This window comes from Zalophus californianus, chromosome 8 (assembly GCF_009762305.2).
Source record: "Zalophus californianus isolate mZalCal1 chromosome 8, mZalCal1.pri.v2, whole genome shotgun sequence".
Lineage (NCBI taxonomy): Eukaryota > Metazoa > Chordata > Mammalia > Carnivora > Otariidae > Zalophus > Zalophus californianus.
In genome coordinates, this window is record NC_045602.1 from 39697243 (window position 1) to 39813500 (window position 116258).

The 116258-nt window shown below is 45.4% G+C and overlaps 2 protein-coding genes across 3 annotated transcripts; one reads left to right on the forward strand and one right to left on the reverse strand.

The window, feature by feature from the left end:
- The first annotated feature begins 551 nt into the window (after positions 1 to 551).
- Positions 552 to 101739, forward strand: REEP1 (receptor accessory protein 1). Of its 2 annotated transcripts, XM_027624100.1 has the most exons (9): positions 552 to 648; positions 47483 to 47555; positions 62027 to 62103; positions 69109 to 69229; positions 71940 to 72053; positions 88135 to 88312; positions 92334 to 92369; positions 96456 to 96607; positions 98514 to 101739. In XM_027624100.1, exons 1-9 carry the CDS (start codon positions 617 to 619, stop codon positions 98583 to 98585), a joined length of 855 nt encoding a protein of 284 aa, XP_027479901.1. In that variant the 5' UTR covers positions 552 to 616; the 3' UTR covers positions 98586 to 101739. The 2 variants fall into 2 exon arrangements, with proteins under 2 accessions (XP_027479901.1, XP_027479902.1); XM_027624101.1 differs by lacking the exons at positions 92334 to 92369; positions 96456 to 96607 and having other exon boundaries at positions 98514 to 101736.
- A 3768-nt stretch (positions 101740 to 105507) lies between these two features.
- Positions 105508 to 115470, reverse strand: MRPL35 (mitochondrial ribosomal protein L35). The gene is made up of 4 exons (XM_027621353.1): positions 115376 to 115470; positions 109563 to 109752; positions 108768 to 108912; positions 105508 to 105853 (listed from the first exon to the last, which is right to left on the reverse strand). The coding sequence occupies exons 1-4, from the start codon at positions 115416 to 115418 to the stop codon at positions 105665 to 105667; spliced, it is 567 nt and encodes a 188-aa protein (XP_027477154.1). The 5' UTR covers positions 115419 to 115470; the 3' UTR covers positions 105508 to 105664.
- Between the last annotated feature and the right edge of the window lie 788 nt (positions 115471 to 116258).

Sequence of the window (116258 nt, forward strand, 5' to 3'; positions counted from 1 at the left end):
ATTTTAACTAGGGGAGACACACGCCCAGATTTGTTTCTTATGCACATAATGCCTCTTGGGGGACAGATTGGAGGGGCCAGGCCTGAATACAGGTAAGTAGTTCCTGAGGAGGCTAGCCGCAGTGTCCAAGTGAGGGATGACCGCATCCCCAACCAGAACAGGTGTAGATAGATTCCCAAGGTCCAGGTGCAGGCCTTGGTTTCCCCGCCATAACACTGAGGGTGGGATGGCACCTTCAGGTCTCTGCCCCGCCAACGGGGCCACCTCAGGGTTCCATTTGAGCGGCGGGTGCCCCAGGGAGCGCGGAGGAACCGCCCAAATTCAGCCGTCGGCTGGGGCGATGGGGTCGGGGCGGGTCCCGCGGACGCCCGACCAGCTCACCGCCCAATCGCCGCGGGCCCGCCGAGCCCCGGGGGGCTGGGGCCGCCGCCGCCGCCGCCGGAACGTGCCGCGGCTGCGCTGACGCGCGAGCGCCGGGCAGGGCGGCGGGCGCGCTCAGTCTGGTGGCGGCGGCAGCCGTGCGCGGACGGACGTTCCCGGAGCGCCGCAGTCGCCTGCGCCGCCCGCAGCCGAGCCGCGCAGCGCTGCCCCGGCTGCGCCCGCCCGCCCGCCCGCCATGGTGTCATGGATCATCTCCAGGCTGGTGGTGTAAGTGGACTTCCCCGCGCCCCTTCCCTCCCCTCCTTCTCTGCCCCTGGCCCGCGGGCTGCGCGCGCTCCTGCAGCGCTCGGCCCGGTTCGCTCCGGCTATTAATACCCGGCGGCCGCTAAATTTAGCAGGTACAGTAGCTGCCGAGGACGCCTGCAAGCGGGCGACACAGGACGCGGCTGCTGCCCTGCGGGGCCGGGCCCGGGCGCGGGGGCACCGGCGGGCGGGGCGGCGAGGCCCGGGGCGCACGGGGGCTGCGCTGGGGGCTGCGACCCGCAGCGCCCCGGCCGCTTTTGTTCCCCGGGTGGGTGGGATTTGCAGAGGCCCCGAATGGGCGCGCCGCGGGGACACGCGTCTGTCTCCTTTGGGAGAAATGCTGGCGGGGTCTCCCGTCGCCGCGCCGCCACGCTTTTGTCAGGTGAAAATGACAGAGCCCAGACGAGCCTGGGGCGCTGCCTGGAGGGGTCGGCGCGGAGAAGGGTGGAGAGATGAAGGCGGGGCTCCTAATGGGATTGCAAGAATACTCCTTTTTAGGTTTCTCAGATTGACAGCGGTAAAGGCAAGTAGAACATAGCGGAACGTGTATGAATCTTGGGGTAGACGCCTCGCGGACCCCATGTCTGATTCTTTCGGCCCGGGTTTGAGGGAGAGATAGGGGCGGGCATCTCCAGGAATTCACGGGAAATTTCGAAGTGACAGACCGCCGCTTGGGTGGTGGCAGTGACAACCCCCCAGGCCTTGCAGGAGAGCGCAGAGTCATCTGGGGTGAGGCCTGTGTGAAATCATTGGGGGTGGGGGTGGGGGGCGTTTTTCTCTGTCAAGCCCCAGAGCTGAGTAGACATTTGAAGAGCTCCTTCCCTCGTGGATTTATTTCCCTTTGGGGATACACATGGCTGTTCCAGTTCCTCTCCTTCCCTAACCACTTTTACCTGAGTCAGGACAGATTTGCCACCTGCTCAGGGGGAGCCAGGGCTGAAATTGGCCTGGAGAGAGAGGGTGGGAGGTGCACCTGGAGCTTTTTCTTTGTCTGGGAAAGAGGGGCTCTGGACTCTGGTTGATTGTGCACTATCACTCCCAACATTGTGAAACGTCTCCCATCTCCTGCCCTTCTTTACTGATTTTCAAAGAAGCAGCCAGAGGCAGCCTTCTGAAGTCATTCTCAGCTTTGTGTCCCTGCCACCATTCTGGGCTTTCTTCCCAAAGCCAGAGTGGATGTGCCTCTTGGCCCCCCATCCTTCATTCCATGCAGGCCTCTCCACAGCTGTTGCGGACTGCTGGGGGTTTGTGCTGTACCTCGAGGTGGTATGTTAAATATTTAGAAGATTTCTGAGGGCAGAGCTGGCATGAATAATACAGGGAAGCTACTGGAACGCCTTGCCCCACCTCATGCCTGACCAAGGCCCGTCTTGCCTTCAGGGTAGTATTTTCTCTCCTGAGCTAGTGTGTGATCTTCATATTTGGCAGTGGCTTCTGGGGGGCCCTCAGGTTGTAGCCCAAGACTCTCATTGGCCTGGCTGCGGAGCTTATTTTCTAGAGGTCCTACTGGGCTGGGGCTGGCCCGCTGGAGAGTGCGGGCTTTGAGTCTGGGGTCCATGTGACCATCTTTAATTTTATGAGAATCCCCCTCCCCTACTGCACAAGGCAGCTGAGGGGGTTGGAGAAAAGAGGCATATGTTTGGGAGGGGTCTCAGTGTTGCTGTTACTTTTTAAAACCACGCTCCCCCGAAGTGAAGCTTCAGAGAACATAAATGACCAGGAGAATTGCCCCTCAGGTCAGCCCAGGACCCTCCGCCCCAAGGGAGAATTTGTGGGATTTGGAGTTGTTATTTCCGCTGTCAACTCCAAAAGGTCAGAGACACCGCCTATCCCCGGATCACTGTCTTTTTAGAAACCTAACATGGAAGTGCCAGTTGTCAATTATTAAAAACCGATTTAATAAGCAGTACCAGGTTCACATAAATAATAACCTGCTCATTATAGGAAAATCAGAAAGTATAGATAAATAAATTGAAAATCATCCACATTATTACCAAACAAATAGCTAATGGTAATTCCTTCTTTTTTTTTTTTTTTTTGCTAATGGTAATTTCAAAAGGTATATTCTTCAAGATGTTTTTCCTATGCATATATGCACATACATTTATATTTCCAATTCAAGGAATTTGTTGATTCAGCCCAAATATCCATATACCTCTTAGTAAGGAGTAGGAATACTGAATTTGGAGTCAGAAAACCCTTGGTTCAAATCCCAGGTCTGCGTCTTGCCAACAGATCCCAGTTCACAAGAGATTCTAGTTCAGGAGCTAGTTAACCGCATGTTGCCGTTACAAAGATTTCAAGAACATGTGATACATAAATTGCAGAGCATCTTCCACTACCAGCTCTGGAAGGGGCTCTCAGACTTAATCTACTCCTGTGTTTTTCATCCAGCCTGAGTGGGTAGGCTCTGGGCTCCCAGCCCTGATCAATAGGAGTAACTCCCCCTTTGTTTGGTTTGTATATTCGGGGTCTAAATGAAAAATAATTTGGGAAATATATGGGTTTTAGCCCTAATAAAAATCACTCATCAGTTCTCCCCTCTCATCTATAAAACTGCAGAGGGAGTGTGCCTTGCCCAAGGACACAGGGTAAGCTGGTGAAGAAAACAGGCTCTGGATTTTTGGTTCAAATGCCCTTTCCACCTCTGCCTGTCCTTGACAGTTGTCCGAAATTGATTTCTTTCAAGCTCCCAAGACCTCTGCTATGGCATCCTGGGATTTTATCCACCAGTCCTGTTTCCTATAAGAAACTTTTTCAAGGCTTCATAAGCCTCTGTGACATCAAAGAACATTTAAGGAAGACCTATCACTGTGTTCTGAGGATGGAGAGGGAGTGTCTTCCTTCCAACCAGAGGCCTCAAGACAAGCTGATGGCGTCCAGGCACAGCCGGATGGTGCTTGTAGATATGTGTCTTGCCATTGGCTCTGAGTGTTTTTAGGACAGTAACCATGGCTTATTTCCCTCTCTGACCCCTCATCTGCTCCCAAGCCTCTTTTTTGAAGTACCTGGCACGTTGAGTGCACTCAGTTAAGGATGGTTATGTGGAAGGAGCTCAGAGGCTCTGGGATAAGCGGGGGAGCCAGGCAGTATTATCCCCTGGGCATGAAGGTTAGTGGGCATCAGGACAGGCTTATGCCCACTGGACAAGGCTCTTGGAGTGAGAACCAATTGGAGATGCTGCTTTTTTGCTAGTTGTCTTCCTCCTAACTCCGTTGGCTCAGCCTAGGAAGAATTAAAGACGAAGTAGTCAGCGTAGTGGCAAGGTTGGCTTTGTTAGAACCTAGTTGATATCTGCATGGAACACAGGGGCTCATTTATGACTGGCCTGCTTGCCTCCTCTACAATACTTTGTTTTCTTTGCAAAGAACTCAAGTTTTAGGCACCAGTGAATTTTAAACTGGGGAGAGAATGTTTATGTGCCCTGGAAGATTCACACAGAGGTTGCTCTCTGCCTTCTTGGGAGAATGCACTATCCTGAAGCATTTATTCCAAGGAGCAGGTGTTGCCTCATTGTCTTTGGACAGAATTTTGGCTGAGGCCCAGAATGTTGGCTAAATAAATCCAGAGCTTCCCCTTTGGTTATTAGGCCAAAACTCCAGTTCACTGTGTGGGGAAAAGAGCGTTCTAATTTTTAAAAGTTCTCCAAATAACTAAAAGCTATACAGAAGAAACCCTTATTTCCACAGTGCACATCTTTTAAAAAAATGTTAGTTTTTAGAAGGTCCAGTCTAATGTTTAAGACAGAGTCTTAGTTTAATGGTTGCAGATCTGGCTCTGTCCCGGGACTGTGATTTGGAGCACGAAGTCTATTTGTCCCAGTCAAGGATGTACGAATAGAGAGGACTGGAAAGAATGTGAGTTGTCCTCAAGATATTCTCTAACTATTGCAAAACAAATGGAAATAAATGAAAAGGCCATACATCCTTAAACATGGGCTTGCTTTCTTTGGGGCTTGCTTTTAAAAAGTGTAATGCAGAAAAATGATCCCATTAATTGGAGGTTTAGGTTGGCTGAGGATTTCTTTCCTGGCACTCTGGTATGGTATAGGGTAAGAGCTGGGTAAATCAGTTGAATCGTGAGAGGGAAAATGTTGAGCTGGAAGTTAGAGGATTTGAGGTCTAATCCCAGCGCTGGACTGACCCACTGTTACGGTCCTCAGGGTACCTGCTCTCACCCTGGGGCCTGCTCCTGGTCTGTGAGACAAAGCTGCAGTCCAGCATCACGTTGGAGGTCCTGGCGCACCTCTGGACCCCTTCCTTGTCCCCTCCTCCCCCAGCTGGCCCCACATGCACCGTGTTTATTTATAAACAAGGAGAATATCCTCAAGAGGTGAAAAATACCAGCTTCAATTTCACTGCTGTTCTGCTGCCTTGGTCTTGTTTATGAATCCTGCCTGCCTGCTGGGAAGTCGTTTCTGTGCCCTGTTCCCCACTGTCTTCTTTGAAGGTTAGCTCACAAGTGAGGGTCTTACCTGGTTAATACTGGCTCAGTTTCCCCTTCCTTCTGAAGTGAGCTATCTTTTTTGGAGCATGTATTATTTGGAGAGGAAGAGCCCTGGGAAGAATGACAGAAGAGGGAGTCAGGCCCTCAGTGGCCACCTAGTGAGGCTGCCGTTTTGTATTGTGTGTGTGTGTGTGTGTGTGTGTGTGTGTGTGTGTGTGTGTGTGTTTTCCAAGGGGGTTCCAGAGGGCCAGGGGGGATGGGAAGACAAGAGTCACAGTGCATGGCACGTTTAGATTTCCATTGTCCAGGATGAGCCACACACATGCCCAGCTGGTTGCCAGGATTCTTGGTGTCTGTGAGAGTTTTTCCAAGAACCAGCAAGAGCCCAGGGGGTGTGCATCTGGGCTATGAGGATGTTTTCCTCTCACTTCTGGGCCTTGGGTGGATTGGCCCCAATGGATTGGAAGATGGATAGTTCTATATGTTTGTTTTGAACTTTCAAATCTCATCTGTCATCACACAGAAGCACATTGTTTTCCCCTTGGGTTTTCTTTAGTCGCACCCAGGGCCTTTTCTGGGATTATGGAAAAAAAGGAAACATAGATAAAGGACCAAGTATTTGGCACCCAGTAGGGGTGTCTGAAGGAATCTTGACAGGTAATCTGGTGCAGGCCTTCAAGCATGGCATGTGTACCTAGACCAGGGATTGCACGCGAGTTTCATGTCATGAGTGATAGGAGGCTGCCTGGGACACTATCTTGACAAGTAGGATTCTGGGTTGGACTCCATGGGGTAGGAGTCCCATGAATGTTTCATGCAGGGAAGAAGATAATGGGGGCTCACCTGTTGGTTCAGTATTGGCTTTCCCAGACTTAGCCCATTCCCGATCCGAGAATCCCGCCATCAGAATTTTATACACTGCCCTCAGTTAGTGAACAGAGAGCTGCTTCTTTACCTAAGTTCACACTGCCTCCTAACATCCCACCTCCAGTAGGCCTTGTCAGTCACTGGAAGTTCTGGGCCAAAGGTGTCTCCTTCTTGCCAGTATAGGGGCTGTCCAGCCTGGTGGCTCTCTTGTCTGCCTCTTTCCTCTTAGGACCATCACTCGTATAGCACATTTTCCCTTTTTTTCTTTGCCTTTCACCAGTCATAGCTCAGTTAAATTCTACCCTGGCCTTCTCTTGTGTGCTTAGGCATTCACATCCTTTCTCCCTCCTTGTAGGGTCTATGGATGATCCTCTGGGCTTCAAAATGAGTTTCCCTTCCCTTCTTGGCAACATACCCCATCCTACTTCCCTCTACTCAGGCACAGGGGTGGACACGTGACCCAGGCCCAGCTACACATTTCCCTGGGCACAGAGATTGGTCCAGAGGTGGGTATGTGGCCTAAACTGAGCCACCAGGTCTTTCCCCAGAGCTTGTTGATTTGGAGCTAAAAGAAAACATCCTTGCCTATAGGGTCCAGACCTGGAAAGATGTGAAGGTGGGGCTGTTGGTGGCTAAACCCCCTGGCATATGGAGACCTGTAGGCAAAAGGGGACAATTTGGCAATGCAGAGGTAAACGGAGAGGAGATACTGGTTTGTGCATTTGCCTCTCCTTAAGGATCACCTGTTTCTCTGTTTCTTTGTCTCCCTCACAGCTCTTCAGGTGTAGTAGGTGCCAGTGAATGAGTTAGGACCTGGCTACTTAGAGAGTAGTCTGTGTACCAGCAGCATTGGCATCCCGGGGAGCTAGTTAAGAATGCAGAATCCCAGGTCCCACCAAGACCTGGTGACTCTTCATCTTAATAAGATTCCCATGAAGCTCAGGAAGTGCTGAGTCAGATATCATCATCTCCCCTGTGAAATGAAAAGAGATTGACTTGTCTAAGGTTCCCATCATTGGCTGTAGATCCAGAATTCAACCCCAAATGAGCTATTTGTGCTGGACTGTGATTCATCCTTCCTGGTTCTGAGAGGTCACAACCCTGACTTTTTATGAGTTCTGGATGGCATCGTTGGACTCGCCCAACCAAGTACCCAACCACAAACCTTTCACAGATGGGCTATCTAATTGTGATCTGTGTAAATTTAGTTTTGCCCGACTTGGGGTTTAGACTGTCAAGACAATGCCTGTCAGATGTGATATTATGCTGAGCGGATCATGCTACTCAGAGAATGGGATACAGCCCATCTTGAGAGAGAGGCATGGTAAACACAGTCAGCTGATGCTGGGGACTTACCGTGGATTTTCAGGAACACTCAGGGACTTTTTCTCATGAGCAGAAGAGGCCGAGAACCAGTGGTCCCCATGTGTCCCTCTTGAGGAAGTTGCAAGGATCCAGCAGGATCTGTAACCTCTTCAGGCTAGGTCCTGTGTGCTGTGGAATCCACTTTTATCAGGAAGTCCTCTTGGCTCTCTCTTCAGAATATTCCCCTATCCAACTGACTCCTGCCTCCACTGCCACCATCATGTTCCAAGCCCATTATTGCTCTCCCAGACCATTTCAAAACCCTCTTAATTGTTTTCCCTGCTTCTACTCCTGTCCCTCCAATGATTTGTTTCAAATATGAGATAGGTCATAACTTTCCCCTGCCATTTAAAAATTGTCCATAGAATTCCCGTGACGTTAATAATAAAATTCAGATTCCTTACCATTCTTCATGAGACTCAGCAAGGCCTGGCCCCTGCCCGCTGCCCTGAACTCACCCTGTACCGCTCTCCCCACACTCAGCTCCAGCTTCCCCACGATTCCTGGAAGGTGGCAGGCTTGTCTCACTCAAAGACCTTTGTACTTGATCTTCCCCCTGCCCAGGACACACTCCTCTAGATGGTCCATGGTCATCACCCTCTTTCCGTTTAGGTCTCTGCTCAAATATCACCTTTCTGCGAAATGCTTTTTCTGACTGTCTTCTCCAAAATACATCTCACATTCCACTCTATCCCCTTCCCATTCCCTGAAATTATGCTTTTAATTCATTTGTTTACTGGCTTATGGTCTGTCTCCTCAATCTCCTTGACTTTTGAGACTTTCATCTTGTTCACAGCTGTTTTCCTGGTGCTTAAAGTAGTACCATGCTCATACTAGGTGTTATATTTGTTGAATGAATGATGACTCAGTGTTCCCTTTGGGATGAGAAGATTCTTTTTTATTTTTTATTTTTTTTTTAAAGATTTTATTTATTTATTTATTTGAGAGAGAGAGAATGAGAGATAGCCCGAGAGGGAAGAGGGTCACAGGGAGAAGCAGACTCCCTGCCGAGCAGGGAGCCCGATGCGGGACTCGATCCCGGGACTCCAGGATCATGACCTGAGCCGAAGGCAGTCGCTTAACCAACTGAGCCACCCAGGCGCCCGAGAAGATTCTTTTTTAAACCTACGGTCATAGAACCTTGATTTGTGACCCCTCTAAGCCTCAGTTTTCTCATCTGTAGAATGAAAGATTTGATTTCTGTTTCTAGCAGTATGAAAAACAGTGGTCTGGACGTCCTCTCATAAAACTAAATTTAAAAATTCTTAGGGACGCCTGAGTGGCTCAGTTGATTAAGCATCTGCCTTTGGCTTGGGTCATGATCCTGGGGTCCTGGGATCAAGTCCTGCATCGGACTCCTTGCTCGGTGGGGAGCCTGCTTCTCCCTCTGCTTGCAGCTATCTCTGCTTATGCTCTCCCTCTCTGGCAAATAAATAAAATATTTTTAAAAATAAAAATTTCTAAAAGTTTTGGATAAAATATAAGTGATTCCCTCCATAGCATAGTTGAGCTTTTCAGTAAGGGAATTTGCCAGAAGACAGAACAGAGAGGGTATCATTTTGCAAGGCTGTAAACTAGTCCTGGAGCAGGTGCTTAATGGATTATCCTGAAATGTACCTGAAATCAACAGCCATTTTGTTATCATCTCCCCTGGCTCTGTGGGTCAGGGGTTTGGACAAGATGCAGGATACAAAACTCATCTCCACTCCATGATGTCTGGGTCTTCACTGGGATGGTGCAAATGGCAGTGGCAGACTGGACATTTCTTTCTTTTCGTGTGTTTCAAGGCCTCTTCATGTGGTCTTCCTGTGTGATTTTTCCAGCATGGAGGCCTGAAGACAGTCCAGTTTCTTATGTGGTGGCTCAGGACCCCAAGAGTGAATGTCCAAGAAGCATCAGTAGAAAACCTAGGACTTCTTATGACCTGGTCTCAGAAGTCCCAGGATGACACTTCTACATTATATTGGCCAAGCGAATACTAAGGCCAACCTAAATTTGAAGGGAGGCAGATTAGACTCCATCTCTCAGTGGGAGGGATAGCAAATAATTTGCAGCCATCTTTAATATACCAAGCAAGAGGATTGGCCTAGCTTGGATTTAATATCTGCATAGCGAAAAGAGGGGCCCTTGGGTCTGTGGAGATGATAAGTCAGAGCTGAACACTTGCATATTGCTGAGAGTTGAAGCACTATTCTGCAGTGTAGTCCTGAGTAGGATAGACCTACAAGCACAGGAAAATGACACCGAAGCTTATCTGTCTGTTGGTCCTGCTGTCACTAAGCTGAAGAAAGTTCATCTGAAAACAGACCTAAGAAAGGTGAACACTCTGGGGTTCTAACATCTTATTTTGTCTCCATTTCCAGACTTTCCGTGATTTGTAAAATGCAACAGAAAAGACTGCAAATAAATGGTGAGGGTATAATGGATAACAATTCAGTAAACACTTCTTTACTCAGTGCCTGTTTAAGAAATAGAACATTACTTTCATTGTATCAGTATACCGCCACTGTTGGTGGATGTTAGGGTTCTTTCTAGATTTTTGTTTTTCTCTTTCATTCTTGTAAAGAGCTCTGCAATGAACTTTCTTGTATGTGTTTCCAGGTGCACCTGTGCACAAATTTCTTTAGGAACAGAATGGCTGAAGCATAGGATATAGGCTTTTTTTCACTTGCCCAAATAATATAAATTAAATTTTCATTAGATGTGTAGGTCTATTCCTGGGCTCTTTGTTGTGTCCCATTAACCAATTTATCTGACCCTGCACCAGGACCACACTGTATTAATTATCATAACTTTATGGAGATTCTTGATATCTGGCCTGGCAAGGCCCCTCCACATCTTGTTCTTCATAAATTATTTTCCAAAATGGTTTTCCTTCAGATATATATATATATATATATATATGTGTATAATAGGAAATTAAATTCTGTATATAGTATACATTATATATATATAATGTTTTATATATATAATATATATATATAACATATATATCATTTCAGTTGCACCAGGGCTTTACTGTCACTTAATATTGTCATGCTTTAGAATTTTTGCCAGTCTGGTGGGTACAAAATGGAATCTCATTATGGTTTTAATTTGCATTTCCCTGAATACTAATGAGATTGAAAATCTTTTCTTATGTTTATTGCCCACTCATGTTCTCTCTCCTGTGAAGGGCCTGTTCGAGTCTTGCCAAATTTTCTCTTATCCTTACCTTATTAATTCGTAGGAGTTCTTTAAATATTCTGAACCCTAATCCTCTGTCACTTATGTGTTACAAATGTCTTCTTCCAGTCTGTGGTTTATTTTTCCATTTTCTTTATGGTATATTTTGATGAACAGAAGTTCTTAATTCTGAAGGCAGATGCTTAATGACTTTAATGTAATGGATTTATCCATTTTTTCATTTAAAATTTATTTATTTATTTATTTATTTATACTTCTTATGTCCTAGGAAAACCTTACCTACCTGACATAATGAAGATATTCTCCTATATTACTCCTAGCAGTCTCATTGTTTTGCTATTCACATTTAATTTCTTGCTCCATCTTGAGGTGATTTTTGTATATGATATGATTTAGGATGCCAGAATTTTTTTCTTTTTTTTTTTATAAGCAAAATGTTGTCCAAGCACCATTTATTATAAAGTTCATCCTTTTTCTTCAGATCTGCAATGCCCAGCCTTGTCATAAATTAAGTTTCTGTAGATGTGTGAGTTTGTTTCTGGGCTCTTTCTTCTGTCCCATTGAATAGTTTGGCTCTGCGGCAGTACCACTGTCTTAATGGCCCCAGCTTTGTGAAAAGTCTTGATGTCTGGAATGGCAAGTCTCCCACATTCAAGAGTGCCTTAGCACTTTCTTCTTTCATATACAGGTTTAGAATTATCTTAGAATTATGTGTTTTCACAGACACACACACTCATACTTGTTCTAAAATCTGTTGGGAGTTTGATTGGAATAGCATTGAATGTATGAGCCAATAGAAAGTTGATGTTCTTAAGATGAGTGTTCTGATCCATAAACATGGTATCTATCTCTTTATTTAATTATATTCAATAAAATTTTGTGAGTTTTGCTGTGTCTTGTATGTCATTTGTTAGATTTATTCCCATGTACTTGATATTTGTTGATGCCAGTATATTTAGTATCTTAATAAAATTTTCATCTTCCAGCTATTTGTTAGAAGAATAAAAGCTTGCTAAACTGTAGATTCTTTTGGGATTTCCAGATAAATAGTCATGTCATCTGAGAATATAGCACAATGTTGTGTCTTTCCAGAAATTATTCCTTTTTTTCCCCACCCCGTACTGTAATGGTAAAAATCTTCAATGCAAGGTGACTAAAAGTGGTGAAGGCAGGCATACTTGTTTTTTTGTTCCTGATTTTAAAAGGAATGCTTCAACATTTTCCCATAAAGTATTGTGCTTGCTGTAGGAGTTTCAGAAATAAACTTTATCACTCTAAGTTTCTTTCTATTCCTAGTTTGCTCAGAGTTTTTATAATGAATGATACTTTATTTTCTCTAATGCTTCCATTAAGATGGCAGCATTTTTTCTGGCCCTTAATCTGTTAAGTGACAAGTTGTAATAATTATTTTTGCCATTAAGCCAACCTTGCCTTCCAGAATAAACTGAATTCAGTCACACAGTTTTTCTTTTTTGTGTTGTTGGAACAATCCTGGATTCAATTTGTTAATATTTAGTTTCGTTAATATTTAGTTTTTTTTTTAAGTTATGTTTGTGAGTGGTATTGGCTATATTGTCCTTGTCTGGTTTTGGTATTAATATTATGCTAGCCTCATAAATGAAGTGGAGGGTGTATCCTCTTTTTCTATGCTCCGGAATAGTCTGTATAAGATTAGATTTCTGTCTGGAGTAACTTGCCAGTGAAACCATCAGGGCTAGGTGCTTTATATGTAGGAAGATTTTTAAACTAGTTACTCCATTTCTTTAATGGGTATAGGTTTATAGGTCTTCTCTATTTTCTTCAATCAGTTTTAGGTGAGGACTTCATTTAAAACATTTTCCCAAGTTATCGTTAACATTGCTTCTGCATCCCATTACTTTTGACCTCTTCTTCTAGCACACTCATTAGACATAAGTTAGATATTCTTACTCTATCCCCATATCTCTTCATTTCTTATTTCTGATTCCTTTTTCTGTCATTGTTGCATTATGAATAACTCCCTTCATGTCTGTCTCCTCAGCCATTTCTCCTCAGCTGCTGAACATCCATTGATAAATTTCAGTTATTGTATTTTCAAAATTTTATTTAGTTGTTTCAGAATGGTTTGGACATGTTTCGTGGTCTGTGTTCCATCTTTTAAACTCAAGTTTATTCCTTTAAACATTTATTTTATATTCTGAGTCTGATAATTCTAACATCTAAATTCTTTTTGAAGGTCTAACTCAACTATCTATTGTTTCTGTTGGCTACATTGTATGTTTTCCAATTTAAAATCAATCTTTCTTTCTTTCTTTCCCTCCCTCCCTCTCTTTCTTTCTTTCTTTTTTAAGATTTTATTTACTTATTTAACAGAGAGAGACACTGAGAGAGAGGGAACACAAGCAGGGGGAGTGGGAGAGGGAGAAGCAGGCTTCCCGCGGAGCAGGGAGCGCGATGCGGGGCTCGATCCCAGGACCCTGGGATAATGACCTGACCTGAAGGCAGACGCTTAATGACTGAGCCACCCAGGCGCCCTTCTCTCCCTTTCTTTCTCTCTCTCCCTCTTTCTTTCTTTCTTTCCTTCTTTTTTTTTCTTTCTTTCTTCTATAAGCTTGTATTCTTTGGGACTTTATCTGTAGGAATACTTTGAGGCCTGGGTTAAAGGTAGGTTCCTCCAGAGGTTTGCGTTTGCTTCTGCTGGGTGTCTAGAGGCACTGCCAATATTAGACCCCTAGAAAGTAAATTCTTGAGATTTTTTTATTTGACCACTTGGTTAGTATAAATTTGGGCTGCAAATGGGTGAGGGCGGGCTGTGGTTACAGATTCCCAGGGGGAAGTACTGTTTTCTCTTCACCTACTATCATGACTGAACTATGGGCATTTTCCTTTTGTGTATGCTCAGGCATGGTGGCAGGCCATCTCCGGTTCACCCTCTGACTGAGGTATGCTTCCTTGGGGTTTCTGTTTGTTTCCCAGGGCTGCTGGGAATACCAAAGTACCACGAAGTGGATAGCTTAAAACAACAGAAATGTATTCTTTCACAGTTCTAGAGGCTAGAAGTCTGACATCAGTGTGATGTCAGGGCCATGTTGTCACTGAGGGCTCCACAGGAGAATCTATTCCATGCCTTTCTCCTGGCTTTGGGTGGTTGTTAGAAGTCCTTGGCCTTCCTCTGCCTCAGTTGTCACATGATTTTCTTCCTATCTGTGTGTCCCTTTTCCTCTTCTTATAAGGATACTAGTCATTTTGCATTGGGGCCCACCCTGATGATCTCAACTTGATTTCAGATGCAAAGACTATTTCCAAGTAAGGTCCCATGCACAGGCACTGGGGTCAGAGCTTCCTTTATCTTCTTCAGGGACACAATTCAGTCCATAAGAGGGTCTAGACTTCATAGAGGGGTGCCCTGAGGCAGTATTACTCAAAATGGGGTCTGAGGACCCTAGCCATCACCTCATCTGGGGATTTATTAGGACTATACATTTTCAGGCCCCCTCCTCCCCTCAGACCTACTGAATGAGAATACCTGAGGGCAGGGCGGGGGAATCTGTGTATTCATAAGCTCTCCAGGCTTTCTTATTCAGGCTGAAGTTCCACAAGTGTTGACCTTGAGTTTGTCTTCTGTAATCTATAATCTAGATTTTTCATAATTATATTTTATAGAGATTTGATCATCTTTTGTAATCTAAAGCTCAATGCCTTAGTTCAGCAAGTACCCTTCATTTACCTTTCTGGGGCACTCATTTGGTTTGGTGTTTGGCCTGTAAGACATCCTTACATTGGTACAGTATATCAATATGTTTTAATAGGTTCTTTAAATTCATTACTTTTTTATTTCAATAACTGGGAAACCCATAGAAAACATGAAAGAGCAACACAATGAACACCTGTGTTACTTCAACCTTGGCATACCCATTGCATCTCTTTCTCCATAAACATACATATTTCCCTCCTGCTTAACCATCTGAAAGGCTGCAGACATCATGCTCCTTCATTCCCTACTACTTCAGCGTGTCACTCAAGGACAAGATTATTCTCCTGTACTAGTGGTTCTCAGACTTGTTCGTTTCAGGACCCCTTTACACTCAGAAAAAACTGGGGATCCCCAAAAAATTTCTGTGGCTTACACTTTTCAATATTTACCATATTAAAAATTTAAATGGAGACATTTTGAAATATGTATCTAGTAATTAATTTTTTAAAATAACAAACCCATCACATGTTAACATATTTTTTTTTACTAGAAATAACTACATTTTCCAGAACAAAAACAAGTGGTGAGAAGAGGGCATTGTACATTTTTGCAAGTTCATGTCAAATTTAATTGCAATGTGGAAGCTGAAGACTTATTAATAAAGGTGGATCTGTTGCACTTTGACTGGATCTTTTATCCATGCATGATTTGTAACGTCATGCATTTGTCATTTGGAAACTATTGGTTTACCAAATTAAAGATCTTTTTTTTTTGACAGAGGGAGACACAGCAAGAGAGGGAACACAAGCAGGGGGAGTAGGAGAGGGAGAAGCAGGCTTCCTGCTAAGCAGGGAGCCCGATGCGGGGGCTAGGTCCCAGCACCCTGGGATCATGACCTGAGCCGAAGGCAGACGCTTAATGATTGAGCCACCCAGGCGCCCCATGGTTTACCAAATTAAATGCGGATCCTCTAAATGATGATACATTCCATTTATACAGTATTCAAAAATCACATTAATTAGTAACACCATCAAGCTCATTAGAAAAGTCTTTAAGTGTTGGGATGTGCATGGTGGTGGATACAAATTTTCCAAAATTCTAATTTTAGCTTGAATTTCAAATTTTTTCATTGGCAACAAACACTATTTGTTTTTCTTGAAATAATGAGCTCGTGTTACTTATTTTCTAGAAATGCTTGTCAGATACCCAAGTCTGAATAACCATAGTCTGTCAGTCATTCAAGCAGCAGTGGTGTTCCATGAACAAAATTAGACAATCAACACACAACTCAATGATACGTGTGCTTTTCCTCAAGACAAATTGTCATACTTTGGTATGCAACAGTACTTTTTGTGTACTTTTCATTTATTGTAGAATACTAAAAACACCTGTACTCAGGAGTCAAGATTTAATAAAATTGATGATTTTTACTGCATTATCAGTGACATTCTTAAGTGAAGTGGGCATTTTTCTCCCTACTGTGTGTCATGGTGACTGCTGTAGAGATTGGGGTGCCACTGCCTTGACTGGTGCGAAGGTACCATAGCAGTTTTAACCTTCACTGTTTTTGTACCATCGATGTAAGTTCAACACAGTAAAAAAGGCACGTATCTTAGCATTATTATTAAAATTGCCTGGACCTCATGGACCCTCTGCACGAGTCCTGGGAACCCCCTGAAAGGGTTCTGGGTTCTCCCAGGAGTCTGTGGATCATAACTTTGAGCACGACTGGCTCTTCTGTACAAGCAAAAACCATTACCACACCTAGGAAAATCAACTCTAATTTTGCAGCATCATCCAACATGTATGTGGTCCATACTCAAATTAACCCCAATTTTTAAAAGTCTTTTATGTGTTTTTTTCTTGTTACTCTTTGGATCCAGTAAAGTTCACACATTGAATTTGGCAGTTATGCCTTTTGACTAATCTAGAACAGTTCTCTCCCCTCCTGCCCCCAAGTTTATGAAGATATAGAGTGTTCTGGATTTGTCAGACTTGTCCTCTTGATGAGATTCAGGTCAAACACTGTGCAGATGGTGAGGTACATCTCCTCCCGCCTTCGGTCGGGAGGACAGAAAGTCAGACTGTCCCATAATTAGTGATACTAAACTTGACCACTTGGTAAAAAGATTTACAACTTATTTAAATCCAGAATTTTTAGTTGTTTTCAGTGGGAGGGTATGTCAGAACATCTTGTCTGATACTGTTAGATGGTCTCCTCTTAATTTTTCATTTTTGAAGTTTGAAGGTTCTATCAGAATTCTTTTGGTTCTAAGAGAAAACATACAATTCATGCTGGCTTACATAACTTGAAGTCTAGAATGGCACTGACTTCAAGTGAGGCTTGATCCAGTAGCACAAGATTCGTAGTGGAGTAGCAGGTTCTCTTGGTCTCTCCCCTGCACCCGTGGTTAAGGCTGGCTCCCTTCATGGACCCAAGATGGTTGCCAGCAGCTTCTGGGGGGGTTGAGTTTCTCACTGATGTCCAGCAGAGAAGAGCATCTTCTGTGGGACACAAGGAAGTTTCTTCTCCAGAAACTCCTAGCAAGCTTCTTGCTCTCCCGATTTTGGCCACACATCTGTCCCTGAGCCAATCCCTGTGGCTGGAGGACAGGATGTGCTGATTTGCTTAAACCATCCACTCTGGATCTGGGGCTAGGGTCAGCTTCTCCAAAGCACAGGGGCTGCAGAGGGCTGGGGAAAGGACACAGGCAAATATCCACCAAGGTTTAGTTTCCACGATAATGTAAAAGACTCTACTGAGCACCTGCTATGTAACAGATTTTGTGCCAAGCCATTCTTTATTCATTCAACAAGTGTGCTCAGTCACCTGGTATTTAGTGAGATGCTACTGTGGGCTGAACGTTGGGCCACCCCAAGGGAAAATGGAGTCATTGCCATCAGAGCAGTTTTCCTATAAGACTCTGTGCTGTCATTAATACAGCAGTCATGCAAGGTGAGCATTACTATCTCTCTCCCAAACGATAAAACTGAAACCCAGAGAGCTAAGTGGGCAGTCCCAGGTTCCTTAGCAAATTAGCGGTGGAGCTGCATCCAGAGGAACATGATGTGGCCAGCAGCACCACCTGGCCCAGGCCTGGGTGGGACTCGGGGTCTAGATTCTGGTCCCGGCTCTACCTGGAGGGGCTGGATGATTGTGGACTTCTCTTCGTCTTTGTGGCATTGGGGGGAACCTCCTGGCATGTAGGTTCCCTGGTTGGTCACAACCCCCCCATCCTCTGCATCTCCTAGAAGTGTCGACCGCTCAGAGCAAGGTAGGCCCTCTAACACCCCAGAGTCTCAGGAGCCCTGCGGGGTCTTTGATGTTATGATGAGGAGCTGTTGGACAAGAGACTAAGGAGGAGAGACACAGGACCTTCAGGAACTGCCTCTTCCCACTCCTGTGAGGGGAGAAAGGTGGGGATGAGGAGCACTGGATTGGCTGGTGGGGTGTTAGTACGGCTTCGGCCCACCCGAACCCAAGAGAATCAATTTAAGGAGCTGCTGGATATGCTTTTGTCCTTCCTTGGTAGCCGTTTAGCCCAGTTGCTGGGTTTCCTGTCCGGGCCCGGATGGCCCTGCCCACCCGCTCACCACCCCTGTGCCCACCTCATCTCAGGAGAGGCCGGGATCCAAACTCTGAGGTCAGCCTGGGCTAGTCCAGCCCTGCAGTGTCCTCTCAGGTGGGACAGAGGCTCGGCGCTTCCCCAGAGGCAGCTCATCCAGCTTAATGAGGCTCTGGGTGGGGAGGTGGTTTCCCTGCAGGGCCTGGGCAAATTCCCTGGCTGACATGGGTACCTAAGTAGCCGAGCTGCCACCGCTGGGCTGGTGGCCTGGTGGGCTGGCGGCAGGATGAGGTCAGCTGTGGTTGCAGCGTGCCTGGCACCCGGCAAGGGGCTATGGGGCTGGATGAAGTCACCTGGGGTGGGAGCTCTGGTCTCGGGGAGGATTTGAAGACAGCTTCCTGGGTAGCTGAGCTATACCAGTCCCTGAAGGTCAGTCCTTCCTTTACATGAGTGTGCTACTTGATGGTTTTCAAACTGCTCTCCTTTCCATTGTTGGATACAGGGTCACAAATGCGGTGGCTTCTAAGCTGAGAGCAGCCTGCATATGCTTGTTTGCCTTGCCCTCTTGTCTTTTCCTTTCTTTTCTTTTCTTTTCCCTTTTCTTTTCTTCCCCCTTTTCTCTTCTCTTCTCTTTTATTTCTTGCCTTGCAGTATTTTATGTTTGAATCCCTTACCAACATTTAACACTGAGAGATGTGGCACTTAAATCTCGATTTCTGTCTCCCGTTGGAAGAAGCAGAAGATCTGGCGCCCTAGGATGATTCCAGTGGGGCAGCATCAGCTGAGCTGAGTAGTGGCTGCCCGTGGGGTGCGTGCTCCCAGATCTGCTCAGCCTCCGCCTGGCCCAGTTCCTGCAGGCTGCTGGTGGTTACCGTTTCTCCTCTTACACCTGGTTATTTCCATCCCTGGTATTTCCAGAGCAAGTTGGGGAGGTGGGCATTAGTATCCCCATTTTGCCAGTGAGGTAACCAAGGCCCAAACTGGTTTCAACATGTGATGCAGGAAAATAGTCATGGCCCAGTTCAGTCATGCCTCTGCCACTTAATAGTTCTGTGACCTTGAGGGAGTCACTTGCCCTGCCTGGGTCTCAGTCTCCCCATTCATAAAATGAAGTGTGTGAGGGGGGAGACGAGCAGGTAGCTAAATGCTCCCTGGGGTCTACTTGCCCAGACACCTGTCACTCAGAGTCATCATCGACAGTGTGCTGCTAGGTGCTGGAGGGACACACATCTGTACCTTGTTCCCTTAACCTAAAGGCAAAACCTAGATCCATTTCAGCACAATACAGATAAGCGCTTTTATTGACACGCCCGTACTCTATATCAGATGTTGTGTTGGCAGTGTGCATGCACTGTTTCATTTACTCCTGACAGGAGTCCTGTGGGGTAGGGAATACTATTTCCATTTTACAGATGAGCCATCTGAGGTTTTGAAAGGTGAAGGAATTTGCCCAGCTCTTAAATGTTAGAGCCTCGGATCTGTCCTGTATCACAGCCTTTGCTTTGTCTTTGCCTGAGCGTTGCTGTATCCCCTGTGTGTGAAAGGATCATTAATAGCGGAAGGCAGTGAGAGTAAGGGTCCAGTGAGACTCAGGGAAATTCTGAGGTCCTTTGGGCTGGACGGGCTGGTCTGGGGAGGCTGCGTGAAAGAGGAGTAAATGGTCATCCAAAGACACTTTGGATATCCTTCTGCAGGGAGGGAGGCATGCTCCAGGTGGTATGAGGTTAAGCATAGGGGTGAGAATGTGCTAGTTGTGTTCAAAGGACCAGACTGGCTTGAGTTGAGAATTAGTGTAGTGACATCTTGGGAGTTCAGATGAGAGAGGTAGATTTGAGGTCAAAATACAAATTTTGCTTTTAGGCAGGGGGGAGCCAGGGAGGGTTTTCGTAAGGGGGAGTGATGTGAGAGCAGTGTATTGGTGTCAGGCTTGACACAGCTAGGTTGAAGCAGAGTCTGGGTAGTGGGAATGGAAAGAAAAGTGCTGAGTCGGTGAATCGGGAGGACAGAAGTAATTGACCAGACCTTGAACTACACATGTGAGGAATCAGAAGGAGTTTTGGAAGCCAGCTAGTCCTGTTCTGTTCTGGTGCAAGGACTACTTTGGTGACATCTCTGACAGTTGTGCAGCAAGTCACTTCCAGTGCATGAGGGTGGGACAGTTTCTTATGTGTCTGTTAGCTTCTAAAGCCAGCGTGTTAAGGGTGAGGGTTACTTGTGTCTGCGCTGGGGTGGTGTTCCTCCCAAAATTCATGTCCACCTGAGACCTCAGAATAGGACTTTATTTGGGAATAGAGCCTTTGCCAATGTAATCAAGTTCGGATGAGTTCATACTGGCTTAGGGTTGGCTCTAACCCAATGACTGGTGTCCTTATAAGGAGAAGGAAATTTGGACACAGACTGAGACAGGCAGGCAGAATACCATGTGACAATGGAAGCATTTTGGAGTGATGCCTCTACAGGCCAAGGGACACCAGGGACTGCTGGCAATCGCTAGAAACTAGGAGAAGGCAAGGAAAGATTCTCCCTCAGAGCCTTTGGAGTGGGCATGGCTGTATCAACACCTTGGTTTTAGACTTCTAGCTTCCAGAACTGTGAGAGAATAAATTCCTGTTGTTCTAAACCACCAAGTTTGGGGCACTTTGTTACAAGAGTCCTAGGAAACTAGTGTAGTACCCATTACCTTGGAAAACCCATATTCCCTTGCTGGCCTCCCAGCATAAGAGGAAACAATGGCTACCCAGCATGACTTGTCCTTAGAACACTGGTGCAGTCTCCAGGTTCTCGTTTCTTCTTTCTAGTACTCACCATCATTTTAATAATCCAATATAGAATTTTGCTCTGATGTTCAGGCTCTCCATAATGTAGTTCTAAATGACCTTATTTTTCACTGCTCCCCATGACCATCCCTGCATGTGCCGTGAGCTTCCCATGCCCTGACTTGAGTCATTGCTATGTCTCTGCTGAATGGCACTCCCCAGCCACCAGCTATATCCTATCCATCTTTAAGGCCCACTTTTTCTTCCTAGACCATTTAAAGGTAGGTTCTTGGTCCTGTAGGTTCAAGGCACGCTCTGCTAGCTATCACCAGTCATTGGACAATATCCTACCCCACTGTCCTGAGATAGGTTTTTGTATTTCTTAACTCATAAATTTTTTTTTTTTTAACTTCACCAGGATTGATGACTTGTCTCTTGGGCTCAGGTCAGTCCCTTGAAGGTAGGCAGCCTGTCTTTTGCTTCCTTTTCTCCTCCATACACTGTGTACATTTTTTTTTAACTCAACATACATGTAGAGGAGTTTCTAAACAATAATAGATGACAATTTTCGTTGGGAAAGATTATAAAGAAGAAAGGTTGACTTGAAGGGAAATCTTCTTGACCTTTAGGGTACAAACATACTCTGGCTCCTAGAAGGTGATGATATGTCGGCATATATCCTTGGAGCACAAATTCTTTATCCTTTTCTCTGCAAGTCAAGCCTCATTTGTCCAAAAAACAAGAACAAAGTCATTGAATGTTTCCTGTGTGCCTGGTTCTGTGATGGGCCATGGGGAGGTGATAGTGAATAAGACAGGTATAACCTTTATCCTCAATGAGTGTTTAGTTTTATATTTTGTAGGAACACTGACAAAAAGAAAATGAATACTTCTTGACCTGCTGCCAGTAGCGTTAATTCAGGTGGCAAGGTTAGACCTGGAGGTCATGCTAGGCTCTGGCAGCCATGTTTGTATTGAATGACCTGCCCTCTCCACTTGGCTGTGGCTGATTGGATCAAAGTGGACATCTGACTCAGACTGAGCCAGTTTTATTTTTCCTCCCCTGGCAACACAGAAGTGAGGTTTCAAGGTAGCCAGTTGCTATGGACTGAATTTTGCTCCCACAAAATTCATAGGTTGAAGCTCTAACCCCAATCTGATGATATTTGGACATGGTGCCTTTGGGAGATAATTAGGTTTTGATGAGGTCATGAGGGTGGAGGCCCCCCCCCACCAATAATGGGAGCAGTGCCCTTATAAGAAGAGATACCAGAGAGCTCTCCCTGTGCTATGCAAGGACACAGGGAGAAGGCAGATGTTCATAAGTCCGCACCAGAATGGGGCCATGCCAGCACCGCGATCCTGACTTCCAGCCCTAGAACTGTGGGAGAATAAATTTCCCTTATTTAAGCCACCCAATCTGTAGTATTTTGTTATGGTAGCCTGAGCTAAGACACCAGTTATTCAAGAGGCAGGAGCGGTAAAAGTAAGAGTGAGGAGGTGTAGAGGCTGTGTTCTGCCATGAGGAGCAGGTGGAAGGCGGGCCAGCAGAGGAGGAAGAAGACAGAGATGTTCAGAGAACTGAGGTGGCAGAGATGATGCACGGCTTCCCAGGACTCTTCAGTCCCTGGTTCCAGACACTTGCAAGGCTCAGCTGCCCTGGGGGTCTTGCACCACCCCAGTGTCCTCCCCATAAATTCCCTTTATTGCTTATGCCAACTTGAGTCAGTTCCTGTTCGTTACAACCAAAACATGGTTTTTACATTTCACAGATGAGGTAAACGAGAGCTGCGAGGCCCTGGGCTACATTAGTAAGTGGCGGAGTTCAGGCTGCAATTGAGGTCTTCAGACCAGTGGTCTGCCTTTCCTGTCCTCCCAGGCTAACAATGAACTTGTTTAACAGACCAGGAAGGTTCTGAAACCTTAAGGAGAGATGCTGTTATTCCTCTACTACCAACCTTTTAAAACGAGACTTGTGTTAGGCTTTCCAACATCATATGTGTTTGCCCCTTTTTTCTGTAATCCTACAGGGCTGTCCGCACTTGCATTTTTTCCTTTGAATCTTGCATCTAGGAGATTCTTAGCAGAGCACACTGGCTGACGACAAAGGTCTTCCCAGTCCTTCATGTGTTCTTTACATTTGTCTTCCTTTTGTTCTTGTAATCTGAGACACGTGTTTATCACGAGCTGGTGATCTTCTGAGCTATACGACAGGGAATGCCTGACACCTGTGCCCTGTTTGGTTTCTATATTTATCTCATGATATAGTTTTAAAATAAGCTCATCATTAATTGGAAAATATCTGCAAATAGAAAGGAAAAGTTATTACCATCTGCACCATTTCAGCACAACTGCCAAGAACTAGTAGTTTTCTACTTATGAACTTAATTTGCAAAACTGTATAGCTGCAATTATAGATATTAACAATTTTGTATTCCACTTTTTCCTTCAACATGATAATGTAAACAGTTTTGTGCTATTTCACACACTTTGTGTCATTTTTATGACTGTATCCATTCTAGGAAGCTGAGCACAATTCACTTAAGTGTATAGCAAATCCTTTTTGGCACGAACGGACAATAAATGTGAGATGCCTCTCTGGGGGACGTTTCGTTTCTTTCTGATTTTGTGTGTGTGTGACTATAGGTAACGGTACAGTCTTTGCTTTTGTTTTTCAGATGTTTTCCTTATGCTAGATTTCATAAAGTGGAATTATGGATAAGCAGATTGTGACTCTTTGAAAGGCAATCTTGGGAGTGTCTCAGTGCAAGTAACAGAAATCTGCTTCAGATCAGCTTTAGCAAGAGAGGACATTTATGGGAAGGATGCTGGGGCAGCTCCTGGCATATAAGGGTACAGAGACCGTTAGGACCTCACGAAGGACTGAAACCAGGAGCTGAACAATAGTGAGAATGTGGACAGCTCCTCTTTCTCTTTTAATTCGCAGAACCAGTATCTATTCAACTCCTAACTATGCCGATTTTAGGTTACAATGACGAATTAAAATAAAAACAAAAAACAAAACAAAGACTCAGCTCCTGCACTCATAGAGCATGTCTGTCTGTCTGTCTCTCTTCGCATGAAATGTTCTTTCTGCTTCTCTGTGTTCCATTCCTCTCTCTGTCTCTGTGACATCCATTTTTGCTTTGATGAGTGTTTGGCCAGGTGTGGCCCCCTGGCAGCAGCTCGTCTACAGTCTTCATTTTAAGTAACCTGCAGACCTCTCAGCCCTGGTTCTAAATTCCTGGGGGGGAAGCATCTGAGAGGCCCAGCTTGGGTCTGGGGTTGGGTGCATCAGCTCCAGCTTGGAGGCGGGGTCCTCGGTACCTGCCTGGGGGTGAGGCTGAGTGGTCCTTAGAGGGGAAGGGGCAGCAGGGCTGTGCCAAACAGTATCTGTTCTACAGCCCACTGTTCTCCTCTTTACTAGTGTGACCTGTTGGGGGGAAATGGTTTCTGTTTCTTTCTGTAATGAACTTCTTAACAGCACTCTGGCCATGATGTGGCTGCTTCCAGAGGGAGGATGGGAAGGCCCATTGCGGATTTGTTTGCACTGATTATCAGAAACCTTTGTTGGGGAGGAGCTTGTTGGTACAGAGGGCATTGATGCATTGCTTTTTTTCTTCTGCGGGGCGGGGAGATAGCCAGAGTGTCTGACTCAGTGGGTCTGCCATAGGGCCCGAGAGCCTGCATTTCTAACAATTTCTCAGGTGGTGCTGTTGCTGCTGGCCCAGGGACTGTGCTTTGAAGACCACTGCCCTGTTTCCATCCACGCTGATACCACCATCTGCCACTCATTCAGATTTCTCTCTTTCTGTCCCTTGGCACCCACATAGAGCAGGCTCCAAGTGCCGCATTATCCTCTGAAGTGACTGTCCTGCTCAGTCCTTCTTATTCCTCTGACCACACTGGTTCTCCTCATCATGGCTGGGGGACTTCGAGAACCTTCTAACCGTCTCTCCTCCCCTCTGCTCTGACCAAAAGCAGCCCACCTTGTACATCATAGACAGACTCTTCTGCCTGGGGCCAGTGCTCCTCAGGCCACTCTCCTGCTCGTACCCTCCGGCTATTATGAATAAAGCTGCTGTGAATGGTCAAGTGAAGTCTTTGTGTGGACATATGTTTTCATTTCTCTTGGGCAAATGCTTAGGAATGGAATTGCCGTGGGGGCGGGCAGATAGCCTTAGTTGCTCTCCCCACCCTGCGAGTCTGTGATTGAAATAATAGCGTTTGGGCATCCAAGCCTGAAGGACAGGTTCTTGGCTCAGAGAGGAGAGAAGGGCATCACAGTGGCTTCTGTGTTCCTTCCTTTTAGTCAGAGTAGACTTATCTTTCATCTAGTTCGTGCCGTTTGTGGTGAGTTTGGATGCACTCATCTTTCTTTGCCATGAAATCTGGGGCTTGGTTGCTAATGGTTTTACAGGAATCACCCCTTCGTTGTATTGGAATCTATTGGTATATTTATGCCACAGGGTGTATGTGTGAATGGATCTTTTCCCACCTTCCTTAGAAAGGGAACTTTTACTCACTGGTTTCCTTCAGTCTTTTTTTTTTTTTAAAGGCTTTAAAAAATTATTTATTTATTTATTTGTCAGAGAGAGAGAGAGAGAGAGAGAAAGAGAGCACAAGCAGGGGGAGTGGCAGGCAGAGGGAGAAGCAGGCTCCATGCCAAGCAGGGAGCCCGATGCGGGACATGATCCCAAGACCCTGGGATCATGACTTGAACTGAAGGCAGACGCTTAACCAACTGAGCCACCCAGGCGTCGTGGTTTCCTTCAGTCTTATAAATTGCTTCTCTAACCTCCTCTCTGCCCCTGAGCCATTCATTAATTCATTCGTATTTAGTGCACGTGCACTGTTCTAGGAGTGGAGTTCTTCCTACTTCACATCTTCAGTCACTCAGGCTTGCCACTGAATTTTCCCTCCCCTCATCCCCCAGCCTTTGGATGGGTGCTGGCAGAATGTGCTGGGGGGAGAGAGAGAGCTCCCTCCAGCTGCACTGAGACATTTATAGCCCCCAGCCCATGATGCTGTCTCCTGTTTCTGGGCTTTGCTTCTGCTGTTCTCCCTTTCTGGGATGCCTCCCCACCTCCGTCTTCCTCCCCAGTCTACCAACCCTGCTCATTTTTCAGAATCTGCTGGGGCATCCCCTACCTAGGGACATTGCTGATTTAGAAGCCTAGCCTTGGCTCATAGAGCATAATTGTGGGTGTGATGGTCTGCTTGAGTGTTGTCCAGCTAGACTTGAACTTGGCGATGTTTGGGACTGTCCCAGTCATCTTTATATCATGACACTAATGGATAAGGGATCAAATGCTACTGTGGGCAGTAGGACGGGGGAGAAAAGGAAAGAATGAAGAAGAACATAAAAACCACTCATAATTCCATTACTCGGAGATACATTCTGGAGGGATCCTTAAGACTTTTTGAACACAAAAATCTTATGTGAGGGACACCTGGGCGGCTCAGTTGGTTAATCGTCCAACTCTTGATTTCAGCTCAGGTCATGATCTCAGGGTCATGAGATTGAGCCCCGTGTTGGGCTCTGCACTCAGCAGGGAGTCTGCTTGGGATTCTCTCTCTCCCTCTTCCTCTGCCAGTCCCCCACCATGCTTGCTCTCTCTCTCTCTCAAATAAAAAACCTTAAAAAAGATTTTATGTGAGATTACCATGTATCTTGCTTTTCCACGGACATTACTATATTAATATTTTCTTGTGTCCTGAAGATTTCTAAAGAGGATTTTAGTGACCTCCTAAAATCTTTTAATCAAGTCCCTTTTTTTTATTGTTGGGCATTTATATTATTTTCATTTTTTTTGACATAATAAAAAACCCATGTAATGTACTTGTGCCTTAATATTTGTTTGCCTCTGATGATTTCTTTCGGATGGATTCCCAGGAGTACAATTACTAGGTCAGAGGGTAGCAACAGCTGTTAAGATTTGAAAAATAATGGCAACTTGCCTCCCGGAAAGATTGTAGCAATCTCTGCTCCCATCGGCAGTTTTTGATGGCTAGGCTTTAAATTCTTAAAGAAGATGGAGGCAAAAAACAAGGCACTGATGGCCTTGTAATTGTCCATGGCTTCAATCTGGAGGAAGTGGCAGCTTTTCCTGGCGTCAGGAGCCAAACTGGTGGAGAAAGGTCTGCTGCTGTGCAGAACCTTGGCTGGGAGCTTGGCCTTTCGTGACCAGGGCCAATGCTGTCAGCTCAGCCGCCCCATTCCAGGCAGGACGCTGGGACTCAGGAGCCTCCTGGAGGGACTGCACAGATTTCTCAAGCACGAAGGGAAAGAAGCTGCTGGCTGACCTCTGGGCACCCGGCTCTAGGCCACACTCCGTTAGCCACACATCTATTAATGAGCAACTCAAGCTTCAGGAAGCATGCCTGGTTCTATAAGGAACCAGGAATTAAAGGAAAATGGAGTGTGAATGAAACATTTATCGCTGTTGCTGTGTAGGGAGGTCACTGTTGTGTGTTTGTCTGCATGGGGCCTCCTGGCCAGTGAAGCCCAGCCACAGATGTGGGTGCTAAGGGGTCAGTCACTTGCCTGACAGGGAACTGGACCTGCCTGGAAACTGAGCTCGCAGCCTCTTGGACGTGTCCATCTGTCAAAGTATTGCACATGCTCTGTTGGTATTGCTCATTTCTGGGGACATACTCCTGGCAATGCTGCTGCCACTTAGAGGGCACTTAGGAAATGAAGTCCAATGAACCCTCATCAAGGTCGTATTTTCCAGCTGATTGTATATAATGAGGATCATCTCTCATAAATTATGTTTTAAAATTTTATGTTGTAAAACTGAGTGACATGGTATTGTCAGTTAGTCAATTGAAAACATGAATGATGATATGTAATGTGAACAGAGTGGGAGACAGTAAACCAGTACCTGGGAAGTGTAAAACTCTCTTGTGTTAGTACCTGGTCCCTTTAAAACTCTCTTGTTCATTTAATCCTTAAAGTGGGAACTACTGTTATTTCTTATTTCTGTAGATGACGAAACAGAAGACTTAGAGAAGTTAAGTAACTTGATCAAAGTCATAAATTCAGTAAGTGGTAGAAATGAGACGAGAATCTGTCTGTCTGCTCCAGAGCCCCTGCCCTTCTCAGTATTCGGGGTGGAGGGGGGGTGATTTTACGTCTGGCTTTGGCCAGAGCTGGAAGAAAGAGCAGTGTAAGCTGGCTACTCTTATCTGCGCCTAAGGAAGCTAGGGCTGCACGCCCCTGGGAAAGCCTGCATGGCTTCTGCTTGGCTTCTGCTGGGGCCGGGCTGTGCTCTGAGAGGGGCTTAGAGCCTGTGCAAAGGGAAGACCGATGGAGACGTGAAACGGCTCTCAGCTTCTCTGGCCTGAGATCCTCCCTGTGGCTGCTTGTGTTTCGTTGGGGTGATGTGAATTTTCTCACAAGCATACACTTTTGGTGGTCACCTTATTCATCCTGGGTACTGTTGGACTGGATTTCTGGGTCCCTCAACTCAGGAATGAAATCCTTACCTTTCAGTCCCATCGTAAATCGGGTTTGTTGGTGGTACTGAGGTGTGAAGGGCTTTGTGCGCATAGATGCATAAAATCTACCGTCAGAGAGGCCTTGGTCAGTCCCAGCAGATGTACATTCAGGTTGGAGAGATGAAGGCGAAGGAGGCCTGAGCTTTCGGACATCAGTTGTCAGAGGTCTATCCTATCTTCCCCTATGATCCTCTGCCTTGTTTCTCAAATTCCACATATCAGTGAGATCATATGATAATTGTCTTTCTCTGATTGACTTATTTCACTTAGCATAATACCCTCTAGTTCCATCCACGTCGTTGCAAATGGCAAGATTTCAAATTTCTGATGGCTGCATAATATTCCAGTGTGTGTGTGTGTGTGTGTGTGTGTGTGTGTGTGTGTGTGTGTGTGTGTGTGTGTGTGTACCGCATCTTCTTTATCCATTCATCTGTTGATGGACATCTAGGCTCTTTCCATAATTTGGCTATTGTGAACATTGCTGCTATAAATGTTGGGGTGCAGGTGCCCCTTTGGATCACTACATTTGTATCTTTGGGGTAAATACCCAGTAGTGCAGTTGCTAGGTTGTAGGGTAGCTCTATGTTCAACTTTTTGAGGAACCTCCATACTGTTTTCCAGAGTGGCTGCACCAGCTTGCATTCCCACCAGCAGTGTAGGAGGGGAAGCCTGGTGTTCTTACTTCCTCTGCCTGCCCCCAGACCCCAGTCTCACCACTCTGCCTCTCTAGCCACATCTGCTTTATTTTCTGTATGTGTGTGTGTTGCTCTCTCTGTCTCCAGATTTTTACTCTTCATGGGCACCCACTTTGGCAGTCAGTCCCCCCTTCAAGTATCCAGCAACTACTAACTCAAGTTTCTCAGCCCAAATACCAGCCCCTGGGAGATAGGACCTGACTGCTCAGGATGGGGGGAAGCAGATAGTGTGAATGTGGGTGCTGGAGCCCATGCCAGCAGTTGGGAGGGGAAGTTCTTAAACGAGGGGAAGAAGGAGGGCTGGATGACACCCTGTTGAAGGGAAAAAGACTGAGTAGACCAGTATGGCTAAAGAGGTAGAATCTGGATCGGACCAAGAAATGGAAGCTCCCGGGTAACAGATTTCAGGTCAATAGATGAAAGAGTTCTAGACTGGTCCAAGGTGGACAGGCTGCTTTGGGTGATAGCTGAGTTCCTGCATTTGCAGCAGTTCAAACAGAGTCAGGAGTAGCATCCTGAAGGGAATCCAAGCACATGCCAAGGGGGGGCCAGATGGCCCTCAGACACCCCTGTGGTCATGACAGTCTGGCTCTGAGCAGTCACCTCTGCCACAGGTACTTCTCCTCTACTCTCTGTGCACAGAAAAAGATACATATACAAGTATTTTATCTGCATACCAGTATTGGAGGGACATACCCAGAATAGCAGTATTTTGGCTACTGTTATTGCTAGTGATAGGATTGTGGGTGATTTTTATTCTCTTCTTTTCTATAATTAACTTTTTTCTACACTAGACATAAACAAGTAGCATAAACAAGTTATGTTTATGTTAACAATAAGTAAGTTAAACCTAGTCATTGAATTTCCCTAGACCAGTATGTATTGTCTACTCTGGATGGTATTGTTGCCTACGAAAGATGAACGAAATGTGCTCCTTGCCCTTAAGAAACTTACGGCCTGTGGGGAAGGGCTGATAGAATCACATATAAATCAAGCTGACAGGAGAACCATATTAAATGCTAGTAGAATATAACAATGTGTGTGAAAGGCACATGTGTATGATACAACCCTCCTTCTAAGAAGCTCAGAGAAGGGTTTCTTGAAAAGAGTAGCACTGGATCTGGGTGTAGAACAGTGGTTCTCAACCAGAGGCTGTTTTGCCTCCAGGGGACATTTGGCAATATCTGGGGACATTTTTGATTGGCACACCTGGGATGGACGGAATGTTACTGGCATCTGGAGCTACTGACATTCAGAGCCTAGGGATACCGCTGAACATCCCACAGTGCTCAGGGCAGCTCCCCCCCAACAAGGAATTATCTGGCCCCAAAGGTCAGTAGTGCTAAGACTTCTAATCCAGTGCATTAGAAACATGTGTAGGATTTGGCAGGCAGGGGAAGAGCATGATAGCATGGTACAGTGGCAGAAGCACAGGGGTGTGCGCAGGGATTAGTGGAAGGCACATGGAGCTGAGGGTGGGGCATGGCTAGATGGTGGAGGCCCTCGTTTCCAAGGCGAGCAGTTTGGATGTTTTCCAGAGGGCAGCAAGGAGCCACAGAAGGTTTTTGAGTGGTAGAATTGCTCCGTCAAGAACGATGTCAGTTCTCGTCACCCCCACTTTACTCCTTGCTCGTCTGCACACCTCTCTTCTCCTGTCTTCCATCCCAGTCCATCCATTCTTTGTTTTCCTCCCATCTGAAGGAAAGCTCTGTTAGCACTCTGCCTTGCTGACCATTGATTCCCATCTGCTGGTGACAAACGGATACAGGAAAAAAAAAAAAAAAAGAGTCCCCCTTTGACCACACTACTTCTTGCTGCAATTTCCAGGAATATACCATAGTGAGAGGTGACTGTCCAGGTCTGTCCTGATGGCCTCATAGCAGCTTTGGTTTTTGGCTTATCACCATGATTTGGGTGTGTGCTAACATGCTCAGACTATCTCAAGATGCAGAGTGAGGGTCGGGGGGACAGTTCATGCTCAGTGGCGTCTGCACTGTGCAGGCAGCCAAGCAGAGACCAGGGCTTGGACCTGGGTCAGACTGCAGTCATGGGATGAAAGAATGCCTGAGCCAGGGGAAGGGGTGCCCCAGAACGCCACAGCATGCTCTCCCCATCTGTTCACTGCTGGCTCGCCAGCAATAAAACAGTTCAGGACATCTACTGTACTAGGTCAGTACAATGTGTACCCGTAGGTCAGCGTTTTCTGAATGAAAGAATGAGGAGCCCCAGGTCTGGGAGACAGGGGTGGGGCGTTGTGATGGCTCAAGATCACCCTGCCAGGTGGGATCACAGCTGAACCTAGAACCAGGGTTCCTGACCTGCAGCTGGGAGCCCTTCTCCTATGCCACTTCCTCCTTTCAGTGCACAGGGACCCAGAGGTGTCATCCTGAGGCCAGGCCCCTTTACCCATGCTGTATGCTCCAAAACCCTCCTGTTCCTTGAGTTCCACAGCTCCCCAAGCCAACCAACTAACCAACCAACCAACCCACCCTAAGAAACAACTTGCCTTCTGTACCTGCTGCCCTGGCAAAGGAGCTGGAGAGCTACTCTATGCTCAAATGTCAGAGACTGCCAGTTACTTAGTTATACCCCTCAGGGGTATCTCCAGGGTTGCCTCAGCCCAGGCATTTCTTGAGACCAGCTGGGGTGGGGGTGGGAGGTAATAGCCTGGAAGTGCTGAGGTTCTGGCCATCTCTACCATTTATAGTAAAGCGTTCTTGGGTCTTCCTTGGGAAAGGGAGTGGGGTGGACTTGCGACTTGTTTTCTCTCTTTATTTTGGAAGGGACCAAGACTGGTGTCCTCTGAGATCCCCCAGAGCCTTTTGGGAAGAGGCATTACCCTGATGTCACACACAGAACCAAGCAGTGGACTGGGGAGTAGGCTACTTTGATGATTCTCCTGAGACAGTGGGTCCCCACCCCACAACCTCCAAAAAAGTATCTGTGTTGAAATGTCAGTGTTCTTTTCCCCACACCAACCCCCAGGGAGAATCTGTCTTGTGGGCAGTGGCTGTCCTTGGTCTTCCAGCTACAGGGCATTCTTGGGTCTTACAGGCCGAAGGGCCTGACCCAGCACCACCCCAGGGCCAGTTAAATAACTCCCAGTGCCGAGGGCCCTGAGCCTCTGAGGTTGTTCCTGCTTTGCAAGCAGCTTAGGGTGCAGGCAAATTTACAGCCAGGCCACAACCCCCCTTCACAGGTGCTGACCAGCTCTGTGGTCAGGGAGAGGCACTGGGCATTATGCGTATGGAAGATCAAGTGGAGCACAGCGCACAGCCCAGAGTGGGTACTGGGGCTGCGTGTCTGACAGGCTTGTGGCACATACTCCCATGGGACATCCTGAGGGAGAAGTGGCTGTCCCTGACACGGTCCCTTACCCTTGTTTGCTTGCAGCAGGAACCAAGTTATGTTCTGGTTGGCATGAACCTTGGTATGTGGACCTCTGCTTTGGACGATCTCATTCTTAATTAACAGTCCTTGTGATAACTTAAAAAGATTTCCTCAGCAAAGCCCACAAATAATGTGACACAAGTAATGAGTGACCCAAATATTTTATTGATTTTGTGGCATCAAAAAGGTGAGGACCTCAGTGATTTTAGCATTGAAGCTTTAAAATCTCATATTCAAGTTCCAGCCCTGCCACAGACTTACTGTGTGCCCTTACCCCAATTATTATTTAACTTCTCTGATCCTTATTTCCAGTCTTCGCGGTAGAGACTGTAATCATGCCTACTTGACAGAGTTTTTGTACAGTGCCTAAACCCATGGCCAGCACGCAGCAAGCATTCAGTACACTTATTATGGTTATTATGTGATGTTAACTTGTTTCTTCTGTGAAGCTTTCCTCCTCGGTGTTGGCCCCCTGGATTACAGGATTTCCCTCACTAACCGCTCCCATAGGCCTGCCCTATGATTGGGGGTGCACAAATGGAAAGAACACATATTGTTTTCATTCTGAAGCAAAATTTCTTCTCTCTCCAGCCTCAAAGCCAACTCTTTCAGTCTGGGAATGCTTCTCTCCTTCTCAGTGACCTGGTTTTATCCATTCTTTCTGGATCTGCAGAAACAAATGGCACCGTTGTTCAAGAGTAGTTTTCGGGGCGCCTGGCTGGCTGGAACATGCAACTCTTGAGCTCAGCGTCGTTGGTTTGGGCCTCATGTTGGGCGTGGATCTTACTTTAAAAAAAAAAAAAAACAACAACCAGTAGTACTCATTATGTGGTTAGGAGGCATATCTCTATTTTCTAAACAAAGCAAACTTCTATTCCAACTTCTTAACTATTAAGTGGTATTCCATCATACCTTGTAGAGCAGTACCAAAGATTACCTTTACAAGCATGGAAAACAGTCCGGGGCCTCACCTCCCTCACTCAGGGCTGGACTGCGCCTGGTGGTGGCCAGAGCCCCTGGAGCTGGGCAGCCAGCACAGCTGAGGGGTCCACACTCGCTGGCCATCTCGGAGGACATGCTTGCATCGTCAGCAGGGCAGGTGCTCCCTGTGCGGGGTACAGGCTGGCCAACCCTGGAGGCACTTTAGGAGAACATCCAGCGGGGACCCTTCTCTAGCAGCCATCAGGTGTGTTTGTTCACTACCTGTCCCTCATAATTAACGTAACTCCCTCATAATTAAGACATGCGCTGGAGATTCTCCCCTCAGAACTTAAATTTCTCTCCCTGAAGGAAACTTGGGCTGTTTTCTAGCTTGCTTTCCTTTCTTGGGCTGTTGTGGTCTAATCAGGGAGGCATTCTGGGCATGAGCCAGACCATCTTTGTTCTTCTGTGGGCATAGGAGTCGAGTGTAGACAAGTCCTCCTGCCCCTCCCTCCCCTTCAGGTGGGATGATGTCACTGACTGTACTACCTGCCCCAGACCTTTCTGCGGACAAGCCCAGTGGCCTGGAATCATAATATCCTATGAACCAGCCTCCTCAGATCCTTTCTGGAACAAATCAAGGTATAAAAAAATAAGTATTTAAAATATCAACAGCAGGAACCTATTTAGTGGTGTAACTTCTGGGTAGAACATAATACACAGCATTTTCTTTCTTTCTCCACAACCAGATCATTTAGAAAATATATTTGCATTGCTTGTTAATGTTCATTCATTTTATGTCATGATATCCTCTAATGAATTGAGATGGCAGTGCCTTCTAAAATTGGTACATTTTCTTTGGTTTGACAATTTCAGTGAATTAAATAAATAGCATTGTACCATGAAACAGAACAGATGTAACTTGAAAGGCTATATATTCCATTTTTTCTAAATTTGCTAGGATTTTTTGTTAGAATTTGTTAGGATGAACCACTTGTGGATTCAATGAACTAAAGGCTTATACAAAGTAAATTCAGTTCTTTTAAATTTTCAAATATGGATGATTTTAACAAATATTCATGTCAAGATTTTTTTGGTTCATAAACATCATACATTTATTTTATTTTATTTGTGGTAAAAAAAATAAGAAAATTTACCATCTTAACCACTTTTAAGTGTACAGTTCAGTGCTGTTAAGTATATTTGCATTATTGTGCAACCAGTCTCCAGAACTTTTTCATCTTGCAAAATTAGGAATTGAAGCTCTGTACCTATTAAACAACAACTCCCTGTTTCTTCTCCGCCCCCCCCAACCCCTGCCAAGTATCATTTTACTTTCTGATTCTATGAATTTGACCTATCTAAAGTAGTATCTACATAAGTGGTAGATTTATCAGAGGGAGTCTACTCATATAAATGAAATCATATAATATTTGTCTCTTTTGTGTCTGGCTTATTTCGCTTAGCATGATGTCCTCAAAGTTCATCCATGTTGTAGTATGTATCAGGATTTCCTTTATTTCTAAGGCTGAATAATATTCCATCATATTTATGTTAATATTAATACTTATATTTATATTTATTTACCTCACACATAAAATCACATTTTGTTTTGTTTGCATCTCTTGGCTCTTGTGAATAATGTTGCTATATAGAACATGGGTGTGCAAATACCTCTTAGAGACAGAACCATTTTCAATCTTAGCTATATTCTACTCTGTTAACTTGGCTTATTTTAGCCACCAAAAGCTCAGTAACTTGACATATAGGACCGGCCTCTTTTGGCAGTCTGTGTTCACTTGGTCTCATAGAATTGTAAGCCTGAGGAATGCAGCCTCAGTATAGCTGATCGAGAGAGTTGGAAGGACTTGGTTCATACCTGTGGAGGTGTATCTGCCACAGGCCCACATCCTTACTGCAAGGGAAGCTGGAAAAGTGAGCATTAACCATTTTCAGCTTCAGGTATGTTAAGGTGAAAAACTCACTACACAAGGTGGTGGGGGTCATTATTATTCAGGGAGCCAGACGAACGATAAATGCTTGTAACACCAGCTTACCAGCATCTAGAATTTTCATATCACATTAGGCCACAGCTTTCCTACTTGCCTAGAATGGCTTGGTGTGGCTGAGATCACACCAGGACACATGGGTTTGGGGTAGTGGACCTGTGGTGTAGGACCACCAAATTCCTGGTGCTCGTGTCATTTCTGGAAACCCTGGAAAGCCTGTGCACTTTGGTCCATGCTGGTTCCTCTCTGTGGGTTGTCTTTTCTACCTCTGTGAGCTAGGACCAACTCTTTCCTTTCTGTAGAGTTCCACTTGAGTCCAACGCCTTGGGAGCCTGCCATTCTTCCTCTCTTGATCGTCTCTTGCACTTGTTACAGGGGTGGGTCTAGTTTCATGGGGCCTGATGCTTTTACAGTGGAGAGCAGGAGTTTTTTTCAGAAAAAGTCATAAAAAATTTGATGAACATGGGGATGCCTGGGTGGCTCAGTTGGTTAAGATTCTGCCTTCGGCTCAGGTCATGATCCCGGAGTCCTGGGATCGAGTCCCCCATTGGGCTCCTTGCTCAGTGTGGAGCCTGCTTCTCCCTCTGCCTGCCGCTCCCCCTGCTTGTGTGCTTGCTCTCTCTCGCTCTCTCTCTGACAAATAAATAAAATCTTTAAAAAAAAATGTGATGACCACATTGCTAGGATTCCTCCCAGGGCCCATGCAGTTGAGGAGCCCTGAAGCTTTAACTTGATTAGCTTCACTATAAATCCATTTCTGCTTGTATTCATTATCCCCCCTCCCCTCTTTTTCCCCCCCATTTTAAAAATTAGAGGGGGCATCTGGCTGGCTCAATTGGTGGAGCATTAAGCTCTTGATCTCGGGGTCATGAGTTGGACCCCCACATTGGGTGTAGAGATGGCTTACATAAATAAACTTTAAAAAATTAGAGTACAATTTGCATACAGTAAAATTCACCATTTTTATTGTGTAGTTCTATGAGCTTTGAAAAATGCATATAGTCATGTAGCCACTGTCACAATATAAATATAGAACAGTTCCATCTCCCCCAAAATATTCCCCAGGCCCTCTTGTAGTCTTCTCCTCCCGCCCCAGCCTTTGGCAACTCACCTGTCTTCTATCTTTACAGTTTTGCTTTTTCAGAGTGCCGTGTAAGTGGAATCACGCAGCATGTAGCCTTTTGAGTCTGGCTTCTTTCACTTAGGCTAGTGCATGTGAATTTTGTCTATGTTGTTGTGTGCATTACCTACCCTGTGCCCAGCACTGGAGATGCTTAGACGGAGAAAGCCCAGTCCTTGCCCTTAGAGAGCTCTTAGTCTAACGGAGGAGGTGCTTGGGCCCATCATCACAGGCTTTCCCTTTGATACTTAGTGTATACACAGCTTTTGCCCTACTGCCTGTCTTGTTCTGATATACCTGGCACCCCAATCATTTTGTGATCATTCTGAGGATAAAAATCTCTGACCTTCTTGAGGTATTGTATTGGACGGGAAAGAGCAAGGGGTTTGAAGCCAGGTGGACTTTGAATCCAGCTCACCCACTTAGCAGCTCTGTGACCTTGTGTTGGACTCAGAATTTGGCACAGAATGTACTGAATAGACATCTGTTGAATGAATGAATGAAACTTCCTTAAGTCTCAGGTCCCTCCTGTGTAAAAAGGGAATAATAATCACACCTTCACCTGATTGCTGTGGGGATCAGTGCCTGGTACAGTGCCTGGTGGGCATCACTAAAGATTTGTTCCCCTCTCATTCCGTAGAGCCCTGTGATATCCATCCCCAGACAGGCATATGCACGTTGTGCAGACCTCCAAGCGGGCTGGCAGGATGACACCAGCACCTGCTGGGGATCCAGGAAGGGCACAAGCTGAGCAGACAAGTCCCCAGGAAGCCCCCACAGGTACCAACCTCGCAAGTCCAGCTCAAAGAGTCCCTCCCACTAATTCCTGGACCCCATCAGTCAGTCCTTTCCTCTCACCAAATATATTCCTTGTAGGGGGATTCAGAGGAAGTTCACAGGAGGAGAAAACCATAACCCTTTACCGGGGGAACCCCTGGCTGAATGCCAGGGCTCTGGCTCTCAGACCCAGGGTTGGGGAAGGGGCATGAGCTGGGAGATGAGTGGCCACAGGGTGGTCATTGTGAAGAAATCTGTCGTCTCCTTCAAAACATACTCAGCAACACTCAACACAATGGTTGTTATCAATCAGTTATTTGTGCAATTACCTGTGTGCTGGCTGCCTTCCCTACCAGAGGACCCAGGGCACATACTAGATACTCAGATATTTAATATTGAACAACAAATATTTTGTGGTTAAGAATTGGCATTTGAAGTTACTATTTCTATAGAAAGAAAGGGAATTAATATTTGTCAATCATCTGTGGTGTTTCTGGCATGTTAAATCTTTACCTGCAGTCTCATTTAATCTGCATAGTGGCTATTGAAAATAAGTATTTTGGTCTGTACACTTAGGGAAACTGGCTCAGAGTCATTCAGAAATGTGCCCTCAGTTCCGCAGGTGGTCAGTGATGGAGCTGGATTCAATCTTAGGTCTGATGCCAAAGCTCAGCCTCTAGATTTCTTAAGAATGGAAATCTCTACAATTCAGACTTAAAAAAAAATATTCAGACTGATACTTGAGCAGGATTTGAGTGGGTTGGATTGCAGAGTTTAAAGCTTAACAGCATGAATTGAAAATTTGCAGAGTGTTTGTTCCGTTTTGTGCTTTTCTTTTTTTTTTTTTTTTTTTAAAGATTTTATTTATTTATTTGAGAGAGAGAGAATGAGATATAGAGAGCACAAGAGGGAAGAGGGGCAGAGGGAGAAGCAGATTCCCTGCTGAGCAGGGAGTCCGATGTGGGACTCGATCCCGGGACTCCAGGATCATGACCTGAGCCGAAGGCAGTCGCTTAACCAACTGAGCCACCCAGGCGCCCGCGTTTTGTGCTTTTCTAAATTGGGTTTGGTAGTAATTCTGTAATCCAATTTAAATTGGGGTTTTTATCACACCGATTACAAACAGCTCTAAATAAGCAGTAAACCCCCCTCTTTGTGCTAAGGGAGGCAGTGTGGGCTGGAAAATGTTTGTGGACTTGGAGGCAGGAGGCCTGGGTTTGAATCTTGTTGGATGGGGAGGGCCTTCTGCAGACCCTGGAGCACTTTAAACTTCAGTTTGTCATTGTTTCGTTGTCTTCATGTTCACTGCTTATCCCAGAAAATTGTGGTGTGTGTCAAACGAGCAAATAAACAAATAAGATGTTTGTGAGGGGCATAACCCCAGGAGGAGTTTTGTGTGTGTAATTTGTTCCAAATCTGGACAGGAGTAGGGGTGTGGGGCACTGCGGGAAAGAAAGACTACAGAGAGAGGTCAGCAGAATCACATGCCAAGGAGAGAATGATGCGATGTGGCTTATTTTTGTCCTGTGCAGATCAGCTTGAGTTGAAAGAGAGAGCCTTGTTTGTGTGAACAGTGTATGTACTTGGAACCTTGTAGTTATATTGTCACTCGTGTCAATAAATATATAATACAGGGCCAGAGTCGAATTCTCTTAGGCAAGAAAGCAGGCAATGTTCTCTCTCTCTCTGGTCCTCATCAATCCATCCATCCATCCATTCAGGGATCACTGCAGGCTCTGAGCCACGCATTGCAGTCAATAAAGCAGCAAATCATGAACAGTAGAGTCAGATAGACCTGGATTTGAGTCTGGCCTCCTCCCCTGACTAATGTTAAACTCAAGTTATTCAGTTTCACTAAACTCCAGTTTCCTCATCTGCAATACAAGAAAAACAGAAATACTTGTTTCATAAGGTTATACGAAGATTAAAAGTGATAATGCTTTTAATGAAATTTGCACAGATCTTGGCACATAATGACCATTCAATAAGTAAATGGTAGCTTATACATCTTAATATAACTGCCAAGAAGCCAAAATGCATAATAGGCTAGTTCTGCTGTTTTCATATTTTCTCCTCTATTCTCTTAGAAGGTCACAGTGGGTAAGCAGAAGCAGAGTCCCAAGGGTTGGGACCCATGGCAACCAAAGCGCAGGTGGTTTCCTGTGCCATGGGAATCTTGAGCTGTGCACCCAGCCTGAGCAACTCTGCCCAGATAAGCTTCTGGATAACCACTGTGAGTGAGGATGTTCCCTGCAGTGGCATGGTAAAGATCAGGCTTGCTCAGTTGTATTTGGAACACAGGCCCATGGTACATCTTTCAGGGCTAGAGTATTAACAGGCCCTGGAGGTGCATTATGGTTTTTGTGAGTCCTTGTTTCATTACATATGGACCCTCAGCTATGAGGAAATTGTCTCAGAGCTAGAAGGCTGATGCCCAGGTTGGCTTTATCCACTTTTGGAGACACACACACATACACTCGCACTTAATGTGTATGAATTCCTCCAAATGCTTTTTTTTAAAAGGCCATGTTTATTGAGATATAATTAGTAAAAGTCACTCTTTCAATGTGATTTTTCTTTTAACTGTGAGTTTGAATTCTAAGTTTTAATAAGTGCATACAGTGTGTAACCCCACGACAATCAAGATGTAGGATAGTTCCATTGTTCCCCCAAATTCCTTCACTCTCTTTGGTAGTCAACCCCTCCCACCCTTAGCTCCAACAACCACTGATCTGGTTTTTTGCCTCCATACATTTTCCTTTTTCTGAATAGCATATAAATGGAATCATATAGCATGTTGACTCCTGAGTTTGGCTTCCTTCACTTAGTGTAATGCATTTGAGACTCCAAGTGCTTTTGATTGCAGCAGGATTAGTGGTTCTGAGCTCAGCATGGAAAATCAATAACATTCCTGTATGCCATTAGTAACCAGTAGAAAATCTAATTCAAAAATTCACAATACCATCAAAAATCCCTGAAGTACTTAGGAATAAATAAAACCAAACTTGTCCAAAATCTTTATGGAAAAAATTTATAAATACCATGAAAAGACATTAAAGATGATATAAGTAGATGGAAAAGATGATGTTCATAAAGAGAAAACCTGATAACAGAGATGGTACTTCTTCCTGAGTAAATCTATAAATTCAGTGCAATTCCAACCAAAATCTGATTAAAGTTTTTCATGGAATTTGGCAAGCTATTATGAAATTCATATAGAAAAAAGCTGAGAATAGACCAGACAACTTTAAGAACATTAAAATTTATTATAAAACTCTGAGAATCAAGACACTGGTATAGGTGCTTAGTTAGGTGGTAGACCAGTAGAACAGAATGGAGAGATGAAATAACACCTGGAACATTGGAAAACTATACATGTGATGGGTAGCACTGAAACCCAATGGGAAAGGATTCAGTAAATGTTACTAGGACAATTGGGATCCATACAGAAAAGAACAAAATTGAATCCTGAGCTCACAGCATGCATAAAGATAAATCCAGGTGAATTAAAACCTAATAGTGAAGAAGCAAAAGTTAAACATGTTTATGGGAAAATATATGTGACCAGGATTTCCTTAACAAGATATAAAAACAAGCTATAACCACGTCAAAAACTAATGATGTATTGTATGGTGACTAACATGACATAATAAAATAAAATAAAACAATTTTAAAAAAGCTATAAAAGTAAAGATTGATATATTTGTCCATGTAAAATTTAAAACTTATACAGCAGAAGGGGCCACAAACCAAGTTAAAAGAGTTTTTTTTTTTTTTTCTTTTTTGTTGGAGAAAGATGTTTGCCATGCACACGTCCAAGGAAGGATTTATACCTGGAATTCACAAAGAAGTCCTAAAAATCAGTAAGAAAAGATAAGCTAATGGGGGATAGAAATAGGTCAATTAAGCAGGCCCAAATGGCTAATAGGTGTAAAAGCTGCTACACCTCGCTTATAATTGAGGAAATACAAATTAAAACAGGCATGAGATGCCATTTCACACATAACGGATCGGCAAAAATTTTAAATCTCTATCAGTTTGGCAAGAAAGGGGAGCATTGGAAGTCTTCTATGCTATAGGAAGGAGTAGAAACTGGCAGAACCTCCTTGGCGAGTGGATTTGCATTGTATGGTGGACGGTGCTGTACCCTATAATTCACATTATGTATCTACCCTAGAGAAGGATGTGCACAGGAGACATGTATTAGAATGTTCATTACAGCCCTGTTTGAAATAGTAAAAAATTGGAAAGTACCTAAATATGCATGAATAGGTGCATATTTATATATGGATAAACAAATTGTGGTACAGTCACATGGTGAAATACCACATAGTGGTTTAAAATGATCTAAAAAGACTTGTACCAACATGGACCAAATTTCAAAAACACAAAGTTAACATATTTCAGTGGAATACATGGAGTATGATTCCATTTATATAATGTTTAAGCAGGAATAACTTTTTTTCATTTATGCATGACTTACATAGTTAATAAAAACATGGTGAGAATGATAAACACCAAATTCAGGATAGTGGTTATTCTGGGAAAGGAGGGAATGGGATGTATCAGGAAAAAATATATAGAAGACTTCAAATATATGTTATGTCTTAAAGTTTTTCATATTAAAAATTATAGTGTATTTATTTGAATGCCAGTAGGATCTCAAAAACCAAGGAGCATCCTTCTATGAGAGTGGACCGCAAAAATGGTCTTGGGGATTAATTCTCATAGAGAGTAATAAAAATTGATTTATAAGCTTTTAGAAAAAACCTTCAGAGAACAGCAATTAGAAATTACATTTTTTTTTTTACTAAGAACAGAAAACACAAAGTGTGATCAGTATAAAATTTAATAGCCTTTTAATGCTCAAAGGAAACAGTATACGTTCATGACTTTGAAGACCTTTCGTGCAAATTCATTTTTTTTGGATATGGGACATCACTTTTAAAAAATTATAAAATATAGGGGCGCCTGGGTGGCTCAGTCATTAGGCGTCTGCCTTTGGCTCAGGTCATGATCCTGGGGTCCTGGGATCGAGGCCCGCATCGGGCTCTCTGCTCAGCGGGAAGCCTGCTTCTCCCTCTCCCACTCCCCCTGCTTGTGTTCCCTCTCTTGCTGTCTCTCTCTGTCAAATAAATAAATAAAATCTTTTTAAAAAGTTATAAAATATAACATTCACATACAAAAAAGTGCATAGAACATATGTGTACAGTTTAATGTACATTTGTAAATACAAAGCAAAACTCTGTGTGACTACTGCCCAGATCAAGAAATTCAGCATTCCAGAAGCCCCTGTGTGGTGTACCATTCCTTATATTCAATTTGTTTTATCATAATATAAATATTATACAGTACAGTAGGCCTGTTATTTTTCTTACATTAAAAAATTAATTTTAGAAAAAAAATGTTCCTAACATTGATTTTTAAATCTTTGAACACAATCTGGGGGGCACCTGGGTGGCACTGTTGGTTGAACATCTGACTCATGGTTTCAGCTCAGGTTGTGATCTCAGTGTCATGAGCTGGAGCCCCATGTCAGGCTCCACGCTGAGTGCGGAGTCTGCTTGGGATTCTCTCTCCCTCTCCCTCTGCCCCTCCCACGCATGTTCCATCTTACTCTCTTTCTAAAATAAATAAGTAAATCTTAAAAAAAGTTTTTTTCATCATATTTTGGGATTGGGAAATGTTAGGCCAATATTAGGATGCCTGAGAAGACTGTGGAAAATACTGCATTTCACTGTTTGCAGAAGTCTTGACCAAGGTTAGCAACTGTCTGTGTCCCAGCTTGTATTGAGCTGCAGGCCTGCGATTGCCCCCCTGCAGGCTCTATAACTGGCATCTCAGTTACGGTTTATTCATGTGAGCAATGCCTCTCTTCTCTTTGCCAGAGCTCCAGGAAGTTGATAAGTAGCTTCAGAGTTGTGTTTTTCCCTGACATTGACCAATGGGATAGGTATGTGGTCTTCGCCATATTGGACTGTCTCCTCCTATCTGAGCATCTATTGTCTTGCCTGGGACACTGGGCATTTTTTTAAAAACTCCTGGGAGCAGGGGTGCCGGGGTGGCTCAGTCAGTTAAGTGTCTGCCTTTGGCTCAGATCATGATCCCAGAGTCCTGGGATCAAGCCCCGCGTCGGGCTCCTTGCTTAGTTGGGAGTCTGCTTCTCCCTCTCCCTCTGCCTCTCCTCCTTGCTCTTGCTCTCTCTCCCTCTCTCAAATAAAGAAATTAAAATAAAATAAAAACTCTTGAGAACAGATTGTCCTTGATGATTGAGTGAAGAATCCATGGCCAAGGACTGGGAAATAGCTCACTAGACCAGGGTTTTTCCACTCTGCACTTTTGAGGCTGGATAATTCTTTGTTGGGGAGGGAGGTGTCCTGTGCACTGTAGGATGCTTAGCAGCATCCCTGGCTTCCACCCACCACAGGCCAGGGGCACTCTCTCAGTGTGGCAACCAAAGTATTTCCAGACATCACCCAGATGTCTGGGGAAACGAAATCATCCTGGCTGGGAACCCTTGCCTTAGAAGATGAGACTCATGGTCCCTTGTAGATACTACAGCTGTGGAAGTGGTGGGGGAGGCAACCCCTGGATGAAGGCCCCTAACTTGGAGCAAGAGAAAGAATGAAGGGCAAAGATAGGAGAAATGTGTCAGGCAGGTAAATGGAGCCAGTAAGTTAGGAGTGGGGGCTCCAGGGTAGCAGTACATGACAGTGGCGAGAAGGGGGGGTGGTGCAGGGCTTGGAGGCTGGGGGATGCGGTGTGAGGTTCTGTCTAGTAATAACTGGGAGGAGTGTGTTAGCCAGAGCCTGGTCTCCTCTCCAGAGGGAGGCACCCCAGCCTTCCACCATCTCTCTGCTGGGGCCAGCCTTGAGCACTTCAGGACTCAAGATCCTCTTAAGTATTTTACTGCTTTCCTCCTGACCTTGTGGGGAGAGGTATGTGAATCTATCAAGTGGGTTAAGCTCCTTGGAGAGAGATTGCAATTCTTTGATCTTTATTCACTCAACAGACATTTAGCAGGCACCCACTTGGGCAGGGGCTGTGCCGGGCACTAGGGACCCCACCAGTCGGACGAGAACTGCATGGTCTGGCTGGGGAGACGACTCAGCCAGCACAGGCCACCCTGGGAGAAGAAGGCAGGCCCTGTTGTCAGGCTGCTCAGGTCCACATCCCACCTGTGCTCCTGGCTGTTCCCCCTCCTTTGGCCTCAGTGTCCCAGTCTGTAAGATGGAGTAGTGAGACGTCTTATCCCAGATGGGTATGGAGAGGTGTGTACAGCAGCGCCTGGCATTAGCACTCAGTGATCCTACTGTCCTTATTGTTAATGATTCATTATCGAAACTACTACATAAAGGCTATGGTAGAGTGCCCAGAAAATTCTGAGGGACAAGTGATCAGAGATTCACAGAAGTGGCTTTTCTGAGCTGGGTCTTAAAGGATTAGTGGGACTTTTATCAGGAAAAAGTCGTGGCGTTGTAGAAAGATCACACACTAAGATGCAGGCAGGAAGTCAAAGATTGTGAGCAAGGGAGAATGGCTTATAGGGGACAGCTACTGGCTGTAAGATCCGGAGCCTCGGGCAGGGGTGGGCCGTCAGGCTGGGAAGGAAGGCGGGTGGGGTCGCTGGAGAAGGGACTTGGTCTGAATGGACGTAAGTGCCCAAACCCTTCGGCTTGGATGTGCTTCATTTGTTACTTCTTTTTGTTATTTCTTTTCTCCAGAACAGATTTGGAAGACCTTGCCATTTTAATCCCATTATCTTTCCCTGAAGTGCTAAGTGTGCTCCCTTACCGGGAGGCATCATTAAACCTTCAGAAACTGAAAAGCAAGTCCGTCTTGCTGTCCCGGTGCTGTCAAATATGGGGCGGGTGGCGCACAGGGGGACACTGGCAACCACGTCACATCAGGAGCCTGGCAGATGGAGCACGCCATCTCTTGTCTGGGCGCCCTTGAGCCTTTCCGGATGGTGTTGGCGTGCTGTTCTACTCACTGGAGTTCACAGAGGAGCAAATCAACCAACCAGCCTTGGGTCATGATGCATTTTCCACCTCTCTCTTTTCGGATGCTCCCATGCGGCCTCAGGGCAGGGGCTGGAAACCATCCTGGCAGACGTGGCTAATAACCGGGGCATCTGTGCCAAAGGAGCGGCGTGTTTATTTCTCCGGAACCTGTGGCACCATGCCCGAGGCTTTGCTGAATCAGCCTGGTGCCGTCTGGCGTCCCCCTGGATGCTGAAACCTCAGTCCCAAGGTCACAAGTGTCCCCTGGATGGCTCTGGCTTTTGCTTCACTACTCTCTGAAACTTCACACAGTGAATATGTAGATATGTCAATATCTATTGAACTCTTGCCAGGCCCACGGGGGGTGATTATGAATGAGAAAGATACCATCCTTGGCTTTGGGAGACACATAGTCTTATGTGAGAGACAGACATTGACTACACCATTGCAGGTGGTGTGGATCAGGGCTAAGAAAGGGGAACGTCCAGAGTCACAGCAAGAGCAAGCTAGTCTGGGGTGTGAGGTGTGACAAGGTCAGGAAAGGCCTCCTAAGAAAGTAAGACTCCCTGAGCTCTGAGAATGCTTGGCGCTGGGGCAGGGTGGAGTGGTTGGAAGGCCCTCCCTCACCAAGCTGGCTCATGACTGAAGCCAGTAGGCTCCTCCACGAGGCATCCCCCTCTGCCTGCCCAGTGCCTTTGACACTGTTGCCTTCTTTCTCTTTCTTAAATTCCTTTCCTCCCTCCCCCAGGCTTACTTTTTTCCCCTTCCTTTCAGACTACTCTTTTGTCCCCTTTGCTGGCTTCTCTTGCACCCCACACATAAACTCTGGCCTTCCCAGAGGATGGCCTTGTGCTCCAAAGCAGTAGACAGCGGTGGTGAGAAGCCAGGTGTGGAGGAGGCCAACCTGGCTGGGTCCTAGCCCCCTGCTTTACTCCTTATGGTGCTACAACCTTAGACAAGCAAGTGACTAACGGCTCCATGTGTCAGTATCCTGTCTATGAAAAAGGTTAGTTTTACCAGGCCAGTCTGAGGACTGAGGCGATGCCTATAAAGCACGTAGTGCAAGGCCTGTGTGAGCCAAGGTTGCAAAAACCCTTTCTCTTTCAGCATCGGAAAGAGTTCCATTCACTTTCTGTTTTTCCCTGGAAACCCGATGAATATGGAAGGTCAGGGTGTCACCTGGCCACAGAGCTAATGGGAAAGCTGACCCCTGCATGGTACATTGAATCTGGCCTGGGAGTTCTCTGTATGACCTCTAAATAACCTGATGAGGAAGCCATGGGTTTGGGCTTCCGGAATGTGGTGTCTCCTTGCAGGCACCCTAGAAGCTCCATCTGTGGGGCTGTTACAGGAGATGTTGGCTCCTGTGGGGCCTGGGACCAGGGTGGCTCTGTTCCCAGTCAGCTTACACCTGGGAGGTGACTTCATCCCTCAGAGGAATGGATTAAACCTTTGCAGCTCGAACGTTCTGTCAGTTCATTCACTTAAAAATATCCATTGAGAGCCTTCTATCTGGTAGGCGCTGAGAACACATTGTTGAACAAAACATTCATTCCGTGCTCTGAAGGCACTGATAGTTCAATTGGGAGATGTTGTCAATCAGAGCATGACAGCTAGTAGTAAAAGAGCATTTTGATAATGTGTACATTGTGTCATAGGAGATTTGACCTAGTTGGGGCGGTCAGGAAAGTGTTCCATGAAGAAGTCATGATGGAGCTGGGATCTGATGGATGAACAGGCATTAACCGGCAAAGAAGGGAAAGGGACAATTCCAGAAAGTGAGAACAGCAGAGGCAAAGGCTTTGAGAAGGGATGGGACAAGGGGGGAGAGAATGAGGGCCGGGAGAGGCCTGGGGCACGGCTGAGAGTCAAACTATTTAATAACCTCATACAGCAGTGGGCATGGTCACTGAGAGCTGATACCTAGACAGTCACCTGCTGTTGTTATATTTCCTTCTTCTTAAGAGCACTGAGAAGTGGGTTAATGCAGGGTGGGGATGTGTGTCTTGGGAAGACTGCATTTACAATTTGAAAAGCTGATTCTGGCTGCAGGATGCTGGAATCAAGTGTGAGGGGAGTGAAATTTGAAGGAACTTTAAGTGGAAAGGTTTTTTTTGGAGAAGGAAGCCCAAGGTGTGGGCGGGCTTTCCAGAGCATCAGTGGGGATTAGCAGCAGGAGAGGGGAGTTTGACCTTTAATTTCAGAGGTCATGGCAGTTTGGCTTGGCTTCCCACCCCCACTCTCACCCCCATTTTTGGCTTCCATGACCCCGAATCACTCTTTTACGTTGCCAAATCACAGGCTGAAGGAGGGTGGGTGTGCAGCTGTAGCAGGAGACAGAGGTTCCGAAGCACAGCCCAGCCCCGAGAAGAAACCGGCAGGGCATTCATAAAGCTAGATCAAGCCACACAGCAGTATCTTCTGTAGCTTGGGGAACTGCTTTTGGCATTGAAGACAGACACTTTCCGTCAAATAGGATGAATGAAAATCACATTTCTCTTTTCTCTCTCTTTTCCCTCCAGGCTTATATTTGGCACCCTTTACCCTGCGTATTATTCCTACAAGGCTGTGAAATCGAAGGACATTAAAGAATACGTAAGTAGCACTGATTGGTGGGGTCCCGATGGTTGTGGAGAAGCGGGGTGTGAAGTAGTGGGAGAAGGAGGTTGCCCTCTGTGGTACGGGCACTGGTAGCAGGGCAAAGGAACCCCTCCTGTACTCTTTTTCTCATGAGGCTTGCCCTGCGTGGTCCAGGAGTCCTCCCCACGTCTGGACCCCTGTAGAACCACAGAATGGAAGGGAGGTATGGCAAGAGGAAATGGAATCAGGGATCAGAGGCCACCCAGGCTGCCACATACCACTGTGTGGCCTTGGACAAATGACCTTACCTCTCTGAGCCTCAGTTTCCTTGTCTGGAAAACACTGTGTAGACCACCGTTACTGGGAGATAGTCCGCCATGGGGGACAGGAGCTCAGGTCCTCCTGCCTCTGTGATTCTGGCAGTGATCCCTATTCCAGTTGTGTGATTTGAGTACCCCACGATTTAAACTCTGTTGCTTTATAAGCTTTTTGAGAACAGGGGCTGGTCATCATCTTTCATCTGATTCCCCAGCACCTAGCAGAGGGCTGAACATGTAGGAAGGGAAACCAGAGTACTTACGGGTTGGAGGATCGTATTATTGCTGGTTGGCACCATCACAGCCCTACATGTGCTGGGCACCTCTAGGCAGGAGAATCATCAGGCCACCCCTGATTGGCAAACACCTACGTGGGGTGGCTGATGAGGAAAGGGTGCCCCATCCCATGTAGGGCAGAAACGCAGGTCAAACTACAGAGGACATGAATTTGTGCATCAGGAGTCTGAAGTCAAGTGCTGGCTCTGACATTTGATGGATGCAATGCTGGACAAGAAGCTTAACTTCCAAGAGCCTTGGTTTCCTAATCGGAGGGGTGAATATCAGCAATCCTGGCCCTTAGTGTTGTGAGGGACAAAGGATCTTTACTTTTCTTTTACTCGGAAGTCACTTTGGAAGTTTGCCACAGGTAAAGAAATAAAGTGTATTTGAAAGTCACTTTCTTTCTCAGATTTTCCAGGATGTCTTTGTGATGAAAATCAGCCACCTCCCGGTCAGCTGCAAGTGGAACTCAACCCTCACCCCAGGCCCCATTTCCTCAGTTTCCCTGAGCTGCTTGTCTGGGCTTGCATCTGCTAAGCAGGGGATCCAGACAGGGGTGGGTTCTCTGGAGACTGGATCCCTGGTATATTCGAGGGAGTCTCAGAGTGTGAACTCTAAATAGCTGTTAAGTTGCAAGCACAGAACCTCATGATTCTAAATTGGCATGGCGCAGGGATAAAGCATGAGGTGGCCTCTCCCAAAGTCTCTCTCCTGACCCCTTCCAGCCAGCCAAGGGTACAGGGAAGCTGTGCCACGTAAGAAGGCATAATCAGGGTCACCGTGGTTCAGGGTCTGATCCTCCGCTTTGCAGGGACAGAAACTCAATTCTGTCAGCTCATCTGGGAGAGATCAGACCCTGGTAAATTGTTTTGCTTTGACCAAACTCACAGGAGCCTGGTTTATGACTAAAATGGCAATTCATTAATTTGGAATGAAAAATATAACTGACAAGCAGAGCAGCTATTTGTGTTGGCTAGAGAGCACGAGTTTTTCCCAGTAGGGCAAGCTTGAGAGTTAATATTAGAAGGTTTCTTGGTAAAAATTGAACTGAAAGAAAGGAACTGAGTAGTACGAGAAGAGATCTGCCTGCTTTTCCTGCACTTGCTCATGCGCACGCACACACTCACTCTCTCACACATGCTCTCACATGTGCTCTTGCACACACCCTCACACTCACACACACATGCTCTCCAACACTTTCTCACACTCGCATGTGCTCTCACACATTTTCTCACTCACACCCATAACTTGCTCACATGCTCTCTCACACTCACACTCACATATTCTCTCACACATGTTCTATTATACACACACACTTCTCACACTCACATGCTCTCACTCACTCCCATGCACTCTCACATGCTCTCTCATTCATACACACTCACATGTTCTCTCACATTCACATACTCTCTCACACATGTTCTCCCACTCATATACCCCACACACTTCTCATACCCACATGCTCTCTCACCCACTCTCACATAGTCTCACACACACTCTCACACATATTCTCTCACACTCATACGCTCTCGCCCACTCTCACACTCATGCTCACACACTCTCTCACACACTTTCATGTGCACTCTCACACACATTCACACTCACCATTACACTGACCCCTTTCCCTCATTTATACCAATAAACCCATTTGTCCAAGACAGAAACCTGGAACTGCCTTCAACTTCTGCCTCCCCCTCACCACCCAACCCCATACACACACCCAGTTGCTGACTGTGTCCGTCTCTAACCCCCTAATAGTACTTCAAACCAGGTCTCTCCTCCAGTGCTGCCACTCCCTTAAATGCGGTTCTTACCACGTTTTCCCTGGAATGCTACAATAGCCTACTGTATTTGTTTTTTATTGCCACTGTAACAAATTACCATGAACTCAGTGCCTTAAAACAACACAAAGATATTATGTCCCAGTTCTAGAGGTCAGAAGTCTCATGGGTCTCACTGGGCTAAAATCAGGCCGGGACACATTCCTTCTGGAGACTATAGGGGAGAATCCATTTCCTTGTCTTTTCCAGTTCCTAGAGGCCATCTGCATTCCTTGGCTCCTGCCCCTTCCTCCATCTTCAGAGCCAACGGGTAGCATCTCTGACCATTCTTTCATAGTCACATTTCACTTAGATGACAGCCTCTTGGTGACAGCCAAGTTCACATCACAGAAAAGCTCTGGTGAGGAAGGTGCTGCCGATGTCACCACCAGGGACACTGGCTGCCAGCTGTCTGTGCCTTTGGAAGAGTCCCTGCAGATTCAAAATCCTAAATACGAGCATTTGACTTTTCTAAGCCTATGTAACAGGCCTTGTTTTCCACAAAGATCCTCATGCTGGGAGACTCTCCCCAAATTAAAAGGTATTGGATGTTGGTAGTAAAAACAAATAAATATAGATATAGATCTATCTCTATTACAGTTACTTCTTTGGCTGCTCAACACCCACATTCACTCCTTAGCCCATATTTTGGCTTTAAAGAAACTTTCCAATGAGAATTCTATATGATTTATGTACTTGGCAAATCCAATTTTTTTCCAGCTGAGTCCAGCACCAATCCAGTATCTCTGGCAAAGTCCTCTCCTCCTCTGGCTCTGATCTTAATATTCAGCACTCTAAAAATTAAATTGTCAAGTGAACCATCACTGACATACCCCATATACTATATTAGGGAGAGAAAGAGAATACGTAAAAATAAAACTAGTTAAAATATTTAAATCTATACAGAATACAGAAAGGAAGAAAATATGGATAGAAGCTATAGTCCTTAGTCATGCAAGTAGTCATGAGTTCATAGCTGGTATTCATGTCTTTTGTTAAAAGATAAATTTTTTTAAAAGGGTAAAATCCTGACTCTTGTACAAAAATAAAGTTGACACATGTTGAAATTTTACTTAACTCATTAATTAATAAGGGAACCAGTAAGGTGTTTAAAAAAAACAACAACAATTCAAAGGAGACTCCAAAGAACAGATGTATCTGAGAAATCAGGAATGATTAAATATATTTACTAATAGATATTCAGCTGATTTTGGAGGAGGGTGGGGAGATCCATTGGACAAAGTTTATTTGCACCTCTATGGACAAAATCATTTGCATTGCAGTCAGTTTTCTATAACTTACAAAGTTGTAAAATAGCTCAAAGATATTGAAAAACAAGACACCTGTAGAATCAAGATAATTCAGAAGGATGCTCTGGGCAGCACCTAGCATTTTACAGAACATCCATTCCAAACTCTTTCATAATTTTTCCTACTACTTCCCTCTTCTACCATCTAATTCATGTTCCCTTTGTCTTCAGTCAGAGCTTTAGTGAATGGGGTTCCTTAATCAGGGGTGTGGCCTAAATCTTCATTTGTGGGCAATCTGGGACCTTAGTAATCTTGCCTCTGTAAGGTTGTAGTGATGATCCATTGACTTTTACCTCTGAACAAGGCGGTACTTACTCACACAAGTGATCACACTCAGATCCCCCCCACAGAGGATTCTTAACTCCCATCCACCCTCCTTCCTGCCACATTGTGTAGCAGCCACCCTGGTTCCCCTTGATAATCAGGATCAGTCCTTTATTATCTATTTCCTAGAGGCATCGTGGTCCTGAAATGGCCAGGTAGGAGTGTAGTTTCTGCTTTCATGTCATTGGAATCATTTTGTATCCCTGGTGAAAGCACCCATTCCTCAGGTACTAGAAGAATTAAAAAGCAGAACTCAGAGACTTGAAGATAAAAAACAAAAATGTTGTCAATCAGTTAGACCAGTGATTCTCAAACTTCAATGTGCATATAGAATGAATAGAGGATTTTATTAAAATGCAGATGCTGATCCATTATGTCTGGGGTGCGTCCTGAGATTCTACATCTCTAAGAAGCTCCTAGATGATTCCATCTCTCAAAAGCTCCTAGATGATTCCAATCGTGCTGATCCATGAACCACAATTTGAGTTGCAAGAAGCTGGCAATAGGCTTACCCATAAGAAACACCGCTCTCATTTCCTTGGTCCCTGAACCTTTAGGTTCTGGCTAAGCTGCAGAAGCATGTGTTAGTTACTGGTTCATGGAAGAAACTACATCCTCCAGGGCAGTGCATCAGTCACACAGAATGCTGACTCCCCCGCTGGTTCTCTTTCTGAACTCTCCTCAAGCTGTTGCAACACCCTTTAAAGCTGGCTGCCTCAAGGCAGTGGTGGGGGGGGGGGCACAGTAAGGTCAGAGACTCCCCAAAGTGTCAGCCTATTGTCTTGGATTTCTTTTGCTATTAAAGAAGGTCCTTGGTTAGAAGGAGTGTTGGGTGGCATGCATCAAAATGAAAAGGACACTGAGTCCACAACTTATTCTACAGCTGCCAGAAACATGGCAGCAGGAAAAGGAAGTCCGCATGCAGAATAAGTGAATATTCCAGAAGAGATTCTGCTGCCTTTTCTGTGAGGGAAGGGGCCTGGTACGATGAACCTGATCCCAGGAGCTTGGCTGGGGCCATGAGATATGGTACCATCATAGAGATGCTCGTGCCGCTACTGGTAACTTGGTCTGGGCAAGTGGTGGTTTGGGCAGGTAAGCCTTGGTGAGAGGGGTTCCACATTGCCAAGCCCACCTGCTACCTCTCTCCCTTCCACATGGCCACTGGTACATGAGCCCATTGAACATGCACTGTCATCCTGGGGAAAGTGTCTAGCTGACATCCACAGGGCTGGGCGTCTCATCTACTTGATTACAAAAGCCCCTTTTGCCACGGGGACCTTTTGGTGGGCAGAAGCAGAAGCCACCAGTATCTAAATTCCATGGGCCTATTCACATCATTTCCAAATCACTTCAACGCCAGTCTCTCCGTCTTGTCCCTTCCAAGTACCTCACCATCTAGCCAGTCCTTACCTGGTGTTTTAAAATGTCCCTGGGATTTGTTTTAATTGGATATGGTAAGGCATGCAGACACAGAAATGACTGTCATGAAGGAGGAAGTTCTTACAGTCTTCCCAGAAATAGGAGACACAGCATGCCATGGAGGGCCACATGGGGGAACACCCGGGTCTGTCAGGAGTCAGAGGGAGCCACACTCTTTATTGTGGTGTCTGTAGGAAAGTCAAAGCTAGGCAGTGTAAGCAGGTTTAGGATTGGCTACTTTGAATAATTTCAGCGGGCTCTGGGGTGATCAGGGCTGGGGAATATTGGCTCAACCTGTGAGAGCCCCATGAAAGAGGTCATTTAAGAGTATGGGCTCTGGACTGATCAGTTTGCCTATGAAAGGTGTGCTCCAGGGCACATCCTTTGCTATCTCTAAGACTTGGTTAGTCCTGGGAGGGGCAATCTCTCCCCAGCCCGTGAAGCCACAGATGCTAGAGCACCAAGAATACAGAAAATAAGAAAATACAGTTAAGATACCTGGTGACAGTGTAAAGGCATCACCTCAAGACGTTTCTTCCTGGCTAAGTGCACTGTTCAAAGTTCTGCCTGCAGGGGACTGTCGCTTTTGCTACTCTCTCTACCCCTGACTGCACAGTGGTCCACGGTGAGCTCATCCCAGCAGATGGTGCAGAGTCATCTGTAAACCAGGCTCATATTTTTTCTTTCTCAGTCATAGGCAAAGGTAATTCTCTGTGAGGCTGAAGCAGGGCTCAGATGCAAAAGAGAGTATGAAAGACTTAAGAAATATTAGTGTGGCTGGAGAGGTTAGGAGAGATAGGAGAGGGCCCAAAGGGGAGGTGAGGCTAAGGAGGTGACTACACCTACACCTACCTACTACCTCCCCAGCCATGGACAAGACCTTTTGCAGGCTGCTAGGAGCCCTGAGGGCAGAGTCTGATGAGCTGTGGGATCTCAGCCTGCCTCTGGGGTTCATGAAAAGTCTCCAGGCTCTGCCTCCCACCCTCTTGCTGTGGTTTAGGGTCTTGGCTTCTCTCTTATCTCCTCACTCCTGGATCCTGCCCCTGACCAGCTGAGAGGGACTTCCCAGTCATGCTCTGGAGTTGCTCCTGGATATTACTCCTTAAATCAGCCATAGCTTCCTCTCCTGATCCTGGATGCTGGCCTACCCAAGCTCCCCTTCATCTTATAGGAAGCGTTACATAGAATCCCTCAAACTTGGCAAGTTCTATTTCAAACCTTGGAAAAAATAGGCATTATTTGGTTTCTGGGTGGCATGATGGGGAAAACCATTTCCTGGTAATTTATTTATGATTTCCATCTCTGAGTCACATATTCCATTTACCCTGTTAGGCTCAGCAAATCATTCTCAGACCCTTCTTTCTGCATGACAGTATTTAAAGTGAAGGAGTGCAAGATAGAAACTTCTTTAGGTTAACACTTCAAGCCTCCTCTTTAGCATGGCTCCCTCATCTTTGTCCATAGTTTCAACCTCCTTTCTGAGATTTGGTCTTATCTTTTCAGTGACCTGTTAGGTATTCTTTGTGAATGTCCTGAACCCTCAGGCTCCCCTCAGCCTTATGGTGCTCAACCTCTTCTCCCTAAATCACCTCTTTCTTTACACTCTTGCTGGTGGGAGTGACTCCATATAACACTATGCCCCAACTTCAGTAAGCCCCTTTCCTCCTGTGTATACCCAGCCATCCATTCAGCAGGCACTTGTGGGGAACATTTGCCCTGCAAGCTGTCTAATTTTGCCTTTCTTCTCAAAAAGCCACCTAAACCAGTATTTCCCAAAGTATATTCTTCCTCAACATTTAAAAACCATCCTTTCTTTCCCATTCACAATGTCAACATTCTAATTGAGTCATTCAAAACATATTCCTTGAGTACCTACTATGTGCCAATCATTGTTTTAGGTACTAGAGATATGGTGATGTGCAAGAATAACTTGTTTCTACTCTCAGGGAGCTTACAGCCTAGTAAGAAAAGCATAGGAATAAACAGGTACTGTCAAAGCAGAGTAATAAGTGTTATGACAGGGAGCATGTATGAGACACTTTAAGAGGAAGAAAGGAGAAGGTACTTACCCAAACTTTGGACACTTCCTGGAGGAAATGACATTTAGGCTGAGATCTGAGGGCTGAATTCTGGAAGCAAAAGAAGAGGCACTGTTCAGAGAACTGAAAGAGGTTCATTATAACTGGAGTGAAAAATTCAAGAAAGTACTGGTGTGGAGGAGAGCTTTTATGGAGATAATTGTGGTTTTGTTTATGCAAGGACTTGCAAGCCAATTTAAGGAATTTGGGCTCCATCTTAAAAACAATAAGGAACTGCTGAAGACTTTAGGAAGAAGAATCATCAAAGTTGGATTTAAGAAGATCATTCTGAATGGAATATGGAAGACAATTAGTAAGGGGTCAGAGGTTTAGAGACCAAGCTAAAGGCTATAGTTCTATTTTATAGGAGATGTTCATGGTCTGAAGTAAGCAAATGACAGAGAGGATAGAGAGAAGAAGATAGGTTCAACAGGGTGGAAGTGACAGAACTTGGTGATGGATTGGCTGTGGTAGGTGAGGAATGCAGAGAATACATTCTAGAGTTAGAAGAGAATGTCTAGAACAAAGCCTTGTGGAGAATGTCTTGTCTAGAGTTAGAAGAGAATGTCTAGAACAAAGCCTTGTGGAGAATGTCTTGTCTAGAGTTAGAAGAGAATGTCTAGAACAAAGCCTTGTGGAGAATGTCTTGTCTAGAGTTAGAAGAGAATGTCTAGAACAAAGCCTTGTGGAGAATGTCTTGTCTAGAGTTAGAAGAGAATGTCTAGAACAAAAGCTTGTGGAGGAATTGAACCTGAGAAGTAGCCAGAAAGTCAAGAGGGAAACCAGAGCAGTTGTGGTGTTGGGGGAGCTTTTCAGGAAGTGATAGTTTCATATCCATCGGAAAGTCAAGCAAATCAAGTAAAAAAAAAAAAACCACAAAACTTAAAAATGGGTCTTGAAGTATGTTACAAAGTGGGATCCCCAGTGAGAGCAATATTAATGTAATGAATGCAGTGCACTGAGTAAGTGGGAGACGAGAAAGTAAACACTGCATGTATAGATGACTCACTAGACAAGTTTATAGCTAAGAGTTGTGTCAGGGAAAGGGATTTTTTTTTTAAAGATTTTATTTATTTATTTGACAGAGAGAGACACAGCAAGAGAGGAAACACAAGCAGGGGGAGTGGGAGAGGGAGAAGCAGGCTTCCTGCGGAGCAGGGAGCCCGATGCGGGGCTCGATCCCAGGACTCTGGGATCATGACCGGAGCCGAAGGCAGATGCCCAACGACTGAGCCACCCAGGCGCCCCAAGGAAAGGGATTTTTTATTGTTGTTGTCATTGTCCTTTTTTTGTTTTTAAATTTTTAAAGAGATTTATTTATTTATTTGAGAGAGAGAGAGAGAACATGAATGAGGGGGAGGGGAAGTGAGAGAGAATCTTCAAACAGATTCCCCGCTGAGTAGGAAGCCTGACCGTCACGGGGGGCTCGATCTCCTGATCCATGAGATCATGACCTGAGCTGAAACCAAGAGTCGGATGCTCAACCTACTGAGATACTCAGGCTCTCCATCACTGTCCTTTGTTTTTAATTGATGGTATTAGAGCATGGTTTGAATACTAAAAAGAAAAAGACAGTAGAGTAGGAATTCAGGCTCCTGGCTGTGTATCTGGATACCAGTGTTGGGAATTCCTGGATCCTGGGCCCCAACATGCCATGAAATGTACAGTTGGAAGGACCTTCTTTGCCCCCTGCTGGGGAGCCTGTTCTGCTGTAGCATGTGGTCTCTCAGACAGCAGTTGCTTTTGATAGATTAAAACAAGGTGGTTCCCAGGGGACAGTCTTGTTTTTCTGAATAAAGAAGACCTCTAAATAATCTGTTGAGACATATGTTTCAGAGTTACAAAGACAATGGGCATTCACCAGAGCTGCGTTTATTTATTTATTTTTTTAAAAGATTTTATTTATTTATTTGACAGAGAGAGACACAGCAAGAGAGGGAACACAAACAGGGGGAGTGGGAGAGGGAGAAGCAGGCTTCCTGCCAAGCAGGGAGCCCGATGTGGGGCTCGATCCCGGGACGCTGGGATCATGACCTGGACCTGCCTTTATTTTTCAAAGATATTTTTGCTGGGAGTAGAAATCTAGGTTGACTTTTTCTTTTTTCTTTCAGCACTTTAAATATGTTATTCCATTTTCTTTTGGTATTCATCATTTCTGACGAAAAGTCCTATTATCATTCCCCTGTATGTAATATGTTTTTCCCCCCTCTCTCTTAACATTTTCTTTCTTTTTCGGCAATTTTACTGTGATGTGCCTGGCTGTGGTTTTCTTGTATTTATCTTCTTTGGGATTTTCTGAGCTCCCTGGTTCAGTGGATTTGCTATTTTTGATCAATTCTGGAAAATTTCAGTCATTATTTATTCAAATAATTTTTCTGTCCCATTCTCTTTTCCTCTCCTCTGAAATTCCTATTCCATATATGTTAGACTGCTTGATGCTATTCCACAGGTATTGAGCCTCTCCACTTTTTTCCAGTCTAGATTTCTGTCTTACTGACTTTATTGTCTTCAAGTTCACAGATTTTTTTTCTTTTGTAGTATCCAGTCTGCTCTTAATTCTGTTCAATAATTTTAAAAATTTCAAATATTGTATTTTTCAATTTTAGGATATCTTTTGTTCTTTTTAAAGAGTTTCCTTCTTGGGCTCCTGGGTGGCTCAGTTGGTTAAGCATCTGCCTTTGGCTCAGGTCATGATCCCAGGGTCCTGGGATCGGGTCCTGCATTGGGTTCCCTGCTCAGCAGGGGGTCTGCTTCTCCCTCTACCCTTACCCACTGCTTGTGATACCTCATTCTCTCTCAAATAAATAAAATCTTTTTAAAAAAAGTTTCCTTCTTGGGGCACCTGGGTGGCTCAGTCATTGGGTGTCTGCCTTCAGTTCAGGTCATGATCCCAGGGTCCTGGGATCAAGCCCGACATCGGGCTCCCTGCTCCGCGGGAAGCCTGCTTCCCCCTCTCCGACTCCCCCTGCTTGTATTCCCTCTCTTGCTGTGTCTCTCTCTGTCAAATAAATAAATAAAATCTTTTTAAAAAATGTTTTCTTCTTTCTCTTGAAATCCCCCATCTCTTCACTCAATATGTCTACCTTTTCTTGTAGCTTCATTAACATATTTATACTTTTTCAAGAAAAATAATATTGAACCTGCCCCTGTGTTCTTAGGATAAGTGTCTTGTTAAGTGGTGACAAAAGAAAAATTTAGATTTTATATCCAAAGCTTTGTTAATAAGCTGTTATATATCTGTATATCTTTTTTGGTGAGGTGTCTGTTCAGATCTTTTGCCCAACTTTTAATTGGGTTGTTTATTTTTATTACTGAGTTTAAGAGGTTTTTGTATATTTTGGATATTAGTTCTTTATCAGATATATGTATTGGAAATATTTTCTCCCATTCTGTGGCTTGTCTTTTCGTTCTCTTACCAGTGTCTTGCAGAGCCGAAGTTTTTAATTTTAATGAAGTCCAACTTACCAATTTTTTTCTTCCATGGGTCATACTGTTGCTGTTGTATTAAAAAACTTATTCCCAAGCCCAAGGTCACCTAGATTTTCTTCTATGTTATCTTCTAGAAGTTTTATAGTTTTGTATCTTCTTTTAGGTTTATGATCCATTTTAAGTTAACTTTTATGAAGGATGTAAGACCAGTGTCTAGATTCATTCATTCATTTATTCACTCATTTTCTTATTTATTTACTTATTTACTTATCTGTTTATTTATTTCATGTGATGTCCAGTTGTTCTAGCACCATTTGTTGAAAAAACTATTCTTTCTCCATTGAATTACCTTTACTCCTTTGTCAAAGATCAGTTAACTATACTTATGGGGTCTATTTCTGGGCTCTCTGTTCTATTTGTCTTTTTTTTTCAAGATTTATTTATTTATTAGAGAGAGAGAGAGAGAAAGCAGGGGGAGGGGAGGCAAAGGGACAGGGAGAGAGAGAATCTCAAGCAGATTTCCCACTGAGTGTGCGGCCAGACATGGGGCTTAATCTCATGACCTGAGATCATGACCTGAGCCAAAATCAAGAGTCAGACACTTAACTGATTGAGCTACCCTGGCGCCCCCTCTATTTGTCTACTCTAAAAATAGATCTGTTTATCTATTCCTTAAAGCAATAACACTGTCTTGATTATTGTAGCTTTATATTAAGTCTCAAAGGCAGATAGTGTCAAGTCTACAACTTTATTCTTCTTCAGTATTGTGTTGGCTATTCTTGGTCTTTCACCTTTCCATAGAAATTTTAGAATCAGTTTGTTGGCATCCACAAAAGAATTTGCTGGCATTTTGAGGTGGATTGCATTGAGTCTCTAGATTGATCTGGGAAGAAAGAACTGACGTGTTGATAATACTGAGTTTTCTATTCATGAACATGGAATATCTCTCCACTTGTTTAGATCTTCTTTGATTTCTTTCATCATAGTTTATAGTTTTCCTCACATAGACCTTTTACATATTTTGTTATATTCCTGAGTAATTAATTTTTTTTTGCTGCTTATTAAATGGTATTTTATTTTATTTTATTTTTTTAAGATTTTATTTATTTAATTGACAGAGAGAGAGACAGCGAGAGAGGGAACACAAGCAGGGGGAGTGGGAGAGGGAGAAGCAGGCTTCCCACGGAGCAGGGAGCCTGATGCGGGGCTCGATCCCAGGACCCTGGGATCATGACCTGAGCCGAAGGCAGTCGCTTAACCAACTGAGCCACCCAGGTGCCCCTTAAATGGTATTTTAATTTCAAGTTCCAGTGTCCAGATATGTAGGAAAGCAGTTGACTTTTTTTTTTAAGATTTTTATTTGTTTATTTGACAGAGAGAGACACAGTGAGAGAAGGAACACAAGCAGGTGGAGTGGGGGAGGGAGAAGTAGGCCTCGACCCTGGGATCATGACCTGAGGCAAAGGCAGACATTTAACAACTGAGCCACCCAGGCACCCCAACAGTTGACTTTTTTAAGACTTTATTTTTAAGTAATCTCTACACCCAATGTGGGGCTCAAACTCACAACCCTGAGATCAAGAGTCAGATGCTCTACTGACTGAGCCAGCCAGATGCCCCTGACTTTTATATATTAACCTTGTATTCTGCAATCTTGCTACAAGGTCATGTTACATTCTTGTAAACAATGTTGAGTTTTGTTCTAGTATGTAGTTAAATTCTGTAGATCATCTTGACATTGTGGCAGTTAAGTTTTACATTTATTGGGGCAGGAGTATTTCAGTTTTGTCCTTAGTCTTAGAGCTGATCTCTTAGTCCTGGGATGTAATTTTTATTACTAAGATATGGCCTTTAAGATGTTTCAGTGAAAATTCCCAGATGTTTACCAAGCTCCTCCACTTGGCAAGACCTGAACTCTAAACTCTATTTCTACTACAGTGGGAAGAAACTAAATTTCTGCTTAACTTTTTCAGCTTTCCAACTTTTTTTTTTCCTCAGCCACCTTGGAGTATTTCCTGAGTCTGTGCAATTCAGGGGCCAGGCAAAGACTTGAAGGAATTTATATGTGAATTTTGGAGCCTGCCCCCTTAATAACTTCCCTCTCTGGGATTTTTTCCTTTTAATTTCCAGCTTCTCTAGCAGTCTCAGATTTCATTCTCCAGTTCTACAGACGTGAAGACTATGGGTTTCTTTTTGAGTTCTGTCTGTCCTATGATTTGCAGGCTGGGGATTGTCCCCAGCCACATCAACCTGGATCTATCCTGGTGTGGTTTCCTTCCAGTTTCTACCAGCTTTTGATAGCTTCCTAGTGCCTTCAAGGAGTTGTTTTTAAATATTTTGTTCAGAGTGTGTTATCATTGTTGGAGGGAGGGTTAGTCAAATGCCTTACTCCACCATCACCAGAAGCTAGAAGGAGCAGGCTAAGGAATTTGGACTTTATTCTGCAGGCTGGAAGATTTTAAATCAGGGAGTAGTTTGATAAGTTCTTGGTTTGGGGAGATTAGCAAAGGGGTGGTTTATAGGATGAGTTGGTGAGGGGGAAGCCAGGAGACAAAGGAAGCAGTTAGAAGACTTACAGTAGGGACACCTGGGTGGCTCAGTCGTTAAGTGTCCGCCTTCAGCTCGAGTCATGATCCCAGGGTCCTGGGATCGAGCACCCTCTGGGGCTCCCTGCTCAGTGGGGAGTATGCTTCTCCCTCTCCCACTCCCCCCCACCTCGTGCTCTCTCTATCCAAGAGGTCCAAGGCCTCTACTGGGGGAGAGAGGCAGTTGAAATGGAAACGGTTCGGGCACCTGGGTGGCTCAGTTGGTTAGGTGACTGCCTTCGGCTCAGGTCATGATCCTGGAGTTCCGGCATCGAGTCCTGCATCGGGCTCCCTGCTCAGCAGGGAGTCTGCTTCTCCCTCTGACCCTCCCCCCCCCCCATGCTCTCTCTATCTCATTCTCTCTCTCAAATAAATAAATAAAATCTTAAAAAAAAAAGAAATGGAAAAGGTTGGTCACATGGGAGAGATTAAAAAAAAAAAAGATCTAGTTTCTGTGAGGGGATGTGAGACTTTTTCACAGGAAAGCATTCCTAAGTGACCACCATTCCATTCCAGAAGGTCTGGTCTGATTAAAGTTCATTTCAAAGTATATCTCTGTTAAGGCCTGGAGAGTTTACTAACCTAGTATTAGTCTTGGTAAAATGACCTAACTGAATCCTGAGTCACTCCTGGTCTGCTGGTCTCCCTGGCTCACGTGAAGGCTACAGATAGTCACCCAGGATCTACTTTGACTTTGAGCCTGGGTTATTTGTGGAAGCATCCTGTTTGCTTCCAGCCCCAATGTCTGGAGTGGAACTGGAAACAAGCTGTGGAAGGACAGGGAGAAGGGGTTATAAATGCAGGATACACTGCCTGGACATGCCTCAGCATCCACTGTCTGAGCTTCTTGTTCTTGATGTTGGGCAGCCAGCCATTTATCCTTGACCTTTTCTACTAGCTTTGTTGCTTTCTCTTTCAACAGGTCAAATGGATGATGTACTGGATTATATTTGCACTTTTCACCACAGCAGAGACATTCACTGACATTTTCCTTTGTTGGTAAGTACTCCAGGACTTGGGACTTTTCTTTTTTTTTTTTTTAAGATTTATTTATTTATTTTGAGAGAGTGAGAATGAGAGAGAGAGAGAGAGAGAGAGAGCACATGAGGGGGGGAGGGTTAGAGGGAGAAGCAGGCTCCTCGCTGAGCAGGGAGCCCGACGCGGGACTCGATCCCGGGACTCCAGGATCATGACCTGAGCCGAAGGCAGTCGCTTAACCAACTGACCCACCCAGGCGCCCCAGGACTTGGGACTTTTCAAGGGAAGATGTTGCCTAGTATCATTGGAGAGGTGGGAAGGGCCCAGAAGCAGTCTCAACCTTACTTCAGAACAGAGAAGCAAGTGCAGGGATGTTAACTGGGATAGTTTTAATAAATTAATTTATAAAGTTGCTCTTCAAGTAAATATTTGTTCAATGACTTTATAAGAGCAGGTATTGTTCTTATAATGATATAATCATGGACAAAATAAATACAGTTCCTCAATTAATATAGTTGGCAAGGAAGTATTCATATATCAAAAAAAAAAAGGAAACAGTACACACAAGTTTCCCTTTAATAAAACTAGGTTTCTCTCAAACACCATTCACTCTCACCGTAACTCCTATTCACAATTGTGTATACTTTTAACATATTTATGTGTATATATGCATGCATACATATACACATATTTTTTCTTTTTTTAAACAATGGTATTATAGTATACATAACAGTTCTTATTTTGTTTATTAGATTTATTTTTAAAATACTTTCATGTAAGCATAAGTAGATCTACCTATTTTTTTACATGGCCACATGGAATTTCATGGTATAGCTGGACCATAATTTATTTAATCAATCCCCTTTTGATGGAAAATTTTTTTCCTTATAAACAATGCCACTGTTATAGCAATGGAGCAAGTAAAAACTATAAGCTATGTCCATGTATTGATATATTGCATCTTTTAAGGTGAAAGAAGCTGTGAATAATATATAGCAGCTTGTTTCTATTCAAAAGGCCTGAGTTTCTCTGTACACATGTGAATGTATACTAAAAGTAGTTTGGAAATACCCATCCGTTAACCAGAGTTATTTCTGCAAGTTGGAATCATGGGGTTGGTTTTGTATTTGCTGTGTTGTATGAATGTTTTACCGTGATCAGTTATCATCAGAGAGAATAATAAAAATATTTCCATTTAGGAGAAGGCCCTTACCCAAAGAGGATCAATGTGAACTTACCCTCCAGAATATCATAGGCCAGAGATGACACCTGAATACCACTTCTGTGAATCCGGTTTTGGATCAGTGGTTTTAATGCCCTTAATATGTAGTTTTCCCCCCAAAGGAGGCTGGCTTTCATCTCCACTGGGAGAAATAGATGTCTCAGCTATTGTGGCCTCAAGCTATAGGGAAGAAATGTGGTTCACCTAATTTAATATGTTGGTGCCATGCGCCCAGATAAACAACAGACTCAGGATGGGGCTGAGTCTCCAGGAGTCTCCAGGAGTGGAGAAGGAACTCTGCTGAGCCATCCTTTGTCTTCCCCAGGCCGCAGGGGCTGGTACTAGGAGTCAGACCCCATATTGTGCAGAGCTGTGTTGGGGAGGTTCCTGCTCCCCACGTTGATGAGGAAAACAGACCAGGCCCAGTAAGGACTATGTCGTCAGTTAAACATCATGACCAGTCCTCATGTCCTCCAGTCTTCCCTCTGAACAATGTCCTGTGTGTGGCGCTGGGTGGCCTCTTGCTGTGCCCCCATCCCTCCTCGTGAATATCATGGGGGAATAGTGTTAGTCTTACGAGCTCCTTCTCAGGGATATCGGCATTTCTGTCTCACTGCTTTTGGCTAAGTGGAAATCTGGTCTAATGATGGATGTGCCCTCCCTGGTAGCTGGAGTATGTTTTTACTCATGGCCCTGGAACTTTCGAGTTTCATACTTAATAAATGCTTATCAGCTATTTCTGGAGTTGATTTGATTTTGATTTTGATTTTGGGGAAGTGTATGAGCTTTCCATTGCTGCCATAACAAGTTGTCACAAATTTAGGAGCTTTAAAACAACAGAAATGTATTATTTTAGTTTCCATGAGTCAGAAGTCCTGGTAGAATCAACTGAGTCCTCTGCTCAGGGAACCATGAGGCCAAAATCAGGGTGTCAGCCAGCCTGGCTTCTTATCTGGAGACTCTGGGGGAGATGCCACTTCAGGCTCATTTGGATAATAGGCAGAATTCAATTCCTTGTGGCTGTAAGACTGAGGTCCCCATTTCCTTGACATGTGCCTCCCACTTCAGCTTCAAGCCAACAGTGGCATGTCAGATCCTTCTCATGCTTCAGATCTCTGCCTTCTGCTACCAGCCAGAGAAAGAACTCTGCTTCTGCTTTTAAGGGATCATGTTATTAGATTAGGCCTGCTCCCAATAATCCAATATAATTTTCCTATTTTAAAGTCAGCTGATTAATAATCTCAATTACATCTTCAAAATCCCCTTTGCCATGTGAAGGGAACATACTTGTGGGAGTAACATCAGGATGTGAAGGTCATGGGACCAAAATTCTGCCCACCAGCAGAGGGCCTCTGATACCTGGTGTTTGGGTGCAGTCCCCCTCTTCCTGATCCACGTGGAGGCCTCATCTGGCCCATCTTAGTGGGTGCTGTCCAGTGGGTTAATGTATGGGAAGTGAGGGTCTTGTCCATCTTCTGCAAGGAAGAGGTTGGGAACCTTCCCTGCCTGGTTTAGCCCACAGCCTGGTCATGCCCTCAGCCTGCTTTCTCTTTCCCCGCAAACCTGCAGGTATTACAGGTCAAAGTTGTCTTTGGGCAGAGTCTTCCCACTCCTTCCTCCCTCTTGCTCTGGGAATGGCACAGAACAGGCTGACCAGACAGACAGAGCCCTATTCCTCTCCTTCCAGGGACACGGAGACCAGCTCGGCGGCTCTGCACTCTCTTTATGAGAGCGAGAGAGAGATTGAAAGATTGAGACAGAGACAGAGAGAGAGACTGAAGCTTCTGTTATTCCTGGAAGCACCTTCTGGCTTCCTGGGAAGCATCTTTAACTTTGGTTCACTTCCAGGATTGGAGATTGCCCCTCCCCTTTCTATTCCCTCCCTCCTCACTCCTCGCTCACCCCCACTGCCCTCTTTCCCCCACTCCCCCAGGGCAGTTCTCTCTTCATAGTTAACTTTTTAAAAACTTTCTATTGAACATAAACAGCAGTCCTATATGGTCACAGGAGACAGGATGGTGGCTTGTCTACAATATCCATAGGCAATTTCACTTAGTTTTTTAATATTTACAAAACACTATATCACCTGGCAAAATGAAATTGAAACAATACACTAAAAAGTAAGGCCCTCCTCCCCCAGGCCTTCATTCTCTCTCCTCTCCCCAGGGATATGACTGTTAAAAGTTACTTGTGTTTTCTCCCAGAAATTTTCTGCACACATTAATTGCATGTGTTTTGACAATTTCATCACGTGTCCAAACCTCTTAGGAAACAGTTACCCCCTAGGGAGTGTGAAGGCATAACATCAGAAGGGTGGGAGCCTGCACCTCCCCCGTGCACCGTGGGGCTGTGCACCTGTACCTGGGGAGGCTGATACATCCTAGAGGTCAGGACAGTTTCAAGGGCTTATCATTAAGGAATGAGCAGGGTTCTTCTCCACTTCTTGGGTGAAGGCTGGGTGGTGGTAGGTCAGGTGGAAGGTGCCTTGGTAGGTGGTGATAGCATTGGTAGAGCCAAGCAAGCCTAAGGCCTCTGGGAAGTACAGGGTCTGAGTGGCTCAACTGGGAGACCCTTATGATACCTGACAAGGGCCTGGTCCTGGGGTGATGATTCCAGGGACAGTTTGAGATCATCCCCCCAAGTATACTGTTGTGTGTGTGTGTGTGTGTGTGTGTGTGTGTGTGTGTGGTGGGGGAAGTGTGGTGTGGGAAAGGGATTATATTATCAGGTGTGTTTGGGGGGGTGCTAAAGGAGTCCTGTATACCCATATGATTGTATATCTTAGGTGTCTGAAGTCTACTACTGATAATGTTTTTGCTTTTGGAAAAGGAACTAAAGGTCTGGGATGGGAAGAAGACTCTTTGTTGTATACTCTTTTGGATATTTGAATTTTTAAAATGTTATGCAGGTATTACTTATTAAAAAACATCTTTTACATAAGCAATAAAAGTGGTGCCGTGTGATAGATCCCTTGGGATTATGTGTGTATCTTATACTGATGCCTGAGCTTGCTAGATTCATTTGCTTTCCCCCTGGGATTGGTAAATAGTTGTTTTCAAGACAAAATTTCCTTCACTATTAATCACTGGAGGGTTCCAGTGTAGGAGAATCATGCCTCTGTTCCTTCAGCCTCTTCTCTGGGGTGACTGTGAAAATTAAACAGTCTTGACATGACAGTGTCCTGGAGTTGCTGAGGGAATATTTTTTTTCCTTTAAATTTTTTTATTGTTATGTTAATCACCATACATTACATCATTAGTTTTTGATGTAGTGTTCCATGATTCATTGTTTGTGCATAACACCCAGTGCTCCATGCAGAACGTGCCCTCTTTAATACCCATCACCAGGCTAACCCATGCCCCCACCCCCCTCCCCTCTAGAACCCTCAGTCTGTTTCTCAGAGTCCATCATCTCTCATGGTTCGTCTCCCCCTCCGATTTACCCCCCTTCATTCTTCCCCTCCTGCTATCTTCTTTTTTTTTTCCTTAACATATATTGCATTATTTGTCTCAGAAGTACAGATCTGTGATTCAACAGCCTTGCACAGTTCACAGCGCTCACCATAGCACATACCCTCCCCACTGTCTATCACCCAGCCACCCATCCCTCCCACCCCACCCCCACTCCAGCAACCTGCTGAGGGAATATTCAGGAAGAGCCTGCCAGAGGCAGAAGGCAGCCGACCGGGACCTCGATGAGGAAAGCAGAGTGGGTAGAGCTGCTGATTTGGGGTTCTGTGTGAGAGTTGAAGGCTCTGAACTGACTTGCCAGAAATTGCTCTTTATTTTCAGCTGCGTTATGAGTGGGAGGATTTACTTTTCTGAGTCTTCAGGCTAGCACAGGTGTCATTTTCCCTCAGAGCATCATGTGTTAAGGGTACCCGCGATGTTTTAATCAGGTATGGTAAGACACATAGACTCAGAAATGGCTGTCTTGAGGGAAGAAGTTTGTTAAACTCACAGATCCCTAGAAACAGGAGGCACAGCAGGTCAGCCAAGAGGCAGAGGTAGGAAGTGTGGGCAAGAAGCTTTATGGTGGTTTCCATGGAAGGAACAGGCGAGGCAGGGTCAACATGTTAGGGATCAGCTTGTCTGGATAATTTCAGTGGGCTCTGGGGTGTTGGGGCTGTTGCTTGGTGGCCGGTACCTGGCCCTGGGGTGATTAGAGCAGCTGGAGAGTGGCCCAGAGTGTGAGAGCTCATAAAGGAGGTGTTTGGGCCCTGGGCTCTGGATTGGTTGGTTTGCATATGAAAGGCTTGCTTGTGGGCACGTTGTTTCCTATCTTTAGGAATGGCTAACCCAGGGAGGGGCAGTCTCTCCAGAGTCAGGAAAGTCCCATGATGCCAAAGCATCAGAATAAAGAAAATAAAAAACACGGTGTTAGTACACAGCAGGACGGCCAAATATCGTTGCACAGGTTGTACATAGCACAAGGTATCTGGCCAAGGTGGCAGGTGGGGCTGAAATTCAAATGAAGCCCCGTTCACTAGTCCCATGTTCTCAGGACTGCATCCAGGTGAAGGGGCTGGCTTTTTCTTACACATACAAAGGCACCACGTGGGCTGGCAGAGGCCCATTCTGACACTTGTCTCAGGTTGCTGTTCTATGTCATTTGTGATTATTTGATCAATCTCTGTTTTCCTGCTTGGACCATCAGTTCCAAGGATGTGAGACACTCTTATCTGAAAGAGAGAAAAGAGAGCAGGGATCAGGTCTTCTTTATTCACCATTGTGTCCTCAGGGCTCAGCACAAGCTGACACGTGTTGGTGCTGGTAAGTGTTTACATGATGAATAAATGAATAGTACATAGGACTTCTGACTCCAGAATTGTAGGTTACTTGCACCCTGAACTCTTCTCTTGGCACCAAAAAGATCAAGTTCTGTTCACCTGCCTAGAATTGATTAGGGTGAGTAGCATCCTCTTTGCTGGCAAGAGTTGGACTCCTTTCCCTGCCTCTTTTGGGACCAAAAAGACAGCCAAGAAGGGGAGACTTTTTATTCTCAGTCTGGAGATTCTCTGTCAGCTCCTCCTTATTCTAAATCCTCCAGGGGTTTGTGCCTTCTTGGCCACCGGGGAAGAGTGAGTGACTAGGTATAGGGCACAGAAGGCCATGGCCTTCTGAACCTGCAGGCTGTGGCTGGAGCCCCGGCTCCAACCTCAAGTGGAACCCTGCAGGAAGCCCCAGGGGTGCCAGGCATGGCCATAGGGTGATTGCTGGAGAGAAGCTGGATCCCTGGCTTGCTCTGACAAAAAGAGAAAACAAGAACCTGCTTTCAAAAGAAGCCTTGGTTGTGGGGGCGGGGGTGGGGGAGGGACTGTTGCTGGCTAGTTCACTCAGTAGAGCTTGTGACTCTTGATCTCGGGGTTGAGTTTGAGCCCCATGTAGGGTGTAAAGATTTTTTTTTTTTTTAAGATTGCTTTAAAAAATAAAATCTTAGGGCACCTGGGTGGCTCAGTTGGTTAAGCGTCTGCCTTCGGCTCAGGTCATGATCCCGGGGTCTTGGGATCGAGCCCCACATCGGGCTCCCTGCTCAGTGGGGAGTCTGCTTCTCCCTCTGATCCTCCCCCCTCTTGTGCTCTCTCAAATAAATAAAAATCTTTAAAAAAAATAAAAAATAATAATAAAAAAAATCTTAGAAAAAGGAAAAAAAAAAAAAAAGGAGGCCTTGGGCTTTAGCTTTGTGTTTACACTTCACCGGGGGCCCGCAGCTATGTGCGGGCCGGAGAGGTGTCTGTGCTGCTGGGTCTCGGGGCCGTGTTGCCGAGAACCTAACCTAACGTGTATTTTCTCATCTCTCCCCAGGTTTCCATTCTATTATGAACTAAAAATAGCATTTGTAGCCTGGCTGCTATCTCCCTACACAAAAGGCTCCAGCCTCCTATACAGGAAGTTTGTACATCCCACGCTGTCTTCAAAAGAAAAGGTAATTTATGCTGCTCAGCCTTTCACTCCTTCCAGCAAGTAAAAAATTTAAAAAGCGATCAGTAAAAAGGACAGAGTGTTTTATTGTAGGAGACCCTAGAATGTCTCTTATTTGCCTCCAACAATTTGTTCCTTCTAATCTTTTTTTTTAATGTATTTTTCTGACATGTTTAGAAATTGTGGTGAAATCCTCAAAAAGATGTTATGTATCATTACTTGTTGAAAACCATTTCCATAAATTGAAACAAAAGACAACAAAAGATTCACTCATAATTCAACTCCCCAAACTGAATTTCCTTCCTTTCAACATGCTCAGCTCCTGTCCTTTTATAGATTGATTTTTACATGGACTATTAAAAAATACTTTTAAAACATACCATAGGAAAATGGAAGCATAAAGAGATTAAATGACTTGAACTAGTGCCCAGATAGCTACCGATAGACACTGGAAGATAAAAAATGTCTTGTACAGTGTTTGCTTTATTGTTCAGTGATAAATATATGCCTACCAGTGGAATCCCTGCTATTTTGGTAATTATCAGTTGGTAAGTACTAACGAGAGCAGTCATAAAATTTGTTTCATGGCTATTTACCTTTTGTATTTATTTTGCTTCGAACTACTTCACAAACATCTTTGCAAGGAAAATATAGATTTGTCTAATGCCAGAGATGGGAAAAACAAGACAGGGAAAAATTGCAGGAAAGGGTCAGCAATAACTGAGAATTCAAGTAAGAATTACAACTTATATCTCTTGAAAAGAAATTTAATTCAAGCTACTTATAAGATAATGGCACTGTCTGTAAAATGATTTTTTGCTTAACATCTCTGCTGAACTTAATTTGCTGGATTTGCTTTCACTGGATTGTTCTTTTACCTCTGTCTTACTAGTTTGCTTTGATAACTTTGTTTTTTATGCATAAGTCTATAAATCTTTCTTAAAATAAAATTCTAAGTGTACCAAAAAAACCCCCAAATACCAAAAAACGATAGAAACACTTAATATAGGTACAATATTTAAATTCTGAGATCTTAAGTTTGTTTGCACATAACCCATTTGTACTTGATCTTCATAAAGATTCATGAACACCACAGTACATAGAGATTAATTTCTTCTTTTGACTTATTGTCTTAGAATAAGTTGCCAAGAGCAGGATTATTGGGTCCAATATTGTATAATTCATTAATTATATTACATGATCTTCTAAACTGATTGGGATATGATTTTTAACATAAAATAGGAGCACTGTAGATGGCTTTATGTATAAATTTCTATTGTTTCTGAAAGCTGAGTACTTTGGACTTCTTGGGGGAGGTTTTAGGGGAACATATTAATTGGATGAGCAGACTACTATAGACATTTCTGAGAACCCTTTTAGGAACTAGGATACAGCACTGCCTATCTCAGAAGGGTGGGTTTTGAGGAATGGGATCTCTCTCTTGACCTGGTTGTCAAATCCCTACTCTTGGCACTTCCCTTTCCCCAGATGCTGGGCTTACCCTGAAGCCACCAATGTCATTTCCATTGAAGTGAAGGTGACTGACTCTTAGAAGCTGCCAAGAATCCCTACCAGAGTCAGTCAAGGGTCACAATGAAAACTTAGTGTGGTGACTTCCTGGGGAAGTCTTAAACAAGGAATGCACAGGGGTTGACTGTTGCACTTGATACCTCAAAGCAAAGGAAATGCACTGATGTACTGAACTTCAAATGAGATCAAGGCCAAGTGTCATTGTATTACTGAACTCTGAAATGAGCTACCGTGATGTACAAAACAGCTGTTCTTAAAACAGTGACAACAAAGCAACCCAACCCAAACAAACAAAAAGAATAAGCCAGAGTTGATGCAAATTTGAAGTAAACCACTGTTTTGGTCCCTGAAGGAAAGAGACTTCAATCCTCTTTCCAACCTCCCCCCCGACCCTGGGGATATTGTTGGATGACTTCTCATTTCTGCTTTTATTTCATTATCTGTAAAATGATCTCCCTTATCAACAAAAATAGCACTATCTCTTTCTGTGTCCTCATCTCTCCCCTTGATACCTACGTGGGAGGGATTTGGATATAGTATGAAATAGCTACAGAATAGTAGAATTTCAGAGCTGCCAGGGCCTGACCCCCCTTGAGATAGGAAGATGACAGTGGTTCTCACTTATTGAAACCAGCCACTGTGTTAGATGCTTTTCTGGAATGGTCTCAGGTAATCCTCACTGGGCTCCATGAGTTAGGTACTGTCACTGTCCTCATTTTTCAGAAGGCCTAACACTTGCCAAGGCCTGACAGCCAGTTAGTGGCAGGTCTGAGGTTAGATGCTGGATTCTTGGTATTCTCTCCACCTTCAGTTCCTTCAGTGTCTTAGAGGGTGGCTATGTGTAGAATGGCAGGATCGTCCACATCCAGGACCCCTGGCGCCTTCCTGGAAGGTTAGAGGACTTTAGGAACAATCCTAGGGTATTGCTCGAAGAAAACCTTCCCGGATCAGTAAGTTGCTGTTTTTTTGAAATTCCTCTTTCACTTCCCTGCATCTCTTCCATTTCCCTCCCTCCTCCTGTCTACCCTCCCCGCAAACACACACCCCAAAGTGCCTATGACTTTTCAGTCCCAGCGAGAATCCGTGATTGGGCAAGCTGCCAAGCCCAGTGCTCAGAAGGGAGGAAAGAACAGAGCTTTATTTGAACCTTCCAACTCAGTGTGCCTCTGTTTATCCTTCAACAGGAAATTGATGATTGCCTGGTCCAAGCAAAAGACCGAAGTTACGATGCCCTTGTGCACTTTGGGAAGCGGGGCTTGAATGTGGCAGCCACGGCAGCAGTGATGGCCGCTTCCAAGGTACTGTGTGTGTGTGTGTGTGTGTGTGTGTGTGTGCGCGCGCACGCATGCGTGCGGGGGGGGAGGGTGTAGCCTGAGCACCACAGCCGCGTGAGCACCACCACCCCTGCAACCCGCCCTCCCACCCTGCTCATCACCCATGCAACTTGCATAGGACAGGCTCAGGACCAATCAGTGGTTCCTCATCTTTTGGGGGTCCCTTTGAAAATCTGATGGAAAAATTGGTGAATCTTACCCCCAGAAAATTGTGCACACGCACACACGTGCACACACACACATACATGCTCACACTCACAAATGATGTGTGCAATATTAAGAGGTTCCCAGAGCTCCTGAAACTCATGATGGGTCCCAGATTAAGACCTCTGAATTACTTGGAGCTTAAGCCTGGGGGAAAGATGAAACGAAAAGGGAGGGAGTGAGCTCTTCTCTGCAGTTTCCCAGGGTCACTGGGAGAGACCCCTAAACTCAAAATATAGCCAGGTGGGGAGATGACCTGAGTGAGTGGGTGGCTCTGCGCACACGTGGCCCAGCCGACCCAGGGGGAGGAGCCCTGGGTCCCAGAGGAGGTGAGTGGTTTGGACATGGAGGAGGAGGGTGTGTGTAGTAGCAGCAAGGAGAGCTGGAAGAGGTTTGAAGTAAACACTGGTTGCGTGGGACATTGGGATGTAGACCTCACTTCCTTCTCTTTCCATCCAGCCCCCTTCATGTCCTCTGTGGTCCTTCCTAGCTTCCTCTAACATCACCTGCTCCTTGTCGTTGTGCCAGTTTCTCATTGTGGGCTCAGCCCTGAAAAATTACATTGGTAGACACTTCCCCAGAGTAAATCCAGCAGATTCCCTTGTGTTTCCTGTTGACAGTCTTTACCCCCAGTCCAGATGTGGAGGAGGGGGTCTACTTTCAGCTGGGGGTGGAGGAGAGGCAGTTATACTAATGTTTGGGAAGACACACTGGCTGGGAGGTGAGTTGTATGAGCGAAGGGAAGCTGAGCTGTATGAACTAGGTGGTGACTGCGGGTTTTAGGCAAGTGGGGGCAGAGTTGTGAGAGGTTTGGAAGAGGATGTTTGATACCGACCTTGGTGCTCCATGGGCTCTGAGTGGATGGTTGGATGGAGCGTGTCGACAGGCAGCTGGGTCAGGGGGCCGAGCCTGGTTTTCTGTGCCCTGAACCAAGAGAAGCACATTAGGAGCATTTCTGGAAGAAAGACTTACCCCTTGGGGCTGAGCGTTTGTTTGAAAAGTACCATCCACCTGAAGTCAAGGAGTTCTGCAGACGAAGGCTGAGAGAGAGAGAAGGAAACCCAAAGGGAATGATTCCTATTCAGAGAAGGACCAGCTCCTTCTATAAAACAGAACTGTAGTGAGGTGTCCGCCCTCCAATAGCTGCTGGCAAGGTGATGGATCCCAGTGAGTATCTTTGGAGGGGACGTTCCGTTTTGGTATCCCAAGGAGATGTATCAGGATTTACAAAGAGCAGTGAATGCCAAGATCCTTCTGTTTGAGATGTAACCATTTTGTGCTTTTATTTTTAAGCTGAAAGATAAGAGAACTCAGAATCGCTAAATTCTTAATTCATCAGGCCAACTTTGCAACACAAAGCTACAGAAACCTTCTCTCAGCCTGTCTCTCTACCCCATCTCTTCTGCTTCTGAAGCCTGAAGGAAAATGGGTTACTGCTCTTTGCTCCGCTCAGTCACAGAGCGTAAATGTGATGTATTTATCAGGGTGGCTCAGTATGGGTCTCCCGGCCATTCAGCAGCGTGTGTGTAAATTTTATTCTGATGGTAATTCTGTAGGGCCATCCTTTTCCAGGTCTGCCTCAAGCTGGAGCCTCCAGAGTCTTGATACCATCTTGGCCAACCACTGCCAGCCCCTCAGACCACCCGGGGAAGCCCGTGGGCCCAGGCCTCTGGCCAGGCACCTTACAACAACTAAACGCGGAAGAAGCTCCAGACAGTCTGAAACTTGCCTCAGGAAATAACTGCTCATTAGTTCTTTCTAGTTGTGCTACAGTAGTGAGGGATGCCCGCTTCCTGTTGAATTTGGTTTCAAATGGGAACGTTTTCTGCCTTTTGGGGGCTTTGCTTTTCCTCTCTAAACATAAATATCTTGAGAGAGAAAACACATCTTCTCTTCCAAAAATAATGCCCTCTATTTTTGAAACTGATGTGTACTTAAAAAGAAGTAAATCCAATCTGGCTGAGGGGTAAATCTGTGGTTTCCAGAGCAACAGCGGATCACTCCAGGCAGGGGTCAAAGGATGGTGACTCACCAGTGAGTCCAAATCTGGCTTTCATGTCCAAACCACCTGGGAAGCTTTGTTTTCATTTTTTAATAGATTCTCCGATGTGCTGATTCAGAATCTCAGGCAGTAGGCCCAATCTCTATTTTTAACAAGTTCCCCAGATAATTTTTAAACAGCCAGCTCTGTACAGGTCACTGCCTGAGGCCCCTTCCAGAACCAGAAGCGCACAGGTGATTAGGGTTAGAGCACTTCATTTGAACATTCCTGGGATGCAGAATTAGCTTCTTAGACGTGTTAACGTTGAAAATGAGAAAGTGAGGTGTGTGTGTTTCATTTCCTTAAAACTTCATGCCAGTTGGGAAATATTATGGTGGGAAGACAAATTCCTCTCCCTCTTTGTAATGCTCCAAAGAGCCTAGCACAGTGCACTGCACCCAGCTGAGCCCTGAACAACCTTGGGATTCCCCTGGGGGGATAGAGCAATTTTGGGGGGGGGGAAGACAGCCTGCCAAGTCACCCATGACTAGGGTGACCATATACGTTAATGTCCAAACCAGGTCACATCTGAGAGGGAAAGAGGTGCTGGAATAATTACACCAGGAATAGGTATACATGAGGCCTGTCCCAAGCAAACCGGGACTTAGGGTCACCCTACTCATGGCTCCATTTAACAACTCTTGGGCCCTGCCTGTGTCCTCCTGGAAAACACCCTCAACTCACAGATCCGTTCTCACTCTAAATATCTACCGCATTTGGCCAAATGGACACACAAGAGAGTGTGAGGTAACTAAAAGACTGTCTCTTACTTCAGACAGATTAAGGGTCAGGTGCCTGGATGAGGGCTCACTCCTCCCCTGTCTTCTGCTCTTTTTTCCATCCTTTGAAGGCTCCCCAGAGGGGAAGTATGGAACTTCAAAGATCTTTTAGATACTTTTGTTTCTTTCCTTTTTTTTTTAATTGAAGTGTAATTGACATGTAAGATTACATTAGTTTCAGGTGTACAACATAATGTGGACACAATTGGAGTTAATCCCCTTTTTTTTCTTGTAATGTTGAGCCCTGTCCCTCAAAAAAAAAAAAAAAAAAAGAATGCATGGTTTTTTCATCATCAGGAAGAGTGAAGAAACTTTGTACACCATATTGTACCAATGTAAGCTATTCTTAATGTTAACATATTTTATCTTAGAACTGGAAGAACAGAAACAAGACAATTACACATGGGAAAGTCCTCCCCAGGCCCACTAACCCCCTCCCACTCCTAGTTTCCCCCAGGGTCTCATCCCTCTCTCTGGAAGCATGGGTACATCTTTTCTTTCTATGAAAACTGCTCTCTCTCCTCCCTGAGGACACCCTTCTGAGGGACCATCTGTCTAAACGTCCCTTGTCTCTGAGTTGGCTCTGCGCCTAGATGTGGGGTGTTTCCTAGCTGGTAATTCCAGCCAGAGGGAAAATTGAGCCCCACATTTTTTTTTTTTTAAGACTAGAACTAGAAATCTCTCTCTCTCCTTAAAAATAATACTCTAGAACCGGTGGAAACACAACCTCACACACAAGAGAAACCATAGTAAGAAAAACCAATTGATCAAAAGTTGGAAAATGGTGAGGCGTCCAAGGCCACCCTATGGTTCTTGAACTTGGAAGCACATGATAGGTTTCTTCTACCTGCCCGGTTCTTAGACCTGGTAAACCAGCCTTGCTTTTTATTTGTCTCATAACTTGAAAAATAATGTGGTTTTACTCCCCCTAGAGATCCTATCCCTAGAACAGTTCCACTGGTACCCATACCATTGGTAAAGTCACCTGGTTAAAACACTGCTCCGGGTAGTGCTGACATTCTGTGGATTCGGGATTCTTCTGCCCCAGATTGTGTGTGGGCTTTTCTCCCTAGAATCTAGTATTTCCTATTATATTGTTAGCTTCTGGAGATGAGGGGCTCTAGATTCTTTTCCTTTGTTTCTTGCTTAGGAAAAAAAAAAAAACACAAAAAGCAGAATAAAGATCCAAACAGTGCCTACTTGTTTAGTGTTCTGCGCGCATAGCTACTCATCAAGCCTTGCTGATTGATCTGAAGGATAAACTTTTTTGATTCTCTAGTCCTGCTCTACACAAGCAGCTCTTTACATCTGAATTAATTAGAAGCAAGTGCATTTAAAATGCAGTTCCTCAGTCATACTAGTCGCATTCCTAGTCCTCGGCGGCCACGGTAGCAGGTGGCTGGCACGGACACAGAACGTTTCTGATGTCACAGAACGTTCTCTTGGGCAGCACTGCCCCAAGCCATCTCTGAAACCTCTTGGGTTCTCTTTGCCTTATTTTCACCCCTCTACCTGCAGTGCCCTGGCTTTGACAGGACCCCTCCCTTACCCACTCAGCAGTGTGGGGCCTCTGTATATGAGGTTCACCAGCAAAAGAGGGAGATGGAAACTCAGCTTATAACATCACCCATGGTGTCACTCTCATTTCTCCAAAGTCTTCCCTGGTCCAGCCCCACTTTCACACCATGACTCCATTTCCCCAATTTGCCAGCATGGTCGGCAGCCACTGGGGGATGCCAGGTCTTGGTTATAGCCCTAGCATCTGAACAGCTGCGCACAAGCCACAGGAAGACAAATTGTAGTGTTTTCCCACTCGCTTTTTAAATTCCCACTCAATTTTGCCTTAAAAATAAAACTCTACGAAACAGTTCAGCATAGTTTTTTTTTTTTTCTAAAGTCCTCTCTGTATTATCCTTCCCTTTTATCCATCACTGCTTTATCGAAACCTCTTGCTTGAAAAAAATACTGCTCTCAAACCTTCATGAGACTTTGTTTTTGGAACCAGAAGCTCACTCCCAGAAGCTCATAAGACTAGTGACTTGGGGCTTCTGGACAGACTAGAGTTGTTTCTTCTTGCCTTTGGGTTTTTTTTTTTCCCTAGCTACCTATTATATACTAATTAGTTGTAAACTACCTGTTTACAGTGAATCAGAGGGCAGGTTTTGATTTCCCTTTTATAAAACTTCCCTGTCTGGGCTCCTGCTCAGAAGGTATTTCCAGGGAAGAAGAAAAGAGTGCTGCCCCCTCCAGGTCCCCGTGTCTCACTTCACTGTCACACCCTCGGAGCTGAGGAACATTCCCGAGCCATTGTGCGAGGGTTACATCAAGTTAGCCTTCTTTCTTCTGTTTTAGCCAAGGACCATGTGACATACAATTAATATTTAGAATTCACCACAAAAACTGGTTTTAAACGCCAAGATTTATCTAAACTGTCACAGACAGCCGGCTGACAGAGTTTGGAAGTACCGCCTACCCTCTGGGGCTCCCAAACAAAGTGACTTGCACCCCAGCTGAGCTTTCCGAAACTTGTCGAGGCAGAACCACTCAAGACTTCCTGCCAGAGCGGGTCTACCATGTTGGCCTTCGTCACTCAACAGTGCATCTTCCTGGATTCCTCTTCTCCTGTGTTTCTCCCAGGACTGCTGCCTCACCTCCCCTCACCGCAGCTGGTAGACGACTAGGGAGAGGACAACACGCGGAAGATGCAGAGCCACCAGTCTGCTGAGGAGGAAGGGCTGGGAACTCACGCAGATGTCTCTCGCCTCCTCTCTGTTCCGAGTTTCCCTGTGGAGGTGATACGTAGCCGGATGTCTGAGTGGGAGGAGAGAAGGCTGCCCGCTTACCTGGTCTCTGACAGGAAGTCTGAGGAAGCATTTTTGAGATCACCTGTGAGCAGGAAGAGCTGCTTCTTGGCTGCGGTGATGTGGCGCCTTCTTGGTCATCTCCGCCTCCCTGACTCTTCTCTCCCGCCCGCTCCATTCCTCCTCCTGTAGCTGCGCCCCTCCCCACAGCGTTGGGCGGGATCTCTCCAGGACCCCACCTCACTCTCCTTTCCCTCACCTTCCGCTGTCCCCCTGATGCACTGGTTCTCAGATTGACTTCTCTGCCGGGGGCTCAAGTACAGCGTTTCTGATTCTCCGCTGAACTTCTCCTCCCCTTGTCTGCTTGATACTTTTAGTCAGCATTTCCCTAACTCTGAGTCTGCCCCTCCTCTTGTGTCCCATCTTTGTCTGAGGACAATGAAATCACCATCCACCCTCTCAGGCCTTCAGGCTCCAGATTTCAGTCATCTTTGGTGCTCCTCCTTCTTCCCCACTTACTCTTCAAGTCCTGCCCATTTGACATCCCTTCCCTTTCTCCAGGCTTTCTTCCCCACCCCCTTCCTTTCAGCTTGGACCATTGGAGTAGCCAGGCAAGTAGTCACTGCTCCTCTCGTCTCCCTTCCTGCTTGAGCCCCGATCCCAGCTCTTCCTGCTTGTCCTGTCTCCCCTTACCTTTCTGGCTCCTCTTGCGCTGCACTCACAGTACCATCTTATGTCCTCTTCTAGAAGTAGCAACTCTGTGTGCTCTTTCTAGAACTTTCCCTTTCCTACCTCTCCTCCTGTCGGTCCTTCATCTGTCTCTGTTGCCACCTGTTTGAAATCCTGTCCACCTTTCAAGGTCAAATGCCACCTTCTCCACAGAAACCTCTTCTGATTCCAGGTGGAACAACATGTTCTCTTGCTTCTTGGTCCCCACGTGGCACTCTGTTGTGATCATTATGATTCATGTCTTATCTAGTAGGTGCTCAGTCAATGTGAAAGGAATGAAGAACTTTCCTACATATTTTTAGCTGTGTCAGCTAATAGAGCAATGGTTAGCATCACGGGTGGGCCTTGGAGGTAAGTAGAGCCAGATTAAAAACTCCAGCTCCCACACTTACTGCTTCATCTCTGTGAGTCTCAGTTTCTTCACCTGCAAAATGGGCTTGACCATGGTGCGTGCCACCAAACAATTATGAGACAGTGAACCTAAAGACTGCAGAATGCAGAGCTCATACTAAATGAGCTCATACTAAATAAAGGTTGCCTATTATTCACTTCTCCTGTATGTTGGTTTGATCTTGAGGCTGATCATTATTCTGTTGAGCAGAATAAAAGAAACGTCAGATGTTGGCATTGGGCAGCCATTTACAATTCAGACTCTTCTGGAGAGGAAGCTGAGTTTCCCTCTCGTGTGGATCTAGACTCTCTTCCCGTCTTTTCTCTTTGGTGTGGTTGTGTGAGTACAGTATCTGGTGCTACCTGGGCTCTTGTCCCAGTCAGCCTTGCCCGTGCTGGGTCTCCTGGGGCAAGCCACCCTCCAGCCCTCGCATTCAGGTCCCTCATTGCTCTCTGCCCGACTTTCCATACCGTTGTTTCCTCCTCCTCTTCAGCCTCCAGCTGAGTGGGTCCCTGGGGTCAGCTTCCAACTGTCAGCACCTGCCCTCCCCCAAAAGAGAAGGAATGTCAAACCTGTGGGTTGCTAGAGCAGGCAGGAGCCTTAGATGCAATCTTTGTCACCCCTTACTTCACAGGACTGGACACTGAGACCCGGATGTTGAGGGGTGCACCCAGGGTCACACAGCTGGGAGATGCCAAGCTGGGTTCCCAGTGAGACTTTCTAGTTCCCTGCATCACTGCAAGCACCCCCAGGCTCCTTCCCCAAACCCCCCCCACCCTTCCCCCCATGCTGGGCTGACACTTCCTGACCATTATGTGCTGGGGTCACATCACCAGTCCCCGAGAACCCATGGCTGAGTCCCTGAGAGATGACTGTCTGCCACTGAGATTTTTAGAGTCAGTCACAGCCCTGGATACTTCTCAGGTTGTCTACCTGCTCTTGTGACCATTTTATATCAAATGTCCCTCGGAATGAAGAAGGCGCATTAATATGCATAAGGCGGCTGGCAAATGGCACCAGGGCAGGCTCCCTCTTTGCCCTGAGGCAAGGCTGGGGCAACACTGAAGTGCAGGATGTGGTACATACTAGGTTGAAGGAATTTGGAGGACAGATACATGTTACTGTAAGATCTAGTTCCTTTAAAGCTTCATCACTTTACGATAATGTGGGCATATTTGCAAATACAACTCTAGCTCTACTTCTCACTAACGGTGGAACAAATGGGGATGCCCTTCCCCCTCCGACCCTAGTCCTTTCTCCCCCTCATTGTCCTTTGGCAACATCCCTCCTGTGTCCCCTCCACTCCCCGCCCAGGAGGAGGGATCCTCTACCACATCACCCTTCCCTCAGGACCTTTGCCTCTCCAAGGAGGAAGCTTGGACCAGGAAAAGCTTCACAGCTGGGACTCGGTGGTGGACTTGTACATGTGAGGGCAGGGACATCAGCTGTGTGTGAAGAGTCCTTGCTGGTGACCCTGAAACCCTATCACCGGGGTACGGGCCTGACTCAGGTGGCCAGGCCACAGTATCCTTCCCCTTTCTTTCGGATGCTGCAGCCCTGGCTTCACTCAAGTTCAAGCTCCACCAGGTGTCAGCCAGCTGCCCTCTCTCCCTCCCCTGATAGTCAGCCCCACGTTGTGTCATCTTTGTCATTTGCTGCCTTGTGTGCATTTGTGTCTAGATGCCCCGGGCTAGACTGTGAGCTCCTTGGGAGTAGGAATCCTGTATCATGTTTCATATTCATCTTTGTTCCTCTGTGGGGCTTCACACGGAGCTTTGTCAACACTCCCTCTGCATCTGCTGTGAATGGAGGAAGAAAGAAAGGAGTGAGCGAGTGAGCGAGTGAGTGAGAAAGTGAGCGAGTGAGCGAGTGTCCTAGGTGAAGACAGCATGGCGCTCTTCAACCCGGTTTTGTAGGCTTGGTGCCCATGGCTTTTTTTTCTTTTCCCCTTTGTCAGGTGGCTCGACTCTTTCATTTTGTCTCCTCTTTGGACCTCAGAGAAGGGCAGGTAACCCCGTTGAGAGATGTGACTAACTCCAAACCGATCCAGTCAGGTAGAGAGGCTAGCAGCCCCCTCTGCCCACCACCAACCCATGGTCTGGATCCAAGCCAGGTGTTTCTTCTCCCGACACCTGTGTGTGTATGTGTGTATTAATCCCAGAGCCAGTCCCACTTCAGCATCCTTCCAGAGCCTCTTTTTTGTGTTAATTTGGTAGCAGCTAACATGTGATTAACTTACTTGAGTTTTGTTTTTTTTTTTTCTTTGTTTAATGCCGAGAGAATGAGTTGAATCTGATGATTGATGCTGTTGTGGGAGAAATCCTGTCTCGTTGTTTCTTTCTCCTTTGTTTGTTAATCTAACGCTATGTCACCATCAAGGCGCCCCATCTTCATCCAGCATGTCGAAAAGGAGCCTGCTTGGCAGTGATGTGGAGCATGTGTAGCTATAGAGGTTAACTCTGTCAGCGAGGTGGGTAGCCCTTTAGAAGGAAGCACTAACTCTCTTTTTGAATTACCAGTGGGAAATGTGGTTATGCTGGTGGCTTTCTTATCAATTGCCTGACTCACTAAAACCTATTGTCTTTATTCTCTTTGTCATCAGTTACAGGCATTCGATATCTGTGAAGGCTCTGCTGGAGCCTTCCCCTGTGACTTGGTGTGTCTCTCTGGTAAAGAGGACCTCATCAAGGGCTTGCAGCCAAGCTTAGCTGCTGTGTTGAATCCGGGCTCTGTGGGCCCTAATGGCAGGCATCCTATTAATGGTAAATTGTTTTACTTGGAATGCCAGATTATTAAAGGTCTGGGTTTTCCAGGAACACACCCCCTCCCCTGACTAAGAAAAACATCAAAATGGGCACTTGGCTGGCTCAGTCCGTAGAGCACGCAACTCTTGTTCTCAGAGTTGAGAGTTTGAGGGCCACGTTAGGGGTAGAATTTACTTTAAAGAAAGATAATTAAAAAAGAAAAACATTAAAACATACAGAATTTGGTGTGTGTTGGCTAAGTGGCTTTCTCATTCCTTACCAATTGAGGGAGAGATTAAAGATCTCATATTAATAGAAAGTTCAGTGACACAGTTTACCTTTTGAAGTCTTATTTTCTAGGAGTTTTAGTTAGAAAATAAAGATTAAAGAATTAGGAATGGATTACCCTCCCTTGTCCCCAGGCACATCTGTGGAATTTCTGGGGGTTCTAGGAGCACCGATGAAAGAACCCCCAGGCCATATTGTGTTTACATGCCCAGAAAGCAGCCAACTGGGTCTGTGAAAACAAACAACATGTAAACAAGCAACAATAACAGAACTGGGTAGACGTGCTTATAACACCATAGGGAATGAAGAAGTCAGGAGTACAAGAGATTATAGGTAAGTAAGAGATTTGTTCTCATGGAAGGCTGAGTATGTCTCCCTTCTCAGTCCCATGATGACAGCCTTTGGAGAGACTCTTCCAGAGGTGGGCTGGTAAGGACAGTGCTGACATGTGGTATGACAGCCCCAGGGACAGGCTCAAATGTACCTGAAGTAGGCTGACCTAGCATTCTTAGCTTTTCCTATGGCTCATATTCTAAACTGAGTGTTGGCTGGGGAGGAAGTTGATACAGGACTTTAAACACACACACACACACACACACACACACACACACACACACACACACGCTGGAATCTATTCATCCATCAGAGTTGCCATGGGAGACCCAACTTTTATTTTAGAGATTTTCAAATAATTCTAGAATCCCTTATTTTGGAATTGCAATCAGAGCCAGATAATGAGCCACAGAAGAGGGTCGTAGATTCCTGAACTCAGAAGTTTCCAGTTGGAAGGGAATCTTGTTCAGTGCTTTAATTTCTCAATGAGGTTGCAAGGCTGAGAAAGACCAAGGTGAATTGGTCAAGGCCCCTCATAGCAGAGTTGAGTCTAGGCTCTCGGAGCTGGACAGTGAATACATTGCACTGTCTAGAGACACCACTTCTTCCTTCTCTGTTCTCATTTATTTTTTAAAAAATAGTTCCGTGTCATTCTTTTTTGGTCTAGGTGGCATTTGTCAGCATCACGCAAGCCCTGTATTTACAAAAATGGGTCCTCAAGGCCATCTTGGGAAAGTGCTGTGAGTGTTCTGAAAATGAATTGGTAATGATTTCTTAAAGGTAATACACGTTTATGGTATAAAATCCTAAAAGCACAGAAGAGGGCATGCAGTGAAGAGTTGGTCGTACTCCTGCCCCTGTCCTCCACTGGCGCGGCTGCTTTAAAAGAAACCTGTGACCTTTCAGCAGGCACTTTCACCAATGCATTCATTTGGCCATTAACCCAGGATAAGGGTGATAGCCCCATCTCCTTAGCAGACAAAACTGCACAGACCTCCTCTGGCACAGAATGAAGTGGCAGCTCTGAGTGGAGGGTGACCAAGAAATCTACTTCTCCTTCCACTTGGCCCCCATCTTCACCTACCCACGTCCTCCAAGGCCAGGTCATGTGTGGTCTCCTGTGGTAAGCCTGGCCTCTCTGACCTTTGCACCCGCCAGCCCTCTGGCATTTCTCATACACTCCTTGAGGACAGAGCTCGAGTCCCTGCTCCACAGGATGCTCCTTCCGGTCTGGGACCCTGGCCAATGCACTGGGTGGAGGTGGGGATTTCCTGTTGCTGCACGTTACTGAGGGGATTGCTCAGTAAATGGCCGTATGTTCCTTCATTGAACTCCTTGACCCCTACTGTGTATCAGACAGAGAGGCAGACACCAAGGCTGCACTAGTAAATAAAACAAACAGTCTAGAGGAGAAGACAAACCAACAAACAATAGCAGTAGTTAAATATAATTGTGTGACATGCTACAGGGAATCCCAGACTGCACTGAGAGCCTATGTCAGGTTGCTGAGCTGGTCAGAGAAAACTTCACGGAGAAGTGCAACCATATTGCATTGAACCTAAAATGCTGTGGTTTCTAAGATATACTGTTATCTTATGTACCTCTAAGAAAGAAGATATTGCCAATTAAATTAGGACAGAATGCTTTTGTGTTTAGAATTTTTACTTCTGCTTATCAAAAGGACTCTTTTAGACTAGTTTAGACATAGATTCTTCGTGTGTCACTTTTGTACATACATTAAAAGGAACATATAAGCACAATCAGTTGGTTGAGGTCTTCCTAACCTTAGTTCTTCACTTTCTGAGTCTGACTCTTCTGAATCACTTCTCAGCTGAGCTCCTCCATATCCCTTTATGACTATGTCATATCACTGCCTTCCAGAGCACTGGTGATACAGAGCTCTTGTCTCTGGGATTTTCATCCACGCTGCCGATACCCATTCTGCCAGGTTGGATGCTGCCACTTTCTTGATCTTACCAGAGGTGTCAGTGGAATGTGTTTCAGACAACCGGGACTCCTATTTCTTCTTCACGTGGTTCTTAATGGTTTGTGGTTCAGTTCAGTTGTCCAGTCCATGCCATGAGGAATAATAACCAAATGCATTCATATGTAGACAATGACAGTGATAGATATCAAGGCAACAATAATTGTAAGACACACCCCCATCTCAGAGATGAGAAAAATATGTACGTCTTGAAATTGATTAAAGTCATTTACAAGAAGTCTAGGAGTAAGTGGGTGCTGTCATTATTCTAGTGAGGAAGTGATGTCAAGGCTCTGGATGGATGTTTCTATGAGTCTCTTAGTCACAAGATGGCAGCTCCACCATGCTCAGAGGCAGAAAACAGGGAGCAGGGTCAGGCCTTTCTTCTCTTAGCAAGAGAAAATACCTTCCCCAGAAATCCCTTAGCAGATCTCCCCTTACATTGGGCAGAATTACATCACATAGCCATCCATCGCTACAAGGGGGAATTGGGAAATCTGTTTTTTGTTTGTTTGTTTGTTTTAACCATGTCAAGAATGGGGTTGGGGATGACTTTTGGATGGCCAACTAACAGTATAACCCACTGTGGGCAAATTCGTTTGAGATACAGTGAGTGAACCTGAAACACTGTAGGACCTCAAAGGCCTTAATATTGTAATGTGGCTCATTGAATTATGGAGAATATGGCATTAAACTTTAACAAACTTAGGGGATCCAACTTTATTTTCACAAAATAGGAAGCCCAATTTTGCGGAGTACCAGTGAACAATTCTTGGTTGTTCCCAGAATAATAAAATGGAGGTTCTTCAGAGCAGAGCCAAAGTGGCAGCGTGGATTGGGGTCTGTGGAAAGCGAATGGCAGTGAGGTTTGGAGAGGAGCCTGAGCAGGGCTGAGAGGTTTACAAATGAGAGAACCATATCAATTCTAACCATTTCAGATTGTTTTGACAGATAAAGGCTAATTTGTTTTCGAGATCTTGTATCCATGCTGCTGTGATGTTGCCTGAGTCAGGACTGTGTTGATACAGAGCGACTATTATCCCTTTTTCTTTCCTAACCTCTGCCACTTCCAGTCTTCATGATGCTCGTGATATTGGAGCTAGGCTGGCTGGCTGGCTTCTGGGAGTGGAACTGAGTGCTTTGCCGAAAAGGACATGTACGGTGTCCGCTGCTGCATGCTCTCAGATACATTGCTGAGCATTTTGCAAGAGCTGCTAGACACATTGATGGAGTTCGTCCCCGGCCATTTATTTGGGCTTGGGGTCATGAAGCCCCTCCGTGTCCTTTTGGCCAGATGCTCTCTTTTGATTTTTTATTTTGACAACAACTTGTGTGTCTCAGGCAACAGTATCCTCCTCACTGTCACCATCATCATCATCACCATCACCATCATAACTGGCATTTTTTGAACACTTACTATGCATTGGGCTTTATAATGGATAGTATTTGGGCATAAACTCATGTAATCCTCATCATGTGGATGCTCCTTGGCAGAGAATATTGAGGGGTGGACAGAGGTGAAGGTCACCCAGCTATTAGTGATACGGCTGTAATTTGACTCTAGTCTGATTCTAGAACCCTTGCTCTTAATCTTCACTTTCTGTAGCTTCTGGTACGGCAGCTCTGTGTGGTTATTTGTACATTTGTCTTTTTACATTTTGTCCGAAATCGAGCTGTATATTTGGTGTTTCCTAAGAACACCTAGCACACTGTCTTGCCCAGAGAACTTGTCCTTGATAAATAATTGTTGAACAGAAGTAACTGAACGGGAGGAAGACTGAAAGCGAGCCAGTGAGTGGTCTTCTTGGGCGTGAACCTAACGCTGAATGACTCCACTGTCCACAGCAGTATTTCTCTCCTCTTTTCAGAGTCCGTTTTTGTCCTTTAGTCCTCTCATTTCTTCTAAGTTCTCGATGTCCCCTAAAATGCTTCCAAGTGGGTCATTGGCTGATAGGTTTTGGAGGGGATTATACTGGGCAGCTACTCCCACCTGGTTTTTGTGGCACAGACCACCCAACTGTTAATGTCTAGAAGGTGAGCCCTCAGACCCCTTGGCCACCATCGTGCAGTGTGGTATCTGAGGCTACCAGGGGGATTTCCATCTCTTTTTTACATCAGACATCCCTTTGCCTGGATTTACAATTTGAATTGTATCTGTTTGATTACTTAAACAGTTTTCCTTTTTGCTGTTAGTTTCCTAGAGATGTTTTTATATCTTTGGTAGAACTGATCTTTTTCATATTTTCATGCATCTTTGTTTTATTCTGACATTTCTTCTAGACCTGTCTGCAAGCTCCTTTTGTTTCCCCCCTTCCCTCTAACGAACTCATTCTGCATTTGCTCCTTTATCTGACTGGCTCTTTGACTAGTCACTTCTATGGACTGCTGTGCTTTGTTGGCCTTTTTCATTGCCTTTTTTTTTTTTCCTCCTTAAGTAAAATGAAAAAAGTCCTCCAAACCCTCTGCCATGTTGAAAGCGTCCCACCAAGCTGTTTTGGTGCTTGTTTGTTTCATCAATCCCACCCCCAATCCAGAGCCCTCTTGTTAGCTGTTCTCACTGATTTTGTGCTGATCTGTTGGTTCTGTTCGATCTGTCGTGCCTTATTGTCCCCAAGTCCTCTAGCTCTCTAGAACCACTCTTTCCTTCATTATCCAAACAGAATACCTCCTCCCCCTTCCCCTGCTGTCCCATGTACCCATGGGAAGTCTGCAGGTCCTTCAGTATTTCTGACGACACCAAACTTCATCCATTTGCTTGCTGGTTACTTGCCTGGCTCCTTCTGCTCCAATCCCAACCCAATTCTCAATAACCCCAGTCTCCTACCAGAGCCCATTCCCCTCTCAGGTTCCTTCTCCCCCAAACACAAGCTCCCTCTCCAGCCCCTGAGGCGCCCCTGAGGGAAAGCCGCTCTCCCTGAGGCTTCACTGTGATCCGTTTCACTCTGACACAGATTCTCTCACCCAGACAGCAAGGACCTTCCCTTTCATAAGTATAATGGATTGATCTTGCTTTCCTAAACAAAAGAATAATTTTCCCCTGAGATGAATTCTGTGACTCTCTCAGAATATGAAATGGTTATAGTCAGCAGAGTTTTTTTTTTTTTCTTAGTATCATTTTTTTCCCCTTCCTGATTCATTACCTTTTGGGTATTTTATGAAGCTCAAATGCGAGAATGGAAGTAAATGTGCCTCATAAACAGTAACATGAACAGATAAGAGAAATTGCTATTGTCAAACATTTTAAAAAATACTGGCTGAATATTATTTCCTTGGAAAAGAGTAAGGACTGAGCACATAGATGATTATGTTTTGCTCTTTCTGACCAGATCCTTGTGTACTGGGAACTGAGCAAAATGTGGCTATGTAGGGATTTTTATTTATGTCAAGCCAGAGAAGCAGCAAACAACCCCTCAAGAGCAGGAACTGCAGGCAACAATTATCCCCTTGGCCCTGGGTCTGTCCCCGGCTCTAGCTCATCCTGCGATGGGGGGCATCTGAAGGACATGAAGGAGCCGGGAGCCAGAGGAACAATTACTGAGACCCACAGGAGGCCCTGGAACATTCTGGGCCTTGAGCCTCTCAGTGCTCCCAGCAAGTCCACCAGGCACCTGCCCCTCTGCAGAGTCCTTCCAGCTCTTGAGTTCCACCTGGCTGACTGTCAGAATCCCCTTTTGTGGTGTCTGCCCCCCACAACTGCCTGTGCGGTGTGGGGCAGACCTCTGACGCGTGCCCCCTCCTGTGTTGTATCCAGGGACAGGGTGCCTTATCGGAGAGACTCCGGAGCTTCAGCATGCAGGACCTCACCACCATCAGGGGTGATGGTGCCCCTGCTCCCTCCAGCCCCCCCCCACCGGGGTCTGGGCGAGCCAGCAGCAAACACGGCCAGCCCAAGATGTCCAGGAGCGCTTCTGAGAGCGCTGGCAGCTCAGGTAGGTGTCCTTCACTCCTCCCCCTTCCCAGTTTCTAGGCCTTGCTTTCACTGCGAGCGGCCCGGTCCACACCACGTGCCGTGTAACCTGGAGTTGCCGTCCACACAGATGTCCGTCCGATCGTGCCAGGCCTGCCGAGAGGCAGAGCACCACTTGGGCCAGGATGGGAGGCTGGCCTGAGGACTCTGATCAGGGGCAGGCAGGATTAGGCCATCTGCACCAAAGGTCTTGCCTGCTCCATCTGATGATCTGAGGGTTTGGGGGTGGTTGGGGAATAGTGCCTGAACCAAGCCTGGAGGCAACAGGCCTGGCTGGCCCTGGGCCAAGGCAGCTTTCTCTGCTCTCTTCCTCTCTGACCCTGTACTCCCGGGAGGGCTTACCTGCACCTGAGTGTCTCCTCCTACCCACCCAGGGCTTGTAGCTCTTGTGGTCCCTTTTCCCTGCCCTCTCTCTCTCCCTCCACCGTGTCCTCCCATCCCTGAGCCCATTCACCATGCCACACCCTCAGCCACTACGTGCCAAGGGCTGCACTAGCTCCGAGGTCTGATTCCCGTGGAGGCCACAGCTTTATGGAAACCCCACCTGTATCCCCGATGTCTCAGGTTACTTGTATTAGGATTGACCTGGGGGCCTCGTTAAACATGCAGAGTCCTGGGCCCATCCCCGGAGGTCCCACTAAATCTGGGACAAGACCCAGATATGTGATGGTGGTGAGGTGCAGCCACATTTGGAACCCACTGGTGTCTGACCCATTAGTGGGTTTCAGGCTTATGGAGGGCAGGGGCATGGATTAGGCGGTAGGGAGCTGGGCCAGGATTCACATCTTCCCAGACCATTCCTTGGAGACCTTCCAGGGCCCTTGGCTCTCAGGAGCTGAGCACTGCCGGGTTAATGGTGAAGGGGGTACAGGGGCCGGTTCTGGATTGCCACCTCGACTCCTCACCTTTGGCGGAAAATTGAGCCTCATGGATGGGAATTGGACCACCCTTTTGGAGCCTGTGTCTGTGACATATGCCTGGTGGCTGCCCTGCTCTTAAACATAGAAACAGGGCCACGCAAGCTACCTGTGCTGGGAGTTGCAGCCTGCAGGAGGTGTCTGGGCGCCAAGCCTCAAGGACTCCACCGGACTTTTGGGGGTCTTGGACAGGGATGGGAAAGAAGAGGTCCTGTGGCTGCCCTAGGAATGAGGACTCATGTGCCCTGCCAGGGAGAGGAGAACAGCTCAGAGCCAGGCCAGGTGTCCATCAGTTTCCTCCCTTCTCAGCAATATCCCACTTTACCCTGGCCCCACGTGTGAAGATTGTGGCTTTTTTGTTGGAGGGGAGATGGTTTAACTCTGGCAGGGTTGGGAAGGTAGAAGCTTGGCCACAGCAGTGAGGATCACCTCGGGATGGGGGGTATCTCCTAAGTGAACCCTCTCAGGGGAGTTTAGAATGGAATCCCAGAAGGCCAGGCAGGAACGGACCTCAGGATCATTCAGTCTAACCCTCAGGTTTTACCAATGAAGAGACAGAAGCCCAGGGAAGGGAACTGTCACCAGGGTCACCCACTGATTGGCGTTCTCCTGGGGCCTCCTGACTCCTGGGCCAGTGCCCTCTGGGTGCTCATCCTCTGGCTGCCTAGGTTTCCTTGGGCATCTACAGCTTCTGACCTACTGGGCACTGTCTCAGAAAAAGGGATAGGAACTGGAATTAGGTATCACCTCCACCTTTGGTCAGCTCATTGGCTATAGAGCTTCAAATGAAAACTGTTATTTGGAAGAAAAACAGGCCCCAATTCTGTGAGGCTCAGAAGGCAGAGCAAGAACCAATGGGATAAAGTTGGATAAAGTTCCAAGGGGACAGCTGCTTACTAGCTGTGTGGCCTGGGCAAGCTCTTACCCTCTCTGAACCTCAGATTCTGGATCTGTACACGAGGGATGACAACACCCATTTGTAGGGGTGTCTTGGGGATTCAGATAAGATAATCCATGTGAAAGTGCTTAGGATCACACCTGGTATTCTATGTAGTAGCTCCTCTTATTGTTCCCATTGTTATCTAACTTACCCATGAGAGCACTTTCTAATAGGAAAGTGTCCAGGAGAGAAACAGGCTGCCTTGCGAGGTCCCTGACATTGGAAGGGCCCAAACCAAAGTTGAATGGTCATGTACTGAGGCTCTAGGGAGGTCTTCCTGCTTTGGCCAGCAAGCGGGCCTCAGCAGCCCCACAGTCCCTTGCCCTCTAAGACTATGTTGTCACTATAAAGTGAACCAGGTAGAGGAAGTAGGCTCAGAGAGGTCAGGTACTGTGCCAAGGCCACACAATACCAGATCCAGGCCTCCTGCCTAGACCTCTCCTTGGTGGATGATTCAGGACAGCCTCAGAACATGGGAAAGGGAGAAGTCTGGTAAGGTCTGAAGGCGATGGAAAGCATCTCCTGGGCTTTGACCATGGCCCCAGACCAGCACTAGACAGACACGGGTCTGGGATGCTTTGTTTCGGTGCTGGCCCTGCTGCCTCCCATTAGCAGCGATGCCCTCCGCTGCACCCGGGACTCAGGCTGAGCCCGTGGAACTCACGGAGAAGCAGAGAACCCACGATGCTGCAACATGACGCTGTGCTCCCCGCTGCTCACCCTTGGCCACAGCACCTGTGATTCCAGGGGCCAGAGAAGGGAGGTGCTGACCCAGCAGGGAGGGCAGGGACCATGTGGTACTCACTCCAGCTGTTCTGGGGCCTAAAATAAAAGTCCTTTCAGGAAGAGAGACAGGTGAAAGATGACCCAGTGCCTGGGCATGGGGTAGAAGTACCCAGATCAGAGGCTCCGGGGGCAGTTGGGGATCGAGGTGCCTGGAAGGAAGTCTGGCAAGGGAGGCCCAGCTACAAAGGGCTTGTGTCCCCTCCCTCCCCAGGCGAGGTCGGCTGGGGCCCGAGTCTGGGCTCCCATCCTGGCAGGGCGACCGTGGGCCTGTGTAGAGCAGCAGATGCAGTGCGAGCGAGGCAGACCTTGCCAGGCAGTTGCCACATTTGTTTGCCCGGGGCCTTGATTCGGCCTCCAACCCTTTCTCAGAAAGATACCCCAGGCGGTCGCTACAGGAGAATTTGACCTGGGCACGGAAGACGAGCACAGTTCCCTTGAGCTTTCTCCTCTGAGAAGAGGGTACCGTCATCCCTACTCAGCCTATGTGTGAGGGCTGGGAGGAGAGCAAACAAGAAAATCTGCAACCCCAGACGGACGGCAGCTGTTGAAGGCAGCCTGGCAGCGGGACAGGTCGGAGGCGGTACTGGACCCCGCGGAGGTGTATGCAGCCGTGGGAGGCCACGGTCTCAATGTACATCCAGGCGGATCTCGAATACATGATGCCTAGTGAGAAAAGCACAAAGCAGAGTGAGATATTATGTAACAGCATAAGTAAAATAAAAATACATGCCCGTGGTGTGGAATAATATGGACTCTCCAGGAACACATCGCCCTCCTGACAGAATTTTGTTAGGCCCCGTTTATTGAAAGCTTGGCATTGAACCCTGGGAAGGGTGCAGAGGGTGTTAAAAGAATGATCCTTACCTTCCATGAATGTGGAGACAGTCAGCATGCACTTAGTAAGCACCTACTGTATACCAAGCCCCAGATGTGCACCGAGACCAGTGGAGTTTGCAAGGCAACAGCCAAATGACTGACACTAAGCACTAAGCACTCTGGAGAGTCAGAGGTCAGTCTGAGAAGGTTTCCTGGACGTCATTCTGAACTGGAAGGCGTCGAGAGGAGGACAGGTGTGTGGGCAGGTGCGGTGGGAATTATTTCTTAGAGGACATAAGGCCAGACCCCTGTGGGCCAGGCAAGGGTATTTTCTAGCACCTGAGAGGAAGCTGAACCTGGAATGATCTCCTCCCCAACCTTGGTGTCTCTGCAGAGACCCACATGCCTGGGACCCCTATATTGAACCCACTGGAATTCCCACACCTCACTGGGGCCTCCCTGTTTCCTGGGGCTGGTTCCTGTCGAGTGAGGGATATCCCTGATGATGTCCCCCATCCCTACAGTGTGTACCTGCTGCTCCACCTGCAGGACCCGGAAAGGTGAGTAGGCTGCCAGCCTCTGTGCAGCGCGCTGGACGCTCTCCTCAGGAGGAGGTTCTAACCGGAAGCTGGCGCCTGACCTTGGGGCTCCCTTTCAGCTGCGTAGTCTGTGGGGAGGAGTAAGGAGGTTAAATCCCTAAGATGACAAACCTGTGTTATCCTACAGTGTCTGCAGACTAGGAATTCAGGAGCTGCCTAACTAGGTGGTTCTGGGTCAGGGTCTATTAAGAGTTGTAGTCAAGATGTCAGCCGGGGCTGTAGTCATCTGAAGGCTTGACTGAGCCTTGAGGATCCACCTCTAAGATGGCTCTCTCATGGCTGCTGGCTGCAGGCTCAGGTCCTTACCACATGAGTCTCTCTGGGGCTGCTTGAGCGTCCTTACGACATGGCAGCTGGCTTCACCCAGAGTAAGTGATCCAGTAGAGAGAGGACACGCGGGAAGCCACAGTATGTTTTAGGACCCAGTCTTCGAAGTCACACACCACCACCTCGGCCTTCTTCTGTTTGTTGGAAGTGAGTCATTAGGTCCAGCCCCCATTCATGGGCAGGGAAATTAATCTCCACCTCTTGAAGGAAGGAGTATCAGAGAATGTGTGGAGATATTTTGAAACCACTGCAGGGTCATATTTCCTGGTGCTCTGGTGATGAGGACACAGGAGCTTACCCAGGTCCTGGGAAGTGACAGAGCCCCGTAGTTCCAGGGGTCTTAGTCCAGGTGCAGCTAAGGGAGCCCTGGTCCTGCTTTGCCACTTACTAGCTATGTAACTGTGCGTGAACCACCTAACCACGCTGAGCTTCAATTTCCTCATCGTAAAATAGACGTAAAGATCCTGCTTCCCCACCTCAATGTGTGGTTGTGAAAAGGCTTTTTGTTACAGCCCGCGGCAGCCAGGAAACCTCCGGGAGCAGGGAGGGGCCTGGGGTGTCCCGGTCCTGAACGGGGACTCCGGCTCCCGCCCTCCCTGTGAGCGAGTGATGGCTTGGTGCAGCCATCGTCATGCCGTGGTTGGCCATGTTCTGCTCCTGCTGTTTCCCTAACCTTGACTAGACACATGAGGGACTGGAGGTGGTGCTGGACTCGCTCAGCTCCCCTCTCGTCTGGGTGGGGCCTCAGGTGACTGCTCAGAGCTGTGATCTGGGAGGCTTTGCCCCAGCCCTCCCTTTCTTGCACCCTCTAACACCCACTGCCCCAGAGTTCTCCCCACACTTTCCAGTCTCCCCACGGTCTGCTTGCAAGGAGCCAGGCTGGTCTACACCAAGTCCCTCTGTGCTGGTGGGAAAGTCCCTGAGCTCTGCAGGCCTCTGTCCCCTCCTCCATAAAGTGTGGCCGGCTCTGCAAGCGAAGGGTGCCAGGTGTGAAGTGTCAGCAGATGGTGTTGGGGGGCTGGAGGCCACTCTCAGGCAGTGACACCGTGGGAGAGGAGTTCAGGGGGTCACAGACACTCTGGTCAGAGGACCCCTTCTGGTCCCTTGAGATGATTTTCATCTGTGCATCTCAGACCCCAAAAGAACATTCTCTCCCGACTTCGGTTCCATTCCTGCCCCTCTGTCAGTCGATTCCTTGCCATTTCTGGCACGGGTCTCTTTCTATTATGATTATTATGATCTCTCTTTCCTGCCTCTTCTCTCTACCTGCCTTGATGTAATATAGAACTCAAGTCTGTATTACTGCTCAGAATTAGTCATAGAGGTGTACGTTTTTCTTTAAAAAAAAAAAAATCCAGTGTGTGGGACATCATTTTAAAAAGCAAAGTCATGCCTTTTACTCCCAGTCCTGAAAGAGGGAGAGAGAGAATTGCATTGGCCATGAGCACGGCTCTGGGGCTGCGTGTTGCCTCCGGCGGCAGCAGGAGCTGTCCAAGGTTGAGCACGTGAGGAGGGAGGGAGTGTATGGCTGTGCGTGCACCTGCGCGTATGCACACACGCTCACACGTGTGTGAGTTGCATCCCCAAAGACCCTTTCCCTAACAGAATATTGTTTTCTTTTTCCTCGGTGGCTGTCGGGGACGTGGATGTAAGTGTTCCAGATGGGTGTGCTCTTCTTCAACACGTTTGCTGACTTCCATTAATGGCTTCCGCTACTGTGTGCTGTGTGGGATGTGTCTGCTAACCTGGGGTTGTTTGGCACTACGGGAGGCGGGGGTAGGCGTCGGGCTCAGTGCAGATGCATCTAGCATCTACTCAGGCCTCCAAGGGTTCTTCCTCCCTGCCCTCCCCACAGGGAGAAGAGGTGGAGCGCCCACTAGCGTCCTTAGTCCTGCTGATGCATTTGCTAATATAGAATGTCAGCGGAGGCTGGGGCAGACAGCAGGGACTCCTGCACTTTCCTCAAGGCTGCCCAGTCTTGGGCACTAGGTTGACAGCTCTGCAGCCTCAAGGCCTTGGCTGCCATCACCGGAGGTTTGGAGGTGGTGGCTGTGGCCATGAACTTGCATGAGAGTCACTCCCCCCAAAGGTTGTCTCTGGGGTGATAAGAGTATTAAGGAGTGGATAGCAACAGCACAGGGAAAGCCCGCGACCAAGATTTGGAGGGAACAGAGGTGCAGACTCAAACCAGTCCCCAAGCCTACTCCCAGGATCCAGTTTCGCGCTGGGGTCGAGCTGGCCAGGCTGCTTCTGTGGTTTCTGCCCTCGTCTGAGGTCTTTGGGCTCTAGGCAGGCCTGTTTCTTTTTCCTCCTGTCAGGCAAGAGGTATCTGTGTCCAGAAGGAATTTCTCTGTGGACGGTGTCAAGGTCTGACTTGAGATGAGAACTAAGCTCTCAGATGATGTCAGGATTCCACCTAGGATGGGATGGAGGGCCCCCCCCCCAGGTTGGGGGGTGCACAGAGCAAAGAAATCAAAGGAAGATTAATGATCTAAGTCTTGGCCCTTGCCAAGGCGCTCGCTGTCGGAGCAGGCCGTTCCCCGCCTACAAGTCCGCTTTGCAACTCCTAGCTCTCGTGCTGCCTCCTGCTGGCTGCTCGGGAGTACAGCAGCAGGACCTGGCAAAGCGGCTCAAGGTTAGGGTCTATTGTTAGTTTTGCTTAAACACACCTGGTTAAGTCTGGTGCTGTGTTATAGTCTAGCAAGTCCCCTGTTGATGGGGAGAACACATTTGATGGCTCACTGTGTTTTTAGGAGCAGTAGCAGGGTGTTCTAGAAGGAGTTCCGTTTTCTTTCTACAGGCCTTCGGGTGGTTGACCAAATGATCTGAGGGCCCCCTATGTCTACAGTCTGTGATTCTAAGTAAAAACAATATATGAAACATAGAAAGCTATCTCTTTGAGTGTCAGATAAGCTGGGGATGTGCTGACCACCTGGCCAGATGACATGGAATATGCTTAAGCTTTGAATGTTTTAAAAAATACTGTGCTTTCAATGACATGAATTAATTCTGGAGTTTTTCCTGTGGTTTTAATCGTGGTAGACTAAAACAGGGATCTTGCTGTCATCTGGCGGGGGGGGGAAGGGTATTCCTAGATTCTCTTTCCACTAGGCTTCTTTGCTTCTCTGGGACTTGGCCTTTGAAATGAAAAACTCTACATAACTTTGCTTAAGGTTCTCTCAGTAAGGCTTCCTGGCATTTGACATCCTGTCTCAAAGAAGGCTTGGAGCTGAATATGCGAGTGTAAGGCACTGTCAACATAGCTTGTCTGTGGAACAGAGGAAGCTGCCAGGCCCCTCTGAAATCACTGCAGTTATCCGTTCTAGAGGAGATTCTTTCCCTGAGCATTCTTTGGTGTGGCATCACAGGTCTCAGCCGCAGGGCTTGACACCTCTCAGCTAAGGCAGCGTCCTCCTCCCCCCGCTCCGGGGCAACGGTGCCCCCACGTCCCTCGGTAGCTCCTCAGTAGGTTCTGGAGCCTCTGCTTCTTCCTGTGCACAGTGCCTGCTGGTTTCCAGTGGCACCCTCACAGCCCGGGACCGCCCTGCAGCGAGACCCAGGGGATGCTGGCTGCTTCTTCAGACACCGGGACCGCGGTCATCCTAACAGGCTTGTTGTGTGGTGTGCCTAACCCCAACCTTGCCTGGCCTTCCTTGCTCCTTGCTACACTGATCCCTCCCTACTTTGTCTCCTTTGTGTAGATTGTAAATGGACATTAAGTGGTTGAGGGAGATGTGAATGAGGGTGGTGTGAAGGCTTGGGAGCCCCACCAGCTCCAAAACCCATTGGCATTTTCGGACGAGGAAGAGGAAGATCTGCTGGATTTCATGTACAAGTATAAGGCGCCTCGAAAGACGGAGTTCTCCCTGGAGGTACACGGTGTCTGGGGCTGCAGGTTGGAGGTTGTGTTTGCACAGGGGCTTTGCCCTGGAGATCTGTGGGTCCTGGGAGTGGCAGCTCTTGGGGCCCCCAGCATCTCCTGAGTGCCTGGGGTAGGAAGATCTCTCTCCATCAGATAGGACAAACCGCTAGGTAGCATCCAGATCCTTGCCAAGGGGCAAAAAAGACTGCTCATTTTACTTAGAAATAGGAGAAGTGATATGGAACCTGTAATAAAATTTTAAAAATTTGCAACCACTAACCCAAGATGATATGTGAATGAAAAACAACCCAAATGTGTGTTTTAGAGGAAGAAAATGTGTTATTTGACACGTTTCTATAAATGAAGCTGTTCATCACTGTATCTCCAAGACAGCACAAAGCAGACACTGATAAAATGTTATTGAAAGGCCACAGCCCTCTAAAAGGACCCAAAGCAAATATACCTGATAGATGTACTGTGGCCAGTTGTGGATGTGGGTCGAGTTTTGGCAGCAGGAGGGCGTCTCTCGAGCTTCAGGGGCCTTGCTTTGTGATGTGGATCGGGAGGGGTGGGGCACACCTGGGTCAGTTTTGAAGTTAGAGGTTTTGGTAAAACTGGGTTTGGACTCTGCTCATGCACTCGGTCACAGCCTGGGCAGCCCCATGATGGGGGGTAGGGGCTCAGCTCTCTCAAGGAAGGTGCCCCAAACATTGTAGGGCCTGAGGGTTTGTGCCATTTGGGTTTTATTTTGTTAAAGCTGCTTTACTGTTTAAACAGCCTGAGACAGGTAACTAAAAATTAGGTTTCTCTGATTCTTCTTTTACTCGTGTCCAGAGGTGACTGGTAAACATTTCCTAGTCAAAAAGGTGTCCTGAGGACTCAGGATGTGGAAGGCCAGAGCTTTCTATTTCCTGCTTTGTTCTCTCCCTTTCTCCCTCCCTCCCTTCTGTGTGCCTTCCAGGCACTGAGCTACTTACTGGTAAATGGTGAAGGCGGCATGCCGCCCGGAAAGTTCACAGTGAGGAGGGGGAGACAGGGCACAGAGTCCCCTGATGTCCTCTCGTGTGCATGTGCGAAACACTAGGAGAACAAAGAAGGTGACCCTGCATATGTGTGTCTGGGTTGTGCGGAGCTGGGTCCTAAAGACGACTATAAATAGCAAGACAGAGAAGGGAGGGAAGGGCTTCAGGTCAGAAGGAATAGAGGTGTAGAAGGGTGCTATAGAAAAAGAAGTTCGTAGAGAGAAGGGGACTGAGACAGGGGTTGAGGGGAGCTTGGGACCAGTTGTGTTACTGCCCCCACTTTCTGTCCCTGCCCTTGAGTGCTATACCAGGACAAAAATTTCCTTTTCTTTCATTGTAGAAGTAACTTCTGTGATTTGTGTGTTCCATGGAAGGAGGGCTTCCCCCCTCTCCCCGCCCCGCCTTGATAGCCATTTGTAGGGGAGATGAGGTGGAGCCCTTTATCCTTAAGGACAGTGTTTCCCTTTGCTGTGTGGCCTGCTGTGCATTCAAGGATTTCACATCCAGAAAGAGGACTGGGAACTTGGTGATGGAAATTTTAGGCACATACCTGGAAACAATTGGCTGGTTTCCAAAGGAAATAACAAAGACAAGGGAAGAGACGGGGAGGCATTTCTCTGTGCTGAGTCACTTGTTAGGATCATTTTGCTCCCAAGGCAGAAACAAGAGAGGTGTGTCATCCTTCCGTGCAACCATTTGCTTGGGAGACTTAGGAGAGTTGGCTCAGCATGGGATGCTTGGGATGTGAACCTGATTCCCAGCCAGCTGCCTCACACACGTGTGCGTGTGGCCAAAGGAGCTGTGTGTCTCAACACAAACCCACACAGGTGCTCGCCTCAAAAGGTTCCACACTTATGCCAAATTGAGGAATGCCTTTTCTGTTTTCTCTGCCAGGCACCGCCTAGAGTTCTTCGATCCCACTTTAGGAAGAAAAGTACCTCATCCTCAGCCACTGAAACCACGTGAGTGAGATGAGCCAACAGCACCGGACCCACAGAATGTTTCTTCTCTGCCTTAAAGAGCTAGTCACTAATAACACAGAAATCCGCAAGCTGGTGTGCTTTGAGTGTGCAGCCTCACAGACACAGCCTTTACTCTCTCCCCTCGTACACTTTTAAGACTTTTATTTTCCTTTTCTTTATGTTGCTGGGGAGAAGTTAAAGGGAAAGGTAGTGAGGGGGGTGACCTTTAAGTCTTCTGAGGGTAGTAATTTTCCATAATTGGATTGTCAGCAGTGTGTTTTTAGAAATATAAGAGATCACCCTCACACTGCTGAGATGTACATTTGTAATTTATTTGTTGCATACTTCGTTTTTAGTCCTGTAAATGCAAACAGAGCAATTTTTTTAAACTTTTTTTTGTTCTTGGTACTAATACTTTGGACTACGATGTACATATTTATGGCTTTTGGCTTAATCTGATGGACTCGCAAGGGCTGCCAGAGGTTCTGATATGTAAGAAAACTACAAGATATGTAAAAAATTATTTTGATTCTAGAGAATGTCTCAGATGTGCTTCTAAAGCTTCTAAATACAACTCCAGTAGAACATCCCTTTTCCTGCAGGACGATGGTCCATCTTTTTCAGACAGATGATTAGTCAAAACACCAGAGGTGCTTAGCATGAAGAGACAATATTGTAATGACAGAGATGAGTGCAGTGAGGCCAGGGGAGCAGCCCAGAATAAGAGAAATCACAAGAAGCTTGTCTCCCCCGGGATTCTGGATTAAGAGCTTCTGAATCTTTTCAAGGGATTTACCAAAGCCTTAGGCAGGTGGCTTACCCTTGGTAAAACTTCCTGGGGATGTGAACTCACAGGCCTGTTGAGAGGAATCATTTTGAGTGTTCCAAAAGTGCTGGACAAATGACTGTTTCTGCTTTATAGTAACCGGTTCCGTGACTTATTTCCCCAGGTAGAGGAGCCTATAATCTGAGCACCTTGATTTAAGAGAACACTAAGCAAAAGCCAACCAGGCAATCCAAACCAAACCAAACCAAACCTAAAACTGTGTTTCAGATATGCCATCAAATACATCTGAGACACCTGTCAAAATGCTGGGTTCTAGAAAGGTTTCAGAGGTTGAGATCTTTACGGACTGACTTGCTGCCCACCACCCTGGGCAGCCAGGGCTCACACTCTTCTGTTTCCTTCCTGGCTTGCTCAGAATGTGAGCGAGAAGTCGCACACTCATGGGCACTCTGTGTCTTACTGGACGTCTTATGCAAGCCAGGATCCCTTAGTAGAATAGAGCACTAGCTGAGGGGACTCTCTACTTAGACTGAGAACTTTATCTGAAAAGAAGAATCTGGTTTAGATAGCATTTTGGCCCGAGGTAGCTCCCCACCCCTCCCGGGAGAGCGGAGCCTAAATGTAGGACTTGTGTATTTGTGCTTAGAGTTGGTGTTTTCTTTCAGTGTAATGCATGCAGTGGTCACAACCCAGTTACTTATAATACTTGGATTGTGTTTGTTCATAGATATGCCCTGGAGACTAGAGAATTAGTGTTATGTACCACATAGAACTTACTGTCAACCAGCTATAAACAGGCCCGGTTCAAGACTGTTGCGTTACTGAGCTCTGCGAACACACATCAGTAGTCTCGGCTGATGACACACTGGCTGAATCTTAGCCACCTGAGAAAGGGTTTTACCTGAAGTTGATTGTTGCCAGATATGCATATTTAAATCCCTTCTTCCCACAATTCCGTTGAAAGGTGACTTTGTAATTTACAATAGGATTTAGGAAAACAAACCTAAAAGCCAATTTGTGGTTCAGAGGGCTCTTCATTGTCTGTGCCCCACACCCACCAATACCTAGACTCTTTAGGGGGGACAGAACATCTGTTTCTTTAAGCTCACTGAATAGTTTCAGAGGAAAAAATATATGCTTTAAATGTATTTACCTGTTAGTTGGGAGTACCCAGAATTATCAGAAACAGCTTCACTTAAGCAGCTTTTTAGCAAATTTTTTTTTGCCAGAATAATAAATGCCTTTAGCAGCAGAGATCCTTCATGAACAAACTATATTTTCACCATTTTACAACGTAAAGTTTTAACAAGTACAAGCTACCAAGTTTGCACTCAACTATGCCAAAAACACGTTGGAAGCACTCTACTGTCAGACACGCTGTATTACTTCTCATTCAAGATTTAAAAAATATAAAGGTATCCAAACTGCTGTCTTAATGCAAATGTAACTATTTTTCCTTCAAGTATTGATTAGGGAGTTGGTTTCTCTCTTAAAAACACTCACTGTACAAATGAGAGCAGCTTTCATATTTCTGGCAAAATGTGTTTACTTATCCAACGAGCTGTATATTTGTGTATGGACTGACATAAAATGTGAATGCCTACAAGTGTACATGTGGCGGTGTGCTGTTCTGTCTAGAGGATATAACTGAACATTTTTAATTTGCTGATTTATAGACACAGGCTGTTTACAAAATGCTAGCTTGAAAGTCTGTAATTTTCATGTAATAACTCTTTTTTGCCATCCGGCGACTGTTCCGTTTCTGAGATGAGTTGGGGTGGTGTACTTAGACCCCGGAGAGCTTCGTCATAATCCCTCCTGGCTTTGTGTGAATAGCTTGCTCGCTCCCCTGGCCTCTGAAATGTATGTTCTCTACAGTAAACTGTCTGTGTGTTTGTGATAACAGTGCTCATCTACCATGATCACAGCTGAGTATCTCCCTAGTCCTCACCGTGCACAGTATTTGACATGGCAAAAGGACGTGCTTCCTTCTCCAACAGTACACACTACGAGAGCTGACCTTCTGGATGCTGACTGTGCAGTTTCCCTAGTTTATTCCTGTAGTCCCTATAGAATGATCTGTAATAAAATAGTATACTGGACTGTGCATCAAAGGGGTGTAAAATTACAGTATTCCAAAGGTTGAAGTTCTGCTGTTTTGTTATAATGCCTGATATATATCTTGAATAAAGTCTTAACATTTTTCTTTTAAAAAACATCTTTGTAATGTTGAGCTTATGAGGAAAGGGAAAACACTTTAAAAAAATGTGGAAGGTAGCAAGGATGAGAAGCTGAGTGGTCAGTCACTAACTGGCCTGGTGCTGTGGCCCCATGCCTCTGGTCTAGAATTGATGCGGGGTGGGGCGGGGGCGGAATCAAATGAGTGTTTTGCAAACCAGTAGATCACGTAAATATAAACCTGGTAGTATGTTTTACACTTTAAAAGTCACCAGTGGAAACGGTGTAGCTGTAAAAATAGAGCAGTTCATCAGGTGGGCAGTTTTAATTCTGCAAACAGAAAATTTGGTCTGTCATTTCCCCTCCTGGTATCTGTTCCCTCACCTGCAGGGGAGGGAGTACGTGTGCAGGTTAAGAGGGTGGTATGTGCAGAGGCACACAGGGTGCTGTGGATACCCATCACACCACTGCAGCCCTTGCCTTTAAAATATGAACAGGCTGAGTGCCTGGCTGGCTCATTCGGGAGAGCATGCGACTCTTGATCTCAAGAGTTCTGAGTTTGAGCGCGCTGGGTGTACAATTTACTTAAAAATATATGTATATGAACAGGCACACATAAGCTTCATTGGGTGGTCACAAAGACTTGAACACTTAAGATGAAACTCATTTTCTTTGCCTTTATAGTCTCCTATTCTGTATGTTTGACATGAGGGCTATAAAATAAAGCAGCAGCAGGTAAAGAAGCACATTCAGAAGGCTGAAAGGAAGATGAAGAGATGGAAAGGCTGAAAATCCATTCATTTATTCATTTACTGAGCCAAGTCCAATGGCAACAGAACTGAGATTAATCAGGTTAAAAGCTGACAACAGTAAAGCAAAGTTATGATTTAAAGGCTGACTTGGTAGTGTCATGAAAAAAAGTGTTTAGTATGTATAGTGCTAGATTATAGTATTTGTGGACTTAGATATATGAGTTTTCATGTTAAAAGACTCCAGGAAATGCACAAGATTCCAAGACTTCAGACCTAAGTTCTGTGACTTATTAGCTATATTGTGGGTACTTTATTTAAACTTGTATAAGCTGCAGTTTCTTCAAATCTAAACGAGGGATAAAGAATATCCCCCCCAGGTACCTGGCTGGCTCAGTCAAGAGTATGAGACTCTTGATCTCAGGGTCATAGGTTTGAACCCATGTTGGATGTAGAGGTTACTAAAAAAAAAAAAGAAAGAAAGAAAAAATAGTATCTCCCCTGCAAGGCTGGTATGAGGATTAGCAGTTATGATATATATGCCCATCCCTGTGCTGGGACATAGTTGGTGTTCAGTAAATCATACTTTTACATAAATTACAATGCCATTTAGGTAGACTCCTTAATGTTTGGTTTTCAAACTATAAAATCAGTGTTGATGATAAGCCCTGCTACCCATAAAACAAAAATTATATATATGAAAATTCCCTTTGTCCGAAATCATGTGCCCTTCCATTTCAGTCCATGTCTGGATGCTGAGGTCTGGTTGCCAGTCCTTGTCTCTACCTCTCCTACCTCTGGCCTACAGGAAAAACCAAGGTGCTGAGGCCCCTATAACAGAGATCTTTGTTGTCCAAAGTTTCACTAGAGAAGTCATGGAGACAGTGGGAAAGTGGCCTCCTCAACTTCTTCAGGTACCAGTTCCATCCTGCTACCAGGGGTGAGTGGCAGAGTCAGGAACTCAGGGTTGTGAGATCAAGCCCTGAGTCGGGCTCTACATCAGCACCGTCTGCTTGTCCCTCTCCCTCTGCACATCCCACTTGTGCATACGCTCTCTCAACTAACTAAATAAATAAATATTTTTTAAAAAAATGATGTGGAAACTCTGAGAGTGGTTGGCTTCTGCCACCTCAGAAGTTATGAGGAAATGAAAATCAATCAAAACAGGATGCCACTGCATGCTTCAGTCTTACCTCATCTCAAATCCAATGTCTGTTCTTTATTAATGGGTCGCATAAACAGACATACAGGTGGCCTTCTAGTTTTAGAACCCTCTCTTGTCACCACTTTTCCTTTTAAGGAACATGCACTGGTTTCAAGAAATTCTTCTAATAATCCTAGCCTGACTTACCACAGAATTTCAATTTGGTTATCTTTAACCTTATTCTATTAACAATAAAGAAACTTCATCTTATCATCATCGGCTACTATATTAAAGGATTTGAAGTAGTAACTGAGGCATAATTCTATTTAATACAGACAGTTCCTGACTTATGATGGTTTGACTTAGGTTCTTCGACTTTACAGTGGTGTGAAAGTGACATACATTTGGTAGAAACCATACTTTAAATTTTGATTTTGATCTTTTCTGAGGCTAGTGATACACAGTAGGGCACTCTCTTGTGCTGCTGGGTGGTGGCAACAAGCTGAGACTCCCAGTCAGCCACGTAATCACAAGGGTAAACAACTGACAGACTTACAACTGTCCTGCACAGACACACCCTTTCTGTTTTTCACTTGCAGTATAGTACTCAGTAAACATGAGACAGTCAACACTTGATTATAAAATAGGCTTTGTGTTAGATGATTTTGCCCAACTGTAGGCCAAAGTAAGTGTTCTGAGCACATTTAAGGTAGGTTAGGCTAAGCCATGATGTTCAGTAGCTTAGGTGTATTAAATGCATTTTCAACTTAGGTTTATTGGGATGTAACCCCATCGTAAGTTGGTTAAGATCTGTAATGGTTTTTCATCCAAAGTGCTCTGTTGTTTGAAAATGCTTCCCAGATGACTCTGATGGGATAGGTGAGAACCACTGCCCTAGACTTGAACCACACAGGGAACAGAATTTTCCTCAATGCCTCTCATCCAATCCTCTTCAGGTGATCAATGCTTAGCTCTTGCATCATTTCCAAAATGATTGTTTTCCTTTAGTTTCTACAATGTGTCTTTGGAAAATGTTTATCCTCCAATTAAAAATATGAAATCCCAGGTGAGTAAACTAACTTTTAGGAAATACAGTGCCTTGGGGTGCCTGGGTGGTACAGTTGGTTAAGCATCCGACTCTTGATTTAGGCTCAGGTCATGATCTCAGGGTCGAGATCGAGCCTCGCATCAGGTTCTGTGCTCAGTATGGAGTCTGCTTGTCCCTCTTCCTCCACTTCTCCCCACTGCTTGCATGCTCTCTCTCAAATAAATAAAATCTTAAAAAAAAAAAAGAAAATACAGTGCCTTTCAACTCTTGGATAAAAAGTGTCTGCACCTCTAAAGCCTCTTCTATTTCATGAATGGGCATACTGAAAGGCTATTTCATTTACTTGTCTCTCTACAAAAATGCTGTTCCAATACACTAAGAACGCTTATGAACCCAATAAACCTAGAATACTAGACAGGTGTTGCCACCCCATGCTCCCCTCTAAGTGAAACTGCTCACATAACTATTTTTTGCTGCATGTGAACCTACTTATTAACACAACCAAGTGAGCCAGGGTGGGCTCCCGACACGGGTCAGTAACTCCTGATGAGACCTGGTCTTTAGTAAAAGAGACAAGCTGGCCCAGTTAGTCTCCTGGCACTTAGAGCCTGGAGAAGGGCTGAGGGTTAGGATGCAGAAAACAACTTGAGAGGCGCAACTCAGAGAAACTGAGTCACACACATGGCAGACCCCCAAGCCTCAAAATCTAGCATCTTCTGCTGCTGAGGCCCTCAGATGTGCCTCGGACTCAGGAATGCGGTATAATTTCTGTTCTTCCTGAGGCCCGGGGGTTAGTTGTGGGGGTGGAGGGTGGTGGTGAGATGGTTCCTGAGTTCCCAGGCATATATACTTAAAATAATGTCACACTGCTGGAGCTGAGTCTTCTTATACCTGCCCTAACTTGACATTCCTTGCAATTAAATAAGCCTCACTGGAACTAGTTAGGCCATTACCATTTGTTAAAAATAATCAACAATTTTAAACTCCTATTTCCCTGAACAAATTTGAAAATGTTTAATCCATTGTGTTAAAACTTTGGTAAGTTTAATGTTGGAACTGTGTGTTTCCAGACCAACTGGCACAATTTACATCAAGTTGTGTACTTATTCCATTTTGCAATGACATCATATACACGAAGATACATCTTCAATAGCTAGGAAGTCATAAAATTTCTGATCTATACTTTCAGGTTTGTCCGATCATGGTACTTCTGATAAGGATCGTCAGCATACCAGTTTCGCCTCTTCCAGAAAGACGTTGTCATTTTATCTAAGAGCTTACTCTGGGTTTTATTGCAGAACACAAATTCCCTCAAGCGCCTTTTTCTTGCAGCCGTCTTTTTCCATAATTTTTTCTTATAACCAGCCTGTTAGATGATATTATAAAGACATTCAAAACATGATGTTATATAGGAAACAACAGATATCTTCACCATTCATGGTTTATAGGCTCAGTGGGAACAAAGATGAGATTGACTGGGGCTGATATGTTTTTCAGAAAGATGTGATTCTCAGTGAGGGGTAGGTACAGAAAGCATGTGCAGTATGAAAAAGACATACTAATAATTTAATACTTGGATAAAAGATTATTTAAATTAAAACCACAGAGAATAAAGCCAAATGACTCTTTGTGGCAGGCAAAGTACAGAGTAATGATATATAATTATAATCACCAACTTTATATGCATTACCTTATTATCTCTTCAACAATCTTCAACAACATACTATTATTCTCATTTTACAGATTAAAGAGAAACAACCATTGATTAAAAAGTTAACGGCAGGGGCACCTGGGTGGCTCAGTCGGTTAAGCGTCTGCCTTCGGCTCAGGTCATGATCCCAGGGTCCTGGGATCAAGCCCCGCATCGGGCTCCCTGCTCGGCGGGAAGCCTGCTTCTCCCTCTCCCACTCCCCCTGCTTGTGTTCCCTCTCTCACTGTGTCTCTCTCTGCCAAATAAATAAATAAAATCTTTAAAAAAAAAAAAAAAGTTAACGGCAGCAGACCGAGGTCACAGAACTAGTAAGAGTTCTTAACCACTACTCCACTATTTTTCCCAATGTGGAGGATGATGAAGGGCATTCCTGGCTAGTTGATGACGTTTATGTTCATTTAAGGGGACTAAGTATTACAAAGGCTGACAAAACCCAGTTCTCGAGTGTATTACTTCATTTCTTCCTTTCACACTAAGGACCAATTTCTGCAGTAAGTACTTTTCTAAGGAATAACGAATACAATAAAACCACTATTGGGAGTGATGAAGGAATGATGAACTCCTATGTTTAATCCAGAACTGCCGTATACACCATCCAAGCATTATTCATTTTGAAGAAACAATTTTTGAATTAGAAAAAAAAGGATTAATTTCTGAAGAAAAATTAGATTGAATATAAAATCTACAATCATAGTCTGTTTAGATTACAAGAGACCTTAGGTGCCATCCAGGTTAATACGTGGCGAAAACCACACACAAAGTTACAGGGGAGAAGAGACTAGAACTCAAGCTATTGCTAAAAGCCCTGTGTCCTAGGGCACTACATTAACTGAACAAAACCACAGCCCTGGGCTGAGAAGACACCTTGGGTTTCTGACATGTCTTGGTGTCATCACTCTGACCAGCAACTTCTACAGTACAGTTATACTCAGAAATAAGGAAACGTTATTTAGAGTTATGGTTTCAAAATTCCAGGGATTAGATTTTTTTCTACTCCTTGCTTATAATTTAAATTGAAAGATTCAAACCCAAATCCCCTTATCTGTGTAATAATTTTGTAGTTTGCAAGCCAACCTGGGTTCTTGTGGATCTCTGACTTACAGCTAATTTGCTGTCCTGCCTATTACCACTAGGATCCTCTGAACATTATTCTATGGAAAGCAACCACTGTGAAAATGCTTGAAGTTTTATAGACACTCTCTAGGTTCAGAAATGGGAGGGAATAAAACTGTGCTGCAGAAAGTATTTTCAGTTCTTATACATTAATATAAATTAACCCACCCAGCTTTTTTGTTTTCCTCTTAATATTACATTTTGATGAAGCAGGACATTCTGTATATAGAATATTTTGGGGGGTCCTGAGCGGGGACTAGGCATGATTGGAGAATTTGATCAGGTCCTTTATAACATGCGGGTTTCAGGGCCCAATAAAAGGGATGTAGAAAGGAAGGCAAAAAACCCCACCCAGCTTTTATCTAGGGCCAGATGACGACCTGGAAATAATCAGTATGACAACAAGGGGGAAGAAATTTTCCAATGGTCCAAAATTCAGAACTGTTAACTGAATAACTCAGTTCAGCTACTTATGGATTACATGAGCTTCTATTTACTAGTGTAGCAAATGAACTACCGCAGTATTGTTCTGAAGGAGGAATGAGCTGAGAGTTCCAGTCAACCTTTTTACCTTAAATTTAGGATTGTTTATAAGATAGGAAATAATCCTTTCAACCTTTCAACTAGCGAAAGTCTTACCAATTAAATATTTTATTTTTATGGAGAAACAAATTTTGATCTTTAAAGAATCGTTTAACTTCCAAATAGTAAAAGGGAATTAGAATTTGAATAGTTATCAAAACTCAAAGGTGGTTTTGCAAAACTCTAGTCTTTAGCTGCTTTCTAATTATCAGCTACTCTGTTTCCAAGAATAAAGACGTGAGTGAAAAAGCCCACACACATGCTGAATGACGTGCTGTGGGAGAGGATGGAACAGTAATAATTTGTCAGAGGCCCTCTCAGAGGCTGTGGTCCCAGGCCAGAGTAAGTGTTAGGGTCCTGTCTGATACGGACCCCAATCATACACACTTACAGAGAAAGACACAGAGTTAAAAAAGTGTATGTGGGGTTAATATTCTGTCATAAAGACTAAGCCACCTAAAGAATCCAATCCAAACCAGGCGGAAGAGCCCTTCAGCCCCTGATCTGAGCCATGCCACGAAGTCCCTGCTGAAGGCGACTGCCGCTGTAACACTCTAGACTTAAAGAGGGCCTCCCCACAGGCTATTACCTATGGGCGGTGTCACAGGGCTTCTGGTGATCATTAGATATGCCAGACATGTAGAAGACCTGTGATGAACTCATCCTACAGTGAGGAGTTTTGCCATTGTGACTGATACTTTGTTTTATGAATTCATTTACCTTAAGAGATGCCTGCCAAGCTGGTACTTAAGCACAGCACTGTAAAAGCAACTGGTAAACGGGAGGAAGATACATCAATGAACAGGCTCACTGAATTCTTCATTTTCATCTGCTCCCACTCCTTTTTCAATCAAATAACAGTGTGAAGACTCACCTTCCTCCTCAGCCACAGGCCAGAATGAAGTCGAAGAAACCTATAGACAACAGCTTTCACGGTCTTTCTTTTCCCTTTCCGTGAACTGAAGTACGTTACAGTTCTGACTGGTAGCTTCAGGACATTTGGAAGCAAGGGGGCCGCTCTAAAATATATTAAAAAAATTTTTAACACAGCAATAAGACTCATTAGAGGATAAAATCCATTTTTGTACTTAGAAATGAGTGAAGAGGTTCTACTGGAATAGAGCCAACTTTAATATACATTGTTACTTTAAATGATCCATGACACTAAGCATAAATAAGAATAGCCACTATCACCAAATTGTAAGCGTTCCATCAACTACCCCCTCAATCCCTATGAGAGAATTTATCCTATATATTTTAATCACCTGATTTCTTACCTGCCTGCTAGATTATCAAGTCTTTGAGGACTTCAGTTTATCTTTGTATCCTTTCTGCCAAGAACTGGGCACCCAGGAGTCCTTAACTAAATATATGTTGACTAAATGAACACCAGCCTTGCATGCCGAGCATCTTGTTCACCCTCCGCTTTGGCTGACAGCTTCCATCCAGGAAACCACATCTAGGACATCAGAAGCGTGCTCTGTTTGGCAGTCCTGCTGCTGGCATGTAGGCACACAGGGATATCAATCATACTCTCCCACTCTAGCAGGCAGTCTACATGATAAACAGCAGGTAGGCAAAGAGTACCATCTGCTTCTAAGATGTCTTTGCAGGCAGGAATATTTTACAATTTTTGTCTAAGCATCCCGTTTACTGAAATATACTCTACCTGTTGAGGATTGCTGTAGTATGCCCACATGTCAGGTTTCTGACACATGTGCTAAGTCCGGGAGCAGAGGAAACAATTGGTGTCTGAAGAGAACTAAAATGGCGGGTGGACAGCGCAGAGCTGAGACAGGCATTCTGGACACAGTTTCGATAGGCTGAAGACACCCAAATGTTCAGGGGCTGGAAGACTCCTGCAGAGAGAGAGAAGCATACTTGTTTAATACGATGCTCCAAAATAGGCATCCAGACATTTAAAATCAATGTATCAAAACCAGGTGAGCAACAGACTCACCTGTGGAGCTTTTTACCAACTTTACTGGGGTATAACTTAACATACCACAAAATTACCCATATGTGTAATTCAATGCTTTTCACTAAATTTAGGAAGTTGTGCAACCATCACCACAATCCACTTTGATGTGTCCTAGTTCTGTGTTCAACAGTAGGGAACAAAAATGTTTGTAACATTAAGTCCAGCTCTTATCCTCTGACGAGCCAGGGCTCCCCAGCATGTAGTGCAATGGCAAGGCAGAGCCAAGAAAGCTTGGCCACTGCCTGGAGAGGCAAGAGAGTGGCAAGAGGAGTCCTAAAGGAAACAAAAGAGGTACGTGAGCTCTCCTCTAGGAAATGAACAGGCCACAGGAGGAGGAGGTTGAGAGTCCAGGTAGGATGAACAACATTCACAAAGGCAAGGGGGGCTGAAACAAACTCGTGCCTGGAGCGGGGACTGGACCTTCCAGAGGCTGAGCACTGCTTGCCTGACAATATGGAGATGGCTGGGCGCGGCTCAGAAGGCACCTCCTGGGGTTGGGGGTGGGGAGGGTCTAGATGCATCGACCCAGTGCAGTCCTCTTTACCTATTCTTCACATTATTGCCAAAGTAAGAGTCCAGGGCTACAAAGCAGAGTCACTCAGGGCACTGACTCGACTCAGATTCTGAGCCTAGGGTGGGACTCAAGAATGTGCACACTGAAAAAGCGCCACAGGATGATGGAAATGCCCCCAAACTGGATTGTGGTGATGGTTGCACGACCCATTAAATTTACTAAAAATCATCAAATTGTACACATAAAGCAGGTAATTTTATGGTATGTAAATTATACCTCAATAGTTGCTTTAAAAAAAAAAAGTTCCACAGATGAGACTGCAGTTCAGCCAGGGCTTAGAACCGCTGCCTTACTCTCCGTTGCACTGATTTCACGTAACAAATGAGGGGCAGTGCAGTGTGGGACTGGGGTGCTGGTGTGAGAGTCAGACTGCGTTCACCTTCTAGCTCAACTACTCACTAGCTGTGTGACCACTGGCAAGTTACTGAACCCTTCTATGCCCCAGTTTCCCCAAATTTAAATAAGGTTAGTCATGGGGAGGTGACAAGAATTAAATGAGAGAAAACATGAAAAATGCTAGGGAGAGCACTTGGCACAGAGAAATCATTTAATGAATGCTAATAGCAGATAGTAAAGAGCAGAGAAATGCTTAGCAAAAATGGTATAATGTTAACAGATGGCAGGAGAAAGATTGAATACTTAAAAGCCCTATTTTGCTTTTCTGTTCTCCATTGAAAATAACAATTTTCAGGGCGCCTGGGTGGCTCAGATGGTTAAGCGTCTGCCTTCGGCTCAGGTCATGATCCTGGAGTCCTGGGATCGAGCCCCGCATCGGGCTCCCTGCTCCTTGGGAGCCTGCTTCTCCCTCTCCCTCTACTGTTCCCCCTGCTGTGCTCTCTTGCTCTTCAAACTAAAAAGGGTAGTATAAACATTAATGAATGAGCTGAAATCCAAGATTCAGGAGACTGTCGAGAGCCCCTCTGGGAACTTGGAAGTGAAATTCTCTACTGCAAGGCATTCAAGTTTCCAGGTATAAGTAACTTATATTTCAAAGAACTGTAAATATTTGGGCGCCTGGGTGGCTCAGATGGTTGAGTCTGCCTTCGGCTCAGGTCATGATCCCAGGGTCCTGGGACTGAGCCCTGCATTGGGCTCCCTGCTCAGCCAGGAGCCTGCTTCTCCCTCTCCCTCTGCAGCTCCCCCTGCTCATGCTCTCCCTCTCTGTCTGTGTCTCAAATGAATAAATAAAATCTTAAAAAAAAAAAAACTGTAAATATTTGCAGACGTGAGTACAAACTAGGAGGTAATCTTTGAAAGATTAAGTGAATTGAAGAGGAGGACTGTAAACAAGAAAATGTCCCAATTTTCACAAGGTCATCAGAACTTGGTGTCTTGGGGCACCTGGGTGGCTCAGTTGGTTGAGCGTCTGCCTTTGGCTCAGGTCATGATCCCAGGGTCCTGGGATGGAACCCTGGGCAGACTCCCTGCTCAGCAGGAAGCCTGATTCTCCCTCTCCTGCTCCCCTGCTTGTGCTCTCTGTCAAATAAATAAATAAAATCTTAATAAAAAAGGGGGGGCACCTGGGTGGCTCAGTCGTTAAGTGTCTGCCTTTGGCTCAGGTCAAGATCCCAGGGTCCTGGGATCGAGCCCGCATCAGGCTCCCTGCTCAGCGGGAAGCCTGCTTCTCCCTTTCCTACCCCCCCTGCTTGTGTTCCCTCTCTCGCGGTCTGTCAAACAAATAGATAAAATCTTGAAGGAAAAAAAAGAACTTGGTGTCTTGGTTAAAACAAAACAAACAAAAACCCTCAAATTCTGAGAAACCTCCCCTGAAGGAAGTGAGCAGGTAAGAGTCTAGAACATATAAATGGGTAAACTACAGACTCATTTGTAGGGGAAAAAAAAGTTAGAATGGATAAATAAACAGGAAGTGCACACACACAAAAATCTATATTGTCAACTGGGAGTGAACTGTTCCTTAAAAAGAACTTCATTTTTTGATGCAGTCACTAGCCTGGGAAATCATGGGAATGTCTAGACACAGTGTAGCCTGATTTTAGGAAGGCATGTGAAAGGTTTCTTTATATTCTAAAGAAATAAATGTGGGCAGGATAATAGTACAGTTACATAAATTCCAAGCTGACTAGAAACTATCCCCAAATTAGCTGATTGCTGTTCTGATCAAAGTCTTTTCCTGGCTCCCTAATTGATTATATTTTCCTCAATTTTTACGAAGGCCCTGAAGCTGCATAAAGCATGTTTGTCAAATCTGCATAAAAGCAAAGTCCAAAGACTATCTGGACTCAAAGTGATCTTGGTAAAATGGATCAAAATTAACAAGACAAAATCCAGGATAAATACACCGAGGTTAGAAAAAATGAAGGAAAGGTAAATCTTGCTTGATAGCAGTTCCTGGGAAAATGACTTGGGGGGCCTTATCCACCATACCCTCAGGTGGCCCAAGCTGTGATTTAGCTTGTAAAAACTGAACACAGCCTAACTCAGAATGTGTTGACAAAAGGGTAGCACACAAATCAAGGGCAGTAATTAACTGCTCCTTCAGTCTTCTGCCCTGTTTGGGCATTTTAATACATACTGGCATTCTCTAAACTCATTCTTATATGGAGAACACAGATATTTTAACAAAGAAAGTGACACAAAACCAGAGTTTTGAAGGAATAAGAAGAGGCAGAGGGAAAAGGGAGTGTACAGGTGAAGAGTGAAAAAAAATGGTATAGTAGGTTTGGGGAATTACAAATAGCTCCGTGTGGCAGGAATCAAAACAATGGGGAGTGTGGAGAGAAGCGAGTACGACTGTCTAAAGTAGTGGCCTTCAAACTTTTTTGATCCCATACCCTCTAAAAGTATTCTGAAAAATTTTGTATGGGGCTCAATTCCACGACCCTGAGATCATGACCTGAGCTAAAATCAAGAATCGGTTGCTTAACCGACTGAGCCACCCATGCACCCCTATTTTTTAATTTTTTTAAAAAGATTTATTTATTTATTTGACAGAGAGAACACAAGCAGGGGGAGTGGGAGAGAGAGAAGCAGGCTTCCCACGGAGCAGGGAGCCCGATGTGGGGCTTGATCCCAGGACCCTGGGATCATGACCTGAGCCGAAGGCAGACTTTTAAGCAACTGAGCCACCCAGGTGCCCCACACCCCTGTTTTTCTTAAAACACTTATTTATCTTAGAGAGCGAGAAGGAAAGAATCTCAAACAGACTCCCCACTGAGTGTGGAGCCCCACTCAGGGCTCAATCCCATGACCCTGAGATCATGACCTGAGCTGAATTTGAGTCTGATGCTTAAGGGACTGAGCCAACCAGGTGCCCGTGGGGTGATTTTAAAAAAGCACATCACTTTCACAGTATCAGGCAATGCTGAATATATACATATTCTGATTCAGCAATTTCACAGCCAGTTTTATAAGGATACACACAAGCACATCATAGAGAAACTCTTGCACTCATGTGCCAGGACACAAAGAAAATCAGCTTTGGACCTAATCGCCCCAAACTGAAAACAATCAAATGCCCGGCAATCCCAAAATGGAGAATTGTGGGGTGGTCGAATAAGAGACTATTACATAGGAACAAGAAAGCACTACAGCTACACCCAAAATGAACGAATTTCACAAAGTAAAAGACACGAGAGTACATACTGTGTGATTCCATTCATGTAAAGTACAAAAACAGGCAAAACAATATATTACTTAGAGATGCCTACATAAATGTTAAAACTAATTAAAACTATTACAGAAAAAAGGACAAGATAACAATGAAATGAGGCTACTGTTTATATTTAGCAGAAAGAGAATTTTGATTAGGAGAAGCACAGTGAGATAGAGAAGAGGTTCCTGGTAGTGTTCTGTGTCCTGCCTTCGGTGTTATAGGGGCGTTTGCTTTGGAGTGAGTGAGTGAGTTATTTAGTTATTTAGCTAGTTATTTAGTTAGTTATTTAGTTATATATTCATGGGAGACAGAGATAGTGGCAGAGGGAGAAGCAGGCTCCCAAGGAGCAGGGAGCCCAATGCGGGACTCGCTCCCAGGACCCTGGGATCATGACCTGAGCCGAAGGCAGACGCTTAACCATCTGAGCCACCCAGGCTACCGGGGCGTTTGCTTTAGAGTTATTTAAGCCATTCATGTTACATACATTTTTCTTTGTATGTTACATACATTTTTTCTTTGTATGTTACTTTCACAATTAAAAAATACCCCCACATAAACATGCTCTTCTGTAACAGCTGGAAAATTTACATTGTAGCTTTTTTCTTTATTCCTACTCTTCCTACACAGAATTTTATCCTAATTTATTTCGTGTATAACTAATTTACTGATAATTTTATCACATTTAAATAATATTTTTGCAAAAGTCCTTAGAGCGAAGGCAACTTAATTTAATTGCCCTCACTCCTGTCATCTCCCTCAGTCCAGAAATCCTTATGACTGCCCCCGTACTGGGGACTGAGTGAGCAAAAAACACGCCCCGTTTCCTGCACATTGTGTGAATCTCATACATACAAGCTTGCTGGGTGCCAGGCACTACGCAGGGCTCTTTACAGGCACGAGCTCATTTAGTCCTCAGGTAGATGGTGTCATCCCCGTTTTAGAGCTGTAGAATCTGAGGTTCAGAGAAATTACTTTTTCAAGGCCAAAGGTCATGAGTGGCGAGTTCTAGCCTCTAAATGAGAAGGTTAGCAGGGACTTTTCTCTTCTCCTTCGCCCCCCTCCTCCCCAGTCCTGGTCTGTTTTCTAGGTAAGGCGGAACGGCCAGGAGCCGGTAAGGAAGCGGACACCGGGGGACATCCAGGTCCACCAGGGTCCAAGATGCGACCCGCCGAACACAGGCAGTCCCGGAGAAAATTCGGGACAATCCCCTGGCCTTTTTTTTTCCTGTTAACCTCCACGCTAAACGCCTACTCCATCCTGCACCAGTTCCGCCTTCTGTGAGGGGATAAATCGAGCGCCTCGCTTTCCACTGACCTGATGCTGCCCTCACGGCACGAGCAAAGGCAGCGACCGCCATCTTGCCACCCCGCCCTACGGCAGCCGCATTGGGTCTAAAAGCTCCAGGGCAAAAGGGAATTAAGAAAAAGAAATTTGAGTGGAGTCGAAGAAGGAGAAAAAAAAATGCATAAAGGAACGGTCAAGGCAACCTTTATTGAATGTCTTCTATATGCCAGGTTATTCTTCACCGCTGCAAAACAAGTGCCTATGCATATAGTAAGTAGGCTCTTAAATTTTTAATGAGCATTTGATAGATCTATTTAAAGTACACAGTTTGAAACACAATTTCTTTTTGCTCATTTTATTAAATTTGAGGAAATAACTTATTTTCCTTCCAAAGCTGGTAACTGATAGGCTAAGTGATTGGGAAATAGCAATGTTATTAAAGTTTTTAAAAAAATAGAATGACAGCCATAATTAAATGAATGTAAATATCCTAAGGCTATCACACACATATTTTTTTCTAATCATTAATACCGACTGTCATTTGGTAGAATAGCATCTCAATCCTTCCTAAACAATTCTATGTTCCTTATTTTATTCTTGATGATTAGTGATCATACATTTTTTTCTAATATTCATTCAAACAGAAAACAACAAATCTCGTGCCCATCCTTGTTGGCTAAGATATTCCATGCATATACAATAAATGACACCATATACTGGTTGAAATGGGACACCATATACTGCTTGAAATGGGTAAGGATCAAGACTGGTCTCGAGCAGTTCACATTTAATAAGGAAACAAGCATAGAACATAAATACAAGGCAGATAAATAATTCATAGGAGTAGTTCAAAGTTAAGGAGAAAAGGCTTTCTGACTGAGATGAGCAGGAAGGAGGCGGTAGAATATAATGT

Bases quoted from the DNA above. Each gene is read 5' to 3' on its own strand.
- MRPL35 (XM_027621353.1), bottom strand. From the start codon at position 115,418: ATGGCGGTCGCTGCCTTTGCTCGTGCCGTGAGGGCAGCATCAG. The intron at 109,753-115,375 runs GTCAGTGGAAAG...CTCTCTCTGCAG, and splicing joins TGCCGTGAGGGCAGCATCAG to GAGTCTTCCAGCCCCTGAAC. The intron at 105,854-108,767 runs GTGAGTCTTCAC...ATCATCTAACAG, and splicing joins GCCTGTGGCTGAGGAGGAAG to GCTGGTTATAAGAAAAAATT.
- REEP1 (XM_027624100.1), top strand. From the start codon at position 617: ATGGTGTCATGGATCATCTCCAGGCTGGTGGT. The intron at 47,556-62,026 runs GTAAGTAGCACT...CTCTTTCAACAG, and splicing joins CGAAGGACATTAAAGAATAC to GTCAAATGGATGATGTACTG. The intron at 88,313-92,333 runs GTAGGTGTCCTT...CCATCCCTACAG, and splicing joins TGAGAGCGCTGGCAGCTCAG to TGTGTACCTGCTGCTCCACC.